The 141,774-nt window shown below is 50.3% G+C and overlaps 3 protein-coding genes across 4 annotated transcripts; 1 reads left to right on the forward strand and 2 right to left on the reverse strand.

The window, feature by feature from the left end:
* Positions 1 to 1,840: 1,840 nt before the first annotated feature.
* LOC150015679 (coiled-coil domain-containing protein 33-like) lies at positions 1,841 to 62,153 on the reverse strand. The gene is made up of 10 exons (XM_090268307.1): positions 62,100 to 62,153; positions 60,941 to 61,112; positions 59,796 to 60,037; positions 34,505 to 34,668; positions 21,664 to 21,797; positions 17,928 to 18,037; positions 12,989 to 13,080; positions 11,616 to 11,736; positions 3,402 to 3,531; positions 1,841 to 1,905 (listed from the first exon to the last, which is right to left on the reverse strand). Exons 1-10 carry the CDS (start codon positions 62,151 to 62,153, stop codon positions 1,841 to 1,843), a joined length of 1,284 nt encoding a protein of 427 aa, XP_090124433.1.
* A 12,863-nt stretch (positions 62,154 to 75,016) lies between these two features.
* On the forward strand, positions 75,017 to 95,933 carry STRA6 (signaling receptor and transporter of retinol STRA6). The gene is made up of 18 exons (XM_090271795.1): positions 75,017 to 75,274; positions 80,117 to 80,183; positions 80,492 to 80,577; positions 81,684 to 81,823; positions 82,466 to 82,489; positions 82,672 to 82,838; positions 84,169 to 84,291; positions 86,410 to 86,477; positions 86,622 to 86,698; positions 86,946 to 87,007; positions 87,927 to 88,089; positions 90,907 to 90,982; positions 92,089 to 92,222; positions 93,328 to 93,445; positions 93,528 to 93,629; positions 94,357 to 94,520; positions 94,794 to 94,940; positions 95,619 to 95,933. The coding sequence occupies exons 1-18, from the start codon at positions 75,165 to 75,167 to the stop codon at positions 95,786 to 95,788; spliced, it is 1,998 nt and encodes a 665-aa protein (XP_090127921.1). The 5' UTR covers positions 75,017 to 75,164; the 3' UTR covers positions 95,789 to 95,933.
* Positions 95,934 to 99,108: 3,175 nt separating this feature from the next.
* ISLR (immunoglobulin superfamily containing leucine rich repeat) lies at positions 99,109 to 102,107 on the reverse strand. 2 transcript variants are annotated; one of them, XM_090271796.1, is made up of 2 exons: positions 101,856 to 102,107; positions 99,109 to 101,040 (listed from the first exon to the last, which is right to left on the reverse strand). In XM_090271796.1, exon 2 carries the CDS (start codon positions 101,030 to 101,032, stop codon positions 99,743 to 99,745), a length of 1,290 nt encoding a protein of 429 aa, XP_090127922.1. In that variant the 5' UTR covers positions 101,033 to 101,040; positions 101,856 to 102,107; the 3' UTR covers positions 99,109 to 99,742. The 2 variants fall into 2 exon arrangements, with proteins under 2 accessions (XP_090127922.1, XP_090127923.1); XM_090271797.1 differs by lacking the exon at positions 101,856 to 102,107 and adding an exon at positions 101,239 to 101,340.
* Between the last annotated feature and the right edge of the window lie 39,667 nt (positions 102,108 to 141,774).

Genomic DNA, 141,774 nt, shown 5'->3' on the forward strand with positions numbered 1-141,774 from the left:
GCAGGGGGAGGTGAGGAAGGGGCTGGCTGTGGCCATGGGCAGACTCTAGACCTTGAGAGGAGGGTATGGAGCGTTGAGCTCCAGTCTGGGTAACAATCTGTGACATTTTCTTCCCAAAGACTCTCCTTCCCCTTTCTTGGGGCCTTTTGCTGCCTTTGTGTCTCCCCTCTCAGTTGCTTCTCAGTCCTGCACCTGGTTTGGTGGGGGAGGGGTGTCAGGTTGTTATCTAACAAACCATCTCACCAGGAATTAGAAGAAGCTCTAGAGGACATTGCAGGACACTGCACTGCGAGGAGTGCTAATGGGAGGTCTCCAGCACTCACCAGAGGCCCGTGGGGAGATATTTGCAGGCTGGTACATTCCCGAATATACAACTCTTATCCCACACTATGGCATTCCCCGTGTTCTTCACAGGTAGAGTCACAGGACTAAGCATTACCCCAGAGTTGGTGGCAATTTTTCCTGGCATGGGGGTCTGGCAGTAGTGGGCTGACCCAGACATCACCCCTGTCATCATTTCCCGGATTCATTATTCTAAACCTCCCACACTCCAGCTTCATGCCTGTCTCAGAACTACTACAGAGGGCACAGTGGGAAGATTCAAGCAGGTGCCTGCAAGGTGCCCTGGAGCCAAATGACCAGGGTCCAGTCTGGACTCGGAGCCCAGGTACAGCCGGCTAGAGGCAGAAATCTCATCCATCAGGCAGGGCTCAGCCCTGCTATTTTTCACTTGGACCAACCCAGCTGTACCAGGCAGCATTCCAAGAGTCCACACCCTGATCCCTGGAAACTGCGAACATGCTGAATTTATGTGAATGGCACAGTGCACCTTAAGATGGGGACACTATCAGAGAGGGCCTGACCTAGTCACAAGAGCTGTGCTGCCCTAAAAGGCAGAGCATTTTCTCTGGCTACAGTCAGAAGAGGAAATCAGAACTGTGAGATGTGAGGGGGATTTAACATGCCGCTGGCTTGAAGATGGAGGAGGCCGTTGTGAGAAAGAATGTGGGCAGCCTTCAGGAGCTGAGGGAGGCCCGGTGCTGACAGCCAGCAAGGAACACAGACCTCAGTCCCACAACAGCCAGGGCCTGGATTGATGATGACCTGAATGAGCCTGGAAACTCAGGCCTGCCATAGCATCCAGGAAGGGGCGCAGCCCTTCTAATGTCCTGACTTCAGCCATGCTTGTAGGACTGCCTGCTCCTGAAGTGTGAGCTCATACATGGGTGAGCTCATCCGTTGTTTTCAGCTGCTAAGTCTGTGATACTTTGTTATACCGCAATAGGAGCTGATATCCTAGTTCACCCTGTGGACCCTTGATCCCAAGGAGACAGGCTTGGCTGAGACCGCGTCAGAGGCTGATGAGCAGGTCTGGATGGCCCTTTACGCCAACTCTCCTCTTTCTAACCTAAGATTTCTCTCTGGTTTTCTGGAGCCTCAAATCACCTTCAGACACTTCCATCCAAAGCATCATTTCCCTCTTCCCTGAAGCCCCTAACCCCAGCCCTGAACAAAGACAGAAACTGTGAAAGAGGTTGGAACACTTGGAGGGGCTACAGGAGGTGACACATGGCTTTCAGGCCCTGACCTTCACCTGACCTTCAGTCTTACCTTTGAGGAAAGCAGCTGAAAGGAGAGATCTGTGGGGGCCTCGCCAGTTATGGCTTTCAGCTTGGTGTCCTGGAAGGAAGAATGACACAGTCAGACCAAGCCATCTGGGTCAGCTTCTGCCTCTGCTCCACCCATGTTCTGGATTTCCGGATTACTCAACAAGTGCCTGCTGAGAGATATGCCCAGAGGGTGCAGGGAGGCAGAAGCTGGGCTCTTTTCTTACTCACCCTCACCACCTCTGCACACCCTTCTCAACTCCACTGGAGACCTGAATGGCAGCTTCCGACTTGCCTCCTGGCAGAGTGGGGAAGCACCCATTTGTGGAAGTCTATTAGGATCACATGACCAGAAGTATTTTAGTGAAAAAGGTGGCGCAGAAGTAGACAATGATGATAACAATGTATTAATTCTTCCTGGGAACTTTCTGTTCTAAGTGCTTTAATGTATTTCCCAAATAAACCTTACATCAAAACTATGAAAAATTACTATTACCATGAGCCCATTTTACAGACAAGAAAACTGAGGCACTGAGACTATAAGTAATTTTCCCACAGTCCTGTAAGCTGGTAAGTGGGGGAATGGTAATTTGAACCAGACAGTCTGGCTCTTGAGTTTGGGCTCTTGATTCTTGTTAAACAGAGTGATTCTTCACAAGCATGTTTCCATTTTAGAGATGGGCATTCTGAGGTTCAGAGACGGCAAGTAACTTGCCCCAGCTTCTACAGTGAGGACTAGGGCAAGTCAGAGTTTCAACTCAGGTCTGGTTGGTTAGAGGCCTGAGCTCTTGCTTCTATCCCATGGGGAGTCCCTGTGCTTCTCCTCAAGTTGCTCTGGGGCAATTTCATCACAAGCCCACAAGTAAGACTGACTTTTGGTATTGGGAAACTCCTCACACCTGACAGTGGTCAGCTTCCATGTTGGGGGGTGAGCTGCTGGAAGCTGCTGGAAAGGCCAGATTTGCCTGTGTTCATGAGGCAAGGAGGAGCAGGGTGGATCTGCCCAGGGTGGGGGACTCACAGTGATGGGGAGCCTCTTTATTCGTAACCCATTCAGGCCTTTCCCTGTCAGCATCTTGTGGTACAAACGGCTCTTCAGTGGCAACACGGAGACACCCAGGGGCTTGCTGAGAGGGTCCATGACTCACCAGCTTTCAGTGTGGGGGTGGCAGGGGTTGCAGGATCAGCTGGGGCTCCCACCAAAGTCTCCACCCCAGGCTTCTCAGATCCCAGCTTCTGAGGCCCCACCTGGGCCCCATCCTTTGGTACCCAACACATAATTCTCACATCCTTCACCACCCTCCCCCTGCGTTGGCCTGCATGGATATCTTTCTTCTTCTCTGCTCTTCAGGGCTTCCTGAGTTTAAGGCCAGCTCTAACCACATTCATGTCTCTGGGTATTTATATGGCATTTCCTTGTCCCTGTTCTTTGAGGGCTTCAGTCTCACAACACGGACTGAAGACTATGGATCAGCTGTTTTCTGAATCTCTCTCTTCCTCACCCCCTAGGATGTTTGCCCTGAAGGCTCCACCCCCCCCCCACATTACTGATAGTGCATGGGGAGGGGTGGGGGTGCAAAATAAAAACACGTGGAGCCAGTATAGAAATAGGGCCCATGCCCCTGAGCTGCCATGTGGACAAGGAAGCCAGCCTGGCACTGCTCTGCCTTCCGTGTGCGCTGGGAGATTGCCCCGGAACACAGCCCCGCAGGAGGCAGAGGCAGGATGGACTAAAAATCCTTTCATGCCTGTTCTGATGCATGGCTACCCTGGTGTGGCACCAGGGGCACTTACTTGAAGTAGGGGAGTAGAACTCTAGCACCAGGGTGGTGTCATCTGAGAAGCTGGTGGCTCCGTCTCGGCCTTGGAAGAGGAAGGACTGATTCCACAGGGGCAGCTCTTGGTGTTCCCCAGGCTTGGACAGCTGAAAGGAGAAGGTGAGAGCAGATGGTAGGGCCTTAGCTTCTCCCAAAATAAGAGATGTCTGGATATTAGGTTGTTTGCATGTCTACGAGATCTGTCTGGAAAAAGTCCAGCCATTGTTAATATAATGAGAACAGTTTGCGTGGCATTGATGTAACCTGGCAGCCAAGGAGAGTGGACTGGAATGCGTATGTGTGAACAATGATGACTTCACTGTACTAGTCAGTAGGGGCTGTAGACACCATTGAGTGAGCATGTGTACTGTGTGGCTGTTGCATTAAAAATGAGTGAGCAAGTAGAGCAATGAATCTGCATCGAAATTTGCATTAAGCTTGAACGTTCTTCTGTGGAAACTATTTGGATGATTCAGAATGCAGCTATGGGCAGCTGGTGACGGGCAGCTTCATCATGACAATGTGCCCACTCATACATCATGTCTCATGCAGAGCTTTTTGTGAAACATCAAATTACCCAGGTGACTTAGCCCCGCTACAGCCCAGACTTGGTGCCCTATGACTTCTGGCTTTTCTCAAAACTAAAATCACTGTTGAAAGGGAAGAGATTTCAGACTGTTGATGAGATTCAGGGAAGTACAACGGGGCAGCTGATGGCAATTGGGAGAATTGTGTGAGGGCCTAAGGTGCCTTCGTTGAAAGGGACTGAGGCGTTATTGTCCTATGTATGATGTTTCCTGTATCTTGTATCTTCTTCAATAAGTGTCTCTATTTTTTATATTACATGGCTGGACACCTTCTGGACAGACCTTGTATATGTGTCACCAATGTTTGTTTCAATTATAAAACCAGCACACACTTAATGAATAAGTTTGGGAAAATACATAAAAATAGAAAGGTTACCGATGATATATTTCACAGACCTAGAACAAATACTTCAAAAATTTATAGGGGACAAAAAAAAACCCCGAATAGCCAAAGCAATCTTGAGACAGAAGAACACAGCAGGAGGAATCACAGTACCAGATACCAAACTATACTACCAAGCCACTCTGATCAAAACAGTCTGGTACTGGCATAAGAACAGACATATAGATCAATGGAACAGAATAGAGAGCCCAGAAATAAACCCAGGACTATATGGTCAACTAAGGTTTGACAAAGGGGGAGTAACATAAAATGGAGTGAGAAAAGCCTCTTCAACAAATGATGCTGGGAGAACTGAACAGGGACATTCAAAAACATGAAACTAGACCACCAACTTACACCCTACACCAGAATAAACTCAAGATGGATCAAAGACTTAAATGTAAGCTGTGGCACCATAAAGTCCTAGAGGAAAACATCAGCAGGAAAATTTCAGATATCCCACGTAGCAATATTTTCACCGATACATCTCCTAAGGCAAGGGAAATAAAGGAAAGCATAAATGGGACTACATCAAACTAAAGAGTTTCTGCTCAGCAAAAGAAAACATTAGCAAGATGAAAAGGAAACCTACCATATGGGAAAACATATTTGCCAATGATACCTCAGACAAGGGATTGATCTCCAAAATATATAAAGAATTTACACATCTCAACACCAAGAAGACAGACGGCCCAATTAAAAAATGGGCAAAAGACCTGAACAAACATTTCTCCAAGGAGGATACACAGAAGGTCCATAGACACATGAAAGAATGCTCAACATCACTAACCGTCAGAGAGATGCAAAAAAAACCCACAATGAGATACCACTTTACACCTATCAGAATGGCCATCATCAACAAATCAACAAACAAGTGCTGGTGAGGATGTGAAAAACGGGAACCCTACTGCACTGTTGGTGGGAATGCAGACTGGTGCAGCCACTATGGAAAACAGTATGGAATTACCTCAAAAAACTAAAAATGGAACTGCCTTTTGAACCAGAGATTCCACTGCTAGGACTATACCCAAAGAATCCTGAAACCCCAGTTCAAAAGATTGTATGCACCCCTATGTTCATAGCAGCACTGTTTACAATAGTGGAAACAGCCTACGTGCCCATCTGTAGATGAGTGGATAAAAAAACCGTGGTACATTTACACAATGGAATACTATGCAGCAGAAAGAAAAAAGGAACTCCTGCCATTCTCGACAACATGGGTGGAACTAGAGAGAATTATGCTTAGTGAAATAAGCCAGGCAATGAAAGAAAAATACCATATGATCTCACCTCATACAGGAGACTAAGGAACAACACGAACAAACAAACTAAATTGAACAAGGAACAGAATAACAGTTATCAGGGGGGAGGGAGGAGGGAGAGAAGGGAGATAAGGGAAGGGTTTAGTCAAAGAACATGTATAAATGACCCATGGACATGGGCAATGAGGGAGGGACTGACTGTGGGAGAAGTGGGCTGGGTGAGAGGGAGCAATGGGGGAAAAATGGGACAACTGTAATTGAAAAACAATAAAAAAAAAATAGAAAGTTTAAAAAAACCTTAAGTTCCTATACTAAAGACAACTGTCCATAAGACAGTACTAGTTTTTTCCTATGTTTATTTTGTATTTAATTGTTATTCTAACATCCTGCTTTTTTCATTTAACTTGAAAACCTAAACATATCCACAGTCAGAGTAATACTTGTTACCCAGGACTCTGGTAGCTGGATATTCTGTCATGTTCAAGTGCCCTGGTTTCTTCCTTTCTATTTTTTCCTATAATAACACTCTATTAAACGTTCTTTGACACACATCTCTGTATCCCAAATGATTTCCTTAGTGCCCCAAATGGAAATCTGAATTAAAGGAAACACATCTTTTAAGGCACTGGATTCATTGTGGGTAGACTGTTTTCCTAAAGAGTTGAACCAATATGCCCTAACTAGTGTGGCTCAATGGGTGGAGCACCGTCCTGCAAACTGAAAGGGTCTCTGGTTTGATTCCCGGTGAGGGCACATGCCTGGGTTACAGGCCAGGTTCCTGGTTGGGGGCAAGTGAGAGGCAACTGATTTGCCTGCAGATGTTTCTCACCCTTTCTTTCTCCCTCCCTTCTCCTCTCTCTAAAAGTAAATAAATAAAATCTTAAAAAAATAAAAAAGGAGTGGCACCAATGTTCACATCTGTGGCTGGTGGTGTAATAGATGCCAAATTAGACATGATCTCTACGTCACCAGCCCTTCTCTGTCCCACACAGGTTTCCCAGTCCCATGCAGAGGCCATGACAGTTCTTCATCGGACTTTCAGGGGACTCGATGACACATTAAGCCAGCAGCTGGTGCACCATGCGAGTACAGTACTGTACTATTTAAACAATGAAACAAGATAGCCTTATCAATAGCTCCCAAATAAGGGGCTATCTGAGACTTTTGGAGGCGGTCAGAAAAGCCATCCTGTGGGAAGAGGAACCAGAGGAAGTCTCTGAAGGAAGATTGGCAGGGCGACGGAGAGAGGAAGGTCTGGGTGGGAAAGCAGCCCCTACAAAAATGTGGAGGTGGCGCCAAGCATGGCGTGGTGGAGGACACCTGGAACAATGAGGAACTACAGGTGGAGGAAGTCTAACTTCTGCAAAGGTCAGAAGGTGGAAAGTGGGAAGTGAGACATTGGGGTGTCAGCCTATAACCCCAGCAGGCAGTCCTGCACATCCCACCCCAGAGAGGGGCTGGCGGTCATCTTCGCAGACTCTCCAAGTGGCTGTCTTGCCTCTGCCCGAGCCAGGGGCTGTCAGCAACAGCAGCAGCTGCTCCTACCTCCCATTCCCCTTGCGGGAATCAGTCATCACTCAAAAGGTCAGCACAAATGCACCATGGGCTCCAGGAGCTATTGATGCAGGATTGCAAAACCTCAGTGTGGGTCTACTCCCCCTGTGGTGGCAGGACCTGATGCCTGTCACACTAATGTGCCTGCTCCAGCTCTCCAAGGCCCAGCCTGAGGCTCAGCTGTGTCTGCCCCTCCCTACCCCTTGGGAGATGGGTTATATTCACTTCGGTGGCCTGAACACAGGGACAGTGACTGGGGTGATGGGAGTGTTCCTGAGAGCAGGCTGTAGCCACTTGGTCATCAAGCCAGGCCGGAGAAGCTGCTTCTGGGTTCTGTGGTACTTGGGAGTGACATTTCAGGATTGATCCCTAAACCATGCCCACCCCAAAGCCACCCCATTCTCCTGGGTGCCAGAGGGGCATCCACATAGCCTGGACCATCTGCCAAACACTGTGGCACTAAAGGACCTGTGACTCAGTCCCCCTGCTGCCCTATCTGTTGCTTCTACTCTGGGAGAGGAGTATTTAATTGATGCTGTCTGTCCTCTCTGGTCTATTCATGTGTCTAAATGAAGTCTACAAAGCAAGAAATGGTATCTGCCTGCCCAGTATAAACAGCTCATTCCCTGGATCGTTTCCCAGGATGCATCCCCAGAAAAGATCCCTTCAGACCTAGAATTGGGGAGGGGAGATCAGTCTCTTTTGTGTGTGTAGAGGGCAGAGAGTGGAGTGGGAGAGCAAGGAATCAAGGAAGGAATCAAGGTTAGAGCACCTTCGGAATCTGATGCCAGGGCCCTGGTGAAGGTGCTGGTGGGGGGGGGGGGGTGAAGGGGAAACCAGTGTTCACAAGTGCTCACAGGAAAGGGCATGGGCTGTGGAATTAAGGAATTTGATTAATCTTCAGCTGTGATCTTCATTCAGCAAAGCTATTGACCCTTAGCCACTAGGCAGACCTGCCTTCCCTGGAGACGGACAGAGTCTTCATTACATGGCCCATGGTCCCTTCTTCCATTTCCCAGGGCCCAGGACAGCCACACCCACATCCACTGCGGCCTGCTGTGCTCAGGCTTGTGGTGGCCGTCCCCAGAAGAGTAGCTGCCGATAGCTGATGGGGCCTCAGGGGTGCTCAGGCGCCTTGGCTTGGGGGCTGGGTCCGTTTCAACCCCAGCCTTGCTGTGTGAGCTTTGGTAAGCCCATTTCCCTCTCTAGATCTTAGATTTGTCACTGTCCAGTGTCTTATGCTCCCTGCCTTGCTAAGCTGTTGTAAAGGTTGAAGGAGACAATAGATATTTTGCTATGAAAGTTCAATACAATTGAACTCAGCAAATGGTGACTGGAGACTTCTCCATACTAGATGCCTCTGGGGTACTGCAGGGTATATGGGGGAGCTAGATCCAGAGCCTGCTCCCCTCTGGAGCTCATTGTCTTCCAAGGGGATAAGACACACACCCCTATGATCCATGAAGAGGTCTAAGCATGTCGTGGGTTGTGGGAGCGAAGAAGCCAGGCTCAGAGTACAGCAGAGGCAGAGTCTGGGGGCGAGAGGACAGCGCAGGTGCGGAGAACGGCCAGTCGCCCGGTGCGGCTAGAGAAGGCCTGTGAGAAGCGGAGCAGTGAGCCAGGAGGCTGCAAGTAATGAGGCCGTGTATCTGGCTGACAGTGAGGGCTTTGTCCCGTGTGTGACAGGGACAAGGAGTCCAGGGGAAGAGCCTAGCCCTGGGCAAGGGGTTATTGTGGCTGCTTCTCACAAGATGGATGGGAGGGGCTGAGCGGAGGCTTGGGCAATTGCCAGCACTAGGGCAGGATCTGTGGGGGTACAAGAAGGCCCATGAGAGCTTGGGTACAGACTGGCTGTGGGGGCTGAGGAGGAGATGACACTGGGCACAGACACCTCCTCTCGCCACCGCTTGTGTCCCACTGGCTAGGACCTCGGCCTCAGCTCTGCAGGAGGCCAGGCCAATAAGAGCAGCCCAGTGGACAATGTCCCCCCTCAAAGGTGCTGGGTCCAGCAGACTCATCAGAGCTCATATTTTGCCCTGATTGCCAGGTTCCAAGAGGGGTGAGCAGACACTGAGAGCCACCTGCCTCTCAACCATTCCCCTCCTCCCTCCTCGTCAACAGAATGCACTTTTGGCCAGGTGACCCCCTTCTTCATATCTGCCTGCGTTCACTACTGGCAAGATGGTGCCATATCCCCCTCAGTTAATGGCTGAGAGAAATGCATGTGATCCAATTCCAGCCAATGAGATGAGAGGGGTGGTCTGCCAGGGGCTGCAAAGGAGGTTTCAAGTTCCCCATAAAAGCCCTCTTCCTCTGGTCTTGGTCATGTCTAGATAGAATGCTGGGAACATTTTGCCCATGAGTTATTTGCCAGCTGAAGATGGCAATTCATGGGTGTTGGAAAGATTCTGAATCCTTGAGGACACTGCTGAGCCAACGCATCAGCCAATTCTGGGAACATCCTACGTGGGGGACCCTTGCAATGTGTGACAATAAATCTTAGAATTTAAGTCCGTATGAGGTGGGGTTCCTGTTTCTTGTAGCCACATGTGACAAGGGCAATGGCCAGGCTGGCCCCAGAGCAGGGCTTTTGGTACCAGGGGAGGGGCATCTCTGAAAGGGATGGAACCCATTTAGCTTCCACCCTAGGGTGGGCACTTTGCACAGATTAGCCCTTTAAGTCCAATAAGGTAGGCATCGGTGGGTCTGGAGAAATTGAGCAGCTTGCCAAAGGTTGCACAGTAAGTCACAGAGCTGGAGTCCAGCCTCAGACCCCTGCCCACGGTGCTTTGGCATGGTGGGCAGCCTGTGGGAAATCAGAGCACCTCAAGATGTCAGAGAGGCAGGTCCGAGAACTACCTAGCCCAACCCCACAGAGAGGACTGAGGCTCAGAGAGGGGATGGAGTGGGAGTTTGTGTGAGCTCTGAGCCCAGGGCTGCTGAGAAGTGTCTCTTCCAGGTGGGGCTCTACCCACTACCCCTGTGCCCACCTTAGCACAGAAGCTCACCTCTCACTGCTGGCACCTGAGCACCTCTGCCTGCTGCTGGTGAGCTATCAAGCCGGCCCAACGGCCATGGTACCGGGCAGCTTTCAGTGAGTGTTCTGCCGTGCTGGACCTCTGGCCTTGAGTCCTACACATGCAAGAGGCACTGAGGGCAAGTCTCTCTCTTGAGTAGTACCTCCCCTACCCAGACTAGTTAGGCAGCAAAGGCAGCCAGAGGGGGGCTGGGGGTGGGGAAGGGCTCGCTCATTAAAGCAACCAGTGCCTCCTGCCCCTTGGGACTGCCTGCTGATTGGTTTATCATTTTCTGGGCAAATGCAGGGCCATGTGTGAGATGACTCTGGGGAAATCAGGTCAAGGATTGGTTTGGGTTTGAAACCTCTGTCCCCAGGGTGCCCCTTTGTTCCACCCCTCCCCACCACCATCACTCTTGTCCGTGTCTGAGCCTTCTTCAAACGCCTTTGCCTTTAAATGAAGCTTAGGGGTCCAAAGGGGTGCTTCATCCTCCATTTGCCATATCAGGCATGAACATTGATAGGCAGACAATAGAAAGGATTTCCCAAACACCCCTGCCTTCTTTAAGGTCCTTAGGAATTCTGGAACTATCATGTAGGGCAAGCTCCCGCTACAATGCAGACCATAAGAGAGGATGACTCTGGTCATTTGCCTGGACCCAGCCGGGCGCTGCACACCTTTCCCTGGCATATTCATACACAGCGGCCCCTCCCCAGCCCCACCTTCACCCCCACCTCCACAACTGTGCTCTTGTTCTCAGTTCGCACCAAACCTCCCGACTAAAATCTCAGGTCTTATATCTGGGTGCCCAGGCTTCACATCGTTCTCACCTCTGATTAAAACAAATATTTTTTTTGTGATGAAATATACACAACATAAAATGTATCCTTTTAACTGGTTTTACATATACAATTCAGTGGCATGAAGTACATTCACAATGTTGTATAACCATCACCACTATCTATTTCCAAAACTTTTTCCCTCCCAAACAGAAACTACCATTAAACACTAACTCCCCATCCTCCCTGCTCCTCAGTCCCTGGCAACCATCCTTCGACTTTCCATCTTTCTGAATTTGCCTACTTTAGGTACCACATGTGAATGGAATCACAGTATTTGTCTTTTCCTGTCTTCTCTCCTCTGATTTTTACAGCTCTGACAATCCCTCCTTGTCTGTTGTTAAATTACACATTATCTTGTGTTGCTGTTTAACCTTCTCACCAGACCGAGAGCTCCCTTTGGGCACCTTCTCCCCAGCTCAGACAGCACAGCCCTGGGCACAGGGTGGGATCCAGTGAACAGCTGCCTGACTGAGTGACTGACTGAACACGCGGGTGAATTGCTAGAGGTCTGGGCCAGCGAGAGAATGAAGGAGGGAAGGAGCCATACCTGAGGGCACCCATTCTGGGTGACCCGAGGCACATCAAAGTTCATCACAGACGGGATAGGGAAGGAGAGTGGGGTGATGGGTAGCCCCAGGGAGGCTGGGTCCTGGTTCACCTGACTGACCCTGGGGAGGCAAGAAGACAGGAGTAAGAATACATGCACTTCAGGTGTCCAGCCCTCTTGCTGCTGTGCCCAAGCCTGGCAGCCAAGGACGCCCACGTATACTCTGGATTGATGGGAGAGAGGAAAGTGCAGGGGCCTACCTAGGACAGATAATGGACCATGTCCTTTTGATCACTGGTCAGGCCTCAGGAAAGCTCATCTTGGTTAGGAGATGGGCTGCAGCTCCCAGGTTCCCTTTCCCATGACTTCCTGTGGCCTTGGCCACATCTCAATGTCTCAGCTGCCCAGGTTTTAAAATAGGCCTTGCATCCCAGCCTCACCTTCGGAAGACCTTGCCAGAATGACCCTCCCTGTGGTGAGCATCCTAGTTTAGGCTTGGGGAGCATGGAGGAGGCAGGGTGGGATTCAAAGAGAGAGAGAGAGAGAGAAAGAGAGAGAGAGAGAGAGAGAGAGAGAGAGAGAGAGAGTTTGTGTGTGTGTGTGTGTACACGCATGATCATGCACGCACCTGGACTCTCTGAGCTCATAGAAGGGCTGGGAGTGAATGCATCAGTAAATTTTATTCCTCTGACCAGCAAGGAGGGCTCACAGGTTGTCAGAGCTCCACAGACAGTGCAGGTAAGTCACTCCTGGGCCATCGGTCAGCAGAGTGACAGAGGCAGATGGCTCCAGGGGATGGTGCTGTCCCAGAGGGCATATATATATATATATGTTCCCTGGGGAGCTCTCCATACTGTGTGGTCTCCAGTGGCTGAACTAGGCTGAATCTCCTCCTGAGGACTGTGAGTGCCCCAAACCCAAAAAGAGGTTTTGGGGAAAGGGATGAACCAGGGTTGGGGCCAGGGTGACTTTCAGGAGAGTAAGGGAGGGGACCCCTAGGCAGGGCTAAAGGTCATGAAATTCTGAGATGACCCTTAGGCTGCCTCCTTTGGGGAAAACCACCAGCTGGTAAACCACCTTGGCCCTGAACTCCAGTGGGAGGGTGGATTGTGGGTATACTGGGCATGAGATGGGGAGTTGGCTTTGGAAGGACTGAGGACCCCCTTTCTTCCTCTGTTATGCCGTTCCCACCAGCCTGCTCTCAGGAGAGGTCTGAGCTACCCCTTTCCAGGGACTGTGGGCAGCTTCCTGGGACCTCAGTCCCAGTGGGGAGGCTTGAAGGGCCTCATGGGAATGGCAGGTTTCTAGCCACCCCAATCTCCATTCTCTGTCCTTCCCTCCCTCCTTGCTCACACCACTTGGACCCTACTCACTTAAACTCCTTGTAGTTGGGAACCACCCGGGCAATGACAACCATGGGGCTGGGGTTGTTGACTAGGGGCTCGTTGATCCCCCGAAGAAAAACCTGGGGAAGAGAGGAGGCAGGTGAGCCCCAGGTGGCTTTGGGCCCTCTTGCAGACATGGTTAGCCCTCCTGCCTGCCATCTTTCCAACAGTGGGATCATTCCTGCCTCCCTAGAGTCTGCTCTCCTTCAGGCCCTGTGCCAGGCATTGGGCAGGCAAGGTGAGAAGACATGGGATCTGTCCCACATACCTCTACTGCCATCCCAGGCAGCTTCTGATCCTGCTCCAGGCCCTCACCCCTCATCCATCTATGGGCTCCCATTCCCCCTCAATCCTCACCCAACACCCCCCAAACTGAGATTCCTGTGGCTCTTTTTACTTTTCTGACCCCTCACCGGCCTCTATTCCTGTCCCCAACCCATCTGCTTTCCCAGGCAATTTGATACACAGTGGCAAAACTACCTTTTAAAAAATAATTTGGATTGTGTCATTCCCCTGCTGAGGACCCTGCGATGACCACCCCCCACCCCACCCTACCACCCAAAAAATGAATGTTATAATTCTTATCATGAGCCCAGCCTACACAAATTAGCTTGTCTTCCGCACGGCCCACATCTCCTGCTGGCATCCCATCTCCTCTTTCTGCCCTACCCTCTTTTGTTCCACTCTAACATCCCCACCTGCTTCTGCCTCAGGGTCTTTGCACGTGTTGATCCTCACCTCCACCCTACCCCGACCAACTCAGTAGCTAGCTCCTTCTCTTTCTTTAGAGATTAAATGTCACCACTCTTCTGTGACCAGTTTTACTAAGTAGCCCACCCATTCTCTCAGCCCCTGGATGGCCTCATCTGTAGCACTCATTATAGCTTGTGTTTATTCTACTCATCTTCTTGTTTATTTTCTAGACGAGAACCCAGTCTCCACAGGTGCAGGACATAGCTTCCTCATTGACTGCTGTATATCCAGCTTTTAGCAAAAGCACCTGGCCCCAAGTAGAAGCCTCCTGTGTGTTTGTGGAATAAATGAATGCCATTAACGAAGGAGGAAAAGGGAGAAAGAAGCTGACTGTGTTTATCAGGGTGAGAGAGACAGAGTGTAGGGGGCAGGAAGAAGGAGGAGACTGGCAGTGGCCTCAGGGAGGGGCTGGGTGGGGATCCTTAATACAGGTCTACTCCAGCTCATCCACTCACTATGTCTAGGTCACTATGTCACCATGGCCAGTCCCTGCTCCACTCTGGGCCTTGGGGTCCCAGGCTGTACACTGAGACATTGACCATACTCTCCCTGGTCCTTCTAGCTCTGAACCGTCAATGGGAGGAGAGGGCCTCAGAGTAGGAACCTATTCTGGATCCCTCTCCCTTTTCTCCTTTTCTCCTTCCCTCCTAAGCCCCTCCACCATGACCCATCTCAACTGGCTGCCAGCTAATTCCAAACAAGTGTGAGGTGGTAAAGGTTTAAAATAGTGCTAGGACCTTTCAGCTGTCACTGGGGCCTCTGGAGACTGAACCCCTTCACTAAATTCAAAGGATGAAACCTCTGATGATGGTATTTCAAATTTTGGATGGGGGTGGGGTCTGGGCCTGAGGGATTTCACTGGAGCGCTGTCAGGCTCTGCTGCTCACAGGGACACCAACAGGTCTAAGGGCTAAGAGGGGGTCAGTGAGGGGGAACTAATTTACCACTGTTCTGGTCTCGTGGTCAGGTGTGAATGAGGCACCTGCGCCAACACAGCTGTTCATGGCAGCCCTGTGAGTAACAGGAGCCATTTCTTCTGCTCTGCTCTCTGGTCTGCCCTCAGGACCCTACAGGGGCGGGGGGTTGGGGGGGGCATCTATGCTGGGGCAAGGGAGTGGGCGGCATACTGGAGGGTAGAGGAGCCCCGATTCTACAGGGTGAGGGTGGGGCAGATCCACAGTGGGTCCCCTGCAGGCCGTGTTCTGTGTGCAGCTACTGGTCACCCTCAGGAAAGGACATGACAGAAGAGGAGCAGGTCTGCTACATGCTGGCATCCATGGAGGTGGGGAAGCAGATGTGTGGGTCAGGAGCTCTGCCTTCCCACACCAGGCTGCTCTAGGGGCTCTGTGTCCCCAGCTGTGAAACGGGACTGAAGAACGCTTCTTGTGCTGCCAGCTCACAGTGTGATGGGGAGGATCAGATCACCCGTGTTGAGGCAGGGGAAACCCGAAGCTTGGGCCCTCCTGGCTCCACCCTGATCATAATCAGGCCATAGCTGGATTTGAATTAGTCAGTCCTGGGCAGTTTGAAGGCTGGGGGGAGAGGGAGAGGGGTTAGATCCCTGGACTATATCTTCCTGGAGCGTCAGTAGTCCTCCTGAGGCTGTGAATGGCCTAGGGGTACTTCTAATGGTGGGGATATGTGTGGAAGCAGGACCTGGCCCTGGCCTGGCTAATGGAGGAGGCTCCATAAGTAGTTGTTGAATGAATGAATGAATAAATACCTAATTCAAAGACCAACCAAAGTTCTTTAGAAACAGTACTCAAAGAAATGTAGGGTGCCGCTAAAACTTTCGCTTGGGGGATGTAGGCTCTAGGGCAGGGGTCACGACTCTAGGAGGGGCAGAATAGGAGAGAAACAGCCAGGAGATGTGAACAATGAGATCCAGACAGACATTGGGCTTTGGGAGACTTCTGCTTCCCTGCAGCACTCCCTGCATGGAGTATGAGGAGCGGAGTGAGGGAAGGCAAGGTTATACTGGGCTATATGCTGGAAAATGTCAAGCGTCATTATCCTCATCTCCAACTCTGTCAGCCCTGCCATCCTAGCGCTGCTTTTCACAAACAACTTTGGCTATTTTGAAAGGCCCGGTTGCTTTTCCCTTCTTGATTTCTTCCCCAGACATCTCTGCCCCACACTGTCGGGCCAGCCAGAGGTGGCCAAGGGTAGGTCTGGAGCCTGTCAAAGCTTGGCCCCTTCCCACCTGCCCTACCCCACCCCAAGGTCCCAGTCAGGCACCTCCAGAGCTGTGTGGTTACAGCCGATGCAACAGGGAATGAAGCTGCCCTTCAGACAACTGTTGTGTACAGTTGGGTCTTGGCAGTGGCTTCTTCAGCTTTCCCAGTCTCGGTGGGCTGGGGATTGGGTCAGGGAAGAAGACACACACAAAGGAGCATGACTAAGGAGCAGACCCTAGCCATAAATCCAGCTCTCTGCAGACGAGCGCTGGCATTGCTCCACTGGGGCGCTGAGCTGATAATTAAAGGGTCCCCGTGAGTCCTTCCAAGATCAATATGATGAATCTTCCCTTGTCTATTTGAATATTTCATCACCCTCACAAAGACCATGGCCTGCCGGTCTTTACATCTCTGTAAAGATGTGATAACTAGGCCTGGACAAGAGAGCCGGGAGGCCTGGGTGATGCTCCCAGAACTACAGCTGAAGTGCTGAGTCTCCCAGGCCAGTCACTAATCCCTCTGAGCTTTGTTTCCCTGCCTTGTCCTGAGGCCCTGAGTGTGGGGCTCTCCTTGGGGCTTAAGAAAGTTCCAGGCCCCTAAGATCATGGTTGAGGAGTCACTTGGAAAGCAGGTCAGGCCCTGACTGGTATGGCTTAGGTGGTTGGATGTCGTCGGGCAAAGCGAAAGGTGTCCAGTTTGATTCCCGGTCAGGGCACATGCCTGGGTTGCAGATTTGATCCCAGTTGGGGCACATACGAGGGGCAACCAATCAATGTTTCTCTCACTCTCTTTCTCCCTCCCTTCCTGTCTCTCTAAAAATAAATAAATAAATGAAACCTTTAAAAATTAAGAAATAAAGAAAGGAAGGAAGGAAGGAAGGAAGAAAGAAATCAGGGCTTGGGGAAGGGAGGGAGGAGGGGGACTAGCCTGAGCTGAGACCCTACTATGTGCTGAGCACCTTGCGAGGTGCTTTATGCCCATGATTGCACTTGATCCTCCAAATGGCCATGTTAGAAGGTATATTTTCTTAATTTTGTTGACAAGGAATGGAGGCCTGGGGGTTAAGCAGCTTCCTATGGATAGACAGCTAGCAAGCAGAAGACCGGAGAGAGGAACCCAAACAATCCAGCTCCACACTGTTCTTTACTCTAAACCACTGCAGGGGCCTGGGGTGCACAGTGGAGGAGAGGGAAGTGGTACTCCTGCTCATCGCTGGCCCAGTGCCTGGCACACAGTGGGTGCTTAATAAGTACTCGAGCAATGAGGGAATAAATTCTCCTTTCTACCAATCAGCCCTGGGAAGAGGGGGCAGGCAGGGGAGCTGGCCTGGGAGGTTCAGACCATAAAACAAGGGGCCTGAGGCCCGCTAGATGGGTGCATTCCAGGGAACACATTATCTCACCGCCCCCCCCCTCCCCCAACTCTCTTGGGGCTTCCTCCTGCCAAGGTAGCATATGGAAACAGCACAGAAAGAACTGGTTTGGGAGACAGTATGACCTGGGCTCATCCTTGACTCTGATCCTTACTTGATCTGTGACTCAGGATGGGAGGATTCCTCTCTCCTGGGTCCCAGTCCTATGCATGCAAAATACAACTTGTCTTGAGGATTAGAGACGGCATGTATAGTATCTAGCCCAGGACCTGGAACATAGCAGGTAGTTTGTAAATACTGTATTGCTTTGATTTTTAGATATAAGCCCACTCTTTCAACATATATGAAATCAGAATATATCTTTAGTTGATGTATTAATTTAATGTGGTAGAAGTTCTATGCCAATTGGGCTGTTTTAGGAAGATAAATTTGGAGCATTCCAAATTTTTATGGGTATCATTTCTGTCTCTCTGCCAGGAGCTGTTTCCTGAGCCCCCCATGGTCCTAGACTTATCATACTGCAGGGTGGGTGTGGATTCCCAGGGCTGCTCTGAGGGATTCACTGGGGGCTCTCTCCCTACCTACCCCAGGCCCACGTGGGCCAGGGCCCAGGGCTCTGACTCACCTTTACCAGTTCAAAGTGGTAGGGGTGGAAGACACGCAGGTACTTGATGGGGATTTGATAGGACAAGAACTCCTCTTTTTCGTTGTTGTCCACCACCTTGAGGACCACATCTGGGGAGAGAAAGAGTGAGCACAGGTCAGGATCAGGCTTAGCTGACCACCATCCCTCCCACTGAGGTGGGAGACATTGCTGAGAGTCAGGGAGCAGGGGCCACACTGAGGAGTCCACATTCATGCACACGTGTGGGACACACAGGCATGCTTCACAAGCACTCTCTGAGCCCCTGCACAGATCAAGGCTCTACGCTAAGTGCTGCTAGAAGCCACAGAAGCAATTCTCTCAGCGCCCCGCCCCCCCCCACATGCAGAACGGAGCCCAGCCCCCCATGGCAGCAGACGCACACGTGCATGCACAGTGACACACAAGCAAGCAGGAACAGCACCTCTTTCCAGGATGAAGCCTCCTTCCCTTGGCCACGAATTCTCACTCGTTCCTCAGCCAGGGATTCTCTCTCACATTCGCAGGTGGGGAAAAGAGATCTGCTCAAGAAATCTTTGGTACAAATATCAATAAAAGTCTACTCCAAGTAAATGAAAACTAAACAATAAGAATAATGTACCACTTAGAAAACTCCCTGCAAAGAAATGACATTTTGCAATAAAATGCATGAACTTTGGGATGAACTCCAAGGAGAACACCAATGACCTGTGAATAATCATGGCAGTACAACTTTGTGAATGCCTACTGTGTTCTAGGCATGGGGCTGTGTGCTCCTGAGCCATTATTCCAACGAATCCCCACCACAATCCTTTAAGTAGGAATCACCATCTCTGTTTGAAAAATGTGGACACTGGAGCTCAGAGAGGTTATATAACTTGGTCAGCATCACACAGTAGTAAGTGGCTGATGGGAGGGGCTGGATTTAGTGACTCTTGAGGCGTTTTCCCACTCTAGAGGTCTATACTTTGAAGAGGGAGAGGAGATGGGGAGGGTGGAAAGGAGAAGGATGGAGGAGGACTGGGGTAAGTGGTGGGGGAGAGGAGATAAAAGGGAGATCTAGAGAAGATTGGGAGGGAGAGAGGATTGAGGCGGACAGGTGTCCTCTTGGGTAGCCAGCCCCTGGCCTCTGCCCCTCCTCCTGTGACAATGACATTTCAGGACCAGGGACAGCTGCCCACTCTGCGGGCTAGGCATTCTGGGAGCCCAGTGCTGCTGGGTCACTCGGAGCTGGGTGCGACATTTGGGTGAAGGGGTGGGAATGGAAGCCGAGGGCTTTACTGATTACTCTTACTTTCTTCTCCCTACAGCTATCCTGGACACACAGTGAGGGAAAGACACTTGTCAGATTCCCTCAAAGCTGGCCACACGAGATCTGTGCTCAAAGGAAAGAGGGGAGCACATGGGCACCAGAAGGACATGAGGCTGCCTGGAAGAAAGTAGAGTAAGGCAAGGGCGCTGAAGTCAGCAAATCTGGGTTCTAGTACCAACACACAAACTTGCTCTGTGACATTTAGCCAGTCACTTAACGTCTCTGAGCTTAATGTTCCTGCTCTACAACATGTTAAAACTTTAGAAAAGAAAAACCCTGTCCCTCTTCTAATCTTGTTGTAGAGAGAGGAATGTGTTTTTCATGCTATAAAACTCTAAGCTAATGCTCCTCATGGTTGTCACTATTTTCCTGCTCATTAACCATCTGTACACTCCATACATTCACCCAGCCCTAAGCAGACTGAAAAGACTCAGCTGGGGGATTCCAATGTTTTCAGCCAAAGCTACAACAGTAGCTGCAGAGGCTGTAGCCCTTCATGGCCACTACACATGGGCCCTGAGTCCCCAAACCCGGTTGGAATTTTCTGAGGTCAAACAAGGGGTGAGTGCCCTGCCTTTCTCCCCCATACTCAATCTCTGTGTGGGCAGCCAGCAGGTGAGCTGCAGTTGTGGAAGTGGAATGTCATCGCTCCTGTCCCATCCCTCCCTGTTCCTGTCTCCATGCTACGAACACGCTTCTTCTCTAGGCACTGAGCCCCTCAACCTCACGCTGTCCTTTGTGTGACCAATAACCCATTTAAGCCATTTCTGCAGCCAGCCTTGGCCCTGACACAGGAGCTGCCACTCCCCTTTGCTTTTCATCAACACGTCACTGAGTTACCTCCTGCCCTTCCCCCATCTCTTGGCCTGTGCCCCATCTCCCTCACCCCCACTGCAGACGTCACCACAGCAACCGTTTCCAACAAGCATCCAGCTATTTCAGTCTGCAAAGAGGCATCTGCCAAAATTCCCTACCTGCCCAGGAGGGTCTCCATCTCCTGTCCCTCCTACAGTGAGTGCTGCACAGATAGGCCCAAGGCTACTATTCACATCCTTTCTTGTGTTGCTCCAGATGTGTAGAGCCCAGGGCAGGATCCTAGTCCAGGTTCACTCACCACAATCTGAACTTCCAATCAGCTGCACACATGCATGCATACAAACACCCCCCCACACACACTACACACGTGCATGCACACCCATACACATGCATGCCTACAAGCACAGTCACAAGCATATTTTTGCACATACGCAATGTTCACACATACACATGAACCACCATGCAGACATTCACAAAGACATGCACACATGGGCGCACATCTGCATTTGCATGAAATCCTAGGTCAATTTTTCCCTCCTCATTCACATTTTCTCATGTCATCCTATGAGCCTCACCCATCCCTTTACAGTGGAAAAAAATCCTCTGGCTTGACCCAGAGCTAGCCTCTTTCCCTTTTATAGATGTCGCTCTTCAATCTTTCCCTTTCTCCCCTTCACTGTCCCTTGCAGCTGGCTTTCTGCTCTTTGTGAGGTTCGGTGAGGTTTCAAGGAGAGAAGAAAAACCTGTCCTCTGAGAGAAGCGCTACATACAAGATGGGAGCCCGAGGTTCTTCTGACTAGATAAGACCAGAGACATGATGGGCCCCTGTGGGTCTGTGCTGAGTGTTCAATGCCAGTGCCCATGGCAGTCCTGGTGTGAGCCGGTCAGTACGCCTGGGAGCCCAGCCTGAGCTCTCACTGGCTCAGGCCCCCAATGGGGAAAACAGAAGTGTGCACACACATGTGTGTGCACTGTTACCTGGGCCTTTGTCAAGACATGGGGACTAGAAAAGCTCCCAGGGGTGGGGGAGTGAGTTATTATGTGGTTTCTCTGAGAGTAGACCCCAACTCTTGAAAGCACAGGAACACCACTCTGAGATAGTGGGCAGTGCCGGCGAGAACGAGGCTGTTCTAGGAAAGCAGCTAGAGTGCGGGATGGACATAAGAGCATGTAATGCCGAGACCAGCTTTCATTCACTGTTTGAGCTTGAACCAGTCACTTAAGTTCCCGAGCCCCAGTCTTCCCATCTAAGCAGTGGGAGCCGCATTGCTCCTCCCGGTGCTGTGACTCCTCTGAGCGATCCATGGCGACATGCCAGGAAATTGTAATGTGCCGTTTCAGTGGGATACGCAGTAATAACAATCATGAAAATAATAACAATGGTCATAAAGAAGATAAGCTTTCATTGTCTGGAAGATTCATTTATGTAGGACAACTCATTTTTCCAGCAGGCTGGGTAGATGAGGCATGACAGGATTTTGATTTTTTTTTTCTTTTAAGTGCTTTTAGCTGAGCCCAAGGAGGTGTTCAGGTGGCTTCCAGCCGAGTTCAGAGGGAGCCTGCTCCTGCCCTCTCTCACGCACACCAGGCCCACCCAGCCCTCCGCCTCACCTTCTCGCCCCACATCCTCAGCTTGGATCTCCACTTGGACTGTATCCCCCCAGGTGGGGGCTTTGGTGGGCTCCGAGGTCACAGATGTGACTGCCTTGGAGTTCTGCTTCTTTGCTTCCTCAGATGTGGTTGTCCTGGAGAGGGGAGGGGCAGGCTGAGTCAGAGGAAGGGGTTCCTGCCTACTCTTCAGCCCTCCCAACTCCACAGTCCATAAATCAGAGCAAAGAGCGAACAGAGAAGCAAGAGCTCCTTCCCAGGCAGACACTCACATCATCCCAGGCCCAGGGGACACCAGGTCTCTCTCTTCCACTTCTCTGCCTGCTTGGGTGACCACACTGTCTCGCTGGCCACTTCTGAGGCCTTCATGTGGACTCAGGCCAGAGCTCAGGGTGGGGTGGAAGTAGGGGAGACGCCTTTCGTGTCTGACTCCCTGCCCCTACCGGTGCAGAGCTCCCCAGCAGGCGCCTGTGTACACAGGCTCCCTGTCGTTGCTGTCCTGTCCATCTTCTCTAGCTTCTGTTCTGTGAGAGGAAGCCTCTGGGCAAGGCAGCTAGCTGTGTGGTGCTCCTGGCTGGCCTCGCCTTCACCCTTCGCTTCCCGAAGCTTCTGGCCCAGATTCCCAAGGCTCAGCTCAGCTTCCCCAGCTCTGAACCCTTTCAATGAAGCACACACATGCTACTGCCTTCTGCACCTGGAGCTGGGCCCGGCGGGGTGTGGTGAGGCGTTCCTGGCCCGCAAGCACTCACAGGTGGTGCAGTGCCAAGCCATCCACAGTGGGGTGGGAGCTCGGACCCTCTGCATCCCAGTGCTTTCCACAGGTTCAGAGCCATCCAAGAGCTCCGTGAGAGACTTGATCTCTGTTCTGTTGAGGAGGTAGTTAGGTCGGGCTGCAAGCAGTGCAGCAATCACAGGTAAGGGGTCATTCAGAGAGCCTGCAGCAGGGGGAGCCTCACCACATACTCAGGTGCCCAAACAACACCCCAGATAGAAAAGCAGAGGTGGAGTTCTCACCATCCCCACTCCCAGAAGTCCCCACAGGAAGTGTGGGCCATGGGAGTCAGCCCAGAAGCTTACAGCTAATCTGTCCCACGTGTTAGCAGCGCCAGCCTGTGCTCCTTCCCAGCCCAGCTTGTTCCTCTCCTCCATGAAGCCCTCTGGACCCCTGGCCCTCACTGCTCCCTCACTCCTCTGGACTTGAGTGACACAGTGGCCTGGCTCCTTGTTCCCTACTTGTCACAGCCCTACTCCTGTGGACAACCAATTTTATGGGAGACCTATCTCTGAGCTCACAGGTCAGATGAGCAACCCCCCTTAAACCATCTGGGTTCCAAATCCCAGCTCTATACCTTACTGGCTGTGTGACTTCGGGCAAGCTAAGTAACCTCACTGTGCCTGACTTCCTGCATGTGAAATGGGGATGATAAATGCAGGGCTGTTGTGAGCATGAAGTGAAATAATATGTGTAAAGTGCCTGGCATATTGTTAAATACCATGAAGTGTTTGTAATAATAATTTTTATTGTCCCAGGCCTGGTGTCTCCCCATTGTGACCCCAACTCTGGATCTATAAGTGGGGGTCTTTGGCTGCTGTGACCAAGGTGTGAAGTCCTAGAAAGAGCACAGGCTTTGAAGTCCCACGGAGCTTCAAAAACCTGGTGTTTCTCAAAGGGACCTGACTGGAGGCAGAGCACAGGCTTTGAAGTCCCACGGAGCTTCAAAAACCTGGTGTTTCTCAAAGGGACCTGACTGGAGGCCGCATTAAGGGGAGAAGGGAAGTGCTGAGGGAGGGCTGAGATGAGAGGGGTTGGTCTCCCAGAGAACTGGCGCCCAACTCAGACACAGGGCCCACCCTGCCACGGGGCTGCCAGGCTTGAGAAAAGGCATCACAGCTGGAGGGCCGAGGAGCTCAGCCTGCTCCAGCCTCAGGTCCCTTCCTCGGGCTCTATGATCTCTGCTGACTTGGAGGGTGCCATCCATGCCCCTCCTTCTGCCACTCTGTGCCCTGGTTCTCTCTCCTGACAACTGCCCTCAAACTCAGAGGCCTCAGAGCTCTCAGAGCTTCTCACCAGCTCTCGCCTGCCTAGAGGGCACCCCCACCGGGTGTTCCCCTCCACTCTTCTGTGGAAGCACTGCGGGAGGGGGTGTTCCAGGAAGGTTCGTAAGGAGAAAGTCAGTCCTGCTCCCACACCACGCAGCTTTTTGTATCCCCTGGGAGCTTCCCAGTGCACTAAGAGTGAGTGAGCAGTGTAGTGACAGAATTCAAGTTGGAACTCAGGACCATCCTTATCAGCCTGTCTTCCATCCTCCTGATATCTTTGGCCTCTTGTCCCCTCCCCTTCTCTTCGCAGGTGGAAAGACAGGAATGATCATGGGCAAAACCAAGGGATCCTACTCCCAGTGCTGACTTTACTTAGGCACAGAAAGAGTTACGCAGCATCTCTCCTTCCTTCCCTCTGACACACACCAGAGAGGTGGGTTAGGGCAAGGTGAATAGGGATGAAAGAACTCCCAAGGGTAAGCCACCGCCCCCTCCCCCCAAGGAAGGAGCTTTTAGCAGGTGGAAGGAGCCTGTCAGGGTAATGGTTTTTCTTGACACAGCTGACTCCTCCGGGCCTTGATGCTGTTCTAGAAACTGAAGAGCTAGAAGGGCATCTGATTCTACACAGAACTGGAGAAGGAGGCCAGCTCACATCCTGCTCTGAGCCCCTATTCTTTGCCCACAGCTGGGCACAAGGCAGGCTGGGTTCTAGGACCCTAAGGCCTCTGAGGGAACTCAGGTCTCTCACGCAGTCTCAGAGCCCAAGGTCCTCTCCAGGACCTGCCTCCACACAGCCATCTGCAAGACTGATATCCGCCTCTCTGTCCCTGGAGCCCTGGCCTGGCTCTAGCAGGGCCTTGGGGGAGCTGCCCTCTGCCTGCTCTCCTGGGGCTCAGACTCAATCCAGCCATAGTGGGGAGGGCAGCCACACTAGAGTGGAACTAGGGTTGGGTTCAGAGGCACAGTGCAGCAGTCCTGGGTCCCAAGCTGCTGGGAAATATCACCCTGCTACACACGCCCCAGCTTGGCTGGGTGCCAGAGGGGTATGTGTGTGTCTGACAACCTCCAGCCATGTACCCCTGTGGAGGCCAGGCCCAAGCACAGCTGTCAGTGGGAGGGAAGAGAAAGGTCTCTGCTGTCCTTCTGTAAGGTCATGACTAAGGCAAATGTGTAGTCTGGTTCCCAGGGGCTGCTGTTGTGAGCGGAGGTCAGTGGTGGATAAGCACAGGACACTGATGGAGCATGCACAAGCTCCCCGCCCCCCAAACTGTCCTCTGACCGCTCTCCAGGGCATACACCTCAGGGGTGGAACCTGTGTGCCACAGTCCCTGTCTATGCACACACACACACACACACACACACACACACACACGACACACACACCACACACACACCACACACACACCACACACACACATACACCACACACACACACACACCACACACACACCATGCACCACACACACACACCACACACACACACACCATGCACCACACATACACACACACACACACACACCACACACACACACACCACACATACACCACACACACACATACACCACACACACACACACACACACACACACCACACACCACACACACACACCACACACACGCACCACACACACACACACACACACAGCCTCAGAGAGGCCTGTGTGCCACACTGTACCTGATTTCTGATCCCACTCCCATCTACCAGCCCTCAGGCTGCCTCTGAGGTCTCTAAGGCTCTCTCCTACACCTTGCCCAGTCTGTCCTCTTGGTCGTCCACATTCCTGAAAGCCTCAGAGCACGAATAGCTGTCAAGGTCTGGCTTCCTCCAAGGCAGGGCTGTGGAAGCCCAGGATGCAGGCCACCTGGCTTGTCCTGACTGCCAATCCCAGGCAGCCTGCAGAAGATCAGGACATAGGAGAGGGCCCCAATTCAGGTCTGTTCTGGCTGCTGAGGTCCTGGAGGGGCAGACCCTGGAATCTCAAAAGACCAGAGGGGTGTCCCTAGAAGCTCCTGTGGAAGGGGGTGACTGGGCAGACGGAGGAGGATGTGTGCCAGGCAGAACTTCTAGATGGATGGCGGTAGAATGAGAGGTCTTGTGACCTTTGACCGTAGCCCTGTTGCTCACTCAATGGGGAAACTTAGAGGTGGGAAAACAGGTTCAGATGAAGATTGTTCCAGGCCAAATGCCAGGTGTGTCATGACTGGGCCTCATTCTGTTCTGAGAAGGCAGGGCAATTCCCCTCTACTTGTACCCTGCATGCTGGCCTCTGCATCAGGAAAGCCAACCCCGACCCCCAACAATCCTCTAGAAGGCCCAGAGGCAGCCAGACTCCCAAGCCACAGACCTACCTCCATCCCCAAAAAGCACAGAAAAGCCCCAATCACTGCTTCTTGACCCAGCCTTATGCAACAGGGACAGGATGGGAGAGCTGGCCTCAGCAGGAACAATCACCTGAGCAAGGTGGGCAAAGGCTGGCTTCTTGAGTTTCTGAACCTTCCTGAGCTGAACACGGGAGGGAAGGCTTCCTGGAGGAGGCAGGGCTTGGCTAAGCAGAGAGGAGATGGCATGAGCCGGCTCCTGGGTAGGTCTGGGGAGGGGCTGGCTGGCTGATCCAGGCCTGTGGTTTGGGAGCATGTGGTGAGGTAGTCAGAGAGGAGAGCAAAGCCTGTGGTCCTCTCTGACCTGTTCTCTCTCCAGCCCCCTTCTTTCCAAGCCCAAGTGCAGTGTCCTCTGGTCTTGGCTAAGCTCCCCTGGGATTGCTGGGTGAGAAAATGTGGCTAGGGGCTCCTCAAAGGCAGAGCTGAGATGGAGGCAGGGATTCGTCTGGTCTCCCACTTCCCCAGACAACAGCCCATCAACAACACCCCCACCCCATGCCTGTGCCTCCCCCTAGCCCCCAGTGCAGTTGGTCCTTGTGGGTTTTAAGCTCTTGGGAGGCTGCCACTTAAGACATGAGCAGGGCTGTTATTCTTAGCAACGTGATGGGCTCTCACCCTGGGTTTCATTTATTAATTGGACTCCAATGAACCGTCACTACTTGCTGATGGTGCTACACCACTACAGATGGGCCTCAATTAAAGATTATTGACTCTGGAGCAAGAGGCCAGCCAATTCCTCATGCACGGCGGTGTGGCTCTCCCCCAACTTTCCTGCAGGGAGTGGGGGCAGCTCTGCAAATCAGACACAGCACACCCCAAGAAACTCTGCGATGAGCACTCTGGCCAGGGAGATGTCTTTCTGAAGAATGCCTCTCCATATATCTTCACCCACACTTTATCTGAAATAGCCCCGCTGTCCTTAAGGGATCCACTCCTGGGCAACAGGCACCCCTGCCCATGGCACCTCCCAGAGGCACAGGCAGGGGTGTTCTTTCCATATGGCCCAGGGGAAACCGCAGGCCACACAGAGCTGTGAGCACTGCAAAGTGATATTCAAACCCTGTCTGTGGGTATCATCACACCCTCTTTCCTCTCCTGGGGGAGCTAGCTTCCTCATTCAGAGAAACCTTTGTTCCCTCTTGCGGCAAAAGATGGAGCAGGGTCAAAAAGGGCCCATGACTGCACCATGTGTCAGCCAGCCTTTGGCGTGTCTGGCAGTGGTCTGCCCGGTGGCCTAGCTGGGTGAGGGGCCCTGGGAACCATCTTCTTAGGCAGAGGGGGAAGGGCCAGCTCTAAGTCAATCCCATGACCCTAGGGGATGGAATGACAGTCTCCTTGGCAAGGTACAGGCCTGGGTGAGACAGTTCTGGAACATTTTGCCATGAGTTGAGATCCTTCTCAGTGAGTCACTCTGAACATCCACTCCTCTGAATACCCCCTTTCTCATGAATGCAGCCTTAGAGCAGGAGGAATGTGGGCAGGCGCAGAGGTGAACTTCCTAACCTCACAAGAATCACCCAAATCACTGATTCTAGTTCTTTGCCAAACATACGTGGTGTTCAGTTCAAGTTCTGAGGTCCGAGGCATCACAGACACACAGACTTGCTTCCTGCCTGCTTCCCCAAGACCAGCCTCCCTGAGGTGTCCTGGTACCCGAGTATGGAGACCTGGAGTCTGCTAGCTGCCTCCTGACTTGGAAGACTGGGCAAAGGATGAGTAAGTGAGATTTATCTGTTTACTTGCCACCTCTACAAAACTAGCCTGGCATAGACTGCTGGATCCTGCTCCACACAGGCGCTGCTGCTCTACTTTACTGCCCTAGAAGAGGCTCCTGGGCTGGGAGGAGGGCTCAGATCCCCCAAAAGAAAAGAAGGGGGTGCCTCTCAGACACATATAGAGGACATGCAGCTATGGGGAAGTCACTGGCCCCTGGGAGAAGAGGACAGCCAGTGAAAATGAGTGGGTTGAGGGTTCAGGAAGAGGAGGTGATTAAGAAAGGCCCAGAGATCCTGAGCAGAGGCAATTTGTCTGCATGTAAAACTGGTCGATTTTACACAGCAATCCGGATTTCTGGTTTCTCTTGAAAATTTGAGAGGGCTGCCTGCATTCCTCCAAGGCAGAAGTCAGCAGTGGTGGCTCCAGCTGCTCCTCCAAATGACCCGTGTGCTTGCCAGTTTGCCACTGTCCCCTCCACTGTCTATTGCATCCCACAGCTGGCTGACTTCAGCATTTACACAACTGGCTGGAGCCCTGAAGGCACGACTTGGCCATCCCTGGTGCCATTCCTTCTGACAGAAGCACATTGCATGTGTAGAGCCACAGATGACAGATACGGGAAGAACACAAGCAGGAGGAAATGGACTGGAACCCAAGCCCCAGCTTCCTGCCTACTCTTTGATAGATGCTGGACCATGTAGCATCTGACCCTGAAGCCCATGGGGGTACTGGCAAGGGCAGAGGGAAGCCAGACAAAGCCTGGATAGAGGATCAAGCCTCCTGGCTCCTCCTGGTGTCCTGGGAGGCAGGAGGAGCCCTGCCAGCAGCTGTGCCCGTGCTCGGAAACAAGCAGAAAGCCCGGGTGGAATGCCATGAGGACACCAGGAAGGCCCCCACTGGCCAGCCTCACTGCCTGAGATCTCCCCAAGAGTACTTACTTCTCTAGGTAAACACTGCCCTGTTGGACAGCTCCTCCAGGATCCTAGTGCCCCTCGGGGACAGCTCCTGCCTTTTGAGTCTGAATAAGTGTTTCAGGCATAAGAAGAACTGAGGGGCCTGGGCATCGCTGACAGGGGAACATCTGGAAAGAATTCTTTTGGCTTCAGTCTGGCTGGGGATCACAAGTCAACTCTCCTTTAACCACTGATGCCAGCTGGGTTTATAGCTCTGGGATATAGGGATGTTCTCACTGAACAAAAATTCTGAAGCTCTGAGCCTGGAGGGACCGACATCATGGGAGGGCCAGGCCGCACTGTAAGCTAGGGAACCTGTAGGGTGAATAAGACCTTGGATTCCCAGGGCCCAGGGCCTTCTCCTTCACCATGTGCCTTTCCCGACAGGCATCCTACTAGAAGAAGGAAAGTGCTTTGGCCTCTGCCAGACCCAGTGGCCAGTGGCTAGATGAGGATGGTCATCTTCATGTGCTCCACTCCTACTGGTCAGCCATATAACGTCAAACAAGTCCCTTTGTTGCCGGGGCCTCCTTGGTTATCACATGGAGCCAAGGCAGCCTGCCTCCAGGTTGCGGCATTCGGGTGAGTGTGGAGGACCACGCTCCGAGTTAGCGCAGCACAGGACTGCATCAGCAGTGGGGCTGCTCTCCTCCTGTGCTGCCCATGATCACTGTCACTGTCATGTTGAAAATTATTTATTTATTTTTTTCTTGAGCTCAACATGCCAGACCTCCATCCACTCCACCCAAGTCCCTGGCCTCTGAGGCCTTTTGACCAAGGCCCCTAGCCAAACAGAGGAAGGTGTGGGCAGTCCAGAAGGACCCTCAGGGGTCCAGACTGGTCACTGGATCTCCTTTGGATGTCTGGTTTAGGGCTCTGATGCCAACAGTCCCCTTTTAAGAGGCCAACTGATACGTGAAGGCAGGGATGAGGTAGAAAGAACTCTTGGTTTTGGAATCCTGGATCCAGGCTTGGGTATTTACTAGTTCTGTGACTTTGGACAAGTCACAGAAATGCTCTGAGCCTTAGTAACCTCATCTATAAAATGGGGATAATATTTCACCTAGCTCACAGGACTAAGCAATAATTAAATTATGCAAGAGAGAGACAGACACACATGCTTAGCACATCTGCCAGGTATATGGCAGGCACTAGATAAATATAACCAACTTTAACCTTCACCCTTCCTCTCTTACCAGAACCTTAGACAACTGTCCTACTTTCAATATCTTCTTCAATTAGTCACCAGGGTCAGAGCTCAGTCTGTGGTCAGGATCAGGGTTCGATATATGATGAGGGCTATGACCAGAGCCAGGACTCGGTCTTTAACCAGGGCTTGGTCTATGACCAGGGTCGGGGCTCAGTCTGTGACCAGGGTTGAGGCTCAGGGTGTGACCAAGGTCAGTCTCAGTCTGGGGCCAGGGTCAGGGCTCTCAGGCTTATCCAAGAAAACCAAAGATCCTCTGAGTATGACTGACTGGCCATGATCCGTGAGCTGCCCCTCCCACCTGGGCCTGAGCCAAGCACGCCCATGTGCACAGAGGGAGCAGCACTCCCCTCGCAGTATTGACTTTGTCCCTGCTCATTGGCTCTGGGCAGCAGGCAGTTAGAGAAGCAGCTGCCAACTGGCAGCTCAGCCATTCAGCCTTTGGCCAATGGTCAGAACCCCACGGATCATCTCTTGGCCAGCTTCTTTTCCACACCCTGCCCACCGGGGCACCCCACCTGTCAGAGCCACTGCCTTCCTGGTCCCTGCTGTGCTCTGACTGGCAGGTGTCTCTGTGCCAGGCTTGGAGGCAGGTGCTGGGGAGACTCCAGGCCTGAGCACTGTCCTAGCAGGTCTGGGTGTGGAATCTGTCTTGGGTGATATAGCTGGGACTCTTACTGCCTCTAAAGAATGAAGATTGTCTCCCAGGCCAGAGCACAAACCAGCCTGCAAGCCTGGTGCAACATGGAAGCCAAACCTCACATCCTGACCATGGGAAGATTGAGCTTAGAGACGGTCAGGGACTGGTCTGAGGCCACACAGGGAGTCAGGGGCAGTGGACCAGACTCTCGGATTTCCTGATCACGTTCTGGCTTCCCTCTACTGTGCTGAGGCTTTCTTTTGGTAGGTCTCATGTGCCTACTGTGAGTGCTATGAAGGATACCCTCACCTCTGTATCACACTTTACCTGTCAGCATCTCCCCTGTGTGGCTCCACCATCTGTATAGTTCTTTGAGGCATGTTCCCAGGTGAGGCATTCAGGCATTGAAGGGTGAAGTTTCCAAAAGTCACAGAGCAAGCTAGAAAAGGGTCTAGATTAATTCATTCATTCATCCATGTATTCATTCAGTCAATATTTATTGACAGTTTCCTATGTTCCAGATACTGTGTTTAATAGTAGGGATGAAATGGTGAGCAAAACAGACCTGGTGGTTGCTTATGGAACTAGTGGAGCACAGCAGAGGGAGGGACTGATGAAGAATAAGCCAATAATCACATAAAAGCACACAAAGCATGTGAACCTGCAAGAGCAACACTGGAGAAGTGCATGGTCTCATGGAAGCATGTAATTGGGGCGGGGGTAGATTTAGCCTGGTCTGGGAGGTTTGGGAGGGCTTCCTTAAGGAGGTGATGAATGAGCTGAGAAATAATATTCTGGGAGAGGGAGTGTACAAAGGCCTAGGATGGGAGGGACTAGGGTCTTTTCAGAGAACAGAGAGATATCTGGAGTGGCTGAAGCAAAGGGGGGCTGGGGGTTCATGTTGAGGAGGCAGAAAAGACCCACCCATACTGGACCTGAAATCATCTTTACTCTGGGAGAAATGAAAAGGCATTGGAGGGTTCAGAAAATGGGTTCTTACCACAGTATCAAATAGTAACCTGCCTTTGAAAGAGGTTTGAAGAGGGGCAAGATCGGAAGTACCGAGAACAGAAAAAAAATGCAGTAGCCTAGGGTGGTGGAGCTGGTGGAGAGAAGCAGCCAAGTTCAAGATAGGAGAGAAATTAACATGCTTGGGGACGGATTTGATGGGGGTGAGGGGATGATTACTGATGACCAAATGGGACGAGATCATGTAGATAGTATAGAGAAAGAAAAGTAACTGAGGGTCGAAATCTGGGGTAGGTCGACATCTAATGCTAGGTAGAAGAGACAGAGGGGTGCACAGAGAGGAGAATAAGAGAGGGGGCACCTTGGACCAGGAAAACAAAGAACTTCAAGTAGAACGAGTGTTCCTGAGGGGCTAATGCCACTGAGAGATCACGAAAGGGGATGTGACTATGGGACATAGGGTCAGGCATAAAGGTCACTGGTGACTTTAGAGAAAGCTGTTTTGGTGGAGAAGTGGAGTCAGATTGGAAGCAGGTCAATGGCTCAGATGGAAAGCAGAACCACAAGATGAGCCAAGTGGACCTGTTGGCTTGGGACAGTTGCTACTGGAAGTTGCATCTTATTACTAGATTGGCTCAAGTTTGGAGCCTGCATAGTGGTGAAGAGGCCACATCCCACACTAGGGAAGCCCCATCTTTGGACCTGAGCCCTCTTCAGCTCCCCACTAATGGGCTGAATGACAGACTAGCTCTGGCCCTTGTGCTTCAACCCCAGCTCCACCCCCCACCAGCATGAGCTTCCCTGCTGCGGATGCAACAAACCCCGAGAGGAGGGTGGATGGGCAGACACAGGAATCTCCGGTGTCCCCCCTCGGATCTGACATGAGACAGCGCGGGATGGCAATGGCAGAGAGCAAGAAGCTAAGCCAGAAGCCCAAGCTGAGGGCAGCAGAAAACACAGGCAACAGAAAGATGAGGAAAAATATTTTGGAAGGACATGAAATTACGTATATTTAATATATAAAAAATGTATTTTAAGCATCAAAATACTCATCGTGAGAAAAATACAAACTTAAGTGGACTGAGCAATGACCACTGTATGCCTTGTTACTGAGCATTTGGAATCAGACATACGGGGACATCATGTTCTTTCCAGGACTTAGGGTTTCTGAGGGCCTCGGCCTTCCCTCTGCGGTTCCTGCCTGGGGCTGGGGGCTCACACTGAAAGCTCTTTTCAGGTTTCACCAGCTGGGCCTTCTTCCTCAGAAGCCCTCCCTCTGCTCCATTTGCATCTCATTAGCACCGTAGGCTGGTGGCCGCTCAGCCACCAGGAGGCCTGGAACGCCACGGCCTGCCCCCTCCCCGGGTGGAGATCGGCGTGGCGATGCGCTACCCCCGCCCCCACACCCTACACCCGGGCTCCGGCCCGCTTGGCTCCCTAGGAGTGTTCCCATGGCAACCGGGTGAGGGCGCAGGTCGCGAGGCCTGCCGAGGAGCCGCGCGGACGCCAGTTCCCCGCCCGCCGCCGGGCTGGATTGGTGATAGGCAGGGCCTCCATCTCCCGAGATGATGGGCGATAATTGGTTTATGGAAATAGCTGAGCGGAGAAGGCAAGCTCCCTGCCAAGCCCGCTCCTCGCCACCTGGCCTTTCTCGCTGCAGAAATGGAGCTGGGGGAGGGGCCGGGAGAGCCCGAGCGCTGGGCGGGGGAAATGGGGCTTTTGAGACATCAAGTGTTTCACCTGTTGGTCTCCAGCACACCCTCTATCCTCCTTTCACTCTGTGTGGATGCGGTAGTTGTTGTTATAGTAACCTGATGTTCGCCTCAGTTGCTCCTTGGCCCCTAAGTCTGTGCTCGGGCCTATGTTGGGTGCATTGTTGGGGAGAGGGAGAAGAGAGAGAAAGGACCCGGGACCTGTCCTGGGGAACCCGCTTTGGGGGACAGAGGAGCAACACGTAACTTTATTTGTATGAAGTGCCTCTGCCAGTGTTGACACTGCTGTGGGGCTCTTGGGAAGGGAAAGCAACTCTGGTGGCTGCTTGGAGGAGGAGGCATCATGAACAAGGCTTTGAAGGTAGGATTTCAGCAGGTATTGGGGAGAAGGCTGGGTCAGGCACTCCCCAAAAGAAAATGTGGGGAAAAGCCAGTAGGGAGGTACTGAATGATGCTGTTATTGGTGGAGGAGGGGAGGTGTAGGGAGGTGGAGTGGGAGTCCCTGGTGGCTCCCAGTCTTGGGAAGGAGCACTGCACAGTGCTTTACAATCAAGACTGAGCAGATGTCCAGCATCCATATGGAAGGTTAGCTGGAGACTGTAGCCCTTTGATGCCCTCTGAGAGAAGTGAGGTCCGTGAGGTGGGCAGCAGACATGGAATGGCAGGCCTCGCTCGGATATCAGGCTGTGAGGAGTGTGAAACCCAACTGCAGCTAGCTGGAGGGGGGATGAGGGGATGCATTAAATGACAAGAACTAGGGAAGTCCTTACGATAGAAATGACTAGAGTGTAGTGGGGGCCAAGGAGGAGGATGGTCGTGAGTGTCTTACCCCAGGATTGGGTGTGGTGGGGTGGGGCGCCCAAGGCAGGCCCCAGGTCTTCTTCCCTTGACCACCCTCCACCCCCATGGAGCCTTAGCCCAGGCCTCTGCACCCAGGGGCCCTGCCCCCTGAGGTCAGGTTGTGGCCAACCCCTGCCCATCGAGCTGTGGGATCAAGGAGTGGCCCTTCCTACCTTCCCTAGCCCTGGTGAGCAGCTTCTGTGCAGCAGCAAGATGGCAGGCCTCACATTTGCAGAGTCCTCAACCCCTGTGTGATGCACACTTGACTCTTCCTCTGGGTATCACAGTCCCAGCCTCAAACCTTTGGGTGCTCATCTTCCAAGTATCCATACCTTGGTTTCTGCTCCACGGGACACCAGGCCCCACCCCACTCTCAGTAGCTACTTACACTGCCACGTAGGGCCAAGGCTCAGAGCCATCCTTGCAGGCAGGGAGGTTGGTGGCCCCATGGAGAGTGACTGTGATGCTCTCCTTATTGGAGGGAGACAGGGGGCTGATGACAGATTCCACAGTCTGGGTGGTGTTTGGGGTGTCCTCTGAGCCCTCGGCGACCTGTGGAGAGAGCCAGGGCTGAGCGGCTCTTCTGGTGTGGTCACCTCCGCTTACTGCCTCTCTGTAACTCTAGTCCTCTCATCACTCCTCTCCAAGCAGCTTTTTCCCTCTGTCATTCACCCACCCAGTCTGGAATTACAGGTCCCAAAAGGCAATTGTCTTTGACCCCATTTTCTTACTACCTCTGTCCCACACCCACATCTCTCCCAGTTTCCTTCTTGCCTCCTCCAGTCTTGTATCCATCACTTCCTGCAGAATGAGATAGGCCACTTCACCTTTCAAGTCCAGTCCCACCTCTAAGCCCTTACTTTTGCAGGTACCCTTGCCTGTAATTTCCAGATTGCTCCTGGTTTTGAGGTCCTAACAATTGTCCTTCTGTCTCTCCTGCAATCTCACCCCAGTTCACCTCAGGTCCCCCCAGTTGAGAGCACTTTACAGTTTACAAAACTTATCCATGGAGTCACCCAATGCATTAATGGAGATGAATGAATGTGTCTGTCCCAGATGCCTCATCCCTCTTCAACCCAGAGGAGAGAGGTGCCTGCCCACACAAGGCCTCCTGGGCTGGTTGCCCCAAGCAGATCCTATGCAGGGGCTCAACAGCTCAATAGCTGTGGATTCATGGCCCAAAGGAGCATGGTGATGCGAGTTGCTGAGAGGAGACAGAAGCTTCAGCCTGGGACAGTCAGGGAAGGTAGCTGGGAAGAGGAGGCTGCAAAGCGTCGGGAGAACATGCATGGGTGAAGCAGGGAAGACAAGCTGGAGAGCAGAGCACTGGAGCAGAGGCAGCAGAGTGGGAAGGGGAGGGAGCATCGGGAGGCCCAGGGCAGGCAGAGTGTTTCTGAAGGATTCAGGGAGTTGGAGCCTGGCAGGGTGTTTTTAGTGGATTAAACACTGGGGTGGGGAAGGTGTGGACATGGGGCTGCTGTGACTTGGGGTATCCTGGTCCTCCCTCTGCACTGAACTGCTGACTTTCTCCCAGTCCCTGGAATTGACATTGACACAGTTGAACCCTTTGTTCCTCCTGCTGATTCATTGGCACAGCTGATGTGAGGGGCTACAGAGGGGCCCTCCTGGGCTTTGGAGAGGAACGGTGGACCTCTTCAGGTTGGAGATGGGGCCTGGAGGGGGCCACTGGGAGCTGACCCTCTAATCAGGAAAGCTCGTCTTGTGAAAGCCTGCATTTCAGGGCAGGCCCTGGTAAGGGTGCAGGAGTCCTCAGGATGGGAAGGGTCTGTGGAGACCGTTGAGAATAATGACCTGTTACATAGAGGGGAGACTGAGTACTGGTCCTGGGTGGGCTTTGCACTGGTGGCAACCCCAGCAGGGAGGGTACCCTAGCTCTGTTCTGATAAGTTTCAGGAGAGCTGGGTTTAAACCCCAAACAAGTCATGTTCTGAGAGTCGTTTTTCAACCAGACAATGAGGGTTTAGACCAGCCTGCCTGGAACCCACCCTGCTTCCTATGTGATGGCCCAGGTTCCCCACATACTGTCTGTTCTCACCTTGAGCCTGGGGGTCCCAGGCACAGTGGCTTCTGGCAGCTTCCAGGCAGAGGGAAAGGGAACGGCTGTTATTTCATTGAGTTCTCATGACAGTGATATGGGGTGACTACAGATATGAGCCCCGTGCTAGTCCAATCCATCAGCATGTCCTGCCAGCCCTATTTTCAAACCATGTGTACAATCTGACCCCTCTGTCTCTTGGGTCCAAGACACCGGATTTCTTTCCTTTTTTAAAGTATATTTTATTGATTATGCTGTTACAATAGTCCCAATTATTTTTTTCCTTTACTCCCCTCTGCTCAGTACCCCTTTCCCTCCAGCAATCCCATCCCCTTTAGTTCGTGTCCATGGGTCATGCATATAAGTTTTTTGGCTTCACCCTTTCCTATATTATTCTTAACTTCCCCCTGTCTATTTTGTACCAACCAATTATGCTTCTTAATCCCTGCGCCATTTCCCCATTTCTTCCCCTGCCCCTTCCCAGCTGATAACCCTCCAAATGATCCCCATACCTATGATTCTATTCCTATTCTAGTTTGCTTAGTTGGATTTAGTTTTTATTGTTAGATTCAGTTGTTGATAGTGAGTATGTTGTCATTTTAATGTTCATAGTTTTGATCTTATTTTTCTTAAGTAAGTCCCTTTGCCATTTCATATAATAATGACTTGGTGATGATGAACTCCTTTAGCTTCACCTTGTCTGGGAAGCACTTCATCTGCCCTTCCATTCTAAATGATAGCTTTGCTGGGTAGAGTAATCTTGGTTGTAGGTCCCTGCTTTTCATTACATTGAATACTTCTTGCCAGCCCCTTCTTGCCTGCAAAGTTTCTTTTGAGAAATCAGCTGACAGTCTTATAGGAACCCCTTTGTAGGGAACTCTCTTCTTTTCTCTTGCTGCTTTTAAGATTCTCTCTTTATCTTTAATCTTTGGCATGTTAATTATGATGTGTCTTGGTGTGGTCCTACTTGGGCCTAGCTTGTTTGGGACTCTCTGTGCTTCCTGGACTTGTATGTCTATTTCCTTTGACAAATTTGGGAACTTTTCCTTCCGTATTTCTTCACATAAGCTTTCAATTTTTTGCTCTTCCTCTTCTTCTTTTGGCACCTCTATGATTCGGATGTCAGCACTTTTAAAGTTTTCCCAGAGGTTCCTAAACCTTTCCTCATATTTTTCAATTCTTGTTTCCTCATTCTGTACTGGTTGACTGCTTTTTTCTTCCCTATGTTCCAAATCATTGACCTGAACCCTGGTTTCCTTCCCTTCACCATTGGTTTTGTGTGGATTTTCATTTCATTTAGCATAGCCTTCACTTCTTCCCTTATGCGTTTGCCGTACTTAAGCATATCTGTTAAGTTTGTGAGCATCTTTATCACCAGTGTTTTGAACTCTATGTCTGTTAGGTTGGCTATCTCCTTGTCGCTTAGTTCTCCCACTGGAACCTTGATCTGTTCCCTTTTTTGGGTTGTACTTCTCTGTCTCCTCAACTTGATAGCCTCCTGTGTTTGCCTCTGTGCCTTAGGTAGAGCTGTCACTCCTGTTACATTGTAAGGAGCAGAGCCTTAGGTATTCATCAGTATGGGCGACCCATTTCACCACGTTGTGGCACTGTTGTGGGGGAGGGGTCTGAGAGGGAACAATGCCGCTTGCTCAGCACTTGCCCCTTTTCCAGGCACTTCTCCCACTTCTGTATGGGACTGTCGCCCCTCTAGCTGCGGCCCTGGCCATTGTTCCTAGAGTGTGTGGGTCTGTGGATGTTCTAGGACCATGGGGGCTCTTGGGGGCCCTTTAAACAAGTGGACTCTACTGAGACACCGGCAGTTTCTTCCTCTACCTCAACCCCCACTGGTTTGCACAGTCGGAAGCAATGAGGCTTTATGTTCCCCGTGGTGGCACCAAGAGCAGTGTGGTCTGGTCTTGCACGGGGAGTGCTCTGCAGGTGTCCCTCCCTATTTTTTAAAAGATGTGACTGTGCTTTCCACCAGCCTGCTGCTGCTGCTGCCACCACACCACGTCCTCTCCGCCCCGGCTCCACCCCTCGTACCTGTCTAGATGAGTATCTCTTCTTTATATCTTTGTTTGTTGGACTTCCATGCAGCTCGGTTTTCTGGAACTTCTGGTTGTCTTTAGTTTTGAGGTATAGTAGTCCCTCTCTATATTGCAGTTCACTTATCACGACCTCACTGTATCACGGGACTTTTAAAAATATTATATTTAATTATTTATTGCAGATTTTTCGCTATATCGTGGGATTTTACAGTACCATATGTATGTTGTTAAAGTTACATAGGTTTAAGAGTGTAGAATAAATGTAAGGTTCCTACTTTGCAGGGGGGTGTCTAGAACGTAATACCCACGATAAGTGAGGGAATACTGTAGTTGTATTCCTTCTTAGTTGTGGAGGGAAACGCAGTGTGTCTGTCTAGGCCTCCATCTTGGCTGGAAGTCCAAGACACTGGATTTCTGCACTTGGTTCTTAATTGTGTTCTTGTTACCCTCTAGCTCTCTTCTGCTCTGCCTACCTCCCAGAACAGGCATAGTAAACCTTTACTAATTTCAAGCAGACCGTATCACTCCTCTGCTTAAACCCTGTAGTAGCTCACTGTTTCACACAGAGCCTCACATGCTGTAAGGGCCTGGGGGCTATAGCCCAGGAAACTGACCTCATCTCACCCCTAGGCCCTTTGCCCACTCACTCAAGCCATACTAGCCTCCTAGTGGTTTCTCATAGCCTTTTCCCTGGCTGTCCCCTCTGCTTGGCCTGCTCTTTCCTCTGTGACCCTCTCTGTGCCTTGCTCCCTTACTTCCTACAGGTTGTTTCATCAGAAAGGCCTTCCTGGTGCAGGCTGGTGTCCTTGCCTAACAGGATGACTAATTAGGAGGTGAAAACCCATTCCCAGCCCCAGAAGTGCCAGCCCTACAAGGAGACCCCTCCCCTAGATTGCCCCCCCCCCCAACCTCAGGACCCAGCTGGCCCCTGTCACCTTCTGCAGAGGTGTTGAGTTACCTCTTCTCCTCTCCCCATTCCTCTGCCAGGCCAGGGTAGAGGAGGGGGAGTGAGGTCAGCAGAAGGAACCCCTGCCTGGTGGAGGGGGGAGGGGAGTGGGAAGGGGAGGAGGAAGGGGAGGAAACAGCCATAGAGTCACCTCCTCCCCTCATAGTCAGAGATGCACCTTTCCAAGGTTCCACTCTCACTGCTACTCTATAGCCCCCCTACTCCCCAGCAGGTTTGCCCTCTTGGTTTGCTGGTGTCGTCGGCGGCGGCGGCAGCCGTCCGTCTCGAGAGACGATGGTGTAGCTTCTTAAGAGTCTATCTGCACCGCCGAGAATGGCTGTGCAGTCCGACTCGGGAGTGACATGGTATCTGTCTCCTCCCGTGTTGAATCGACATCTTGTGATGACGCTGGTGTAGGAGCAAGAGTAGCAGCCTGGGGGTCCAGAGACTGAGGTTTAGCACAGCTCTGCCCCCAACTCTCTGCATGACCCCTCTGAGCCTTACTTTTCCCAACTGGCCAGTGGGTATATCTGGAATGGTTTGTAATGCAGTCTTCTCAGTAATTAGCCTAAGGTTCTTGAAATGAGGTCAGGAGAGGCAACTAACTTCCTTCCCACCCCTAGATTCCCAGGAGCAGCCTTCGATGGTAGCCCTAGCTGGTCATTGCTGTGAGGGCACAGGGCCTACCACAAGCACCCTATGGCCCCAGAAATGAGGGCTGAGCTGAATGGCAGGTGCCTAAGAGCCCTCGCTGACTACCTGGCAGCCCCAGAGCCCAATCAGGCATTTTGCAGACCAGACCATGAGTTGTGCCCTGTCTCCGTCCTCTACATCCTCTAATTCTTCTGTGCCTTCCCATGTGGGACAGCCTTCTGGGGACATAGAATTTGCAGGGGTGTGGGAGGAAACTGCCTGTGCTCCACTTCTAGGCATGAGACCAGCTACTGGGCTGGGGCCTCATGGTGAGGCCTGCAGGCATGTGCCCTCTGCGCAGTCTGGGCCCTGGGGTCGGGAGGCCTGGGGCCAAGTGGGAGGCAACGAGGGGATTGAGTGGGTCGGTGGGCCAACCTTCCTGCCTTCCCCTGAATCAGAACCAATGTCCTCTCCCACCCCCACCCTCCTGAGCCTGCATTGGAGAAATTATCAGGGAATAGATAATGCACATGCTGAGTTACCTGTTGGGGAGCAAGTAAACTGTGGGTGATGGTGAATTCCCCTCTCAGTCTCAGGTCCCACAGAGCCATCTGTGGGAGTGAGAGGAACCCTGGGGAGGCAGCTGACTTTCCTGAATATACTTCCTGAGGCTGGCAGCAGAGCTAGGTGCATACCACCCAACACTGCGGGGGTGCAGACATCTGGTGGGCAGAGGGTTACATTTGCAGGTAGGGGTTTGGTCAGCACACAGAGCAACCCTGTCAGCTCCTCCACCAGGGCCTGGCACACAGCAGGCTCAGAATTACTCATTCCAATGCCTTATGCTCCAGATAGTCGGCCTGTCAAAATAGGACGTGGGCTGCCTATTTTGGGATGTATGTGCTGGGGGAAGGGGACATGAGTGAGAGAAGGAAGATTGGACCTGCAGTGAAGGAGTTAATGGCCCATCCATTCAGCTTCCAGGGCTGGGGCTTACCTTGTTCCTAGTGGGGAGATGATGGAAGGAGATTCCTCCACCCCTCCAGATCTTGTCCCCTGCCACTGAATCTGTCCCAGCTATCCGGGCGGCAAGGAAGCCCAGTTCCACCTCTAGGAGGGCCCTGCATCTAAAAGCCAGGGGCCAAAGGAAGGGGTGCTGGGCTGGGAGGCATGGGATCTGGCTGCCTCTGATCAGTAATTTGGACAAGTTATTAGACTCCAGGGGCCTCAGTTTCCCCAGCTGTATCACAAGGGCTTTGAGTTAAAAATGGTCCCTCATGTTCCTTCTAGTTTCAGCCTCTAAACTTGCCTGGGAGTCCTGGTGGCCATTACGGCTCTTTCCTAGCCTCCTAACTGAGGAAATAGGTGTGCAGCTGAGCTGGAGGGCACAGTGGGAAGTGAGGCCAGGCCTGTCTGTCTCCACTCACTGCTGTCCCTGATCCATGCTCACCAGCCTTCTTCGGATGTTGTCAGAACACGGAGGCAGCTAGAATGCACACCTTTTATCACAGGATGTGTTAATGGCTTAGCCCTGCCGGCAGGATTTGCTAACTAACCTGGTGGGGGGAAGAAGCAATGAGATGCAAATAACCTACTCAATATATTAATAAGCAAACCCACCCTCACTGAAATGCGAGGCTGGCAAGTTTAAAAAGTGCATCTGCAGAAGTCTGTGTGGGACTCCTATGGGCCCACGAGGAGGACTGGGAGTCCCCATTCCCCGTTCCCTTGCTCCCCATTCCCCTTGCTCCTACAGGCCCTCAAAACGGTCTGTCCAGGAGCTGCCTCTCCCCTCCATCCACTTCCCCCTTTTACCTCAATAAACCCACTGCCTGATCCCACAGTAGTCTCTGGGTGATTTCTCAGAGCAGGGCTGCCCTGACAGATGTAACCTCTAGGCCACAGTGTACACATACATCCTTAGGCTCATGACCCGGGGAGTCAGTACTCACTGGTACTAGCAAGGAGTTGTGGTGTGTGGATCAGGAGAGGCTTTTCAAAATTGATGACAAAAATGTCGGAAATAAAGAGAAAGATTGATAGATTTGATAACTAAAAAAATCATACAAACTTCTCCAATGGTCCAAAATTCATTACAATACAAAGAAAAAACAAACAGGAGAAAACATTTGCAATTTATATAAATGTATGAATATCCCTAATACACAAAGAGCTCTGAAATCCATAAGCATCGCCATGATAAAGAGGCATGAATATGACTATGTAATACTATATACACATTATGAACATTCTATAAGATTCTGTTTCCTAAAGCTATGGATCAAATAAATCTGGCTCCTCTCAGGGCACTCTTCCTCCCACACACGTCTGTCTTGAGTGGGCAGGTGGCAATGAACTTCAGGAACCAGTTGGCAGCTTAGGGTCCCCTGGTCAGGCCAGCCTAGTGCCTGACCCCAGCGTGTGCCTTACCAGATGGATGCTTAAAGGGGGAAGGTGGAGTCAAAGAGAGGAGCTGGCTACAGGTAGAGGACACCCAAACCACAGACACCAAAGTCGAGGGTAATAGAGTATAAACCGCATTGGGACCTGGATACCCCTAGCTATTTGGTTTATTTGATCTAAGATTGTAACTACGAAAAGGGTGTTCCCAAGTACCTGTGTGTCCTTGGTCTTAGCTCTCTCCGTCATCCCTGTTGGTGACACAGTCGAGGGCATGGGGTCAACTCTGCCAGTTAGCAGAAGGTAGCGGAGCCCTGACAGGGAACTGTTTCCCTTTCACTGCACTGAGATCCCGTCTAGGCAGGGTCACAGCTACCTGTTAAGTGCCTACTATGTGCAGGCACTCTTTTGAGTATTGGGGATACAGCAGTGATGGAAACAGATAAAAATTCCTTCTTTCCAGGAACTGGGGTCCCTGTGACCTGAGGCTGGGGCTGGGTGAGGGCTGGGAGGGTGTGGGACAGTGGGGTGTGGCACTGCCAGGGCTGCAACCTGTGGAATCCCCCAGAAGATCTTGGAGGGTGATGGTGAACCATCTCCTTGGGGTCTCTGAGCCTCTGTGGTCTCAACAACAGGAAGGCAGAAACTCCTTCCCAGGTTACGCAGAGTGAGACTACTAGTTCAAGCTACTTCTCTCTCTGGGTCATGGGGAGACAGGCAGAATTCACCAGGTAAGGGTAGTAAGATTGATAACACATGTGAGCATGCCACCTTTCAGATTCCATGTGACCCAAGAGGATAGGACACCTAACCTGGAAGAGTCACAGAGATCACCCCAGTCCCCATTTCATAGTTCTGAAAGCTAAGACAGAGAAGAAAAGCTTCTGTCATGGTTTAGGAACAAACATACATGGGACTTGGAAGGAGAGGTGAGTTCATGTGGTGCATGCCCCATGCCCCCAGGCCTCATCGTTTTTTTCCCGGCCCATCCCTTTGGGGGCCGCAGTGTTTGGCCTTGTTTAACAATCTCAGGGACAGAACCCAGTGGTTGGGGCATCAGATATCAGTCCTGCCCAGACAGCTGGTCTGGGTACCTTCCAGACTTTGGGGGTAGTGAACACAGCGGAGTGTCATTGTGATCTCAGGAGTGCCATACACTGGCTCTGGGAGCTGAACCGGGAAAGGGAAGGAAGAGCGGGGCAGGGGTGGGGGCGGACAGGAGTATGGAGTGTTCTCAGCAGAGAGACATACTGTGATTGGAGATGCTGTGGGGCATCTGGGCCATGGCCAGCCAGCCCAGGGGTCAACAGCTGGGCAATGGGCTCCTGACACCCCCGGGAAGGTAAAGCAAGGGGTGGCCCTCTCTCTGCTCAGACCTGGGAAGGTAGTGAGCTTTTCCATCCAGCCGGGTCACCTGGGCAACAGTGTGTGATGTCACAGGGCAAGGCGGAAGTCACACAGACACCTGTCCTGCTCTATTCCTGAGCTGCACCCTGCCTGCTCTCCGGAATGCAGTCCTCGTCCTTCCCAGTCTGGATACCCCAAGCAGCCCATTAGTCAAGATTCACCAATACCCTGTGTGTCCAGCCCTCTGCTGGTAACACTGCAGGAGAGGAGGAGACGCTGCCCCCAAAGAAGTTGCAACTTGGTTGGTAAAACAGCTATTTCTCTTTAAAAATCTGCAGCCATCTGCTTCTTTGAGTGTCTATAGCCTTTCATTTGCTTAATAATAAAAAAAAACATAAAGTTCAAGAGAATGGTTTCTGCTTGGAGTATGGGTGGGAAGGTGGAGGAGAGAATTGGGATTGAGTAGATCAGTCATTGTAATGTTGTCTCTTAGACTGGGTGGTCAGTTAATGGGTGTTCATTATATTACTGAAAATAAATTGTAACTAACTAAAGAGGACCATGTATGGGTCAACTGTGGTTCTAGGGTGTGGAGCAAGGATTATGCCTAATCCAATTCTGAGCTCCACAAGAAATTATTACAAAGTTAACCCTTTTTATCTTTGGCACCTCCTACATGACAGGTCTGGTTCTAAGTACTCTTATGTGTGGAGAGATGCCGGAATGAGGATGACGGGCGCTTAGCCAGGAGTTGGGTCTGTTCCATGGGGGTGAGTCTGAACTGGACCTCTAAGGATGATCAGGAATTTTGGACTAGCAAAGGTGAGGTTTTGGGTACTGGGTGGGGTTGAGAGGTATCTGGAAGACCCCTGTGGCCTGCCTCATACTTCTGCCAGCTGTCCTAGACCCCATATTCAGGCTTCTTCTCATCTTCTTTGGTGTGGGTACCAAGAGCAGGCCCACCTGGCAGCAGGAGGCAGGAAGCCTCTAGCTTCTCTTTCTACCCCTCCACTAGAGAGAGAGAGGCAGGGAGGAAGTAGTTCCCCCAGTTTAGACGGAAAGACTGAGGCCTCACCTTTGTTACAACAGAAGGACCTGCCAAAGTTATCCAGACATTCGGAGATGGAGGCTGGGAGGCTTGCTCCATTTTCTTCCCCTCCAGGATTGCAAGGTGGTGTCCCTGGCTCCCAGGCCAACACTGTCACCATCCTTCATGTGCAGAGAGGGTCTTAGTGGGTCCTTCCCCAGTCTCCCTAGAGTTCCCCCACTTCCTCCCAGCTGTGATGGCTGCAGCTGCAGTTTGGAGGTGAGGGGACTCGTGCTGCCCAGTTCCTGCAGGAGCCATTCATGGCCAGTTCAGGGCCAGTGCAGCAGGGCTGGGAGAGGTCAACAGGGTGCTTAGGGAGCAAACTTGAAGAAGGTCCTGGCTTTCAGGGGTATGCCAGTGCTCCTGCCACTGAACCTCCTGAAATTCTGTGCCCTAGCCATCTTGCCTGCATCACTGTGTCTCCTGCCCTGCCCTGCCACTCCTCCCAGCACCTAAGCAGCCTCCCTTGGGCCTCCTCTGGGCTCCAGGCTCGCATTCTGCTGTCCTACCTAGCATCTGAGCTTTCTGCCATTGCAGCCCCCAGCCCATTGGCCTTCCTGCCTAGGAAGAAGATAATGCAGGGGGCTGGTTCCAGGCTGTCTGGCTCCAGAGCACTAAGCTAGCGAGCTCTGCACACTCAGCAGTCACTAGAAGGAGGGCCTTCCTTCCACCTCACTTGCTGGCTGCCCAGCTCTCTGGACCATGGACCCCTACCTCAGACACTCACTCCTATGCTGCACTAACCTTCCCCCAGAACTGCTTCCTCTTCACCAGTGAGAGGACTGGTGGCCTGGGTGCTGACTGAATGTGGCTTTCCTACTTAGCTACTTTGCCTGCCTCCCAGCTACTCCGCCTGCCTCCCAGATACTCTGCCTGCCTCCCAGATACTCTACCTGTCTCATTCTCCTTTCCCAGGAGGGGAGCTCTGCCTCCCCCAACCAAGGGAAATGAGCCTTCTCCCAAATACCCAGGGGAAACTTTTGCTCCCCTGCCCAGGGACCAGCCCCAAGCTTTGATGACTCAGGGCGATTCCAATGTTGAGGGGAAGCAGGTAATGACTGGCTCTTGGGAAGGAGGGGTCCTGCTACCTCCCTGGCTTCGGGGGAGGCAGCCTGTTGGCCTAAGTGTCCCTGCAGCAAGTTCCAGGGAAGTGTGTCTCCACAGCCCACATACCCAGCCTTCCTTCTCACTTAGGCCCACCCCACACCCCATGACAATGTCAATTCCCTGCTATCCAGCCTCTCCCCATGCTTCCTCAAACTTCCCCATCACTTTCTCTTCATTTCTTTTGGGCAGCTGAATTGGGCTTCTGGGAAAGGGAAGGGATGAATGAGGTAGGAAACAGTGTAATTTGTAGGAAATGGCAGCTCATAGCTGTGTGATCTTGGTTCAAAAGCTAATCCTCTCTGAGCTTTGTTTCCTCTATACAGTGGGGAAATCAGTTCTGCTCTGAGGACTGATTGAGAAAAGGCAGGTAAGGCATTTAGCACTAATATTCATGTAAGCGCTCCAAAATCGCTTGAGTTTTCCTGCTAAGCAACCTTGGACTTGGCAGGTTCTCCCCAGCAGAAAAGGGCCAAAAAAGCAAACAACATATGCAGGGTGATCGTACTAGTGATTTTCCATTTTTTCATCCCATGACACACATATTAAACTAATTACTAAAATTCTGCAGCACACCAAAAAATGTAATTTTTGCCGATCTGACAAAAAATAGGTATAATTTAGAGATCCAGAGCACGCTGGCCACTCACCTACCTCCTGCTGTACAGTCCAGGGGGTGGGGACCCCTGTCTTAGGGGGTCTCTGTGCTCCCAACGCCATTTCCCCTCAGTCCCAGCAGGTGCTCACTTGTTGATTGAAGGATGGCAGACTCCAAGGAAGGTCTTCAACTCTGATGACAGCAGTGAATATACAGCCTGCATGGCTGGGAACTTTGGAGCCTCTCTAACCTCGCATCAGCTATAAGGCTCCACCTGAAAATTTCTAGAGAGATCTGGGGAGCTGGCTCTGCCTTGAGCTTCAGTTATGGCTTCCATGGGGCCCCCCAGTTCACACCCTACACCTTAAGGTTGGGCTGAGTCTGAGCTAAAGTCACTGCTGCCAGAGCTCTGCCTGGGGAGTGTGGGGCCACCTGAAGCCCCTGTCTCTATGGTTCTTCCCCTCCCACCTATCCTCCTTCCTGTCCTGAGTCCCTCCCACACCAAACAGTAGCCTAGGACTGACCGTCTGCTTCCTCTGAGAGTTCAAATTGGTGAGCAGTGTCACAGCAGGGTACAGCTGTGGCATCTCCTCTCACCCACAGTGTGGAGTGTCTCCCATTTGTACTGCAGATCATTCTCCGTCTTCTCTCCTCGTCTCTGGGCCCTGGGAGGCTAACCATAGTGGACATCAGTGGGTTCTGGTTGGGTGGGGTTTACAGAAAGGCCAGCAGGTATCTAGGAGGCCACTCCTAGCTGGTTCTCAGAGCTGGCTGGCCGTTCTGCCATAGACTCCCCTGCCTGACAGGTAGCCCACTCCACGCAGCTGCCGCTGGGCTTGTGGTCACCATTCCTCCTCACACCTGTTCAGGCCTGGGGTGGTGAAGGTTCCTCTCGTTAGCTCCCAGGGTACTGCATCCTCCCTCTTGTTTTTCCTAAACCTACCCTCAGCTTTGCAGAGTCCCTCTATTAAACTCCCCTCAGATGACCAAATTTGAATGCCACCTTCTTCCTACCAGGCCCCTGACTGATGCACCTGATATATCAGCCCTCTCCTTGGGCCTGAGCTCTCACTTGGTATCCTGGTAGGCCACCATCATCACTGCCACCAGCACCTTTACATGCCACCAGCATTTAGTAAGCACTTAATATGTGTCAGGTGCTACACCCAGAGATTAACTGAAGTCTCATTTAATCTTCACATTCCTGCTCCCCAGGAGTTATTGTTTCTCCTTTAAGATGAAGAAACAGATGTTCTGAGCAATGAAAGGACTTGCCCAAGCTTTGAAACAGCAGAATTTCAGGCTCCAAAGCTTGTGGTCACAACCACCAAAGCATATTGCCTTTTTCTTTAATTCCAGGGGAAGGAATCACATCTCTCCTTCTTCACTCCTGAAACTGGGGCAGCATGGAAAAGGTCAAGTGCACAGATGAAAACCCCCGGCCTTTTGAATGAGGCTCTGTGGCAATGCAGCGCACAGACACTACCGTCAATGGAGAGGGAAGTGGAACACCCTGGAGGTGCACCTGACACGGCTGGGGCAAGTCCCCTGTAAGCCAGGGCAGAAGCCAGGGTGTCTAGAGGAGGCCATTCTGTTCTGCACAAATGGGTGGCAATTTGTGCCGTGGCTGAGGAGCTCAGTCAGTTGCAGCATTGTCTCGATGCATCAAAGTTTCAGGTTTGATCCCTGGTCAGGGCACATGTAAGAATCAGCCAGTGAAACAACAGACCAATGTCTCTTTCTCTCTTCCTTCCTCTCTCTCTCTCAAATCAATTTTTAAATAACGGGTAGCAGGTTGTTTGGTGGGGTCACAGCACCCTGGGACTATGACTGGGATCACTAATGGGAGCTTGCTTCCAGTTCCACCAAGCCCCTTGTATGCAAGCTGCCTGCAGGCTGAGTGGGCCAAGTTGAGGTCCTAGAGGTGCTGCATGGCTGCCCCTCTGACCTTTCTTTGGTCCTTTACTGCACAGAAGTGATCTGATCAGCTCCTGGGCTGCATGCATGTGTCTCTACATTTTGTCTTTTGGACTTCATAGTCCTGACTCTGTCCCTGTGACCTAGTCCTTGCGGGTCCCTGGGAATGACTGGTTTGGCACAGCACCACCATGATGGGTATCAAAAGGGTATGACCACTTGAAATCTGCCAGGTCTGGCTTTAACTCTGGCTCTGCCATGCCTCTCAGAGAGCATCTGAGCAAGTCCCTTGACCCCTTGGGCCTCAATTCTTCATCTGCAAAGCAACAAGAATAATCCTACCTGGGCGGGGTATGGGAATCAGGTGAGAAAACAGGTACCTGGTATGTGGCAGACAGCACCAAAATGAGCTCTCCACCTTTATGCCAGTTTGTGCCAGTCTGGAGCCCCTATGGCCCAGATTTGCAACAGGAGTCTTGGGGTGACTATTAATGGACATACTGTTTTCCTTGTTGGCTGACAGCATGTCCATTTATTTGCTCAGCGGGTACATTCATCGATCACCATACTGGAGGAGTCCTCTCAGCATCTGGTAACCAGAGCTCTTGTTTGCGGCCGTCCAGGTCCCAGCATCATGTCATGAATCACTTTACTAAAGATGCAACATGGCTTTTGGGTGTTTTCCTTTTGCAAAATCAATAACGTTAAGAAGGGACTGGATAAAGGGGTAAGCAATGAAAGCTACTTGCCCTTCCTTCCAAGGGGTGGTGGTGGTGGTAGAAGCAGCACCCTGCCAAGGTGAAGTAGTGGGGGCGGGGGGTCCACTCAGGGCAGAAAGCCTGGACAGACCGTAGGCTCAACCAGTTCCCTCACCACTGTGCTTCCAACCCACAAATCTGACCCAGTCACTCCTCTGCTTCAATCAACACTTCAGTAGGGCCCCACTGCTCCCTGGAGACTCCTGTAGGCCTCATGGTCTGCTCACCCAGTCCCTCCAGCCTACTTGCAGCCTACCCCTGCCTCACACCCACTCTCCGTCAACATTCCACACCTGTGGTCCCCTGGATGGCTCAGGTCTCGCTAGCCTCTGAACTCCACATATGCTGTTCCATCTGTAGGGACTGTCCTTTTCCCTCTGCCAGCTGGAATAATCCATAGTGCTTCCCCAAGACACAGATGGAGCGGCTGGCAAAATCTTCCCTGAAACCTTCCTTCCTGCCCCCACCCCACCCAGAGGCATCGGGTCCACAGCTCCTGGGCCTCTCCATGCCCTGGCTCGTGACTAATCATTGACTTTTCTGGGAGAGAAAAGTGTGTCTGTCTCCTCTAGGCAGTGCTATTGCCTGGCACAGTCGGTGCCAGGTGGGTGCTCACTGAGTGAGGTGTGGCTCTCACATCAGATGCCTTGCTCCTTGCTAGTTCCACAGATGCTCCACTTCAGCCTGGGACAGTGGTACCTGCTTCCCACATAGCCTTCCCTCCTCCCGGGTCCAAGCCATCAGGGGCCTTCTCCCCACTTCTAGGGCACCTCATGATAGAAGCTAACAATTAACAAGAACATGTTATGTGCCAGGTACTATTGTATGCATTTTTACATATGTTGACTGAGTCCTTACAATCACACATGAAGTAGGTACTACTGTAGTTACCATTTTACAGATGAGAAAAATGAGGCAGAACCAGGAGCAGAAGAGCCAAGCTTTGGACCCATGCCACCCAGCTGCAGAGCCTGCCTTTGTAATCTCAGCCCTCTCCCTTATTTGAGGTCTCATGTGGGGATTTAGGGGGTGGGGGAGACAGCCCAGAGCACCCCATCCCCCAGACAGGGCCTCAGGACTGGCTCTGGAGCTGGGAGGAGCCAGCAGGTCCTGGGGGCTCCAGTTACAGGAAACTGTTCCATCAGGCCTGGATCCCTGACCCCCTTCCTCAGGTTCCTTGCTCAGCTGGGCCCCTTGCCCACCCCACGCTGCCCACCCTCGTCTCTCCCAGAGAGCAGAGGCTCTGGCTCTAATCTCATCTGAGGCCATGAAATCACATTTGCAGCGTATTAATGCAGCACTGACATGGTCTGGGCCTGCCTGTCTCCTGGAGGAGAGGAACCTGGAAAGCAATCTTGTGGGGAAGCATCTACTGGATCACCTGCTGACAAAAAGCAATTAAGCTTTAAGAGGAAGATTAAAATGATATCTACCCCTCCCTCCACGCCCCCCCCCCCCCTCCCACCAGACCTCAGCTCTGCTGGACCCCCACTGCCTCCCAACTGTCATTCAAGGGCCAGGCTTCCTGCGGGGGTGAGGGTTGGGGCAGGTTCAGGCGTCTCTCTCCCAGGTGTGCCTCCATGGCCTGGCCCCTCACCTGGCCCCAATCTTCCCCACAAGATTGCTTTCCAGGTTCCTCTCCTCCAGGAGACAGGCAGGCCCAGACCATGTCAGTGCTGCATACCCACCACCATTTACCTCCCTCAAGTACCACTCTCTCACAAGCCTCTGTGCCTTTGCCTAAGCCATTACCTCTGCCTAGAATACAGGCTTCCAAACCTTGTCTATACGGCAAGCAGCCATCCACCTGGCAAAATAATCAGAGCTAATGTTTTGTGAGGGTTAGTATAGTCTTCAAATTTACTACACACTCAATTCAATGATTCTGTCAGGGGAGTACTGTTATCATCCCCATTTTATAGACGAAGAAAGGAGGCACAAGGAGGTTAAGTCCCATGTCCGGAAGGTGACAGAGCATGGGTCAGGCCCAACGGCTACCCCTCCTACATCCAGTGACTGCAATGGTCTCACTGTGCTGTCTTCCCGAGAGCTCTGAGAGGCCAGGCCTGGCAGAGTCTGGGCTTAACGAACACTTCTTGTATGGAAGAATCGATACACACCCTGCAGGGATGGTATGGGTACGGATGTGTGTCCCACTCATACCTCCATAGCTGAATCTGTGGTGCCTTCCAGGGTGGCTGTTTTCTAGGAGTCTTTGGAATCCCCTCTCCTCCAGGAAGGGTTCCTGGACTACAGTCAGGCTAGCATATTATTTAACCCTCACAACCACACTGCAATATAGGCATCATTATCCCCATTTTATAGAGGAGAAAACAGGGTCAGAGAAGTGAAGTGACTTGCTCAGGAGCATCTGGTATGAGGCAGAGCAGGGATCTGAATTCAAGCTAAAGTCCATATTCACTCACTGCACCTTACTGGCTGGAATTCACTTTCACTCCTCAGGGTGGGCAAAGGCTTAATTCTGGGGCTGTTTATGCAACATTTTCTCTTCAGTGTCATCAGCCAACTCCACTGGGCTGGGAGGTTTGCCTGGTGACTGACTCTGAGTCATTGACAGCTCCAGCCCCATCCCCGAACCACTCAGGACAATGAACACTCGTTGTCAGGGTCCGCTTAACACTGAGTAATTGTCTTAGCTGGACTTGGTGTGATATGGGGCCACCAGGCAGAAATCTTTCCCCCAAGACTGCTTCCCCCAATCCTGTCACATTGCCTAGAAAGCCCATTAAAATATGAGTCTCCCTGGGAAAGACTGCTGAAAGTCATTCACCTCTGTATTGATACCTTATCAGAAAAACACAAACTATATGGTAGAGACTTCCATTCCAGCCTGGCTTTGCTATTGACTCAAAGGGAAGCTGTTCACCTCCTCCAGGGGCTTATTTCCTGCTTCAGAACATGGGCATCATCAAAGCTTCCCTGACCGCCGCCCAGGACCCACTCGATGCTGCAATGGGCTCTGTAGGTTCCCCCTCCGCCAGCCTGCCTCAGAGCAGTCTGGGCAAATACAGAATGGCAGAGGGTTCAGAGCTGGGAGCTGGCACCTCCCCTCCGTCCCCTTGGCAGTCCCTGCAACTCCTCATCCCACAAACATGCTCTCTACATGTCATCCTTTCTCCCCGCTTGCTGTTCCCTCAAACACGTCCCCATTCTTGCTCCCACACCATTGTCACATGGTCCTCTCCACTTGAAAACCTCTCTTCCCAGCCTCTACTGGAACCCTACCTGTTCCTTGAGGCAGGGATCAGATGTCCCCCCTGATGACATGGGTTTTAATAAACTGAGCAACTTCCCAGCCTCTTGCCTAGCTGAGCCTCTCAACTTCCCTGTCAGGAGACACTGCCCTGCCCATTGTACAGCTGAGGAACTTGAGGCCCAGGGAGGTAAGTGATTCGTTCCAAGTCATACAGCTCTAATGCAACTGTGAAATGAGGTCCTAAACCAAGGTCTTTCAAACTGGTTTCTCTACAGCCAAAAGAGTTCTTGGTGACTACTCATGCCCATCTTGTCTCCCCAGCCCTCACTGTCATCCGGGAAAGCTGTTGTCTTCCAACTCCTCCTACTTCCTCTCCCTGCCCAGCCTGGCAGTTCCCCAAGGGCCGGGGGATACAGCTACCTGGTTGAGTGCTGAGTAAGTGGCTGGCTGGCTGGATGAATGATGACCACCCATAGGACCCCAGGGCAGGCTATCTGATCCAGATGGAGGAAGGATATACCCCACTCATCCTTCCTTTATTCTGAGAAAGGGACTGGTATTATACCTGCTGGACTCAGCTGCTCTGCCAAACGAGTCCAGGACCCAGGTTTGGGTGTCTTGGCTGACTCCTGACAGGCCAGCCCCTTATCAGGATGGGATGACTGGGTGCTGTCTGCCTCCCTTCCCTGCTGCCTACCTTTATCTGCTCTTAGAGTTTTATTAAAGATCAGTGATTGAAGATTGGTTTTGTATGGAGCTTTAATTTTACCTCATACATCATACATGCCATGTCACCGGAGCCTCTTTTCTTTCTCGTGGAGACTGCATTTGGGATGGGGGTGAATTTATACAGGGATGAAGCCAGGCCAGGAGGGTCCCAAGGATGTGGGGACCTATGTGTGGGTGGGTGTGCATCTGCTATGTGTCACTGAGTCAGTGTGAATCTATCTTTGTGAGGGGGTGGGGGGTCTCTGCCATGTCCAGGGTGTGGTAGGTATGTGTATACCCATACATGTGTGTCCCTGTGCATTGTGAGGATAGCTGTGTTCTGGTGTGTCTGTTGGGGCACATCCACTTTCCAGGGGTGTGAGGAAGAAAAGAGGGAGATGATCTAAAAGGCCATGGAAACTGGACTCTCCTGCCCCTTTCCCCTCCTTTTTTCACCAGGAAGGTAATTTCTAGAGATGAGAAGGCCACCACAGTCCCCTCCCCTGGAGCCCATTGGATGCTCATTGGTGCCGGGCCTCAGTTGAAAGGACTGCAGATACGAATACCCTCTTTCTTCCCATCTCCCTCACCACCCACATCATACAGTCACACATACAGGGCCTCCAGGAAGTGTAATTGGGGTGGGGAAGGCAGCCCAGGAGGGACAGCAGGGCCATCTGGCATACTCAGTTACAGCAATCTGATGACAGAGCCTCTTCCCAGACAAACATGCAGGCTGGGCCAGCCTTCTCCACCTGAAACTGGGCCCTGAGCCCCAAAGACAGTGGGGCTCACCAGTTCTCAAGAGCCCTCCTCTGGGAGGCCCTCTAAGCAAGAAGGAGCAGGAACTGAGACCCTGACTCATCTGCTTTGCCCAGTGTAGACAACCCAACTCATTACTAGAATGGCAAGCATTATTATGCACTTCTGCAGGGCAGGGCTATCCTACGCTGACTCATGTCATCCTTCTGGCAACAAGGACACAGAGATTGCTCTCCTCCATGGTACAGATGGGGGAGTGGAGGCTGAAGGACGTTATCTAACCTGCATAAGGGCACACAGCTACTAAATAAGTGCCAGTAAATGGTCTGAACCCAGACCCACCTGAACCAAGAGCACCTGCCTCTTGATGTAAGCAAGTCGAACCCCAAAGCTCTTCTCTGGCTGAACCCCAAAGCTCTCCTATCCCCCACTGCTGAACAACAGGCCCAGACCCTGAAAGGACTCCAAAGGCATATGCGGATGACTTGGAAATCAGGCAGAGTAGGGGTGAAAGGACAGGCTTGGACAGGGACCAGAATAGGAGATCCCGCCCCCACCCCACTGCAATTTCTGTATTTTCTTATCCATTAGATCCAGGGACCTCTGAGGTTTCCTTCAGGGGCCCTTGAAGGCAGAAAGTCTTTCAGTGCCACCTAGGAGGAAGAGGAGACAGCAGGAGGCCTGCAGGGTAATTGTGGTACTTTTAGGGATGGCCTTTCTCTTCCTGAGGGGGCTGGCCATGACCCCCACCTGCCCTCCTCAGAGCCGGCACCAGCCAGCCCTGCCTCTCTAGCCAGCCTCAGCCCTCTGCTATGCTGACAGGGTGGCGGCTCTCCCCAGGGCATGACAGCCTCTCTGGAACACCATGACAGTGCCTTTGTTCCCCTGAAATAAAAGAAAATAGAGCTTCAAAGGGAAACCTCAGGTAGCTTTTAACGGGGCTCAGCTGCCTGGGGCAGAGTGTGTTTAAGCTGGAGGCAGTTGTCAGAGGAGCAAAAGGGGGAGCCACCCGCAGTCCCCCTCCTCCTCCCCTTTGCCTCATGATTGAGTTTACTCAAGGAAGAGGCTCTTCCCAATAGCAGCAAAGGAGAAAATCAATGAAAATTGATAGAGAAATGTAAAGCAGCTGTCTACCCTCCGTGTGTGTGTGTGTGTGTGTGTGTGTGTTGTGTTAGGCACAGCAAAAACTTGCTGCCTGGACCCAGGTTGACCTGCTCTAGGCTTGAGGGAGGGAGGGGCTGGGAGTCACCCCCTGGCACGTGTTGGTGGCTGCGGGAGGGGCAGCAGCCGACATCTTCAGTCAGTTAGGACAGAGATTAATATATTCAATCCGCTCAGTAATTGAGGGAACAATTGGAGTGTTTTTCTAAAGCCCATAAAACTGCTTCATTGACAAGGAGGAGCTGACCTGCTCATATCCTTTGCATTTGATGGAACACAGGAACGGAGGAGGAGGGTTGACACTGGGTTTCCAAAGCAGAGGATCTGGGGCCTGGGAGGGGGCTAGCTGTCCTAGTCCAATCTGTTCTCACCTCTCCCACGTCTTACCACTTTGTTGGTAGCAGTCCAAGCACCACCTTCCACCACCTGTTTTACCCCACCGGTGAAATGGGCTGGGGCACTCCCCCTACCAGGAGAGGGGAGGGAGCTGCACAGGAGGAGGCAACACAAGACAGAGGTGAAGGGGCCTGAGCGAAGCATGCCCAGCTCCCCACCTCCACCCGAAGGCGAACCCGGCAGTAAAGTTAACGAAATCCACGTGGTGTGCCTTTCCCCGCTTGCACCAGTCCAGCCTCCAGGGCAACAGAAATTGTATCTGCAATAGGAAGCAATAAAAGGCATAATGAATTTAAAAGCAGAGCGAAGAGGGAGGGGAGGGAAGACCTGGAGTGGGTTGGGCCCAAGGCAGAAGGACGCCTGGGGCTGCAGCCGGACTAGGGACCAAAAGAATCGGAGGAGGGTTGGGAGAGGGAGCAGGAAAGGGAGGGAGGGAACAAAAAGAGAGAGACTCTGAGACAGAGGTTTAGGGACATGGTAGAGGTGCGCTAGGCAAGCCGCTGACTGCTCTGTTCTCCTCCACTTCTCGGTAATGAGTGCCCCCAGCCTGTTGGTGCCAAAGCCACAATCAGAATCCGTAGGCTTACAACCCAGTGCTCAGTGTTGGGTAATTGCTTTATAAGCTTTTTCTCCCCCCCTCCCCAGGGTTAAAAAAAAAAAGTATTTTAAATGGAAAGAATAAAATAGACCCTTGAAAGCATCATTTAAAAGACTCCTGGGGAACAGATTCATTCCTGTGAAACAAAAGAGGGATTGTTTGGAAGAGGTAAATGCCAGAGGGAATGGGGGAGGAGCCCACCACACCCCTCTTCCTCCTTCTCTGCTCCTATTCTGTGTGGTAGGGAGCTCCCGGCAGAGGTGAAGGAGCCTCCAGTCTGGCTCCCAGAGCTACAAGAAAGGGATTTTTAAGTTCATGCTTCCAGAAATTTTATCACTGAGAATTTCCAGCCCAAAGATTCCCTCTGAAACAGCTCTGCTTGTGGGAGGCTGTCCTTAAACCTTCAGGATATCTCAGAGAGGGGAGTGAGGTGCCAGGAAGAAGGTGGCCTTTGAAGCCCTGCTTGTTCCAGGCCCAAGGCTGCTGTGGCTTCCCCCTGCCCCCCAATTTCCCAGGCGACCTCATTTGCTCTTAAAAGAGCTGAGTGGGAGTCACCCCAGCTGGCCCAGAAGCCAGATTTTGGCCAGCACCTTGCTGCTGCCCCCAGCCTCAGGGAACCCTTCACCCAGCACTGAACACATCACCCTCATTGTGGTCAGATAAACTCCCTCGCACCCCCGGAAGGAGGATCTGGGAGCATGCTGTGGGGCGGAGGTAGGGGGTAGCCATGTAGTCTCAGACTTGCAGGATTAATCTGGTGGAGCTGTGCCCGAAGGGAAGCCGCCGAACACCCTGTGTGGCTGGCAGAGAACCTGGAACTGGTTCCCTCCCATGCACGGTAAGCTTCCCTCTGCAGCTCCTGCCTGCATGACCCAGTACCCTCATTTGTGGGTCTGGGGCTGAGGGAGTGATCGTACCCTGGAGTCTGTAAGTGTATTACTGGAAATATTCATGGGGGATATACCCTTTACCACCCTCCTCTACCCAACACACACACACACACACACAAGGAAACTTGGAGACTGGAGATGGTAAGTGTTCACTGTCCATATAATGTTAGCTCAGGAGAATTGATTGTGCCAGAGGAGTCTCCAGGATTTAGGGAAGGCTGTGACCAGCACTGGTGTAGCCGTTTAGGGCTGTGTAAACTGTGGGTCATGGCTAAGAAGCAAAGTGATTCAGATTCAGAGTCAGGCTCTGAAACTCGCACTAAACTCTGTCTTCTGCACCCTACTCATTCTGGATCACTGCATTCCTCATCCCCTGCCCTCTGCCTCTGCTCCACCCTTACCCCATCCCTCATCCCATGACCACTGGCAGTTCTGGTTTTAAAAAAATGACACAAGTTGAAGAACAACTTGAAGAACAATTTATGAGCTTAAAATAAAATTCTAAACAAAACAGATTCAATAGTTGAAATACCTGACACAGACAGGACAGGATAGTTTGGAAGGGAGAAAAATTAGTACAGAGAAAGCTTCCTGGAGGAGGTGGCCTTGAGCCTACGCATTTGCATCTGGAACCCAGAAGTCTATTCCTTGCCTTGAATTAAATATGGCTAAACTTGGCTGCGCTCTCTCCATCTTTTCTGCTCATTGCCTTTGCTTCTCAACCCACCCCACAGCCACCCCCTATCTCCTCCTCTTTAGCTGAGAACTGAAGAGGGCTGGGTTAGGTCCTACCCTCCTGGGCTTCATTTTCCCATCTACAAAGAGGGGAGGGGAGGTGGTTTCAATGGTCCTTGTGGTTCTTGGCCATGTCCACTTTCCTAGAGAGTCGGCCACGGGCCAGAAGGACAACCTGCAGCCCCAGCCCTCACTGAGAGCCCTGTCTTGGTCTTGCTGCTGTCCTTTCAGCTATGTCTTTGAGTCTCCAAGTCAAAACCTCAGAAAGGTGCCCGCGTTCTTCAGGCAGAACAGCTGGATGAGTCCACCTAAGCAAAAAACAGCAGCTCTGCTCTTCTCTTAAGGACCCTCTCCATTGTCTGTCCCCCACTGGCTGCTGACCCTGTTAGGGATGTGATTGCTGACACCCCCCCCCCCCCAGGAGGGAAGCAATTTTCCTTTCCCCTAGAGCCATTTTCTTTTCTTGCTAGAAGCAGACATCTGACACTTGAAGAGGGAGAATGCCAGAGAGATGATGGCATTAAATGACAGAAATTAGAGCTGCCTAGGATGGCTCAGCCATCTCTCAGCCCCCTTCCCCGAAGCAGTCCCACCCCTCCCTCACGTGCATTCAGAACCGCAGCCTGCAAAGTGCTCTCCACGTGGCCTCTGGCTGGGGTAGCCAGGGCATGCTGGGACCTGAAGGGCAGAGGACTGCTTCTTTCTGAGCTCTGAGCCTTTTGCGTATTTAGTCCTGTGACAAACTCTTGGACAGAGGGCTGGGGCCAGGCTCTGAGGTCAAGGAGCTTGCAATCTGAGGAAACAGAATGGCACATAGGAAAAGCATGAGACCTGGGTGAGCTGGTCCCTGAGTCCCTGACTGTCCTTCCAGTTCTCCTGGCACAAGCTGCCAGACCACCTTGTCTAAAGCACAGCTCAGATCCTGCTTTTCTCCTCCACAAACTGCTTCGGTGGTCCCCCACTGCCTCCTGAGTTGAATATTCACTTCACTCTATTGCCACTCTACCCTGATTCCTTCCACTGTCTCTCACCCATCTTTCCCAACCAGCTCAGTTCCCCACCCCCGAGCTACACTTCAGCCCCAGATGAATGTGATGCTGGGAGACAGGCACTGCAGGAGAGTCAGCCACCTTAGATTGTAAACTTGGTTTCAACATCAGTTCTTTGTCCTGCTGCCAGCCAAAACTTCTCCTTCTCAGCCAGCTTCTTCCGGTCCCTTCTCTTGGAATAGCCTCCCCAAAGCCTGGAACTGGCATCCCCAAGAGGGGTCTGACTGAGTCCAAACTTAACAAATATTTGATGGATGAATGAATGGCTAAGTGAGTGAATGAATGAATGAACAGGAGATTCATCTCAAACAACATCTCTTCTGATAAGCCTTTCCTAAGCTCCAAGATCAGACACACATCCCCCTGCTAGAGCTCAACACATGTTTTTCAGGACCACGCAATGCCTTCATGTGTCCGAGGAAGCTTTAATTTCTGTTATTTAATGTCTTCAAGCCAGATGGCACCTCAGCCTAGAGACTTACCTAGCTGTCCCCAGGATATATTGTTGGCATTAAATGGGATCAAGTATCCTTGGGGATGATCCTGTTTCTCCACCTCTGAAATGGGCTGCTACATGCTCTACTAGCTCCCACCTATATTGTCCATGAGGCCCACCAGACACACGCCTGGCTGCAGAACACAGCCAGATTAGGGAACCCTCCTACAACCTGGACGAGAACAAGACCCCCTTCCCTGGGCCTGAGGCTGCCGGAATCCTGGCTCAGAGCCGAGCCCCTCATGGTCATGGTGGGAGCTGGATAGGTTTGAGGGTGGGCACACAAAGACTTCTGTCTCCAGATCACTTGGGGCCTCCCTCAAAACCTGGTGAGAATGTATAAGTTTGAGTTGGGGCTGAAAGGTCTCAAGGGACACTCACCTACTGGGCAAGAGAAATGCCAGCTCGTGTTCCTGCTCTGTGTGGCCTTTGCACTATTTTCTGTCTTCCCCTTTGAGCTAGGACTCCCTGTCTCCATCCTCAGAAGGCATGTTCTCCAGAACTGAATGAGGCTGCCTTGGGAAGTTCTGCTGCTCTGCTCAGTGAGGGAGGGGAGAGTCAGGCTTATCAGAGATGCTGGGTCTTCTGACTGAGGAGCCAGGGGTGCCAGAACCCAAGCTGGGACCCAGGAAACTCCCACCTGCCTCCCAAGCAGCTGGGGCTCTGGGCTAGGTGACATCGTTCTGGCCGGCCGGCCCCCAGAGGGCAGCATGCCTCTGGAGCTGAGGGGCCAGTGCACATAGAAGGCCACATTGTATAGGCCAGGCCCCCACAATGGCAGGCCCAGCCACGGTGGGGTCCTCACTAGCCCAGAGGACAGCCAGGCTGCTGCAGTAGCGGTACATTTCCTCGTGCTCCCGTGGAGGGGTTTGAAGGGGGATGGTCTGAGATCTGGATTCTGGTAGATGGAGAAGATGGCCTCCCTCACTCTCACCCATGGGGCCTGAGGTCCCGCCCAGCCCCAGCACCTCCACCGGCAGCTGCGCATAATGCTGCCAGTGGTTTTTACAGAAACCTGGGTGGGGAACATAAAGCTCAGAGAGTCTCTGGGGTCTTCCTGCCTCTTCCACGGGATGAGGAGGACTAGTAGGGGCCTCAGGAAACCTGGGGTCCCAGGCATTGAGTTGAAGCCAGGCTTAGCTAAGATTTCCGAACGGGTGACCCTCTCTCAGGCCCCACCCAAAGCTCCCCTCTTTACTGATGGCCAGTCCAAGCCCAGTGGTGGGCTAGGAAGGTGAGGGCTTCTAACTTGTGAGATGGTCCTGGGTCCTACCACCACCCTGAGGAAAGAGTTCAACCTGCCTCTGATTTCTGGCCAAGTAAAGGCCTTGGGACCTGGTTTTTCTCCTTCTCTCATATCCCCTGCCCCTCCAGGAAGCCTGCCTGGATGGACTCACAGTCTAGGCATGGATTTTTGCTCCTTCCAAATTACTAAACTATTCTTTGTTTGAAATTTCTGCCTTTCCACAGGACCTGGAAACTTCCTGAAGTCAGGGCCTGGTCTCTACCTCTCTGTCCATCCTCCATACCTACAGTCCAGTGCTGCTCAAGGATGTGCATTCACAGTGCTGGCTCTAATGTCACTCTGTGTGCTGTCCACTGCCAGGACTGGCCCCAAACCTGCTGTGCACCCATTTAATGCTTTTGTAAATTTGCAAAGCCGTTGCTCACCAATCCTTTCATATCTTTTTCACTTGACCCTGGGTGACCATCATGAGCATCCCCATGTCACACAGAAGGAGTCAGGGGGTCATGGAGGCCCGCATTGCCCCAGGTCGCACAGGCAGAGCTTCAGGATTCCCATGAGAGCTCTGACCTGTCCTTCCCAGTTCCCCTGAGGTTCCCTGGGGCCCTTGACAGGGGCTGGGGCTGGAGTTACAGGGTCCTTCACCCCCTAACCCCAACCCTTACATTGTACCTTTGAGCAAAGTAAAGACAAACTTATTCCTGGTGAGTGTGATGCTCTGGCCAAGATACTGCTGCTCAATGACATTGGTGACAGCAGAACAAGCACGGAAGGTGTCCCCATCATTCACCTGCACCTGAACCTCAGCCCAAGAGGTGGCCTGCAGGGTGTTCTCAGCTGATAGCTGTAGGGCATATCTGCACTCCTCATTAAACCCCACACTCAAGACCTCAAACTCCGGTCTGGGGTCTTCTCTGCCTTCAGCCTCAGGCTCAGCAGGGATGTAGGAGCTGGGGGCTCAGAGCCCCTGAAGGCCATAGCCACATCAGGGACTGAACCCTAGACTGTGACCTCCTGCCCACAGTACCAGCCAGAGCCCAGTCTAAAAGCCTACATCCTGGCCACACCTGCCACTCTCTGTTTTTGTTCAAGGAGAAACCAGGTAACAAGCTAGGAAGTTGGGCCTGACTTGGAGAACAAGGACAGTCATTGATCCCTTCCTTTCAGCATCTGTTTGTTCAACAAATATTTATTGAGGATCTACTGTGTGTCAGGCACTATTTTAGGCATTTGGAATAATGCAATGAACAAAACAGAGATTCTTGTCCTCCTAAAGCTTATCTTCTAGTAGAGACAGACAAAAATAAACATAGAAAATAAGTAAATAATAATGTTTACGAAAGATGGTAAGTTCTATGGAAAAAAATAGAGCAGGGTCAGGGACCAGGAATACTGGTGCGGGGAGCACTTACCTATGGGGTAATCAGGACTTCCTATTTCTGAGAGAGCCTGACTCCATGTGCTTATTTATTCCCAAGAGTTCTTGACTCAGAGGGAGAGGAGATATGTCTCAAGGGAAGAGAGGGACACTGTCTGTCCTGGGAGCATTGCCTTAGCACCTGCTTCTGGAACCAGTTTGCTTTCTTAATCAAAACTCATAATGTGAAGCATAGCTTCATTTTACAGAATGCCCAGTGCTTCTCACAGGAAAGAATTGTCAAGTTGGAACCAATCCTCCTTGATCCTGATATACGCACTGGGAGAGGGGAAGATCCTGGATGTCCCCCAGCAAGAACCATCTCTACCATCACTATCTTACCATTACTACCACCACCACCACCATTATCACTATCATCACCATCGTCATCACCATCATCATCACCGTCCCCACCACCATCACCACCAGCATCACTTCCATCACCATCACTGTCATCACCTCCGTCATTGTCATTCTCATCATTAACCAGTACATCATCATCATCATCTATAATACTCTTTATTGAGCACCTATTGGGTACCAGGCACTCTGCCTGACTCTGTGAGGTAGATATAATTTTCCCCATTTTATAAATGAAGAATTTGAGGTTGAGGGAATCTCAGAAGCAGAGCTGAGATCTAAACTTAGAGATTCTACCTACATTTACCCCTACTAAACATGTCCTGTGTCTGGCTCAAAGATTTACATTTTTTTTTTTCTATTAGAGACTTCGGTACCCTAAAATTGTAGAAGTACAGTTCTAAAGAGCACGCTAATGGACTGTACAGATTTCATTCAAAAGATTTATTTGAAGTCACCTTGACTGAAATGCATCATTTTCATAAAGTAAAAGATAACCAGTTTAAGGATGGTATTGACCAGCCCAGCTAAGGGCCCTAGTGTATGTGGTAGGCTTCTTCTGCAATGATTAAAATTCAGTTTAAGGTCCCCCAAGAAGGCAAGGCAAAGAGGGTTTAGAAGACCAGAGTTCTAGTCGCCTGAGTTGCAGGCAAACTTGGGCAGATCCCCTTCCCTCTTTGGCTGTCAGTGGCCCCATCTGTATGATGGGTGGAAGTCAGATAGATGTCTTCCCACAGCTCTGATCGTCTGAAACTCCGTAATTCATATTGGGAAAGGCCACAGTCTAGCCATTGGGGGAGAGGGTGGGTAGCAGAGGCTACCTGGAACCCTTTACCTCAGCAGCTGGCCCTGGCCAACCAGCCTGGAGCTGACAGCCACAGCTTCTGCTAGGTCTAAGGTCTTAGAGATTCAGAGATTCTGTAGAATCAGCTTTCTTCCCTCGCATGCCTGAAGTAGCCCTCAGAGACGTTATAAGGTCTAGCATCTGTGTACCGCGCCCAGCTTCTGCCCCTGCAAGCAGGCCCCATGCACACACCATTCTTACCTCAGCACTTCCCTCTTCTCCTGCCCTTTTTCTTTCCTTCCCCCCAAACTTCTACAAAGGAGTGGGTGATTAGGTTGGCCTTAGCTTGGTTTGAAGGCCCACCACTTCTGAACCCCATCCCTCTTATTCCTGGCCCCGTTCCCCCACAGCCTCTGAGCAGGCTCTTTTTTGGGGGGTGGGGTGGGTGTGTATGTTTTTTTTTTAATTGTGGTAAAATATATATAACATAAAGTTGACCACCTTAGCCATTTTTGAGTGTGCCGTTCAGTAGTGCTAAGTACATCTATGTTGTTGTGCAGCTGAACTCCAGGAGTCTTCATCCTGTACACTGAAACTCTATACCCGTTACACAACAATCTCCACCCCCACCCCAGCCCCTGGCAGCCAGTATCCTGTTGTCCCTGTCTATGAATGTGACAACTCTGGACATCTCATATAAGCGGAATCCCACAGTACTTGTTTCTTTGTGACTGGCTTATTCACTCAGCATCATGTCCTAGGGATGGCTCACTTTTGCTCCAAGCCAGGTTTGCCTTGTCTCCCCACTCTGCCTCCCGCCTTCGTGAGTGCTGAGTCCTCTGCCCAAACTGCAGCAACTCTGATGTCACCCTACTCACCCTCCAAATAGCTAAAAGCCTGCTTCTCTGGAACGTAGTTAGTGACTCTCTCCTCTGCCACACTCTGCACTTTCTCCTCCTGTTTCAAATGACCACTAGCCCACATTTGACTGAACATCCCTCAGGGGTCATGTTTGTGTGCCCAGGACAGGACAGGGCATGGAGCAGGTGCTGGGGGACCATTAAAGCATTATACAGTAACTGAATGAACCAAGGGACAAATGAATGGGAGGATAAATGGACACACTTGACCCATCTTCTGCTTGTGCAGAAAAGAATAAGAAATGGTTCTTTCAGCTGTTTCATTTGGACTCCATTTGTGAGAAATGAAGATCATTTTGGACTTTCGTCCCATATTTGGACTCAGAGATGCATCCTGGTGTCCAGGAGGGAGGGCAGCGGCATGGGAGAGTAAGCAGCAGGCCAGAGTCAGTAGGTCCTAATGCTCACGCTTCTCCTGGCCTGGCCTCAGTCCCACATAGAAAGTCTGGAAACGTCAATAACTTTTATCAGGTCAGGGATGGGCAGCATTCCCACGTTACAGATGGTAAAACTGAGGTCAAGACAGCAGAGCAGAACCAGTTCCCTTCTCCCTTCCCAGGATTCCTTCCATACCCAGCTGCTTCCCTGATTCAGCCTCCTGTGGTTTTCAGAAGGTTTGAACTCCAGGTAGAGGTTTGGCTTCCACAGAAGGAGTCAAGATGGGGTGGGGGTGGGGTGAGCAGAGGAGGCAACAGTACTGAGTTTAGGCGGCCTTCCTTCAGCAACCCCAGTGTGAAAGGCCTGAAGGAGCCCTTCATCAGTCTTTCTTCCCCAGAAGAATGGCTACTCAGAGGCTCCTGGCTTTCTCTAAAAGAGCCTGGGCCTGTAATTAGCACGGAGGGCCCTCTTTCTACTTCTTACGATGGCTCCTTTCAGCCTCCCTGGCACTGACATGCCGCCTCCTGCCATGGCTCCTGTAGGCCCTCGGACCCCCATCCCAAGGACCCACCTTCAACCAACTGCCCCCACCCCACCCCACTCTTAGACTCTGCTCAGTGCTGAATCTTTCTGGCAGGGAATCTATGAGTTCACCAGACCCTCCCAAGGGCTGGTGGTGGTGGTGGTGAGGGCGGGGAGTGGGGTGGTGGTGGTGGTGCTGGGATTATTATCTCTTCGACAGAAGAAGAAACAGAGGCACAGAGAGATCAGGTGGGTGAGTGAAGGGATGGGTTTGCACCTTAGGCCCCCGGATTCCAGGCCAGTGTGATCATCACTGCTCCGCACAGGGACTTCAGTACCCAACCCTCTCCTGCAGCCTCCCCTCCCTCTGAGCATAATCATCTCAGGCTCACATCTCACTCCATCCAAGTCCACAGTGCCAGAGGATCATGGAGTGACAGAATCACAGACTCAGACTGGCAAAGTGGAGCAGAGCAGCCAGCTTCTCTCCATGGCACAGAAGGGAAAACTGAGACCCAGAGCTAGTAGATGGTAAAGGCAAAATTAAAACCTTAGTCTCTACCACTGACTGTGGTAGTTAGGCCAGGGCCTGGCTGTCTTGAAACTCTCCCCTCTGAGGGGTAGTTCTGATCCAGTCCCCCGCTTCTAGCACCACCAGTTGCATACCTTCCCCTCCTTGACTTCTGTTCCAGGCTCCAGCACAGAGCACTTTCCAGAGAGTCTTGGATCGTCGCTGAAGCTCTCTGGCTTCAGCCTAGCAGGAGCTGGGCTGCACCAATGAACCCTGGGCTGGCCCCGGCTGCCTTCCATGTGCCTGGTCACCACACTGCTGCACTGGCTCCAAGGACCAAAACCCCTGTTTGGGGCCCTGCAGAATTGGGGTCCAGAGACCAGAAGAGAAGAGAAGAGAAGAGAAGAGAAGAGAAGAGAAGAGAGGAGAAGAGATACACAGAGATCTATAGAGAGAAAGGCAGATACAGAGTTAGGAGAGACAGAAAGACAGGAGAGCCCTGGCCAGGTGGCTTGGTTGATTGGAGTGTCATCCTGTGCACCAAAGGTTGCAGGTTCAATTCTTGGTCAGGATACATACCTAGGTTTTGGGTATGATCCCCAATTGGGGCACCTACTGGAGGCAACTGGTTGATGTTTCTAACTGTAAGTTTCTCTCTTAAGTGGATGTTTCTCTCCCTCCCTTTCCTTCTCTCAAAAGTCAATGAACATAGCCTCAGGTGAGGATTAAAAAAAAAAAAGAGAGAGAGAGAGAGAGGGAACAGGCAGACTGGGTCAGAGAGAGGGTGGAAGAGAGAGACAATAATAGGGATGGAAAGAGAAACCGGTGGACTGGGACAGATAGGCAAATAGGACAGAGAGAGAGAGAGAAAGAAGCCAAATAGGAGATACTGACAGACAAGCCCAGGAGTTGGCGCCTGTGGGCACCAGTGAGCAGAAGCTCTGCTGTCTTCTCAGCAAACAGAATGCTGGGAGGTATATCTCAGGCCTGCCACCAACCAACTCTGGGGGCCTTTGCCCAGCCCCACAGAATGGGCTCGCAGCCACAGAATGGAGCAGCATTCAAGCTCTGGGAAGGGAGGCTATGGTGGTGGTGGAGATCTCTGGCAAAGAATCTCCTAACTCAGTTACTGTTCCTGGGATATCATGTGGTCTCTCTGGGCCTTGGTTTCCTCTGGATGTGATGAGTATCGTTAGAGCAGGGGCCTCTGAGGTCTCCTCTAGCCCTAAGGTCTGGTCTTAGCTCAGGCTCTGTCTTTGTAGCTAATTTACTGCTCTATCCTATTTAACTCACCACCTCCACCCTCATTGCCCAAGGTGGCTGCTTGAGACGCAGGCTTCATGACTGCATTTCAACTAGCTGGAAGGGGGAAAAGGGAAAACACCTCTCTTCGGAAGTTATTCTAAACACTTCTGTCTCCATCTCACTTGCCCTTACTTAGTCTCGAGGCTGCATCTGGCTTTGGGGGAGGCAAGGGGATGTACAATCCTAGGCTGTGGGCGGTAGCCATTTCACATAGCCCAGTGGTGCCTTCACAGCAGGCCTCAACACAGTCTCATGATTTTTCCTTTGCTTACTACATAGACAGATAATATTATATTTTATTTTATTTTTACAGGTTTTATTTATTTTTGAAGGGAGGAAGAAAGAGAGGGAGAGAAACAGAATTGTTCAAGAGAAACATCTATCGGTTATCTCACATGCCCAAACCCGGGGACCTGGCTGGAAACCTAGGCATGTGCCCTGAGGGAATCTAACTGGACATCCTTTGGTTCTCAAGCCCGTGCTCAATTGAGCCACACCAGCCAGGGCCATAGATAAATCTTAAACATACATTTCAAACAAGTGAAATCCTTCATTTCCCCAAACATTCCTTCCCCAAGGGTGACCACTATGAATTGTTTGTTGTGTGTCTGCCACATTCATTTACTATATGTTTACCCCTCCACCACACGCACACACTCCCATAGATAGCTTACAGGAACATAAAGTGGGGATGCAATTTACATATTGTTCAGCAACTTGCATTCTTGGTCATTGTTTTTTTATTTTTATTTTTTTATTTTTGGTTTTTCAATTACACTTGTCCCCTTTTCCCCCAATTTCTCTCCCCCACCCAACCCACCCCCTCTCCCGCCATCATATCTTGGTCATTGTTACTTGGCACTATGTCTTAGAGGTTCTCCCACCCCATCCCACAAGGAAGTGGTACCTCCTTCTTTGAGGCAGCTGATAGTACCTTAAGATATTGACAAATCAAAGCTTACTGACAGATATTGAGCTTGTTAACAAATGGACTTGGGCATCTTCTCTGCATATATATGCAACTATTCCTAGAGGATAGATTCCTAAAAATGGATCAAATTTTAATTCTCTCTTTGAGTTGTGGGTTTAACCCTATCTGTGTGAAAACCCTTCTCCCTGGGAAAGACAGTCAGTCAGGTCAGAGCCGGCAGACCCCTTTCAGCTTGGCGTGGGCTGGTCGCTCTCCCCCATCTACTGCACAGGCACGGCCTTGGCACTGTCCTTGCTGCTGCGTCTGCTGTTCTGGAGTCTGCACCATCACTGAAGCCAATCTCACACTCTAAAGCTTGGGCTCCTTAGGCTGACCCACTCTTTCTCCTTTGAGGAGGAAGAAGATGCCTTCTCAGGTGTCCTTCTCCTGGAACTTTAGGGCCCGGTCTTTATCCCTTCCCATCGCTCCCGGCCTGCCCTAGCACCACGTTTCAGTACCTTACGAGCCCCTTTTCCTTCTCAGTCTTGTTTGCACCCTTGTAGGAAGGGGAGGGGAGAGCATGGTGGCTTAAGCCCACCCAAGCTCAGTGTTGGGGATCAGGGGACTCTCCCTGCAGCCTTGGGGGAGTGTAGTTGGGAACACTGCTGCCACAGAATCTCAGCCTTCTTCTGGGGAAACACTGGGTTATGAGGAGTTGAGAAAGCTCTTTGAGTGGGCCTTTTGGCTATCCCTCTGGAGTGGATCATACTTAAAATCTGAGCCCCAAAGCCCCATGAAAGTGTGACAAATTGCCCCCTCCCCCTGATCAAGGCTCTCTCAGCCCAGCCGGGCAGCACCAGGGTTGGGGTGGGGGGCATTGGGTTAAAAGCTTAGCTGGTGGTGCCCCTCTGGCTTGGTGCAATTCCCCAGGCCGTGCCCCTCCCCCATCCCCCCCCCCCCCAGTGATGGATGGTGACACATGAGGGTAAGTAGGGGGTTCCTGAGCCCATCCAGGGCCACAGCTGGGGAACTCAGCCATCAAAGCCCTGTGCTGGCTTCTCCGCAGAGGTGACTGACAGCCAGAGAGATCAAGTTTCAGGCAAATGGTTTGGGGGACAGAGAGGCTCCTCCAGAGACAAGCTGTCCTGTGTGTTATGCGGGGCCCCAGCCCTGCTGTGAGCCTGAGCTGGAGAGGTGGGGGTGGGGTGGGCTTTTCTGATTCTGGAATTACAGGTGGGAGGAGGAGGGGCACTGGCAGAGCTGGTGGGAAGGAGGGAGCTGCCTTTCTGGGAGAAAGAGATAAAACACTTTTGAAAGCAGGTGCTGGGGACACTGCCCAGGGCCAAGTGCTGAGGCTGCAAGGCCAGCCAACCCCCCTGGGACCCCAACCAGAGTGGGTGCTGGCACTCAGAGGAGGAGGCTCCAGTTCTCGGGGAGTACACTGTCTGCCTGGAGGGACAGGACTGCCCAGAGTGATCAATAAGGAGAGGAAGAGGTACAGAAGGGAGAGGTCCAGAGAGCGCCTGGTGGAGGTGGGCCAGGTAGGACTGGAACAGGTGCGGGAGCAGGGAGGGGGCAGGAATGTCAAGACTGAGCAATTCTGAAGGATAAGGCTGGAGACCTGGTGACAGCTGCACTTGGGGGACACTGGGAAACTAGTGTGAGCTCCAAAAGGCTGGGAGATGTCAGAAGAATCATGTTGGATAGGGTCTGCTGAGGGGCAAGAGATTGGAAAGCCCTGTCCTAAGGGAACAAGGAGAGAGCACTCAGGCGATGTACCCAGCAGCCAGTGTTTTCAGTGAGGAAGGAGGGCAGCACAAAGCTGACATGACAAAACCAGGATATGGGGGTGCCACCAGAGGGAGAGCAGCTGGGAAGTGGGGCTCCAGGGCTGTTATAGCTGGAGAATTGTCATGGCCTTTGGGCTAGTGCTGCTCTGAAGGCAGGAAACCTTCTGTAGCATCCTGATGGTACCAGTCTCTTCCTAATTGCATCCCCCCCACCCCACTGGTGGGGCTCAGTACCCTGTGAAAGTAGGAAAGCTACTTTTGTCCTGAGCTCCCCACTTTCCTTCCTCTGAGTCAGTTCTAGCCTAACCCTCTGGAAGGCGAGGAACTCGCTGCTCCCCCCACCCTCCTCCTCACCAGTGTCCACACTCATACCAGAGCAGTCTGGCCTAAGTCTCTTACGCCCTGATGACGCAGGAGGGTTCCAGGAAGGTCATGTCACATGATGCGTCTGAGGCTCCCTCTAGACCAGGAAGGTAGGAAGTAGAGAGCCCGCTGGCTACAGTCTCCTCCCAGGAATTTAGCAGCCAACAAACAACACTGCCTTCCAGGCACTGAATGGGATCAGGCTGGGTCTGTGGCCAGGGTTAGGCACCCATGTGTGCCTGGGGAAGTTCCAAACACGTGTGACTGCACTGGGTAGATGAGGGCAAACCTGAGCTCTCTGGCCTGCATGGCGTGGAACCCACCTTGGCCCCTTATCTGTGGACTCACAGGGGGGCAAAGCTGCACACACAGGCACATGGGCTATCCTCCCATTCCTGGACCAAAGCCCCTTGGGGATTCTCTGCTGTGTGGCATGGGACTGAGGCTTTGCTAAGGTTGGGTGGTGTAGAACTTCTGAGAAGTACAGCTGGACTCAAGCCAAGGGCTGGGATGGGAGGGTCTCGGGGTTCCCGTGCCTGCTCTTCATGGTTTTGACCATCTTGTCCCAGCCCATGCTTGGTTTGCCAGACTTTGAGGGTCCTTGGAATGTGGCTGAGGTTCTGAGGTGTTTTAAATGTTCTGGTGTGTTTGCGAACTTCCAGGGGTCCATGGGGAGTGATACTGAGGTTCTGGGGTTCCTGTGATGTAAAATTCTGGAGAAATTGCTGAGATTCTGGAGCCACTCTGGAGGACTTGGAGGTTCTTGGGGGTGTTTCTAAGTTCTGGGGCTGCTGCTGTCCTTCCGCATTCATCCTGGCCCATTCCCTTTAAGCTTAGAACTTTGCTCTTTGAGAATTCTAACCACAGGCCAAGGAAGGCACATGTGGGCCTCTGTTTCTGGATGTAAAAATTCCTCAGATGTAATCAATGTGAACAAAAGCATGAAGAGGAAGGAAGCCCCGTCCCAAGGCCTGCAGAGCCTGGCAGCTCTGGACTAGGCCCCGATGGCAGAGGGCCTTTGTCTGCTTAGAGGCTGGAAGATTTTTGGGGTGCCCTCTCACAGTGAGCAGGGTTCAGCTACCCCAACCTGTGCCCAGCTGGGAGCTCTGCTTGGCCTGGGCTGATCCTTGCATATAGTGTCAACTTCATCTGAATGGGCCACAGTGGGCAGCCCTGACTGTTGCCCTGCTCTCTCCCGTTCTCAGCTCTGCACCTCGTTCCAGCTACCATTGCTGACCTTATCTTCTCTTAGAGCCTTGCTCTGGTTCTGTCCTCCAGGAAACCTTCAAGACTGCCCAGGCCATCTCTTCAGTCCTCGTACCCCTTTCTCTTATCTTAGCTTCTGCAGTCTGTCTCCGAGGTATCTCCTCTCTCTGGCCACTCGTCTCCTGATGGCAGGTACTGGTCTCCTGCTCTTTCAGGTTTGAGTTGCCCTGTAAAGTCATCTCCGGAGGACAGGCCCTGGATTCTGCTGCCAGGCCTTTAGAGAAATTCTTTAGGATTACTTCATTACTGTCTTTCTCTTCTCATTCCTTTTCCTTTGCAGTTTGCAGTCCTAACACCTCCGAGCTAATTCTCCCATTTTGCAGATGCAAATTCCAAGTTATTCTAGCTTCAAGCTGAGAAAGTATCTTGGGTTCAAGAAGTGGGGACACCCTCCCAGCTTGAGCCATGTGCCCACCCAGTATCCATGGATCTTTGACATAACCTGCCTCTCTGCTCCCAGCAGATTGGATGGGGAAGCTGCAGGCCAGGAGGAGGAATGCCTGGGCAGTCACAGCTGCTCTCTTTGACCTCTCACTACAACCAGTGACTAGGGTGCTGGCTTCACATTCTTGGGTTATAAAGTCATTGCGGGTAGGGAGCAGGTGCCTTGAGGGAGAGGAGAGCCCACAATCAAAGAGTCTCTAGACTAGATGACCCACCCCTCCTGGGACAGAGGCAGGCTGAAGCCCAGAATGGTGAAGGGAACTCACTCAGGGTCCCAAGGCCAGCCCAGAGCTGAAACCCAGGTAGGGCATTTCTCACAAATAGAAACCCTGCTCTCATCTCCCGGATGTACTCCTTCCTGTTCCCAGCCCAGACCTGAGGTGAGGAAATTGGAGAATGGATGAAGCTCACCATTTCCTCACCTCAGGGCCTCCCTGAAGGTGGCCTCTACTTGACCCCGCTGAAGAGGGAGAGGATATCCTGGGCACTGGGCTATCCCTGGGGCTAATGGAGGAGGGGCAGTACCACTGGAAGTCCCTTTAGGATCAGAGCAGGGTTTGGTTTAGGGAGCAGTGCTGTGGGGAAGTCTATGCCTGGGCTTGGCTGGAGCCGCTGAGGCTGTTGGGTAACCTTCAGGCAGACTGAATGCCCTTATTGCATACCTTCTTCCCTTCCTTCAGGTCTCTGCTCAAATATCTCCTTAGCAAGGCCTTTCCTGACTGTCCTGCCTAAAACAGCCAATTCCTGTCTGTCTGTCTGTCTCTTTCCTCTTACTCCACTTTATTTTCCTTCAGCACTGATACATTTTGTCTCCCTACACCCCCACTGCAGGTCAGGTCCCCTGAGGTACAGGACCTGATCTGTCTTGCTTGCTGCTGTGCTCTCAGCATGTAGAACCTCGCATGGCACACAGTCAGCATACAATCGACATTTATTGAATGAAAGAGAGAACAAAAGGAAGAAAAGAAGAAAAGAGAAAGGAAGGAAGGAAGGAAGGAAGGAAGGAAGGAGGAAGGAAGGAAGGAAAGAAAGAAAGAAAGAAAGGAAGGAAGGAAGGAAGGAAGGAAGGAAGGAAGGAAAGAAGAAAGAAAGAAAGAAAGAAAGAAAGAAAGAAAGAAAGAAAGAAAGAAAGAAAGAAAGAAAGAAAGGGAGGAAGAAAGAGAGAGAGAGAGAGAAACTAGGCTGTGAGGCAGATTCAGGCTCCCTCCAGGGAAGGAAGCCATTTATGACTGGTAGAGATGTCCCACCATGAACTTCTCTGCCTGGCTGGGGAAACGAGCTCCCCATCACAGACTGGACTTTCACTATGGGAGGTATCATGAGGAGAATTTAAAATCAAATGGGAGTGGGGGTAGTAAAGGGTAAAGGGGGCCAAATATATGGTGATGGAAGAAAATTTGACTTTGGGTGATGGGCACACAATGCAGTATACAGATCATGTATGATAGAAAGGTACACTTGAAACTTGTATGGTCTTATTAACAAATATTACTCCAATACATTTAATAAAAATAAATAAATGAAATGAAATAAGGGAAATATTCATAATAGGGATGAATATAATACCACATATGAATGGAATTATCTCAGGTATTTAAAGGTACTCCATATCTCAAAGCAGAAATAAAATAAGATACTGCCAAAATCAGGGGGAAAAAATCAAATAGAAGTTGGTTGCTCCCTCGGCTGTGGGTCCAAGCCCATGAGCAGTGAAGGGGATGTCAGGCTCTGGAAAGCCCAGCTGGAGAAACCAGGGCGCAGGAGAAACCAGGGCGCAGCAGTAACCTTGAATGGGACAGGCCTGTGGAGGAGTGATAGTTGCCAGAAAGAGCGTGCTCTGCCAAACCCAGTTATAAAGTTCTTGTGACCCGGTTCTGTGCAGAGCTGTGCTCTCAGGAGCTCAGAGCAGGACGGGGAGACAGGATTCGCCGCAAATATTTGGGATCAGATGGGCACTGTGGGCTCCTGCAACACTCAGCTGAAGTTCAGGTTTGGCTCTGAGTCAGCGAGCGGATGCTGACATCCCTGTGGGCTGGGGAGGGTGGTCAGAGCCCTCTTCCTGGAAAACAGGCCATTTAAGAAGGAGGGGGAGGAACCAAGGCCAACAGAGCACTCAGGCCCTCAAGCAGGAAGGCCTCGTGGGTCTGTCTACTGAATTTGGATGGGGAGCCTCTAAGATTTTAAGCCCTATTGCCTCTGAGCCTTCACTCATGCTGTTCCTTCTAATGGGAACACACTTCCCTGCAACCCAGTCCTACCTTTAACCCTCCACCTTCTGCTCAGCTTACTTCCCTGTCCTCAGATCTTCACTCAAAGTTTACTTTCTTCAGAAACCTCACCCCCTTTTCTTGAACCAAATTCAGTTTCCCATGGAACGTGTCAGGATAGTCTGCTTTCCCTTTGTGACCCTCAAATACTTGAGGTCATTTACCTACTCATCTGTGTCCCCTTAACTGTAAATGCTCACATCCCAGGGCCCAGAACAATGTTGGCACTTAGTAGGTATGCAATGAATTTACCTTAAAAGACTAAATGGATGAATGTCCTTTTTTAAAAAGCTTGTTGAACAAATGCCTAAGCTGGGTAGGGCCGGGACCCAGGCTGCTGTAGGGTACTGGAAAGCTTCAGGGGTCCTGACCCCCACCAAGTGTAGGGGCCTGAGAACTGCTCTCTGCCTTCCTCTGCATCTTGCCTCCCACCCCAACCCCTGCTTGAACTAGGAAGGGGAAGGGAGCAGGCTGGGGTGGGGGACTGCTTCTCAGGGGAGGCAGGATGGAGAGGTGCCCCCAGCCCCTGCCCAGGCCCGGCCTTCCTCACCCTCACCTCACACCCTGGAAGGAGTAGGAAGTAGGTGGGTTCTGTCCTACTCCTGGGTCTGGTTTGTGTTTAAAGGACTAACTTTTGCCTTGTGGGGATGAGTTATCTCCTTGTGAAATCAAGTTGGAAAAACAAAAAAGCTTTACCGGTGAAACACATGTTGCCTCTCTCCTTCATGGCAACCAGGGAGAAGGAATGGACAGGCTGCCTCCCTGCCTCTGTCCTGCCAGCCCCTTGGGTTGCCAAGATGCCAGATTGCCAGACAGGATTTGTGTGAGCATGGGGCGCTGCAGATGTGGTGAGAAAAGTTGTGGGAACTTCGGGGCAGGCACTGAGGACACGTACTGGCGCTCCTGTGTTGGAAGTCAGGTGCAGGTCCGTCCTAGCCCCACCCCTCCGGGGCTGGGAGCCAGAGGAGATGGGGCCTCCTCCCCTGGGAGGAGTCTTTGTCAGAGCCCTGGTGGGTTCCTACCACTGAGGCCCAAAGTGGTGGTCTCCAGAGAGCCTGAACAAAAAGGAGGGTTGGGCTGGACCCCCAGGAGCAGGAGGGGCCAGGAGTCCAGTTGGGAGGGTCCAGGAGACGTGCTGAGCCCGCCCCACAGCCCGCCCACCTTTTCATCTTTGCAGCTCCTTCCTCCCTGGCCCTTCCTTGAGCGTGTGTCTCTGGGTCCTCTGGGTGGGTTTAGGGAGGTGGGAGGAAGGGGGGAGTCTCTGTGGGCAGCTCAGACTGGACAAACCTACTTTGAAAATGGTCTTTTGAGCAAAGGTCTGCTGGTGGTCAGCCACACAGATAGACAGGAGCCCAAGGACCCCAACGGAGCACTACTCTCAAGGGGTTAGCTGCCTCCTGCAGCATCGGGCAGGACTGGGCGGGAGGCGACAAGAAGGGACAGGAGGAGCCTTTCCCCTCCTCCTATGCCAGCCACCCAGGCCCTCACTCCCAGACAGGCTTTTACCAGAGCTAAAAGCAAGAAAGTAACCTTTAGGATTAAGGAGAAGCGTTTCTTTGTTTGAGTTTCTTTCTTTCTTTTTTTCTTCTTCTAAACCTCTTTTCACGTCTGTAGTGGCTTTTTCCCTCTTGTCTGGAGGTCAGAAGAGAGGAATAGAGAATGTCTGGAGCAGCAGGGAACCAGTCCTCCTCTGGGACCACAGAGGACTATTCCTACGGCAGCTGGTATATCGATGAGCCCGAGGGTGGCCAGGACCTTCAGCCTGAGTGGTAAGTGGAGGCCCCGGCTCTGTGGCCAGCAGACTGGGGCGTGGCAGAGATTACTGATGGGATGGGGAAGACCCAGGCAAGAGTTGCTAAGATGGGCTCTGCTACTTATTTGCTGTGTGACCCTCAGCAAGCCACAAGACTCTCTGGGCTTCAGTCTCCTCATCAGTTACATGAGAGCAACAGACCTTGCCCAGGTGTTAAGATACTTGAGGTGGGGACCTGGGCCAGACTAGTCACCTAAAAAGCACCTGTGTGGGATGTCTAAAATAGAAACCTGGGCCCCATCCTTAAAATGGGTGAGTCTGGCCTGTAGCCAGGCTGGAGAGTGCTGGGCGAGTGGTTGAGGGAAGTTGCACCTGCCTTCAAAGAGTTAACTGTGTCCTGTGGTGACCATCTGGGGTGTGGTGTTAGCTAGTGTTAGGTTCTCTAGGCAGGCTGGGGGCACAGAACCAAGGAAGAAAGCCTGTGGGGAGTCCTTGAGGAAAGAGGCCGCTCTGTTTTCTTTGGCTGGCCTCAGAATCTCTGTGATGATGAGGAGGTCCCGTTCCTCTCAGCAGAAGCGCTGGGGCCCGCCAGGGGAGGGAGGCTGCCAGAGCACAGCATGCTGTGCCTCAGGAGTCAGGCCAGAGCTGCCTTTGCCCAGGCCATCTCTGTCTTTATTTAGTCTGGGCACTCCTGTTGGGAGCTGGGCTTCCCTGTGTCCCCACATGCTACCAAGGACACCTCACCAGTGAGAGCCCCAGAGCCCAGTTATTCCCTTGTTGTTCTGGTCTTGGCCCCCCTCCTCCCTGCTCTTTCTGAGGGTTGGGGGAAGTGGAAAGGTGAGGCTGGGGGTTGCTGAGCCAGCTGTCTGCACATCTGTTCTCCATCAACGAGAAACTGGAGAAGGAGAAATGCTCATATACCTCCCCAGGGGCTGCGGCTGGGGCTGGGGCTGTGGCCTGGCCAGACTGGGGTCAGAGGCCCCACCATGGCCTGGGGGAAGGAGCTGGTTGCAGGACTCTGGGCTCTGACCGTAGGGAAAGCAGCTTCGCTACCAGCAAGGGTGTGCCGCCCTCCTTCTCTGGCTGGCGCTGCTGCATATGTTTGGAGTGAGAGGAGTAGCACAGTGCAGAGGGGCCCAGGAGCCCCAAGAGCACACAGACCCTGACCTGGGTTAAGGCCCTAATCTGCAGCTGTGGCCTTTAGGTGCCTCAGGGTCTGGTCATTGGCCAGGGCCAGGCGCCTTCAGCCAGCTCTGCAGCTGAGGTATTCAGATATGGCCCTAGAAGAAAGCTGGGTGTGTGGCAACAACTGGGTGGTGGGGAGTACTCCTTCTAATGTGGGTGGCATCTAGAATTTACAGCTCCCTTTTTCCACTGCAGGGAAGAGTGAAGAGGTTTGTTTGAATCTCCCTACTTAGCCAAACCAAGTCTGCCTCCTCCCCACCACCACCTCAAAGGTGGGAGCAGGAAGCCGGCAGCCCAGGGGAATCCCACAGAGGTGAACTTGGGCTCACCTCACCCTTTGTGAGTCAGACACCCCAAGGAGATGGGGCACCAAAGCTTTGAGGAGCTCTGACAGTGGTCGTCCTCTGTGCCTCGGTGTGCCCCAGCAGGCCTGGGAATTAGGTTGGTAGGCACTGGTGACAGTGTCTGGGATGGGCTCAGTCTCCTAGCCATACTTAACTGTGTACCCCTTTGGTGCCAGGACCTGGTTGAAGAGGTTGTGGGATGAGTCTGATGGGGATTGGATGTGTCATCTGGGGTCTTCCTCGGGCAAGGGATTGACCTGTGTAAGCCGAGCTGGCCCTTTCCACCCCTGGGGTCCCATTGGCCAGCTTGACATGTGCCTGGGTGCTATCCACCCACTGTCACCTGGAGATGTAGATATACCTATGGCAGCTGTCCAGGATGTCACTCTCCTCCGCATGGCTTCAAAGGGCTGCCTGGAAGATGGAATCAGAGGCTCCCCTCATGGACTCCCCTCAGGAGGCACACGCCAGGGTCGCCTGCTGGCCTTCCTGCTGTGGGTGGGGGAAGTCAGGAAGCTGGGCTCCAGGTCTCCTGGGACCTTGCCCCCAAGAACTTCACCCCAGACAGTCGGGCTTTCCCTCTCACTCACGGAGATGGGTCCTGCCTTCCTCTCTGGACAGGGTGCTGCGCCAGCTTCCGCTCAGAGCCGAATTCTAGCCACAGTTGCCCGGCTCCTTCTGTTTCAGTGTCCGCAGCCCACTGCAGTGGCCTCGGCGTCCGAGACCGAGCTTCAGCTCCTAGGGCTACGTTGAACTCTGGTGCTCACTCCTCGTCTTGAAATAAGGCCCCAAACCCTGCAGTCATCCTGGAAGTTCGTTTTCCCTCTACTGCTCCACATCAAAGCGTGTGAATTCTTCCTCCTAAATACTCATATTCTGAAATGCAGGCTGCCATTTCCACTCCTCAGGGACTATATATCCTGAGCCATTGGAAAATGCTGATACTGGACTGTTTTTGATATACAGAAATGGCAATTTCATAGGGTTCAACTTAACTTTTCACCTCCCAGTCAGGTGCAAGAGCTGGAGCCAGACTATCTTAGTTCAAATCCAGACTCTGCCACCTTACTAGCTGTGAGATTTGGGCAAGATACTTAGCTTCTCTGAGACTTGGCCTTGTTCACTCAAGGGGGAGACTAATAGCACATACCTCTTAGGAGGTAACTGGGTTAATCTATGGACCAAACAGTGCCCGGCACTTAGTCAATGCTTAGTTAAGTACTGGTTACAGCCGTTACTTATATGCAAGTCCAGCAAAAGAAATCTCCTAAACTCCTGAACAACGCCCTGCTCAAGCACTGTTAGTGGTTCCCTAGTGCCTCCCTTGCCTGTGAAATCTGCTCTCAGCCTCCCTTCTGGGCTGCTGTTGAGCTGAAAGCCTTGCCCAGCCCTAGCCACACTACCTACTGCCTGTTGCTCTGCTTCCCTGTGCTCTTCCCTTTCCACAGAGCTCCCTTTCCCCTTCTTTGCCTAAAGAAATGCTAACAACTTTTCAAACTAAAAGCAAATATGATTGCCTCTGATGCCTTGCCACAAGGTTCTCTCCCTCCTCTGCATTCTTTAGCACCTGCTTGTGCCTCTTCCAGGACCAAGCCCCCCCCACCCCTCCCTGAGGCGGTGTTCTTTGTGTCTGTGACATTCCATCTGTCCCACAGCACAAAACATGGGCCCATCAGCCGTTAGGCAAATTTGGCTAAGGGTCCAAGTTTCCCCCAGATAGGGCCTGGAGAGGATCCTTGGCGGTGGTGGTGGTGGTGGTGGGGTGGACTCCTGGTTTGGGGTGGATAGGAACATGGCCAGGCTGCTCCAGGGACATTTTGTGAGCCCCTGACTTGGCTGGCCTGGGGGACAGATCTGAGCAGGACCTAGTCAGGTGAGGAGAGGTGCACTGAGAGGGCCTAGACAAGTGGCTCTGAGCTTTGGGGTTGAGAGGGGCCCTGCCTCACCCAAGCCCCCACCTTGCATGCTGGAGTGAGGGGCCTCAGAGTTGGATGTGGAGCGTGTAAGGCCTGAGCTCAGACAGTGGGAACCTGATCCCCGACATGGCTCCTGCCTTATCCATGAGTACAATTCTGCTTTGGGAAGAGACCAGCTCTGCTCTGGCCAAGAACTTGCACAAAACAGGCTTATTCTGTCCGTCTACCCTAAGGACAAGCACAGTGACCAGGCTCTTTCCTGCTTTTCACTCCCTGGGATTTTCTGAGAGAAAGCAAGGGGAGACTGGGCTGTTCCAGAGGAGTCATAGGGCTCTGAGCTCACCCTGCAGATGAGGTCTTGGAAATCCTCTTTGTCACATAGCGCAAGTGTGTCCAGGTAGGTAGGTGAGCCTCCTGGGCAGGGAGGGCCCAGCCCAGGAGGTCCCAGCTGCAGTACCTTGCTGGCCTTGCCTGCACGGGTGTCCTCCAAGGCTCCAGCTGGGCAAGCTCAGAAGTCTGCTCTTCCCTGTGGACCCAGTCCTGTCTGCTCTGCCAAGTCCAGGTCCAGTTCTGAGCTCAGGGCTCCTACCCCTTTCTCTTCCGTGACCCAGCTGTGGAAGTGGAAGCCTTTATTGTGGCCACTGATCTCTTTGTTTCCACCATGGGCCTGCCTCTGTGCTCAGCTATGGCGAGAGTCAGTCTTCTTCCAGGCCACAGGGACCCTTCATGGTAATTAGAAAAGGGGGCCCCCATTTAGATGCATGCAGCTCAGTAGGCACAGGGCTTGAGGAACAGTGTGGCCTGGACTTCACTCCCTCGCTGAGCATCCTGGTGCAGTGTGCAACCCACCCAGCTGTGCATAGAAGCCCTTAATGAAAGGGAAGGGGGAAGAGACATAAGTCCTGAAAGACCAAGGAACATCATTTCAGTCAGACACAGACTGAACTCAGATACCAGTGGAGGGAGGGCAAATTGTAGGACCAAACACTTGATTGCTTGACTGGGGTCGTATGCACAGCTACAGTTCTGAGAAGAGGTCTGCGTGAGGCCTGGAGCAATCAGGGAGGCTTCCTGAAGGAGGGAGGGATGAAGTGGGCCTTGAAGGATAGGAAGGATCTGGGTGAGAAAGAAGAGAGATTTAGCCCAGCTGGCCCACTGTTTCTCCCTTATCTTCCCTGGGAACCTCCTGTCCTTTAGCCCTGGAACCTCGGGCCTTGGCATGGGGCTGGCACACCATGAAAGCACGAGAGCCCCCAAATGACCCCAAGAAGATGGAACTGGGCAGGCTTGTGTAAGAGAGATCAAAGGACTGAGGGAGGTGGAGCCCCAGTGTGGACAGCCTGGAACCTCAGACCTGATAGCATACCTGTGGGTACCTACCCAGGCGTGACCCAACCTTCACTCCATCTTCAGGGTAGTGCCCTCCTGCCACCCCAGTGTGCCTCCCAGTCTCCTCCATGCCTGCTTAGCTGTGCTGTCGGTGAGTCTAACCTAAGTCCAAACTGGCTTGCAACCTGCTGCCAGCCTGGGCAGGGTGACGGGTGTTCCCTGCTGGGGCTGACAAAGGACACACCTGGGAGCCCAAAATCGGGGAGGGAGTTCTCTTACGGTGGGAACCTAAACCAGGATGCAGGCCAAGTCCAACCTCTCAGACCTTTGTCACCTCTTGGTCAGTCCCCAAGATGCCATGTGAGTGTGCACTGGGGAATGGGGGATTCCTGGGGACTGAGGCCAAGCCGTCAGGGAAGTCCTGGGCACCCCAAGTCCTCCGCTGTGCTCTCCTTTCAGGTTGTTGTGTTGCTGCTGCTGGCCATGCTGGTGAGGCGCTGCCAGCTCCGGCCCCACTGTGGGCACGGCAGGCCCGGGCTGCCCAGGTTGGTACTGTGACCTGGCCACCTCAACTCAGGGCCCAGCTGGGGGTGGTAGTGGTTTGTTAGGTACCTAGAAGCTAGCTCTGGCCTCAGGACATCCCCTCTGTTTTCAGCCTGGGGCTCTTCCCACCCCCACCCGAATCTCTAGGTTTAGTCAGGACCCCCAGAGGGAGGGGGAGGAAACCACTCCAGTTCGCCTGTTCTTGTTCCAAACCCCAAAGAGCCAGGAGCCCACCGGGGCCTGGCTCCAGGATATACTTAGTCAGACAGCCCCTGAGGGTTTCACCAGGGCCCTGATGCTAAAAGCAGGTTTATGGGGGACCCTCTCCCTGACTCTTCAGCCCTGCAACCCCAGATCCTGGGACAGGGATTACCCTGAGGAGATGGGACTGGTCAGGCTTGTTGGGAAGGTGGCAGGTGGAGCTGCAGTTCAGGTGGCCTTACACTGCTGGCCCAGGCTGCGCACTAAGGTGAGTCCTGCGTGATGGCTTTATGGGGAACTGGGGTGTTTGCCGTGCCTGAGGGAGGGCTTCAGGGAGAGTGAAGCAGGACAGAGCTGTGAAGGCATGAGGGCAAGCTGGGCCATAGAAGCAGGGGTCTTCGTGGCCTGGCCTGAGCCCAGAGAGGCAATGCTTGGGACAGCTGTGCCCTCTCTCTGCCCTTTGCCTGAGGGCCACGCTCAGGCCAGGGTGTTGGCCATTATGCAAGGATGTTGTGACTCTCTGAGCTCTCTGAAGATCTGCCAGCTTAGACAGACCAATTAGTGTGGAGGCAGCTGTTTCCTGAAGCATCCAGGATGGGTGGAGGGAGCTGTATTCAGGCTTGTTCATGTGTGTGTGTGTGTGTGTGTGTGTGTGTGTGTTGTGTGTGTGTGTGTTGTGTTGGTGGGAGCAGGGAGGATGTTTCCAAGCCACTTTGCCACAGGGCCTAGAGCTTGGTACATAGAAAGGACTCAACAAATACCTGTGGAATGAATGGATAAAGAGCCTCCGTTTCCTATCTGGAAAGTGAGACTGACTCTACTTTTCCAGTTTAGGGAACATGGCATAAGGTAATGGTGTGCAGGGCCTGAGCAATGCCCCCCTGTCTTGTCCCTGCCCCTGCACCAGCCCAATGGATTTCTTGACTGCGGATGGGCCCTGGACCGTGCCTGCTGCTATCTTCATGGTTCTCTTCAGCTCCCTGTGTCTGTTGCCCCTGGCTGAGGCCCCACTGCCCTTCCTGACCCTGACCTCATCATCCAGCCAAGGTACCCAGTGCAGCTGAGGCCTGGGCCTGGACTGACAGGATGGGGCTGGAGTGGGAGTCTGGACCATCGGGGAAGGGCTCTTCTGTAGTGAACCAGGATGATTCTCATTCCAGTCATGAGCCAGTGCCAAAAAGATGCTGTCCCCTTACCCTTCCCATTGCCCCTCCACAATGCCTGAATCCACCCTTTGCTGGTCCCAGCCATTGGGTCAATACTGCCCTCTTTGCTTCCTCTGTTCTTGTGCAAACCCTACCCCAGGAGGGAGGGAACTCTTGTTCATGGGCATAGGCTGAGCCCCCAGCTACCCCCCTGTGAAAATGAAGGAGGCTGCAAAGGGACACAAAGGGGTCCAGGAAAACTGAGCTGGGCTCAAGGAAGTGATGATAATGACAGCTACCACTGAGAGGGACCACTGTCCTGTGACATGACCTCCTGGGATCATCGGATCCTCGCGTTGACTCCATAAAGTATGTCTATTAAGTCCCACTTTATAGTGAAGGATGCTGAGGGTCATACGAAAAGTGACAATGATAAAGTAGGAGCTTGTATCTTTAGTACAAACTTAGACAACATGCTGAGCACTGTACATAGACCTTCTCATTTTGCCTTTGCTAATTTAGTACTATTATTTCCATTTTACAGATGGGAAAACAGAGGCTCCAAGAGGTAACTGGCCCAAGATCACAGAGTTGATACTAGTCAAAGCCTGGATTTGAGCACAGGGCTCTTGCTCACTGAACTAGCTGAGGGGCTTAGAAGATGGAACATGAGAAAGGCCTCGGTGGGCTGGACTCAGCAGCCTACACCTCCCCCTCCATTCTTTTCTCTCTGCCTATCTTGCTTTCCAGGGCCCTGGAAGATGCTGGCCCTGCTCTATTACCCTGCCTTCTACTACCCCTTGGCTGCCTGCGCCACAGCCAGGCATGAAGCCTCATACCTGCTCGGCAGCGTGCTGTCCTGGGCTCACTTTGGGGTCCAGGTCTGGCAGAGGGCAGAGTGTCCCCAGGTACCCAAGGTAAGCACTGATTCATGATGGCCTGGAACGGAGGGCATGGAGGAGCTGCTTACGTCAGTGTGGCTCCTGCATGCTGGGCTTTCCTGCTGCCTTCTGCTAGATGCAGGATTCTACTCCTTTAAGAGGCCAAGCAGGGGATCCCAGTCTAGAGGGGACAAGGAGGAGGCACGGGCAGAGGAAAAGGAAAAGGAAGCCTAAAATCCTTACCATGGTTTATCCCCTAGCCTTCTGTTGGCTGGGTTCGAGAGGGAGTGAAGACAGATGGAAGATGGCGAGCGCTGAGGAGGGAGATGGTCTCAGAGGACTAAAAAGAGACTCCCAAACCTTACCTGGTTCACTGTTTGCTGTCTGGGGGTGTGAAGCTGCTCAGCCTAGAGCCCAAAGGGTGGAGCTGTAGGCTTTGAATTCAGACAACCCAACTCTAAATCCGGCTTCATTCATTCACTCACACTCATCCATTCATTTATTCAACAAACATATTTGAAGCACATGGTCTGTACCAGGGGCATTTCCAGGCCCTGGAATGCAGCTGTGACCCACGTAGATGAGGTCCCTGGTGTCACAAAAGTTGCCATTTCAGAAGAGGAGACATAATAAACAAACAAACAAATGCACAAAATTGATGCCATGTGGTGCTAACTGCTGTGAGGAAACCATGTTACCTTCCTAAAACTCAGTTTCCCTGCTGTAAATGGAGTTGATATCACTAATTCCTCAGGATAGAAGTGAAGATTAGCTGGTTTCTCTGAGATTAGGGACTTGATGGGTCTTGTTTTACTACCCAGGACCTGGTACATATTAAGCACTAAATAAAAAATGTATTGAATAACAAATAAATGAATGAGTATATGAGGGACCCAGTCCCAGGACTACAGGAACAAAGACCTTAATGCTAGGGCAGGGCATGTACTTCCCGATGACTAAGTTGCAAACAGTGCATACACAAAATTAGGCCTTTGTCTAATTTTCAGGGGCCTGTGTCCAAAGTCAGGAACATAGGAACACAGAAAGTGCTTGTCCCTGTTTTGGGCCTCATTGCAGCCCCCTGGATGGGGAGGAGGGAGTTATTACAACCTCCTCCTTTTGGCTCCTCTAAGGGCCATGAGATTCCAGAGCAGGCATCTTTGCAGGGCCTGAGAAGGGAAAGTGGGAATAATTATCCGGAGTGGCTCTAATTTGGGGTGAGTGGGTGGTGATAGAACCAGAAGCCTTCCTATGGCACCCCAGAGCACCCTTAGTGTCCTGGGTGAGCTGGGAAGGGAAATGGGTCCTGGCCTTTGACTGGGGGAGAAAGGCAGAAGGTAGGTGTGACTGGTGTCTGTCCATCCAGATATACAAGTACTACTCCCTGCTGGCCTCTGTACCTCTCCTTCTGGGCCTTGGATTCCTGAGCCTTTGGTACCCGGTGCGGCTTGTGAGAAGCTTCCGCCATAGGACAGGAGTGGGCTCTGAGGTAAATAAAGGGGCTGGGCTGGGCTCACCCTGTCTGTTGCTCCCCTTATATGCGGTGATGCTTTAGTGGAGGACCCAGCATGTAGCGTTTCAGAAAAGGTTTGCTGAGTTACCAAGTAACTGGTTAGTCCTCCCTCCCAGGCAAAGGCTAGGCCAGGCTCTGGGATGGCACCCGGGATACCTGGGGCACTGAGCTATGTGCGCGGCAGGGACTCAGCAAAGGAGACTGGGCCAGAGACAGTAAGTCATAGCTCTGGCTCTGAACCACTGGGATCCAACTGGAGACACGAGACAGGTCAGCAGCCTGGTCCCTGCTAGGAGTTCTGCAGAGACTGACATGATCCAGGAAGCACTTAGGGCAGAATTGCATTATGAATCAACTCTTGATTGGATAATATCCGATGAAGGGGAGGGCTTCCTAATGGAGGTAGACTTGAGCAGTGGCCTGTAGGATCTGGAATGGGGAGAGAATAAGGAGAAGGCATTGTAGGCACAGGAAAGAGGATGAGTAAAGGGGCAGAGATAGGTGGCGTCCGTTCTATTCATGCCTGATTTGCCACATCTGGCAGTTCTTAAGACATAATAAACACTTAGCAAATTTTTCTGTCAAAAGAGAAGTCTTACAGGATATGGTAGTCTTATTAAGGAGCTCTGAGCATCCATCAGGTGCCAGGCCTGGGCTAGGTGCTGTGGACTCAGAGCTGACTGACTGTCTAACCTGCAGGAGCTCCGGTGTGCTGGGGGAGATGGATCTAGCAGCATGTATTACAGCAAAGTGAAAAGTGCACTAGGGGTTCATCCAAGTGCAGGGGGGTGCGGGTGGAAGTGGGGCAAGTACTTTTCCTGGTGAGAGGAGGAAGAGGAAATCACTCCACAGAGGCCCTTGATAAAGGCTGAGGACACAAAGGAAAAAGGCTTGTGACTGTTCAGCGGGGGAAGGTGAAGGAAAGGCTTGAAGGGTGGCAGCCAGGGCAGAGAGCAGGTAGCGGGTGGTGCCAGTTGCTGACACGGGGAACGCTGGATGAGAGCAGCAGTGCAGGGGGCCGTGGACAGTCGTGGGTATGTGGGCAGCTGGACCCCATGGGCCCGGGGCTCAAGAGAGGGGCTGGGACTGAACCCCGAGGAAGGATGGAGGGTGAGGGAAGAAGAGACCAGAGTGGGCTCAGGTTATCCAAGGGCCATCCTGTGTCCCCATGGGCTCACCCAATTGGGTTTGGCTCTCATATAGCAGCAGCAGAGTTCTAAGTATTTGTCACCACCGCCTCCTGATCCTCTAGGGAAGCCTGTTGTCCCCTCATTCTGACAGCTGGCTCAGAAGAAGGGAGCAGCTTCCCAGGATACACCCTGCACCAGGCACAGCTCTGCCTTGTTGAATCCCCCCCCCCCCCACCTCCTCCAGGCACCTTCCCTGCCTCGCCTCTCCCCTGTTGCATGCCTTTCCTCTTGAGAAGTCTTGGGAGAAGTAAAATCCTCTTTAGCCCTTAGTCAAAGAGGTTTAAGCTTCAAAGGACATAGTTAAGCTTTGAGCTGACTCACATCTGCCCTGGACCCCGGGGTTGCCTTGGTAACAGGTGAGAACGGCCTATTTTCCCTTAATTGTAGAGCAGGGACTCAACCCCCTGTTCCCGTGGGTCTCTGCCCATTGGCAGTCAGCTTAAGGCCTGGAATGTGGCTTGACAAATCTTGTCACCCTTATGATCTCCCTTGAGTAGAAGGAAAAGCCTGGGCATCTGACCTGGGATGGCCCATCCTGTATCCTGATGAGGGATATGCCCATGGGACATAGGCTCCCTTTGCCTTGGTCTCAGTCAGCAGAGGTCAAGAACCAAGAGGGAAATAATGCTGAGATGTGACTGAGTAGAGCCAGAGAGGGTTGGAGCTAGACCTTAGGAAGAACTTCCCAACATTGGGTGTTTTTAGATAAGAGAGCAATTAGTCTTGTATTTGTGGAGGAGGAAAGGGCAGCCTTGGGAGATTTGAGCCTCATCCCACAGGTTGGCCCTTCTTTGTAATTCCCCACAACCAAGAGGTTTTTATGGAGCACCTACTGGGTGCCCACTGTGGTACCCAGAGCCAGGGTTCCAGGGATGGCTCGAGGCAGGTTTCATCTGTCTGTCAGAGGCTGCAGAGTAGCTACCCTGAGGAATATCTGAGGACCCTCCTTTGCCTGAAGGAGCTGAGAAGCAGGTAAGGCTCTGGCTTTCCCTCTTGGCCGGTGGGCCTGGCCGGTACTGGGTAGGCTGGTGGGGGAGAGATGAGGAATGAACCAAATTCTGGGGTTCAGGACAGGGGCTCCCCTGAGTCCCCTCCACCCTCTGGGTCTTTCTGCAGCTCCCACACCTCCAAGCATGGCTTCCTGTCTCAGGCCTGGATCTGCATCCGACACTATGTCTACACTCCACAGCGAGGTATGGAGTGGGGAGCTGAGGTCAAGAGGGACAGCTTACCTCTGCCCTCTCATGTACAAAACACCCCCAGAACCCTGTCATCAGGAAGAACAGCCTCCAGCTTGGGACAAGGGAAAGCCCCTGTCTGGCCTTGGTGGTTCAGAGCCCTGTGAGCCTTGACCCTTTTCCCGGGCCCCTGGGGAGGGTTAGGTTCTCCTGGGCCTTGGTGGTGCTAGGCTCATCACGGCCCTCTTTTTGGGCATTGCAGGGTTCCGACTCCCCCTGAAGCTTGTACTCTCAGCCACCCTGACAGGGACGGCCATCTACCAGGTATGTCCTGTCTCTGCAGTGCCATTTGCCTCCAATCTCCCAAGCCAGGACGGTTCAGGCCCAATGCACCTCTCCAAAAGTGTGACCCACAGTCCTGTCCAGCTGCTTCTGATGTCTTGGGAACACTGGCCTACCCAGAAGGAGGAGTTGTTAATCCTTGTTGGGCTCACATAGAGTCAGGACATGAGTTTTGGAGTCACATAAACAAAGGTTAAAATCCTAGCTTTATTATTTACTTCTCGTGTGACCCTGCACAAGTTACTCAACATCCTTAAATCCATTGGCTCAGCTAAAAATGGAGGAAATTACCTTCCTCTTTGGGAAGCTGGGAAGATTTAGTGAACTATGTATTTGATAAATCCCCACCATCCCTACCACCATCACTGCCACGCCTAACAAACAAACAAACAAACCCAAATCTCAGAAAGTGGGTATGATTTTTCTCCATTTTACTTATGGGAGAAATTGAGGCTCATAGAGGGGAATTTGACTTGGCCAAGCTCCTACAGCTAATATCTCAGGGCAGCCAATGTCTGAATCTGGGTCTGTCTAGCTTCAATGCCTCTACTCACTTATAGGACCCTTTGTTTTCTCCAACTTCGAAAAATTGAAAATTTTATATTCTGAATTTTAGATAGATGATTGACAGGTCAACAGACAGGTATAGATACACAGCTGTGCTGCCCGGAAGCACACCTGTGGCCTCGTAAGCTAAAATTGGACCTGTCTGTTGCACGCTGACCAGAGGCATGGGGCACCGCTCCTGGGGGCAGGACAGCGCTGCGGCGGTGACGGCAGGCCTGCAGCCAGTGTGCTGCCCTGAAGTCTCCCCTCGGACTCAGAGGACATTTCTCCTGGGGCAGGAGTGCCTGGTTCGGCACAGCCAGGCCCTGGTGCTTTCATGCTGGAGTTCTTCCAGGTGGCCCTCCTGTTGCTGGTGGCTGTGGTACCCACCATCCAGAAGGTGAGGGCAGGGATCACCACGGAGGTCTCCTACCTGCTGGCTGGCTTTGGGGTCGTGCTCTCAGCGGACAGGCAGGAGGTGGTGGAGCTGGTGAAGCACCACCTGTGGGCTCTGGAAGGTGAGGCTCCAGGGGTCCCCAAAGGCCCGCACTGGGGGGGGGGGTACAAGCTGGGTGGGATACCTGAGTTGCATGCCCTTGGGCACATTCCTTCCCTTCTCTGGGTCTCGATAGCCTCATCTCTAAATTGAGGGGGGAAGGGGTTGGAGCTTCCAGTCCCAAGTCTCTGAGACCTGAAGGTATCATCTCAGCAGCCTCTTGTCAGCTTGTGTGGTGGCTTCCAGGCTCACCCCCAGTGTCCTTTCCCAGTTCTGCAGGCTGAGGATGAGTAAGGCCATGGTGTGTGTAAGCTGAGGGGACAGCCCCAGGGGCCTTTGCTGAGGATTGGGGAGGAAGAGAGGAGGTGGAAATGTGGGCCCGAGCACCAAAATTTTTAGTTCATCCTCTTGGTGGTGGGTGACAAGTTCTGGGTGGGCTGAAATGACATCTCCAGGGAGGTTTTCCAAGTTGGCTATGATCTGGGCCATGGGCAGGAAGGTGCAGACCTCACAGCAGCCCTGTTAGGAATCCATCACTCAGAGCAGGAAATCAAGGGTGGAGGCAGGAAGGGACATGTCCAGGACAATGGATTCTGCTTATACTCATGACACCTGGCATTTGTAACCTCATGCTGTAGTCTCTGAGCCCAAAGGTTCCCACTGTGGATCTTCTCAGATCAGGGCCTAACTGCAGTGTTTACTCTCCTAATTCACAGGCGGGACAACTGAGGCCTGGGGCCATTATAGACATGTCCAAAGCAGTCAGCACGTCATAGTGGAACTGAGATTATATCTGAGCTTAGGACCCTTTGGTCTGTTCTTAGCCTAAGGAGCCAATGCCTGAGCTGTGAGAGCCTGCTTGTGGGCTGCCCCTCCCTCCTCCCTGGCACCTGGTTAGTAAGCCTGGCATTGTTCACAGAAAATTCACACTCTGAGTCAGGCAGGTTAGATTCGAATTTCTGCTCCATCGTTTACTAGCTGTGTCCTTGGGCAAGACAATTCTCTTCTCTGGATCTCAAAATTCCTACCTGCAAAGTGGTGCTGTCCTTGAGGCCTTGAATCTGATTGGGGAAGTCGGGTGGATCCACCAAGCAGGTCCCAGAAGGGAGCAGGTGCCGTGTCCCAGAGGAGGCAAAACACAGGAAGATCTTGTGAGCACTAGGGTTAGGATGGACCCAAGTTTGGAACTTAATGAAAAGCAAGAGGAGCAGGAGGTAGATGGAGACCAAAGGCCAGGCCTGGGGCCCTGGGCGGGCACAGTAGGCAGGCTGCTCACCTGGCAGAAACGGTCCGAATGCACCTTTTCCGGTGCTGAGCGGACTCCCGAAGGGCAGATGGGCCAGGGCAAAGCCGTGCATGCTCAGAGCTCCCTCCCAGCTTTACTTTTCAGAAGAGTGCCACCTCCTGCTGCTGGAGGGGTGGGCCCAGGACAGGCAGGGAGGCTCTGGTTTCTGGAGCAGCTGTTCGCCTAAGAATCACCTGCTGCCTTAAAAAATCCCAAGGCTCAAGCCCCAGGCCTGACTTCACAGACCCTGAGGATGGGGCCCTGGTGATTCGGGTGGAGCCTCCCTTTGTTTGAGAACCACTGTAGCGGGCACTCTAGACTTGTCCATTGGTTGGTTGGTTTCAATCAGTTGCTGATTGAAATAAACTGTTAAGGCTCTGTGCAGTGGTTCTCAATGCTGGCTGCATGTCAGAATCCCTGGGGTTGCTTTTATAAAAGCTGAGGCCTGGGTCCCACACCCAGAACTTCTGATTTAATTGGCTGGGGGTGCAGTGTGGGCCATGGGGGTTTTAACATCTCCAGGTGATTCTAATATGCTGCCAGTGCCAAGCCCACATCTCCAGCCCCTGTGACTATGTGGAGCTAGTGCTTGCCTATTTCACATGCATTTGCCCCCCACCCACGCCTGCTCTGGCGGGGACACGGAAACCAGGAACACTTTCCCGGGCTGGCTGATGAGATCAGGGTGCAGCCACCCTGGGCTCTTTCTGGGACTGCTTGGAAATGGTTGCACATCTGGCTCTATCACTTCCAAGTGTGAAGCTGGTGGGCCAGGCTGCCTCTCGGAGTCTCAGCTTCTTTCTTGCTCCCATGTCTTCCCGTGCCTCTCCTGTGGGGCCGCTTTGAGGGTGCAGGGCAAGGCTGGATGGATGTGGAGGTAAGGTGGAAGGGGTGCAGCCTTCATCCCTGCTATGCTTAAATACCAGGCTTGCCCCCACACACCGTGCATCCTCCCCCAGCTGCTGGTGAGACAGGAAACTCGACCTTTGCTCATAGCGGGAGTGGTCGGAGAGCCAGAAGAGATGGGTAGCAGTGGCCACTCACTCCCCCTCATTCTGATGGACTCAGGCCACACTGAAGTGCATGCACTCTGTGCCCGGGACGAAGGCCATTGATGTAGACCTGAATGGGGCTGTATGTCTCCCATCATGCTGGGACACGGGTGGTATAGCAGGGTGCCTGGCATGAGCGAGCCGAGGCTAGGAGATGACATGAGCCCTGAAGGCCACGCGATCAGAGAGCACTGGAGCTGGAGGCAGATGCCAGGTTGGGTCTCACAGCAATAGAGACGGCAAGACCTGGGTGAGAGCCAAGTCTGCAGCCTCAGAGGTGGCTTCTCCCCATCTCGGCTACCCTATGTCACCTGGCAGTATAGGGCCAGCTGTGACATCAACTTACACTGGGTCTGAGAATGGGGAATGTGGCAAGAGGCTTCTGCTCGGAGTGGGGTGTGGGTCAGGGGTAGCTCTCACTCTGGCGCACCCTGATGGCAGTTTGGAGGCTCTCAGGAGGCCCACAGCCCGTCTCCCACTTTGCTCCCTCTTTGCCCTCTAGTTTGCTACATCTCGGCCTTGGTCCTGTCTTGCTCGCTCACCTTCCTTGTGCTGATCCGCTCACTGGTGACACACAGGTTAGTGGCAGGCTCTGACCCTCCGTGCAGAGTCTACGGGCCTGCAGGACCCCTGACCCAGAGGGCCTGGAGGGAAAGCCCTGGTGCTGGAGGAAGGGAGGGTCTCTGCAGGCCCAGGTTGTCACTGAGCCCGGCTACCCTGTTGTAGGCAGAGAAGGTGGGTGTTTTCAGTCTGGGAAGTGATGTAGGGCATCACTGAGTAGTGCATGGAGTATGGGGTTTGCCCTCTGTGAGGGGCCACCAGGGTGGGCTAGATTTGATAGGGAAGGCCCCTGGGAAAGCTGGCATTCTCCCTGGGAGTGGGAGAAGAGGGAGGAGCTGAGGGAGGACAGGTGCTACAGGCAGGAGTACGTGGTAAGCAAGGGCGCAATGGCATGGTGAGCCCGACCTCTGAGTGTGGGGAAGGGGGTGGTCTGGCTGGCGTTGGGGCACAGAAGAGATTGTTATTATGGCGAATGATAAGGAGCACTGAGGAATTGTGGGCAGGGAGCGAGAGAAGATTCTAGTGGGGAGAAGGGTGGGTGGGAGGGATGGTCCAGGCACTTAGCAGTGTCCGAGAACTGGTCCCTATGTGCTGTGCATTTATCGGGCCTCACACTTCCTGTCCAGGGACCTTCCCCCACAGAGTTAGCTCTACTTAGGCTGGCGTTCAAGGCCCTTAGACTTTTGCCTTGAGGCATATTCCTGCTTATGTGAGATTGGCTATGCCATGATGGGCTGTCTCATGAGGTAATGAGATCCATGTCACAGGGGGTATGCAAGCTGGGTCCGTGGCCATGGATGGGGAACCTTGCCTCCCACCCTGGTAGCCAAGCTGCGAGTCACTTTCCATCTCTTATGTTGCTTCTCACTTTTCTGACTTGGCTCACATTGCACCTTCCGCCTGAGTTTGTCTCCCATGATCCCCACCCCACCAGTTTACTCTCATTCATCCTTTAAGACACTTCTCAGAGCTCACCTCCTCTAGGAAGCTCTCCCTGACCTGCCAGGCTGGATTGGTTGCCTGCACTGGGCTCCTACGGAGCTGGGCTTCCCTGCCTTGGGTTGCAATCAGACTGGGATTGTTAGTGCTCCCTGATTCCCTGTCTTCCTCACCCCAACCCCAGGGTCAATCTGCGAGCTCTCCACCGAGGGGCCGCCCCGGATCTGGGCCCCCTACCTCAGGGCCCCCACCCCTCTCGCCGGGCCGTATTCTGCTGGATGAGCTTCAGCGCCTACCAGACTGCTTTTACCTGCCTTGGTGAGCCCCCCAGCCCACCCCGCAGGGCCTTAGCTGGCCCCAGACCCTGACCCCAGTGAGGGCAGGGCGACAGCCCTGAGGGTCTGCCTGTGCTGGGGCAGGTTCTTTCACCGGAGTGAGAAGAGGGACCCACTTGGTCTTCCCTGTGCTCAGAAAACTCAGTCAGATGGGGGGTGGAGGACACAGGATGCCCCTCACATGAGGATGGCCCCTGGGTGCCACCAGTTCACACAGGGGTGAACCCAGGGCTGGAAGGTGGGAAGTTCAAGCAGGCACATTCCTGCTTGTGTGAGGGGGGCCGTCATAGGCTGTCTTAGGAGGTACTGAGATCCATGTCACTGGGGTATGCAGGCAGGGTTCCATGGCCAAAGATGGGGACTGCAGAGGGGGTCCTGCCTTGAGGGAGTTGGCCTAGATTAATTTCCAGGGCCCTCCCAGCTCCTCACTTCCTGATTGTCCCGTTGGGCACTGCAGTGAATAAAGCCCTCTGAAATGTGAGGGGCTGGGGCCAGTGCTGCAAAAGCAAGGGCCTGCTTTCTCTCCCCGCTGGTTCTTTCAGCTTTTACCCTGCTCCCAGGGGGAGGGAGGCGTAGACAAATTGCTAGCACTGGAAGTCATACTTCCTCATCTTGGTAAAGAGTTTGTATTTCCCAGTTCCTCTTGTGTACACATGATGCCACATAAAGAATTAGCCAGTTGTTTCAGTAGACAACTGTCGGGCACCTACCATGTTCCAGACTCTGGCCAGCAGTAATGCAAACATGACTTTAAAATTCATTCTGATCCCCAAAGACTCAGGAACAGTGGGGGAAAATAGCATTTACAAAGCTTCTTGTGGTTTTCAAAGAGCTGCCACAGATACGATCTCATTGGGTCCTCACAACAGCCCTGTGTGGTAGGGGCACTCTCCCTGTTTTACGGAGGAAGAAACCAAGCCTCAGAGAGGTAAAGTAACTTGCTCAAGGTGGCACAGCTAAGCAGCAACAGAGCAGGCATCTGGAAACCAGGTCTGCCTGAATCCAAAGCCTTTGGGTTCCTGGGAATGTCAAGGTGGTCTGGGTCCCATAGAGCTGAGGTTTGTCCCCCACACCCCCCATCCCGGCAGGGCTCCTGATACAGCAGGTCATCTTCTTCCTGGCGACCTTGACCCTAGCCTTCCTGGTGTGTATGCCCGTGTTCCACGGCAGGAACCTGCTGCTCCTCCGATCACTGGCATCCTTGTGGTGAGAGAGACAAGGGGCTGAGGGCTCTGGGACCCCTTCCCAGAAGACCACTAACAGTGACACCCTTTTACCCCACCTGCAGGCCCTTCTGGCTGACCTTGGCCCTGGCTGTGACACTGCAGAACATGGCAGCCCACTGGGTCTTTCTGAAGACTCACCACGGATGGCCAGAACTGACCAACCAGTGAGGCAGCCCCTAGGCTGTGGCTCTCCCAGGCCCTCGGCCTCTTCTCCTTCGGTGTCTCTAGTTGCGCCCTTCTTCCTCTACTGCTATCCCTCCCCTTTGTTCTCAGGGAGCCCAGCAGGTAGTAAAGAGAGCTTGCCCTACCCAGAGAAAGGGGGCAGTGCCCAGCCCACTGCACATATCTCTCTGTCTACCTGTCACGGGGCCAGAGTCTCCCCTTGAGCCTTTCCTGCTTTGGGGCTCAGCAGTGCTCTCCCCTGGATCCTCTGTGCCCTCAGCACCGTGCACCTCTCTTTCTTTGCAAGAAGGAGGTTAACAGGAACATTATTTCCCTCTTAAATGGCAAGGCAGTGGGAGGACTCAAGAGTCAGTGGACAAGGGACCCAGGGGAGGGAGGTGGGAGACACCGGCTCATAGAAAGATGCAGGTGAAACTGGACTAGAACCCTAGCTTTGCCACTGACTAGTTAGACAGCTTTAGCTAAGTCATCCAGTTCCTCTGAGCCTCTGTTTTCCGTCTATAGGAAGGAGTAACGCGGCCTGTCTCCCAGGGTGGTGGGGAGGGCCAGCTGGGTGGAGAGTTGGCCTAGGGTGGGGTGCATACAAGGTGTACTCAGTAAACAGTAGGTACTCAATAAATACACAGCAGCTGTGGTCATCTAGCTTCTGACCCCGAGAAAGGGGCTGTGTGTGGGGACCTGCCTCAGCCTTTCTTCTCCCCACCCTAGCTGCGCGCTCTATGCAGCCACCTTCCTGCTATTCCCCATCAACATGCTGGTGGGCGCCATGGTGGGCATCTGGCGAGTGGTCTTCTCTGCCCTCTACAATGCGGTCCACCTTGGCCAGATGGACTTCAGCCTGCTGCCACCTAGAGCTGCCACTCTTGACCCTGGTAAGGTCACAGGGCAGGGACCATGGTGGTGGTTGCTCAGGCTGCCCAAGTAGTAAGGGAGGGTGTGCCCTGACCTGGTCTATGTTTGCATCTGTTCACGGAGGGTGTCTGGGACTACCACGTCGGTGTGTGCAGTGGGCTACGTGCAGTGCATGTGCCACGTGCTCAGGTGCCTACGTGTTTACATGCAGAGTGCGCAGGGCACCCCTGTTTATGTGTTAGGTACTGTCTGGGCCCTCCTCCCTGAGCGCCGCCATCCCCCATCCACCCTAGGTTACCACATGTACTGCAACTTCTTGAAGATCGAGGTCAACCAGTCGCATCCAGCCATGATAGCCTTCTGTGCCCTGCTCCTGAGAACGCAGAAGCCCCAGCCACGTGCAGACCCCCAGGATGGCCTCAGTCTAGGGGCAGAAGAAGGTGTGCCTTCCCACTGGGGATGGGAGAATTGAGCCCACCCAGCTTCTCCCAGAAAGGAGGGATGCATTCCCCCCCTCACCCCCCCAACACACATCACTGAGTGAGTGCCAGGAAAATGCTCACTTCCTCTGTCCCGGGGCTGCCTGTGAGAGAGAGGAAGTAAGAATTTTCCTGGTCCACTTGGGTAATTTTTTCCATCACATATTCATGCGTGTGCATGCACATGGAGACGCACACATTTTCTCACTCCACATGCATGCATACACATACCCTGTCACACAAAGAGTGAGATGACCATCTTGCTAAGGGGCCACCCTCCACCTCTCCCTCTCAGGCAGTATGTCCTCTCCCTCCCCTACCCGCTCTCTTTCCCTGCTGTCTGGGAAGTATGTAGTAAGAAGGGGGACACTAAGCTGGCTCCAGACCCATGTCCCAGCTCTGCTTCCAGTCCTCTTCACAGAGCTCCGCCTCCCTGTCTCAGTCGGCCACCCGCAGGATGGCACCCTGAGCCTTTACAAACACTCCTCCGGGCCCCATGCTTCTGACACCCGGAACTCCAGTCTCACCGTCCTCCTCCACATGCACAGGGGATTTTCAGACTGTGGTTGGGTCTGTGTCCTGGGGCAGGGCTTGGCTGCATTTGCTGACTTGATTCACAGAAGGTCTCCCCCTTCTCAGGGATGCAGTTGCTGCAGACCAAGGACTCAATGGTCAAGGGGACAGGGCGCAGAGCCCGCCAAGGCAGGGCCCGCTGGGGTCTGGCCTACACGCTGCTGCACAACCCAGCCCTACAGGCCTTCCGGAAGAGGGCCCTGTTGGGTGCCCAGGCCTCTGGCACCCAGCCCTGAGGGTGCGGAACACCAAGGCATGTGTTCTCAGCTGTGCAGGTGTTGCCCCTTTCCTGGCCCACTCCTTTGCTGATTCTCCCAGCGTCGCCCCAGCCATTGTAGCCTCTCTGCTTAGCATCAGTTCCCCCAGCAGGTACTGGAGTCAGGATCCCAGTGACCAGCTCCTGAGGCTGGAGGTCAGTATGCTTCAGTCGAGATCTGTCCACACTACAAGCTTTAGGAGGGCTCGAGTTGGCCACCTTGGCCTGGGAAGCCAACAAGAGCTCCGAAGAAGGCAGTTGGTGGTTTAGGCCCTTGGTCCGGGAGCCAACGGAACCAGAAAAGCTACGTCCAGGTCCCTCCCCATGCTGACCCTGTTGCCAGCCTCCAGGGCCTTCCTGAAGCCCTCTGCTGACCTGGGTTGGTGATTCAAGTTGGGACCACCTCATGTTCTCTTAGAACTCAGCCTTGACCTCACCACCTTTCTCCTGCAGCTTCGCCCTCTCCTCTTCGGGATCTGGTGGCCTGCAGGGAGCCCAGGAGGAAGCCAGTGGGCTCCTGTTGGCAACTAAGTCATAGTTCACACCAGGCCCCACACGGAGCTGCCCACACCTGAGAGCCTGATATTTTTGTAGTTGGTATGCCCTTAGATATTATGAAAGAGGCTAGTGTGTTCCCTGTAATAAACTTGTCCTTGAGAAATAGTCTTCTTTAGGGGAGGGTTATGTGCGGAAAACTACCCACATGGGGTTTTTAGGACTTGGGTCAGGGTAGGGTATTCTGCTCACATGCTGGGCTGGGACCCTCCTGGGTGTGGGCAGAGAAGACACCCCTAGTCTCATCCTTTTGGGTGGTAGGGAGACTGGGGATCCTATGATGCTACCCTTGAGCTGTGTGGGCATTGGGTTTAGAAACAGGACTTATTCTGGGTCCCCCAAAATGGGCTGGCCTTGGGGAACAGGAGAGATTTCAGGAAGATAGGGGAAGAATGTGAATAAGAATGGGGGGGCACACAGTGGGGGAGCTGTCCTGATGGGAGCAGTGGAGGATGCAGGGGGGAAGGACAGCAGGAAGGTGGAAGTGGGGGGCTGCATCAGTGAGGGTATGGGGTTCACTGTGGGGCTGGGGGCTATAGAGGGTGAGGAAAATGTGGCCACCCCACAGATCAAGGTCAGTGGGCCTCAAAAAATGTCTGCTCAATTAGTGGAGACCAACCCCCCTCCACGTTCCCGCACCACAACTACAGCCAAAAACACATGAAACTGGGACAGGACCAGGGAGCTGAAACCCAACTTTGAGGCTGCCTGTAAGGAGGGCAAGTTCTGATCCCACTGCAGCCTGTGAAAAATGCCTTCCAGGCCCTGTGTGGGTGACTTTCAGGATCATAGGGATGAGAAGGCAGACTGGGTCTCAGCCCTTAACAAGGAAGCAGTCAATAGAGTGTGATCAGGCTGGGACACTGGACACCCAGGGCTGTGTGAGCCAGATGAGGGGGCATAGTCCACATTCGGAAACAGGGTCAGGGCATCCAGGAAGGCTTTCTGGAGGAGGTGGTACCTGAGCCAAGTCTTGAAGGCTGAGTAGCCAAGTAATGAATGGGGGAATTGTGTCCAGACCAAGGGAACAGCATGAGTAAAGGTGCAGAGTACATTACAGAGTGTATAGAGAATAATTAATTAGTAGTTCCAAGAGAGGCCAGGAGGGGTGAGTGACTTGAGAGAGCCAGTCAGACTGGCTATGAATGGCTGGCTGGGGAATTCAGAGCTTCACCCCAGGGCAGTGGGGACTATGGATGCCTTTAAAGCAGTGGAGTAGGACCCTGGTCGGGTACTTCAGTGTTTTAGAGTGTCATCCCAATACACTAAGATTGCAGGTTTGATCCCTGGTCAGGGCACATACAAGAATCAACCAATGAATGCATTAAGTAAGTGAAACAACAAATTGTTATTTCTCTTTCTCTCTCTAAAATCAATTTAAAAACAAATTTAAGCGGTGGGGTAGCTAGGTCATGCTGAACACAGCTATTTCCCAGTGTCCTCTGACCCGGGCCCAAATCCTACTCCAAGAAGCCAGGGCTGCTCAACTGTGAATGGAGCCAGAGACATCCGGGGTTCAAGTCAGGTTAGGATTATTAATCCTTAGCTAATCAGAGTCAACTGGATCTTTAAGCATTACCATGCCCTGCCCCATCTTTTGTTTTCTAAGGAAACTGAAGTCCAGAGATGGGCATTGGCTGACTTAAGGTGGCACAACGCAGGGGCCCAGCTTCCTCCTGCTGCTTTCTACTGAATGTGCAGTCTTCGCTGACACATTCTGCGGCTAGCATCTGCTCAGCGGGAGCGACAGGCTGATGAGGGGCTGGAAAAGTGCTGAATGGGGGCACCAGGAGGAGTGCGTGGGGGTAGTGGCCAGCCTCCAAGGCTCACAGGTGCGACTCTAGGCTCCTTGGTCTCACGGGCTCCACTTTGCTGGGCGTACCAGTCCTGGGGGCCCTGGGGAAAGGTGACAGACCCGCTCCCATGGCATGTTGTCCTGTGTGTAGCACCCTTCGATTTGGAAAGGGACAGGAATGGAGGCAGAGGGGAGACATATCTGACCCAGCACATATATAGGGTTCTATAGTCCCCAGATCCGGACCCCATCTACCTGCTCCCAGGCTACTGCCAGGCCCTCATCCCGCCCCGCCCCCCAAGTCAGTTACTGGTCCATTTGCTCTGAGGGGGAAAGACTCCTACAGGAAGACTTTTCTCCAGGAATGCCAATTCCTCTTCCTGAAAAGGTGGGAGGCAGTACATCCATTTCCTTTGGCTTCTCTCTCAAATCTGTTCCCTTATTCTCAGTCTCCCTGCGCCCTTTTTGTTCCCTCCCCCTCCCTCCCTTCACCCCTTCATCTTGCCTTGCCTGTCCCCCTTCTGTCTATATTCCTGCACATCTCTTCCATGGACAGGACCAGGAAGAGGAACCACAACCCAGGCCCTTTCTTTCCCCGCCTCTCTACTATGCCTCCTCAGACCCCTACTGGCATAAGCACCACCACTCAGGGTGCCAGGGAATTCTCTGTAATGGTTGTCAGTCTAGTACCCCCATTTGTCTCATGGCTAATTTGGTGAGGGACATCTGCAGCTCAGCTCAGCTGGAAGCTCAGCCTCTAGCCCACTGCGGGGCCACCTGCGCTACCTGCCTGCTGCCCAGTCTGTGTGTGCCTCACAGGGGCACAGGCCTGTCCACAGGCCCCATCCCAGGTGGACAGGCAGGCAGACTGGCTGTCCTCACTCTCCAGCCCTTGGTTCTACCCCCACAGGGGCTTCTAGATCAGACAAAACTCCAGGCAGACACAGGGGGGCATCAGAAATGCTATTTATTTTCTCTGCTGCCCCCAGGTTGGCTGGATGGCCTCTTCTGTGGGGCAGGCTACAGATGCGTACTTGGAGGGAAAGGCAGGGCAGGTGTCCAGGAGGGAGGTACACAGGCTGAGTGGGGAAGGGTGAGGAGAGAAAGGCCATCCTGTATCCTCCGTCCTGTCTGAGATGAGAGCAGACACTCTGGAGCCCCCAAGTCATCAGAGAATGCCAGCAGGCAACAGGAGCTCAAGCAGGGCACTGAGAGCCTCAGAGCCACACCAACCACTGCCCCTCCATCCCATTCCCTTCTCCTGTGCCCTGTCTGTGTCAGTCCCGGTCCCTGGAATTCCATCAGTGAGGCTTTGCCCAGTTTCTTAGGGCAGTAAGTACCCTGTTATCATGCTGCCTCCATAGGGGAGCAGGGCCATGTGAGTTATGGAATCAGATTTTGTCCTAGACACTATCTTTGAGGAACTCTAGAAGTTGAGGGGGCAAGTGTTCCAGAAAACATGAGAAGGGGAGGTAGGAAGATGAGATGTCCCCCATGGAGGCCTTGGGAGTTGCCAACTCCAGATCACAGCGGAGATATCCACAAGGTCAGGGGAGGAGTCTGGGAGGCCTGGGTGGGGCAGGGCTAGAAGGAAGTGAAGAAGAGGAGGAGGAGGAGGCTCTGGCCCAGCAGGAGCAGGCCTGGGGGCTGCTGCCCAGAGACCCCTTCTCCTGCTGCTGCAGCCTGTGGGCCCCCAGTTCGGCTGAGATAGATAATGACCACGTTGTCCTCGGGACCTGATGGCTGCACCTCATTATCAACTGTATAGCAGCCCTTACCCTCGGCTGCTTTGCCATGGAACCTGCGCCCCAGCATATCCTCACCCCCTTCGCCTGGTGTAGCCAGTGCCACATTCACAGAGCTCTCCGCACTGCCCAGCTCATTGGTGGCCAGACAGCTGTAGGTGCCTTCCTCCAGCTTGCCGAAGTCAGGGATGAGCAGACTGCCATTGGCAAAGGCCTGGAAGCGCGGCTGGCTGCTGGCTGCCAGGGCACCAGGCAGGGCACGGCCATCGGCACCCACGTTGGGGCTGGCGATCTCCACCGTGCCACCAGGTGTCTGGATGTGCCAGTGAAGCTGGGGGGCCGGCTGCCCCTCCACATCACAGTGGAGCGCCAACACGAAGCCAGGCCGCAGCTCGGCACCGTCCTGGCTGGGCTGGTAGGTGAGCTGCACCAAGGGCGCCGAGCAAGGCAGCGGCACCAGGCGGTTCAGCGGTGTGCCCTTCAGCACACGGGGCGAAGTGCAGGTGATGTTGTCCTGCTCTGGGATGGATACGGCTGTGGTCAGGGCCCACGTTTTGAACCACATGATGCCGCAGGTGCAGTCGAAAGGGTTGTCATTGATCTGTAGGTGGGAAAGTGCGGTGAGTGGTGCAAAGGTGCCCTCGGCCAGTGTTTGCAAGCGGTTGTGGTTGAGCTGCAGCGAGCGCAGGGCACGAAGACTGCGGAAGGCGTCTCGGGGAACGAAGGTCAGCTCATTGCTGTCCATCTTGAGCAACTGGAGGGCACTGAGGTTGTGCAGGTCGCTCCAGGCAAAGTCAGATATGAGGTTGTGGCTGAGGTCCAGGCTCTTGAGACGGCCCAGAGAGGCCAGAGCACCAGCGGCCACCGTGCGGATCTCATTGTGTGCCAGCCACAGTGACTGCAGCAGGGGCACCTCCCTGAAGGCACCATCTGGCAAACTAGATAGCCGGTTGGCCGACAGGCTCAACGTGGTCACGTTGGCTGGGAAGCCGGGAGGCACAGCCTCCAGGTCACGGTAGGCACAGTCAGCTATCTGGAAGCCGTACTTCTCCCCACAGTCGCAGGGCTCTGGACAGGCCTGCCCCAGACCCAGGAGGACCGCCCAGCACAGCAGACACAGCTCCTGCATCCTACCTCCTGCAGAGAAGGACATGCCACTGAGGTGACTCCAAGGATCCATGGGAGGCAGTCATCCCACTCAGGACCCCAACCCAGAGCTCTTGCCCATCAGAAGGCCCTGTCCCACATAAGCCAGCTAAGACCCAACACCACTTAGCCCGCCGTCCCTATTGTACAGAACAGGAAACTAAGGCCCAAGGAAGGGCCAGGACTTGCCCGAGGTCACGTAGCCAGGAGAGATGAAGACAGGATGGAAGAGAACCCCAGCTCCTCCTCTGAGCGGAACGCTCTCCCTGCCTCAGCCAGCTCCTAGCTGACTTTATGACTTGAAATCTGTTTTCCAGGCACCCCCTCCCCCCGCACTCTGTGGAACCTCCCTCCTGCCGTCCCACATCCTGGCCGCAGTCCCTCCCACTGGAGCCCCCATAGGTATGCTTTGCCCTGGCCCAGACAAGGCCCCTTGTGCAGTGCACACCACCCCCATCCGCCCCACACCCCCCTCCTGCTCCTACCAGCGCTGACCACAGCAGACACCAGACCCTTTCTACAGAATCACCCCGTGGCCTGTTCTGTTCAAACGGCACCAGGCAGCTGCCTAAATAAACCCCACCAGGACCTCTCAGCTGGCTTGGGCGAGGCCAGAGACTCAACCCAAATGCTGCTGGGATTTCCAGGGCTGTGGTTGTTGGAGGGGCAGATGCCCCCTGGACAGGTCAAACACGGGATTGTCCCAAGCACCCCGAAACAACAGGAAAGTGCCCAGGGGGCCCCTGGGCCTAGCAGGCTTCCCTCTTCTCCTGCTGGCTCTTGAAGCCCTCCTCTTGCTGGCTTACCTTCAAAGTACTCTTTCTTAGTCAGGCAGAGCCTCTCCTAAGATGGAACCAGAAAGCAACAAAGGCTGAAGTTAGCCCAGGACAGTCTGCGGAGCCAAGGGCTCCCAAGAGAAGAGTAAGTTGCTGGAGGAAGGGACAGCCTGGTCCCCGCACCCTGAGCCCGCCCTTCCCTGACAGGGAGCCCGGGCCCAGCTGCTGCGAGGCTGCAGCCTATGCGCCTTCTTCCAGCAAAACAACTGCTTTTCTCCAGCAATGAGGACCTGTGTTTCATAAGTGACACCAGAAACTTGAGGGGGAAGATGCCAAATTTTTTTTGGCTATTTTTTCTCTCTCGCTCTCACTCACTTTTAGCAGCTCCAACTTCCTTAAAGGCACAGCACTAGCTGGACAGGACCCAAGAAAAGACGCGGCAGAACGGTTTTTATGGTGGGAAGGCTAAGAAATTGAATCTCAAGGAGGTGAGAGACTTCTAACCTCACTTCAAACACGAAAGAAAGGGGGGCCATTTTCTACGCTGGGGCTGCATGGGTGATGATGTGTGTGCTAATGTGTGCTTGTACATGTGGGCGAGACATCTTTGTGTGGGGATGAGTGTGTGTGTATGGGTGTGGGTGTGGGGCTGTGTGTGAATTTGTGTGTGTTTGGGAATGTTTGAGTGTGTGTTTGAATAGGTGTGAGACTGTCTTTGTATGTTTGTGTCTGTGTGTAAGTTTGTGTGTGTGAGTTTGTGTATGTGGGCACATGTGTGTTTATGTGTAGGAGTGAGTATGAATCACTTTGCTCATGTGTCTGTTTGGTTGAAGGGTGTGTCTCAATGAAGAGCTGAGAAGGCCAAAGTGTATGAAACACCCACCAGGTCCAAGGCTTCAGTGAGAAGCCGAAATGTGAGGCTTGTTTTTGTAAGAAAACACATCCTTCACCCCTGGGTCTGTCCTGCTTGCTAGCTCCGTGGCTGGGCTGCCCTAAACACATGCTGTTATCCAGGGAGGTCCTGAGGCTCTGGCCCCTTCTCCTCACTGCTCTGGATGGGTGGGTGGGGTCAGGGAGGCCGACAGGGGTGGACTTGGCTGCTACCCAGTAGCCGGAAGCTTGGGACAAGAACCAGCTGGGCTTCAGTTTGCCTTGCTGGGATTCTGAGACACCCAGGTTCACAGAGATGGGTGACCTGGCAGACAGAGGTGAGGTTGAGGAACTTCACTCCTTCTGGAATATTCTCTCTGTGGCCTTCCACAGCATCTGGAACTCCATCAGTGGTGCTACATGTCTGCGGAGGCAGCATTGTTCCCTGAGCTTCCCTGTCCCAACATTACCTGTGTGGAAGGGGCATATATCTTTAGGGTGAGGATATCTGACTCTTTTCCCCCCAACCAGGATGTCCCAGGGGAGGGGGAATGTGGAGGAGACAGAGGCCCCAAACCAGAGAGCTGGAAAAGAAGCTGAAAGATGAGGGGTCCCGGAAAGCTTTCTAGACAAGAAAGATTTGCACTCCACAGCACAAGTCTGCTTGCATCCCTCAGTCCTCCTCCCCGAAGCTTTTGTCTACATACCTGGCTGAATTCTGCTCATGACTCAACTTACCCTCTTGGAAGGTCCAAGGACAAACAGGCATCGTCTTTGACTGAAAGTATCTCCAGGAAACCCCCATCCCAGCTCATCACATTCTCATTCTCTTGCCACAAAGCAAGTCCTAGGAAGCAGTGTGCTGCCTGTAACACACTCTGGTCTGATGCTGAAGATATTTTTAGAGTCTAACCGAACTCCTTCCCACTGTGGAGGAAGCTCTGTCTAGCATCATCATTATTGTGCTAGAGGATTTGGGAAAAGTTCTAAATTTGGTGGGCCAACCAGAAGCTGCAAGCACACACATTCAGAGTTCAATAAGTCAACTTCAGTGCCAGTCAGGGAGGGCTTCCTGGTGGAGGGGTGTCACTATGCTTCTGCACGGCCCATGTGCCACCTCACCCACACAAGGCCATGTCACCTCCCAAGTGCTCTGAGGAGCTCACAATCTCCAGCCAACCCTCCTCTGAAGGAGAGCACGGCTGTAGAATGCAAAGATCCTTCTCTGAGCCCAGCCCTTCTGTGGTGGCTGGTTTCCTCTGGCATTTCAGGCTTCCAATACACATCCCCTCCTCAGCGTATTCCTTCTGATACCACCAAGGTTAGGGTAGGTTCCCCCATTAATTACTCTCACAGACCTCCCTGTTTTTTTCTGAAAGCTCTTACTATTATCTTTTCTGACAGCTCTTGTTTTCTCCAGACTTACTAGTTGTCTTTTTCTTGGTCTTTGTGGTGTTGCTGGTTTTTAAAAAGATTTTATTTATTTATTTTTAGAGAGAGGAGAAGGTAGGGAGAAAGAGAGGAAGAGAAACATGGATATGAGAGAGAAGCATCAATTGTTTGTTTCTTGCACGCACCCTGACTAGGAACCGAACCTGCAACCCAGGCATGCGCCCCAACTGGGAATAGAACTGGAGACCTTTTGTTTGTTTGTGGAACGATGCCCAACCAACCGAGCCACACTGGTCAGGACTCTGTGTGTGTGTATGTTTAATACCTATCAGTAATTCAATTTCAAATTCTCCCCTGGTTGGGTGAATCTCCTCTGGACCTAGGTAAACACACAAAGTGCTCTATCAGTGCTATCTTCTGGAAGAAATTTCTCCCTGAGCCTTCTGACCTGCTCAGTTTGGTCTTCTTCTTCTCCTCCTCCTTCTCCTTCTCCTTCACCTTCTTCTCCTTTTCCTTCTTCTCCTTCGTCTTTCTTCTTCTTCTCTCTTCTTCTTCTTCTTCTTCTTAAAAATTCTCATGGCATGCCTGTTTGTTTGTTTAAAGATTTTATTTATTTACTTTCAGAGAGAGGGGAAAGAAGGGAGAAAGAGAGCGAGAGAAACATCAATGTGCATTGATTGGTTGCCTCTTTCATGCTCCCAACTGGGGACCTGGCCCACAACCCACGCTGGTGCCCTGACTGGAACTGAACTGACAAACTTTCGGTCCACAGGCCAGTGCTCAATCCACTAAGCCACACCAGCCAGGGCTCAGTTTGGTTTCTTTCGAGGCCTGCTGTGCCACAGACTCACAGAGATGGCCCGCCTCCATTACACACGCTCTCTGTCACTTCTTGGGCTGGATCCCATGTCATCCCCTCCATAGTTTATTCATTTTCACAGAACACACCTGTTTGACAGTGAAACAAAGGTGCACTGGCCACTGTAATGAGAAGGCGTCTTCAGACAGAAAGATGAAGCTGGCAACTCCATAGAATATAACAGGATTTTCTTAGGGTGATTTACTTATGGGACGACTGGGTCTGAGTGGAAGAGGCGACCCAGCAATTCTGTGCAGATTATTCTCCTCTGCAGACCCCTGTTACTGTACTTTCTGTATGGTATAACTTGGGTACTAATGACAGACAAGACAAGGGGACAGTAGCACCGGGGCCATCCCTCCTGGTGGTCTTGTGATAGAAGATGGTTTTTAATTGCCACTCTTACCAGTTTGACATTTATCTTGGTTGTCATGCCATTCTGGCTGTTACTAATAAAAACATTTATGGCTACATTTAAAGGAACACAGATCACCAACTGGAAGGCTTTGATATACTTGCTAAGGACAAAAGTCCAGCATTAAATTTAAAAATGAAGCGAAATCCTGGACACAGAGATGGAGTTGCTTTTGTTCATATCTGTATACAACATCCTCTAATAATTTCCAGAAAAGGTGCATGAGAGATACATGTTTTAAGATCTTGGATGTCGAAAACTCTTCATTCGGTACAGAATCTTGATTGATAGTCTGACTAAGTATAGAATTGTAGATGGAGATCTTTTTTCCCCCATAAATTAAAAGGGGGCCTTTCTTTTAATGTCATTGCTTTAATGTTGCTCATAGTTCTGGTGTTAAGGGGCCCCTGACTCCCTGACATTGATTCTGTGCATGGTACCTCAGGTTTTTCTTTCTGTCCCTTACCCTAGGAGGCATCCTCCTTATTCCACCCTTCTAATAGGCCTTTTGATTTCTGCTTTATAAATTTTAAAACTCAAAGATTCCTTCCTATTTGCTGAATATTTTCTTTAAAATATATTGCATGGTAAATAGAGTTAACTTAAAATAAAATAGCCCTGGCTGGTGTGGTTCAGCGGATTAAGCGCCAGCCTGTGAACCAAAGGGTTGCTGGTTCAATTCCCAGTCAGGGCACATGCCTGGGTTGCAGGCCACGTCTCCAGTTGAGGGCATGCGGGAGGCAACCATGCATTGATGTTTCTCTCCCTTTCTCTCTCCCTTCCCCTTGCTCTAAAAATAAATGGAATCTTTAAAAAATAATAAAAATAAAATAAAATATATTTCACCCCATTCTTGTTTCATTAATATTTTATTTTTCTGAGGATAATAATAGCTCTTTTATTACTACTTTTTAAGTTTCTATCTGCTTGTCTGTTTCCCTCAACTTGCATTTTTTTCCCTGTTTACTTGCTTGTTTTGGACTCTGTCTTTCCTCAGTTAACTCACTCAGCAGAGACCTGAATATTTAATGTGAGATCCCTCTATGAGAGGAAGCCTATAGAAGGCAGACATCTGGTCCTCACAGTTGCTGTTAATCTTGGCACAGAGAAGATGCTCAATAAATGTCTCTTGACTCAATGGATGAGCGAGTTGGACGGGCATCAGATGCCAGAAGTGAAAGCACTTTAGAGGCCACCTTCTCCACATCCTCATTTTACAGATAGGGACTCTAGGCCTAAGCTGGAAAGGGACATGCCCAAGGTTACATGGTTCCCTAGTTCAGGGCATTTTAAGAATATTTCACACAACGTGGAAGATTTACACTCTATTGGGTGGATGAGTGTGTTTCTAGCCTTCCTGGGGAAGGGGGGCCTTGTGCCCTTATTCCCCATTCTCAGAGATGGTGATAGCTGCTCTAAGAATCCCCACTGCTGAACACCATGGGGGCCTGAAAGCAGGAGAATGGAGAGGGCCCTGCCCAGCCAGGCAGAGCTGAGTCTGCACACATGGGTCATTGACAGACCTCACTGCTACCTGAGGCTGCAGGACTGCCTCACCTCCCACAGGAAGAACAATAGAACAAGGGCCATCAGGGCCCAGTGGGCCTCAGCTAACTGTCAGAGGTGGCTCCTCACGGCTGGAGGTACACACAGGGACCCCCCATGCTGAGGCCGAAGAATGGTTCTGCACATGGAGTTGGAGGGAGGCTCATTATCTCCTAGGCAGCCCCTCTACTCTCACCTGCTGGAAGTTCTCCTTGAGGAGCCCATTCCATAGGAGATCATGGAAACAGGGGTGGAGACAAGTCAGAGGTCAGCTCCCCTTCCTCATCCCAGCCCAGAAGCTCCCTGTGGGCTGCCATCCCCTCATTCCACAGTGGGGCTTCGACCTGGAGATGAGGGCCTTCTTGAGTATGTGGATTCCTTGATTGTCCTCAGATCACAGATGGAGGCCCTCCACTATCCCTGGATCCTCAGCAGCATCACAACAGTGGGAGGGAGAACTAGGGGAGGGGGAAGGGACGAGGTCTGGGAGCTCCTCCTGCAAGCCCTGCCTTGGTGCCTGTGGGCCTCAGGGTAGAGTGACCCACTGTCCAGGTTTGACTAGGACTGAGGGGTCTTCTGGGGATGTGGGACTCTCAGCCGTGAAATCCAGCAGTCCCAGTGACACTGGGACACTTGGTCGCACTAGCAGGGGAGGTGGTATCACTTTCCCTCAGAGCTTTTCTGTTCTGCTTCCTCTTCCCCAGCCCTCCCAGCCCAGCAGAGGCCAACCCAGCCATTCTCCTCCCATTCCTCCTGCCTCCCCTCCCACCAAGGTGGCCAATCGCTCACCAGCTGCTACTGCTCAGCCTGACTCTCCTATCCCAAAGAGGCCACACTCCCACTGACCAGGGGGTTGCTGGAGGCCATGTCAGTTTTCTGGAAGGTAAAGAAAGATTCTGGAGAGAGAGCAAGAGAGAGAAAATGGAGTAAGAGAGCAGAGAGAGAAATGGATAGAAACCGAGACATAGAAAATGGGAGAGATAGGCGGGAGAAAGAGAGAATAGAATTATTGACAGCCAGGGTTAGACCTGAACGTGGGGCAAGGAAGCAAGACACAGAAAAGGAGCTGGAGAAATAGGGTCTGATGGACCCTGAAATGGGCTCCAAGAGGAGAGACAGTGGCATTCAGGTGTGTGGTTGTGTGGTTGTGCGGCTGCTGCCATCACACCTAGGGGCAGGCTGGTCTTGATCCCAGCCCCACATTCCCTCCTCACAGCTTATTGGGAGAACTGGGAGGAAGCTCAGCAGCTCATGCAAGGACTTGGTGAAGCCTGTGGGTCTCCTGGGAGGGAGCGGCTGACCGGCACCCTTGAGAACATGACATTATAGGAGGAACTCGGCCAAGGAATGTCACTGCGTATGTACGTGTGTGTGCACGTTGGGGCAGGGGGAATATTGAGATCTTCCCAGGCTTGAGAAAGTCCTTCCCTTTCCTGGGCCTCAGTTTTCTGTTTTGTGTGGAAGTTGAATGAGATGGTCTCATGTCCTTCAGCTCCAATGTTCTGCCATTTTAGAATTTCTGATGAATGTCTGCACTTAACAAGAGGAGTCTGCATGCACACGTGTGTTTGTGCACAATCATTTTTATTCACACGCACGTGAGCCTGTGCTGGTCTTCCATTTGTGTTTGTTGGTATGTGAACACATGGCGGTATATGGGGTGGAGTGAGCATAAGCTCATTGTGTGGGCACCTGAGGCTGTGGGTGGGGGTGGCAGGGCACACCCTACCTTTTCTCCAACTTCAGTCTCAGCCCAGAGGCCCCAGCCCAGAGGCTCCAGCCCAGGCAGAGCTGACCTGGCCCCAGGCTGACCTCACCTTACTCCCTGTTCCCTTTGCCACCCTCCACCTTCCTCTTCACACACCCCTCCACATCACCCAGATCTCCTGATCTCAGTTCCTCAGATCTTGGAAACCAGGAGACGCCTTGGTGGTCTGACCCTGTCTACTTACCTGGCCTCTTGTCCTCCTGCCCACCATCATCCGCCCTCACTTGGGGCCACTGCTCTTGCTCTTTTCTCAAAAGAAGTCTGTCCCTTGTATTTGCAGGGCTCACTTCCTCTCGTCTATGGAGACTTTTCAATGCCATCTTCCCAGAAAGGCCTTCCCTGACCACCTTATATAAACAGCCTTTGTCACTCTTTGTCCTCTCTTGCTGATTTATTTGTCCCTCTTCCTAATACTTACCCATGATGTGTCTGTGAGAGTATTTCTTGTCTATCTCCCCAGTCTGAATGCGAGCTCCACGTGGGTAGGCACTCGGTTCTGTTCACTGCTACCCTCAGCCTGACAAAGAGCCGCTACTAAGTGGCTGCTCAATAAATAGCTGTTGAATGAGTGAATAAAGAATGACCCCTGAGCATCCAGCAGGAAGCCTCTTCCCGACCATCCCAAGCCCAAGGCCTCACCAGCCTCTCCCTTCCACGTCGTACTGACCTCCCCTCACTGGCTCCTCTCCAGGCACACTTCTGGTGCCCTCCTAGCATTATCCTCACTGCCTTCTCCTGACCTCTTCCGGGTTGCCATGGACTACGTTCAGCAGCTGCACTGACTGGGGCACATTTCGTAAGAATTATTTTTGTTCTTTCCCAGGCCAATCCCACAATTTCCAAGAACCCAGACCTTGGCCAAACACCCAGGGCACATAGCAGATCCTGAGTTACAGGCTAAGGGGTGGGAGTGGGATATATTATGAAATGAGAGTGAGTTTGAATTAAAGTTCTAGAATGGAGCCAGAGTTACAGGGTCAGGTCCCAGTCCCCTTGTTAGCTGTGGGGCACTAGGAAGGGGCCAATAGCCATTTGTTAGGGGTCAGCTTGAAAGGTGAGGATAAGATGTGGGTGTAAGTTTAGTGGGCAGGTTGGGATACTTTAATCCCGTGTATGTAGCTGGGTCTGGAATGGCCCTTTGCCTGTAAAGAGCAGAATTGAGTTGGCGGGCAGAAGACTGGAGAGTAGTGCAAAGAGAGAGACAAAGGTGGACACAGGGAGACAGCGCAGAGACCGAGACACGAAGAGAGCAGGGACGGGAAAGGCACGGCCGGCCAGGTGGAGGCCGACTCTCGCTGACAGAAGGAAGCCATTGGCACAGCAGACCCCTGCCTCCCATGAACAGGTCAGACTGCAACACAGTTTTCATGCCAGGCCTCCAGGCTGCTCCCAAACCTGAGTGGATTATAAAGGGATGTAAGTGGGAACACCAATGGAGAGAGAGGGGAGAAAGGAGCTCCAGCAGACACTGCCGACTATGGGCAGGGCCAGGACTCAGGCCATGCTGATGTCAGCCCAAGGCAACCTCTCAGGGGAGACAGGCAGCCAGTGCTTGGGGCTGGGCGAGCAGCCCAGCAGACAGGGTGCTGCACAGCCTGAGGGTTGTAGACGTTGGGAGAGGGGAGGTGAGAGCTAGGGATCAAGAAGACTTGAGGGAGGAGTTGGGAACTCAGTAATTTTCATAACTAAGCAAAGAATGCAAATGATAAAACAATCAAATTGACAGAGAGGCTTATAACAAAGTGCTACAGTTCTCTGTCCCCCATCTTTTCTTTCCCCCGTCCATTCCCCACAGGCAACAACTTGAAATGGTTTTTGTTTTTAGTTTTGCTGTGTTTACATATGTCAGGCCTGCCCATAACACATTCAGGACCTGGAGCAAGGGTACACTCAGAGGCATACATACCACATGGCTAAGTATTTAAAAGTTATAAATCCTACAAACTATATAATATGTTCTATTCTCCTACCTTGGCAAATGTACTTTACTAACCACTTAAAGGCTAGGTTCAAATTGAGAATTCTTGGACTCCTTGGAGTCCCTCACCAGAACTAGACCTGCAGGTAGAGTCAGTCCCCCGGGCTACAGCTGCCCTGTTTCTATTCCCACCCCTCGTGCATGCACAGGTAGACACCCTCCAGCCCTCACACCCACCTCCCTCAGAATGACTTGGCTTTAGGGTTGCACACAACTTAGTATAGTCCTCCTTGGGGAAGAGTGGTCAGGGTGAAAAGACTTACAGAGGCCCTGGAAGCAGGCTCAGTCCACTTCATTTGAGCAGGGAATTCCAGGGCCTCAGGTCCTGGAAGCGTGGTCCAGAAGCGGGGTTGCAGGCTTTAGGTGCAAAGGTCCCTTTGGAAAGGCATGGCCAGTGTAGGATTAACAGATATAATACAGGACACACAGTTAAATCTGAATTTCAGATAAACAACAGTTTTTTAGTTTAAGTATGTCCCAAATATTACCATAGACACATTTATGCTAAAATAAATAAATAACCCCTCTATTCATTGTTTATCTGAAATTTCCAAATCTGGCAACTCTGGACCAGAGGAGGGTCAGGGAGGAGCCCTCTAAACCACAAGAGTCAAGGCAGGGGCCCCTCACCTGGATTAAAGTGACATTGTCTGCATACATCCAAATTATATGCATAGACTACCAAGTCTTAATATAGAAACTTTAGGTAATATCTGATGACTTTTTTTATGGGTTGAATTGTATTCCCTCCAAAAAGATATGTTCATGTTCCATCCCCCAGTACATCAGAATGAGACCTTATTTGGAAATATTGTCTTTAAAGAGATAATCAGCCATGGCCAGGTAGTTCAGCTGGTTAGAGCATCATCCCAACACGCCAAGGTTGCGGGTTTGATCCCTGGTCAGGGCACATACAAGAATCAAACAATGAATGCATAAATAAATGGAACAACAAATTGATGTTTCTCTCTCCATCCCTCTTTTCCTTCCTCTCTTTATCTAAAGTCAATAAATTTAAAAAAATTAAAATTTAAAGAGGTAGTCAAGTTAAAATGAAGTCATTAGGGTGGGCCCTAACTTACTATAATTGGTGACCTAATAAAAAAGGAACACGGAGGAACACAACATTAAGACACAGAGGGGCATGCCTTGTAAAGATGACAGATATCAGAGTGTTGCATATGCAAGCCAAGAAATACCACCAAACACTGCCAGCAACTGCCAGAACTAGGAGAGGGGGATGGAGCAGCCCCTGCCTCACAGTCCTCAGAAGAAACCATCCCTGCAACATCTTGATCTCATGCTTCCAGCATTCAGAACTAAGTGACAATAACTCTTGTTGAAGTAATCAGTTTTTGGTATTTCATTATGGCAACCCTAGGAAATTAACACACTCTCTATGAAAAATAAGGTTTTACTCACTTATATGTTTCATTCCTCCATCCCCTACTCCTCCTGGGTTTTGCTAGTTAAAAATATTCTTGGTTCTCTTATTGGTTACATTTGTACTCTAAACAACACACCTGATTTCTTACTCCATAGAGTGGAGATACATTCCAATGGCTTCCCACTGCAGAAAATGAGGAATTTGCCACTCCCATCTCCTCTTCCTCTCCCTACTCTTCTACTTCTCAACCCGTCTCTAATAGTCCTACTTTTACATTTTACAAGGTGATAATATTTCAAAACTGTTTTGAAGTCATAATGAGGACAGTTGCATTTTGTCCATAGATTGACTTTTAAATATTTTTTAAAAAAATTAATAAACCAATATTACTCTCATGCCTGTGTGAGTATAGTTTGCTGCTGAGCCAAGGAGTGTGTATCCAAGGATTACATTTCCTCTCCCTCTGATCCAATGTCATGATGCCCAGGCCACTCAAAGGGTGGCTAAGAACAACACATCAAGATCCCATGCATTCAATTTTCTTAGGCTCCATCAATTAATTGCTCAAAGGCATGAAATGCATTTCATTTGCTTTATGTTTGGGAATGGGTTCTTGTACAGCTTTTTATTTTCCTGAAGTTTCTAATTGCTTTCTTTATTCTTCTTGTCAAAAGAATACTGTGCCTTCTCCAAATATATAGTAAGTCCTCATTTAACATCATTGATAGGTTCTTGGAAGCTGATTTTAAGCAAAATGACATATAAGGAAACCAGTTTTATCACAGGCTGATATAAACAAGAAGTAAGTTCTTAAAGGCATATTTCTGGTCACAAAACATCAGCAAACTTCTAAATAAAGACCCAAAACACTTTTATTATTAAACATTGACATAAATGTGAACTATATATACACTTAAGAAAGATGAATAAAAACAAGTAAGAATGATTTTCCAACTAATTTATTTCAGTTCAGGGTCAAGGAGGTGCTGGAGCCTCTCCCAGAAGCTCAGGGTACAAAGTGGGCCCGACCCCGGACAGGAGCCCCTTCCACACTCGCTCAGACTGGGACAAAGGAGACATGCCAGTTCCCCTCACACGCATGCACAGCTTTGGGATGTGGGAGGAAACCCATGCAGACTCGGGTAGAATGTGCCAACTTCACACAAACAGTGGCATCAGCCAGGAATCAATGTTTTTTCTCATCATCACTGTAATGAAGCGACATTATTTGAGGACCTGCTGCACTAAAACTTATCCAGCTTTATACGCATCTCTTTGCACTGACATTGTCTGGTATCAAAAGCCCCTACTTTCCTTAATTATTTGCTTTATTGACATATGAGCATCTTTTGTTTATTTTGCTTTTCTAGCAGCTTGAAAGGGCTTTGAAGCCCCAAGGCCTTCTCAGCTGTAGGACCCAGAATGAGGGGTGGAGGGCCAAAGAGGACTTCAAATTAAAGAGCCCATGCATAGCTTCCTCTCCACTGTTCCTTCTACTTCCCATCAATCTAGGGAACTTTCTATTCTGAGGAGTCTATGGCTTTGGAAAAGTTTTGAGGGCTCCCTGATTGGAAAAATACCCACCATCATTAGTCTTTTCTTTATGTCTCCCACCCCGTACTCCTTCCTCCTGTGCCAAGTCAGGCCTCAGGAATTGCCCACAGGGAGCTACAGGTGAGGGACAATATTTTTCTCCATGATTCTCCCATGAGTTGACCCCAGTTGCCCACGCTGGAGAATGCAAGTCCTCCTTCACTGGCTGTGCTTTTCTATTCATTGTGCACCTGGTCTTTGAACCCATGAGGCCTCTCTTCAAAGGAGGAAGGATGTCCAGAGGGGAGGAGGGAGTTGAGCACACTTGTGGAGAGCATCTTGACTGGCCAGCTTCTCTTTAGGTGTGTGAGCCATTAGGTTGGGGTTACCCCAAATACCAGGGTGAGGAGAATGAGAAGCAGCAGCAACACCCATACCTGAAACCCCCATCTCTCCCAGACAGTTTCTGTGATGTTTTTAGGGAAGAATCCTCCAGTTTGGGGCGTGGAGGAGATGAGAAAAAATTATTTAACTATACCCCCGTTTTTAACCTTTTCTTCTTTCTTACTCAAGGCAGGAATTACCAAAAATCATATCTATCATTCATTAAATACCTATTATGTGCCAGATCCTTTATTCATACCATCTCTTTACAACTCGACAAAAGTTAGGTATTTTTATTGTCCATTTTAGAGAAGAGAACATTGAGGTTCAGGTTCAGAAATTTGTCGATGTCCCCTTGATTAGGAAATAAGGGGATTGGAGTTCAAACCCTGTCACTCTGATTCTCAAGGGGCCTAACCTGGCTGGATAAGATGTGGCTTCAAAAGGAAAGGGCAGTATAAAACACATGAAGATGGACTCTAATCAAAACCCCAAGCCCCACAGAGGGCCAGCAGGTGCTGGGATGTAGGAAGGGAGCTGGGGACAGACTGCTCGTTGGCTGTTCTCTCATGGGCACCGAGGAGCTAGTGCAGGTGCTTGAGTGTGAGCGATGCAGGTAAGAACTGGGATTATGAGTTCAGCATCCACTGCAGACAAGGTAGAGTAGGAAGCAAGAGTAGTTATGAGCCTGTGTCGGTAGCCAGAGGAGAAGCAGCGGGAAGGGAGGAGCAGCGGGGTGGACCATTGTGAGAGGTAGTGAGGAAACATGAACACAGATGGGCCACAGATTGGACCTGGGGTGATCAAAGAGGACCTGCCCAAGGCTGGCGGAGTGCGGTCACTGCTTCTGAGTGACATTCACAAAGGGGTGTGGAGAGGGAGCCACTTAGACTAGATACTCATTCATTCATTCCACAGTAACTCCTGGGCCCCTGTTATGAGCCAGGCAGTGAGCCTGGTTCTGGGACAGGGCAGGGGACAAGATCGTTGGAAGACTACTCTCTCAGAGCTCTTCTGGCTGCCACCCTCTAAGAGAGACTTTTCCGAGCAAGCGTTCTTGTCTCCCCTCCCTTACTCCTATCTGCTGGAGAAATTTTAGGGCTGTGGTGGGAGCTTCCAGGTCAGGGGAGGGTCTGGTAGACACCCCCTCCTACTACTCATCTTCTGCCAAAAGCTGATTCTTTACCCAGAATATGCTCAAAGTCACACACATTTCCCAGGAGCTTTTCCACTCCTGTCCTACCCTTTTGTTTCCTTTTCTTCTCAGTTCCATTGGAGGCGATTGTGAATGACCATTAGAATGACTGCCATGGAATTTCAAAATAATGAAATACCACTATCAATCTCTCAGAATGGCCTAAAAAGGAAAAAATGTTAAAACTGAAATTATCAAGTGCTAGCTAGGATCCAGAGGAACTCATGCATTCCTGGGGGAATGCGAAATGGTACAGCCACCTTGGAAAACAATTTGGGAGTTTCTCACAAAGTAAAACATACATTTGAGGCAGGAGATAAAATAGGAAGTCCTGAGGCACAGCAGCTGTTATCAGTTAGCATCCTGATGTCCAAGAATCACCTTGTGACACCTGACAATAATTATCATTGGGGTTTTCTTCCCAGGTGAGTAATCAAGGAGAATTGTGGGAAATTGCATGGGTAGAAGCTTAAGTAAAAACCCTATAAAGCCTGTGACGGTTCAATAGAAGACAGCCATTCCTGGGCCACAGATGGCCCACTCCCTTGTCTTGGGAAGTGTACCTTCTTTACTAAGTTTCCCACTTGTTTTGCTAAATTTAAAATATCTGTATGATCAATCCAATTCTTTGTTTGCATCCACCAAGAGCCTGGACCCCACCTCCATCTGCAACACATTTACCATAAAAGCTGTCAATCCCATCTCGTGGGAAGAAAATAAAAACATATATGCATACAAAACCTGTATCTACATGTTTATAATAGCATTATTCATAATCACCAAAAACTAGAAACAACCAGAAGGTCATTCCAGTTAGTCAATGGATTAAAAAAACCTAGTGATACATCCATACGATGGAATACTACTTAACGATAAAAAGAATTGAACTGCTGACACACAATATGGATGAATCTCAGAACATTATGCTGAGTGACAAACGAGATGACCTACTTTTTAGAAAGACAACCGAAGAACAGCCATGTCATACCAGACCCCCCAACCCACAGTAATATAAGTAATTCTACACATATATGCTATTATTTTTAAAATATTATTTCACAAACATAAAAAATATGTGCTTATATGAAATTATGTATTATTCTGCATTGTTTACTTTGTTACATAAATTCCATTATTTAAACCAAACAACATTTAACAGTGGCAATTAGTATTAATTAAGAGTAGTACTAATTAAAAATATAATGTGGCCCTGGCAGGTGTGGCTCAGAGAATTGAGAACTGGCCTGTGAACCAAGAGGTTGCCAGTTCAATTCCCAGTCAGAGCACATGCCTGGGTTGCGAGCCAGCTCCCCAGTTGGGGGTGAGCAAGAGGCAACCAAGATATGTGTATCTCTCACACATTGATGTTTCTCTCCCTCTCTTTCTCCCTCCCTACCCCTCTCCCTAAAAGTAAATAAATGAAATATTTAAAATATATATATAATGTGTAAGAAAACTATAACACTATTTTTATACTCTTTCTATCCTCCAATATGCAACGTATTTTAACTTTTTAAACTATTGGATATTTAAATCATATAGATTAATTATTATAGAACCTTAAGATACATAAATGTAAGACTTTGAAAAAGAAAAACGTAAATACAATAGTATTAATTAAACAGATACAACCTATATTTAACAAAAAAGATGACATGTTTGGGGGAAAAGGGGACAACTGTAATTGAAAAACCAAAATAAAAAAATTAAAAAAAAAAAAAAAAAAAAAGACATGTTTCCGTCTGTCCCCTACTGCAGTAGGATATTTTCTCTCTTCCACCTTCCTTTCTCAATAATACTTCTCTGAATTGCCTACAGCCTGTAGAACACCTTTCTTTTCTTTAGTGGTAAAACTGAGTAGAGACCAACATAAAATTCAGTTCGACTTCTAGCTCTGCTCTTCTCAAGCCCACATTACACTGGTTTCCAGAGTCAGTTCAATGTGATGACACCAGGCTAAATATCCTCTTGGCAAAGCGTCTGAGCATGGAATACTGTGGATTTTACTTACTAGCATCAGCAGAACTTTAGACTTGCAGGAATTAATTTCCACCTCTTCAAAAATGTTCATCCTCTTTGTATTTAAAGGCTTGTTGTGGTAGTCCAGCTATTTGTCAGTCAGGTTCTTTCACCCATTAATTCATCATAGAAGCTCTCCCTGTCTAAAACGTCCATCATTTTAAAACATTTCAAAGCACATCAAGTGTCATCACACATTAAACCTTTTTTCTCAGGAAAAAAGAAAAAGATTTTAAAGCAGAGAGGTCATTTGAACTTGATAAATTAAAGTTGGGGTTCAAATATGTTTCAGTTTTAGTAACAAAATCAGAAAGCCCTGTTTAACTTCACTGTCCTTAATTGGTGATATATATATATTTTTATTCTAAAGCAGCATTATTTCCAAGAAATTAGCCATTTTCCCACTGGATAAGTTTTTGTTACAACTTATACATATACCTAAGTGGAAACCAGCCAGGTGCACTCACTTGACCTTTTCCTATGGTCTCTTCCAAGACCATCAAAAAGTTTTGGAGAAACAGTATAAAAATTTCCATTTTTCTGTAACCCCTTTCTCCATTCTTATCCTCAATATATTTCCAAATTAAAGAGGTTCTCACACTTTGAAAATATTATTTTACAGCAGGCCAATGCTTTCACGTCTTCTCTACATCTCATAGGCATATGTCTAATGAGGCTCTCTCCTTCCACTCCTAGAAATACAACAGTCTCAGTTAAGTGCTTCTGCATGCTCTGAGAAAACTGAAAAGTGACCCAAAATTTCATTATGAAAGTCTTAGTATCATAGGTAAATCACACCACTTTATTTTTTAAAAGATTATTTATTTATTTGTTTATTTATTTATTTAGAAGAGAAAGTGTTACAGAAACAGGGGAGTCCAAAAAAAAACCCCAGAATTTGCAGCTGGGAGATAGGGAAAAGGAAGCAGCTTTCAGGATGCCTTTGTGTGCCTGGGGCTGGTGGCTAGTGTCTTTGTTATGCAAAATGGCTTTGATACTTCCAAGGCCCAAGAAGATGGGAGGAGTGTTGGACTGTGGGATGGTATGGAAGGAGCCTACAGAGCCTGCGTAGAGTTCTGTGAATGGTCAGAACTGGTTGCAACACCCACTACGTCAGAGGACGCAGTCACGGATATATAAGCAGCTGCAGACATTTTAGTTGGTGTGCTCTCTCCAGGTGGCTTGGAGGAGGGGGCTCTCCAGGCTGCTTTAAAGGGGGTCTCCAGACTGCTTTAAGGGAGGCCTCTGGGCTGCTTAAAGAAGGGCTCTCGCCATGCGGTTTTGAGAAGGAGAGGAGATTCATGCGGTTTGCAAGAAGAAGGCAGTTTACAAGGAGGCTGAGAATCCACGTGGTTCTGCATTGAGAGCTAGAGGGCACCACAGCACAGAAATGACCTTCCCAATCAGAATTGAGTGATTGGCAGCTACTTGTAAAGCTGAACTGTGCCTAGGAAGTAGGAAGATTGTGTTTCTGACTTTCTTAAGACTGGCCTGGTTTGGGAGGGGGAGGCAGAACTATGTGCAAATAAACAATTCTTTTTCTTTTCACTAAACTCTGGTATTGGGAATTATAATTCCGGCAGCAGGCAACCAGGGCCCTAACTAAGCAGCCCGTGGGTTCTGTTTCAATCGGAGCAGTCCAGGGGTTCTGTTACAAAAGTGGGGAGAAAGAGAGGGAGAGAAACATTAATGCTCTTGAGAAACATCGATTGGTTGCCTTTCACACGTGCCCCAACCCACAACCCAGGCATGTGTCCTGACAGGGAATCAAACCAGTGACCTTTTGCCTTATTCCTGGATGATGCCCAATCAACTGAGCCACACTCTGGCCAGGGCAATCATGCTTCTTTTTAACAGTGTTATGTAAAAGATGTGCGGGATAGTTAGCAGGTAATGTTTAAACTTTTCCTTTGGTAAGAAGTTCACAGACTGAATGGAATTTTCCAAAATTTACATTAGCTACATTTGCACCATTTGCCAAATATGCAGCTGGACAAGCAAATTCTAGTTTGGACAAGACATCAGCAATCTTTTGTTTCATATAATCTTCAATACCATGGAGATCTTCATGGAAATGAGGACAAGAATTTAAAACTCCATCTTTCAAATCAAAATATCTAGGAACTGGGGAGAACAGGTTTTCACTGCCATGTTCAATACTGCTTGATACACTGTAGAACGTACATGTGCCTGCTGGAATAACCTGCAAATTTAGCTCTGCCCTCTAAAGAGTCCACTCATCTGTTAGCAAAAGTTCTCCCATTTTTTCCTCAATAGGTCATTTTAGTTGCAACCTCTGAACCAGGAAACATAACTTTACTTAGTTTCATAAAGCAATCAAGGGACCAGTACAATAAACGAGCATGTTTATGTGATACGCCCCAAGCTAATTCAGTGGCTGCTATGTTCAACTCAGTATTTGTGTATTTTGGGGGCATAAAACAACTGATTGATTTAGAAATATGTGTCTCATTCCGGTGTGAGATTTAGCCTCCATATGTGGCGAAGAGATCCCTCCCTCCCGAGCCAGGCTGCTTGCTCACAGCGCAGCAGGCTCTCCCCCACTGCCCCACCACTATGAGAATAGCTGAAGCACATCCCTTGGAACCAAATTAAGAGTGTTTCACCTCTCCAAGCCGGAGCTGGTTTTCAGGGTGACTTTTCTAGATTGATGCACAATTTATCAACTGTGTAGATGGAAAGACAGGAGGTACTCATCATTGCTGCATCTAGGCCTTACACCTGACTGAGAGAAGTGGGGGCGTGTCTGGCAATGAGAGTGATCAGAGGATTTCACTAACGTATTATCCTCAATTCTCTTTGTAATATCTTCAGTTCTTTGCATCGAGCGGGCCAGGCATTGTGAGCAGATTCAGCTCCTGAGGTGCAGCCTGCATTCAAGGACTGGGAAGCAAGTTGGGTGCACAGATGGGATATGCCTTTGTCATGTCCGTGGGCAGGACTCTGCTCCATTCAGCCTCCTGGGAACAGAAGGTGCTCTGTCAGATTGGGGTGGGCTAGCGGGAGGTCAGCTGGTTGGAAAGATTCCTAGGAAACACAGAGGGCTAGGCCACCTGACCACAGATCAGCTACAAACTAGGGCAATGAGGGGAGAAAAGTAAGCTTCGTCTGCAGCCTGAGCTCCAGTGGCGGGGAAAGTCTCTTGCTGTTGGGTGATTACATTGTTTCCAGCTTGTGGCCATTCCAGACAGCTCAGAGAAAGAATAATCAGCTAAGAACAATTATTTTTAAGTAAAAGGAAGAAAGAAAAATCCATCAACATTAAAATTAAGCCATAAAAATGCTTAAAGCTGGGTAGTGTTCATGAAACTCTCTATGGAAAAACCAGTGATTGGGATTGGGATGCTCAGTGACTGGGGACATTCATGTGTGCTCAAATTGCTTTTGACGAGTCAATTTTTTGCCACAGTGGGATGCTAGTTCTGTTGGACAATGCCATTTTTCCATGCCTCTGAGAGTCATAGACTCCAGGAAGCTGGCAGAAATGTGGGATTTGTAAGAGGACCAATATGGGATCCAGAAATAGTCCAGAGCTGGTCAAGAGTGATGAAAAGATACAGGAGGCCCAGCCAAGATGCCAGGTGTGGGGACTCACCTCAGCAGCAGCTTGGAGGAAGGTGAACAGATTTTATATTACCCGCTTTATCAAGCGCAACTGACTAACAAATCCACTTCCTGCCTCAGTCCCAGGTGGGCCCGGCCGCTGTTGAGACACTGTACACATCCAGTGGCAAGAAACTGGAAAGGTAAATATGGAGACAGCAAGCAATGGCTGGCAGTAATTTTTGCATCTTCAACCAGCTGTTTTAGCTTCACGTGAGAATGTCACTTTAACCATGTCAAGTCTATTACTGTCACCCAGTCACTGACTCCACCAGTAGCAAGGACTTTCAGAGATTTGTGACTACACATATTTCCAAGGCAGAAGGATGTGTTCTCAGAATTCCTGGTAGCTACAGCTGTGAGTGGGGAAAACCTCACTTCTAGGGCAGGCTTCCTTCTTTGTCTCCCGAGTTAAGCAACTGATCATTCATCCATTCTTCCATCTATCTATCCATCCAGAAAACACAGGTTCAGTACCCACTGTGCTTCAAGCACAGTGTGAGGACAATGGAATCTAGCCAGCCTTCCTCACCCCAGATGCCCAGGAGTGGGGTCCTAGAGATAGATTTAGATAGGCTTGCGCAGTGCACTCGCAATTATATAAGCACTGAGGTCATATTTTGGCTAGTGGCCGGATTTGTTTATACAATACATAAAAGAGGTGGCACCCCCACGGGAGTGTGTGTACATGTTCGGACAGTGGGCAGGGAGCAAAAGGAGGAGTGGCACTGAGCAACGGCAGGCGCCTAGCGCCGAGCAAGAGAACAGCGGAATGCAAGCAAGAATGCTGTAATAATATCTGCACTAAAGGAACTGTCAGAGATTCCAACCTTGCTTCACATATTTCATCCAATTGCCAGACAAAAGGGTATCTGTATTCGTTGGCACGACACACAGTCTAAGCTCTAGGAAAGGACAGTGAGCCAGGCACTCCTCCTCCTGCAGCAGTACACTTCCAGGTTTCTGACGTTATCCAAGTCTTCATTTCCAGTAAATGATGTCTATAATGCATCAGACAAACACAAATCTAGACTCAGGGAGAGATTTTAATTAGGAAGAAAGAATATTACAATAGGCAGAACACGTCCACCGCAGAGATCTGTCTACATGTTAACGTCAAGCAGAAAAGGCTCTTTAGTACCAGTGAGGTCTGAAAGGAAGGCATCCACTGTGGTCAGCAAGTTCCTGGGAGAGGCTGATAAGGGGGACACATCCCACTTTCTGTGGTTGCTCAGGCTTGGGGAAAGCTGAGTTCAGGGCACTGTAGGAGAGTGATAAGCCTGCCTAAGTGTGGTCAAGGCAAAGCAGAGGGTTAGCCATGGGCAGCTGTGGACACGGTCCATCTCCAGGAACCGATGCTTGTAAGTGTCAGGTGAGGGACAAATACAAGACCGCTGTGATGAATTTAATTCACACTCATCTTCCAATAACTGTCCACTCACATACCCACATACAGACAGACCCATGGAGCTTCTGTCCTGTGCTGATTTTGATTGCTTTACTATATATTTTAAATATATTTTTTACATTTATTTATTTATTTATTTGAGAGAGAGAAAAAGAGAGCGAGAGATTTAGGCATTCATTGGTTGCTTGCTTTATATTTTATATTTTTCTGGCCCATGAACAGTATCTTTCATTCTGGTGAGTAAAATTCGAACTATAGGAGCACATCCTATAGCCAAAGAAAATGGAGGAAATGATTCAGACATATTCTTTTTTTTACTGAATAGGAAAGCCAGAAGGTGGACATAGATTTTGTAACTTTCAGACCTTGAGAGGAAAAATACAATAAATAAAACTTTCATTTACAGGATATTACGAACTACATTTTTTTGAATCTTTTTAATATGCTTTATTGTTTATGCTATTACAGTTGTCCCACTTTCTTTTCCCTTTGTTCCCCTCCGCCCAGTGACCCCCACCTCCAGTTGTTGGCCCCCTTAGTCCATGCCCATTGGTTGTGCATATAGTTCTTCTCAACATCTTCCTATCTACTTCACTCCCCCCTATTATGCTTCTTAATTCCTGGACCATCTCCCTCCCTTTCCCCCTTTCCCCTTTCCCACTGACCTCCCCCCATAATAATATTCCCCATACCTATAATTCTTTTCCCACTCTCGTTGCCTACTTAGTCTGCCTTTGTTTCAATTCCCTAGCTTGTGTTGTTGGTTGTTGTGATACAGTTTTCATTTTAATGTTCCTAGTTTTGATCTTCCTTTTCCTAAACAAGTCCCTTCAACATTTCATATAACAGTGGTTTGGATCTGATGAACTCCTTCAGTTTTACTTTGTCCTGGAAGCACTTTCTCTGCCCTTCTATTCTGAATGACAGCTTCACTGGATAGAGTAATCATGCTTGTAGGTTTTTGCTTTTCATTACTTTGAATATTTCTTGCCAGTCCCTTCTTGCCTGCAGTTTCCTTTGAGAAATCAGCTGATAGTCTTATTGGGACTCCTTTGTATGTAATTCTCTTCTTCTCTCTTGCTGCTTTGAAGATTCTCTCTCTATCCTTAATTTGTGACATTTCGATTATAATGTGTCTTGGTGTGGTTCTCCCTGGGTCCAGTTTTTTTTGAACTCTCTGTGCTTCCAGGACCTGTAAGTCTATTTCTTTCCCCAAGTTAGGGAAGTTCTGCTCCATCATTCTTTCATATAATTTTTCAATTCCTAGTTCTTCTTCACCTTCTGGCAGCCCTATGATTCAGATGTTGACCCGCTTATAGCTGTCTGATAGGTTTCTGAGCCTCTCCTCATTTTCCTCACTTCTCATTTCCTCTTTTTGCACTGGTTGACTGTTTGTTCCTTCCATATGTTCCAATTTGTTGATTTGATCCCTGGTTTTCTTGCCCTCACCATTAGTTTCATATGTGTTTTTGTTCATTTCAGCAGGACTAGCCTTCATTCCTTCCCGTCTTGTTTAAGATCTGCTGTTAGGTCTGTAAGCATTTTTATAACCAAAGCTCTGAACTGAGCTTCTAAAGATTTCCTACCTGCTGAGCCATTAGATTAGATATTTGCTGTCTGGTCAGTTGCATCAGTGGGATCACTATTGTGATCTGTGCCATCTTGACAGTTTTGTGTTTACCTTTGCTTCCTGGGCAGGGCTGTCCCACCTCCTACGCTATAGGAGGCAGAGCTCCGTGCACTCATCACTACCAGGCGACCCTTCTCACCACATTGTGGCGTTTTGTGTGGAGGCGGGGGTCCAAGATGGATTCCTGCCATTCACTCTCAACTGAGATTGTGAGCCTCCTCCTCCATCCCCATACCCTTCAAGCCTCACAGTCCGAGGCAATGTGGTTCTGCCTTCCCTGGTGTTGGAATCGCGAGCTGACGGGTTTGGTCTGCAGAAATGCTCCCCAGGCATTTCTCGCCTCCCCTTAAATATGGGTGTCTGTGCTTACCGCCATTCTGCCACTGCCCTTGCTGCAGCTGCTGCCGCCAGTACAGCTTGACCTCTCCACCCTATCTTCGCCCCTCCTACCCATCTGGATGAGCACCACTTCTTTATAACTTCATGCATTGGACTTCCATATAGGTTTATTTACTGGAACTTCTGATTATTTCTGGTTTTGTGGTAGATGTATTTCTTCTTAGTTGTAGAGGGAGATGGAGGGTGTCCTTCTCGGCCTCTATTTTGGCCCTAAGTCCTCCTTTCATTTATCTCTCTTTGATGTTCTGATGGGGTGTTTTCCACTACCTTATCTCCCAAATTGCTGTTTTTGCCTCTGTTTCGTCTAATCTACCATTGTTTCCTTCCAATGTAGTCTTCTTTTAGGTTATTGTATTGTTCATTCCTGAGCGGTTCTTTTTTATGTGTTCTATGTCCTTTTTTATGTTTTCTCTCTAGAAAAGTTCTAAGTTGATCTATTCTCCCCTGTTTGTTGAGCATCCTTATAACCCGTGTTTTAAACTCTGTATCTGATAGATTGCTTACCTCCAATTCATTTAGTTCTTTTCTGGAGTTTTCTCTTGTTCTTTCATTTGGGACATGTTTGTTGCTATGTATTAGGTATATTTGCTACATCTCACAGTCTTGGCAAGGTAGCCATACTGTAGTTGTCCCATGGGGCCCAGTGGTGCAGTCTTGCTGGTCACCTGAACCAGGGGCTCCAGAAGTGTCCTTTGTGTGAGTTGTGTCTTCCCTCCTGTTGTAGTTGAGCATTGATTGCTCTTTGCATGCCAGTAAGTGGGGTAGACCCTCAAGCTGATTGGATGTTAAGATAGGCTATGACCACAGTAGAGGCTGACCTCATGGAGCAGAACTGCCTGCCTTGGCAGGATTCTGGTACCTGCCAAGATTACCCTTTGGGTGTTTTATTTGCAGAGCTAGTCAGGTGGTGCTTCATTGTGGTCTAAAGCTGGCCATCAGGTGTGTTGGCTCTGTGTATGGTGAGGTCAACCTCTGTCTGTGCCCAGCCTGGGGTCACCTCATAGGAGCTACAAAGCAATCTGCAGTTGGTAGCTGCCTGTGCTCGGTCTGGAGTTGCACAGGAAAAACCAGGCTGTGACTAAAGACTAGCTGCCACTCGTGTCAGCCTGGGGCTGCTTAGCAAGAGGTACAGGATATGCCAAGGCCAGCCACTGCATGCCTGGGGCCTGCAAACCTTGAATTTTTAAGAAAGTTCGAGGCATAGGCCGAGGTTGGCTGCCTGTAAGCGCAGCCACTGACATAGCCAAGGGCAGTGCATAAGTTGGTGCCAGTGTCTCAGAGAGTCACCAGGGTGAAGTGAGTGGTACTCACCAAGTTAATGCAGATTCAGATTTGGCTTTTACCTGCTGGCTGTGTGGGTGGAGGGCTGAACATGTGGTGGTCTTCATACTTAAGCAACACAAGAGTTTCTCCCTATATGTCTCTTGTGCCTTTTGAGCTGCTAGCCTTTTGCTGGAGCTTAGGGTGCATGTTTGTGAGTCTGGTTGTGCCCTTTAGGAGGATGTCTGACTTCCGAGCTTCCCTCTGTCTCACCTAGATACAATCCCTGCAATTTCACAGCTACCTGTCATGGGGACTTCTCTTCCCGGCTCTGGAGTCCTGGGCTGGGGAGCCCAATGTGGGGCTGAGATCCCTTGCTCCCCAGGTAGGACCTCTGCAGCTGAGACCCTTCCTCAATGTGTGGGGAAAACTTTTTGTATCACCACTTCTCTTACCAGTCTCAACATGGCTTCTTCTTTATATCTTTATTTATAGGAGTTCTGTTTAGCTCGTTTTCAGCTGGTTCTCCAGGTTGATTGTAGTTTAGTTGTAATTTTGATGTGGTCATGGGAGGAGGTGAGCACATCATTTACCTACTTTGCCAGCTGCACTGGAACCCATATCACAATAAGTGAAACTTGACCTATCTAACAAAAGGCAAGAAATAAGAGGAAACAAAAAAGCATGGTAGGTAGGAAACTCAATAAGGTGTTAGGAGGAGATCAGAACATGTCATTAAGTACAATACATTATGAATAAGTTGTTACCAATGGAAAGGAAGTCATTAAGACTGGGTTTTTGAAAATCGAGTTATTTGTGATTTACAAGTGTTGTTATCTATTGCTCCATGACAAACTACTCCAAAACTTAGTGGTTAAAGACAAAAATAATTTATCATTTCTCACAGTCTTGTGGTTGGTGATCTAGGCTGTTTTGTTGATCTTACCTGGGATCACTCATGTGGCTGCTGTCAGCTGATGACTCAACTGGGGCTGGAGAATCCAACATGTCTTCAAAACTGCATGGCAGTCGGTAATGGCTGTTGGCTGGGGCCCCTATGTTCTCTGTGTGGCCTCTCATCTCGCAGGGGGTTAGACAGGCTTCTTCAAAGCATGGTGGTCAGAGGGTTCCAAGAGAATAAAAGAGGGCGCTGCAAAGCCTCTTAAAGCCCACTATCAGAAGCCTCATACCCCTTATGCCACATTCTATAAGGCAGTCACAATTCTTGCTCATGTCAGCTGGTGTGAGAAACTGCAGGCATATTCAGGATCAGATAAGATAGTCAATAATATTCTAATGACTGTGCATGGTGTCAGATGCGTATGAGATTTATTGGGATGATTACATATTAAGTTATATGAGTATAATGTCTAATCACTGGGGTGTGCACCTGAAACTATATAATATTATGTGTCAACTGTAATTGAAAAATAAAAGACGATTTTTAAAAAACTGAACTCAGACTGCCTAAGATTCAGTTTTCTTCTCTGTGAAAAAATAAATAAGTAAAAGGATAATGAGAGAATAATAATAGTACTCTTAATTTATCAAATTACTTAGAGAGCTATTGTGATGAATAAATTTGATAATTCACACATGCATATGAAGATTATATTGAGCTGGTGATACATTTGGTTTGGGTTCAGTGACAAATGTTTATGTAGTTTTCAGTCACTTCTTTATATAGTCAAATGACTGTAAAAATGATGTTTGGGAATACTCCCATCTCCCCCTGGGTTGACCTACCAGTCACTGTGACTTGAAAGGGCAAGACCAAACATTGTATTATACAATGAATTTACTCTATGGCATTTGGCAGTTATGTATATGACTAGCAAAGAAAAAACAAGGTTTGAGATGTCTAGAGCCAAAAGCTCATGTGTGGAACATTCTTTCCATCCTCAGACGTACAAAACTGTAAGGAGAGTATTTAGTTGTCACTGGAGCTTGGTCAACACCGATATCCTCTCCTGTGAGGAACATTAGATATTATAAAATAGACCGATACCTTCCAAATATTAATGGAAAATGGTCTCAAACCTAGAATTCTGTACCCAGACAAATTTTTGATTAAACTTGAGCACACCTTTTTTTTCTTGAGTGGGAATCACATAAAATAGAATTTAACAGGATCTCTGCATCTGTGGGACACAAAACTATAATAGTATCAAATGTCAAGTCCACTTGTGTGAAGTCCCATGTTTTAAGAATCTCACCTGGAAATAACAGGAAACAAATTTTGATCAAACGTGCTAAAGGAAACACTGAATTACCTTTATATTTTCTCAATAAAAAATATAAAATGTTACAAAATCATTAACATTAAAAAGCAGCACTGGTGGCTTTCTAATGTGTCAACTTGGCTACTAGACTGAATTATGTTTCCCAGAATTCCCTTTCTTATATGTTTCCATTTTAGGGTGACCACAAGAGATGTTTTGGAGGGAGCTCTGGAGGGCAGGAGAGAAGCAGCAGCCATTTTGTAGCTCACACGTGGTGCTGCTCTCCTGCTGGCTCCTGTCTTTGGCGTGGGGCAGCAGCAGGGCCTGCACTACTCCATGTCCCCCAGAATGCTCCTTCAGCTTCTCCAACTACTGAGCCAGGTGTGTGTGCTTAGCTGTGTGAGGTAGAGCACCTGCTTTTGCAGGACACCCATATCATTGGGGTGGAGACAGTTCCAGTCTGTCTTCGTGAGTCTCAGCTCATGCTTTTGGGTTCCAGCTGGTCCTTGCTCCCCTGCTCCTATTTTATATCCATCTTCCTTTCCACCCTGCCTTCCCTGTTGACTTCAAGCTCCAACTGCAGATGCAAAGGCAACAGCCTTATAAAGCATGTTTAATCAGCTTCCACCATGTGTAAGGGCAAAGCCCTGTAACAGATCCATAGAAAAGTAGATAGATGGATAGGTAGATAGATAGAAAAATAAAAGATACAAAGGTGGATGGATAGATAAAAAATTTTTCCTTCTAGTAGGATGTTCCTACTAGTGGGATGTGCTTTTGATGGAATCTCAACTAATACAGAAGCCATCAGAAACACAACTAAATTTTTAGGGGAAAATTATTGTAGAGGTGTGTCACACAGTTTAATGTTAAACTAATTTCCTGGATTTGTGATGTTTGTGGTATTTGTAACATTTACAAAAATTGCCAATTTGTTGTGATTTTTTTTCCTCTAAATAAGTATGTTCTGTCACATATCATTTTGTATAATTATATACATTTTAGGCCCTACAAAACCAAGATCCTCTCCTGCTTCTTTAGAAAATATGCTCCACCAAAAAGGTCATCAATCAAGAAGAGGAAGACAGAGAATCCAGGAAACAAGAGGTTCAGCATGGGACAGGGCAAAGGTAATCTGGGGGATGACAGTGCATGGAAGTCCCAGGATGGCAGCAGTACATCAGGGCTAGTGAGCAGCCAGCCAGATGGAAGCAGGAGGATGGAGAACTTCAAGGAAGTGTCTCTAAGAAACTGATCAAATATCTCATTTAAAAACTATGTTGAGAGGACATACATATATATTTCTGCAATAAGTTTTGGGATATAGTAATAGAAACAAATAAAATAAGGAAATTAAAAAAAAAAAAGGAATTGTAAACCTGAAGAGAACAAAAGGCTGTACAAAAAAAAAAAAAAAAAAAGAAATACAAGCATAATTCAGTACATGAATCAGCTGTAAATAGTGTTTGTGTAATTATCATAGTGTTAAAGATTGAACACTGATTTAAGCAGAAATAATCACGATGAAAGGATAGAGGGGGGAAGGTTGGGAGGGAAAGAGAGAGAGTGATCGAGGGTGTGCTTGTGAGAGAGCTGATTTTTCAACTTCCACAGAAAGTAATACACAAAATTGAAAAAAATAACAGAAAAGCATGTTTTCAAAAAAAAATATGGTGGGAAACATTGGAAGAAATAGTTGAAAAAGTTGAAAGTGTCTGCCCTGAGGAACTGAAATCAGGGGTGAAAACAGACTTTTTTAAAATTATAAACTTTAGAGAATTATATGATTAAAAATAAATTTTAATAATAGAAAAATATGTTAGGCATATAGTTTTTAAAAGTAGGAATTGCAATATTAATATGTGAAAAATAAAATGAAAGGTAAAATGCATTAAAAAGAAAAAGGATGTTATTTCATATTGATAGATTATATAGTTCACCAAGAAGACATAATAGGCATAAACATTTATGCATCTACTAATATCACTTTGACAGAAGTATAAGAAGAAAACAAATCTATAATAAGAGTGGGATATTTTTAACACATCTTTCAGAAGATCAGATCAGATAAAAAATAAGGATGTGGGTGGTTTGATAATAATTAGGTAGATTGATGTAAAACATGAACCAAAATATTTACCCAATAAATGGGAAGAACATACTTTTTCAAGCACATATGAAATCACCTCCCCCCCCCCCGCAATTAAACATTTTTAGGCCACAAAAGAAATCACTAAAACTAAAAAACAGAAATTGTACCATAACACCTTCACAGATCACATACAATAAAACTAGGATTAAAAAAAAAAAGAAGAGCCAAATGAAACAACAGCACCAACCACCACAAAACAGTCCATTTGAGAAATTTAAAATGCACTATGAAAACTCTTGAGTTAAAGAGGAAATTTAAACTGGAATTACAAACGTTTTTTATTGTGGTGAAATATACCTAACATAAAATTTTAACCATTTGTGGTTATAGAGTTCAGTGGCATTAAGTACATACTGTTGTGCAACCATGACTATCTCCACAAATTTTTCATCATTTCATATTAAAACACAAACTTATTTATTTTTTAAATTATATTTTATTGATTATGCTGTTACAGTTGTCTCAATTTTTCCCCCTTTGCACCCCTCTGTCCAGTACACCCCCATTACTATCAGCCCCCTTAGCTCATGTCCATGGATCGTGCATATAAGTTCTTTGGCTTCACCCTTTCCTATACTATCCTTACCCTCCCTCTGCCTATTTTGTACCTGCCAATTATGCTTTTTAGTCCCTGCACAATTTCCCCATTTCTCCCCCTCCCTGTTCCCAGCTGACAACCCTCCAAATGATCCCCATACCTATGATTCTCTTCCTATTCTGGCTGTTTGCTTAGTTTGTTTTTGTTTTTATTTTTTAGATTCTGTTGTAGATAGTTCTGAATTTGTTGTCATTTTAATGCTCATAGCCTTGATCTTCTTTTTCTTAAATAAGGCCCTTTAACACTTCATATAATAATGGTTTGCTGATAATGAACTCATTGATCTTTACCTTGTCTGGGAAGCACTTTATCTGCCTTTCCACTAGAAATGATAGCTTTGCTGGATAGAGTAAACTTGGTTGTAGGTCCTTACTTTTCATCACATTTAATACTGCTTGCCAGTCCCTTCTTGCCTACAAAGTTTCTTATGAGAAATCAGCTGGTAGTCTTATGGGAATACTGCTTTGTAGGTAACTCTCTTCCTTTCTCTTGCTGCTTTTAAGATTCTCTCTTTATCTTTAACCTTTGTCATTTTAATTATGATATGTCTTGGTGTGGCCCTCTTTGGGTCTAGCTCCTTTGGGACTCTCTGTGCTTCCTGGACTTGTATGTCTATTTTCTTCACCAAATTAGAAGAGTTTTCCTTCAATATTTTTTCACATAAGTTTTCAATTTCTTGTCCTTCCTCTTCTCCTTCTGGGACCTCTATGATTTGGATGTCGGTATGTTTAAAGTTGTCCCAGAAGTTCCGAAGCCTCTCCTTATTTTTTTCAATTCTTGTTTCTTCATTCTGTACTGGTTGACTGTTTATTTCTTCCTTATGTTCCAAATCATTGATTTGAACCCTGGCTTCCTTCCCTTCACCATTGGTTTCATGTGGATTTTCCTTCATTTCACTTAGCTTATCCTTCATTTCTTCCCTTATGTGTTTGCCATACTCAAGCATGTCTGTCAAATTTGTGAGCATTCTTATCAAAGTGTTTTGAATTCTGCATCTGTTAGGTTGGCTATCTCCTTGTCACTTAGTTCTCTAACTTGAACCATGATCCATTCCCTCTTTCGGGTCATACTTCTCTGTCTCCTCAACTTGACAGCCTTCTGTGTCTGCCTCTGTGTCTTAGGTAAAGCTGTTGCACCTGTTACATTGCAAGAGGCAGAGCCTTAGGTACTGGCCAGTGCAGGGTGACCCATTTCACCATATTACGGTGCTGTATGTTGGGGAGGGTGAGGAGGGTAGACTGTGACACGGACCATGCCCTCGTGGTAAGCAAGGTGCGCATAACGTCGAAGAGGTTGCACCACTCCAAGATGAAGGGTCGCCCACGCATCAACACCAGTTGTGCCAGCAACCCAGTTAAGACCCAGCAATTCATCAACAGGATGGAAGATGCACTCGGCGAGGGAATGGCGGCAGATGACATTATCGAATCCAATTGGCCACGTCTCCGCGACGCCATATACAACTCCGCCATTATTGCTTACGGGAAGAAAGAGCGGAAGAACGCTGACTGGTACAAGGCTCACTGGGAAGAAATGGAACCCGTGATCGAGGCTAAGAGGAAGGCCCTACTGGCTTACAAGTCCACGCCCACTCCCAGTACACTTCAAGCTCTACGGGCTGCCAGGAACAAAGTCCAGAAGACCGCCCGCCACTGTGCCAACACCTATTGGCTAAACCTGTGCAGAAGCATCCAGGAAGCTGCCGATATAGGCAACACACGAGGAATGTATGAGGGTATCAAGAAGGCAACAGGCCCAATCCCCTCCAAGATCGCCCCCCTTAAGTCCAAGACAGGTGAGGTCATCACTGACCAGGAACAGCAAATGCGGCGGTGGACCGAGCACTACCTCGAGCTGTACGCGACGAGGAACACCGTAACAGACACTGCTCTTAACGCCATCCCAGACCTACCAGTCATGGAGGAGCTAGACACCCCACCTACTGCGGCAGAGCTCGGCAAAGCCATCGACCGCCTCGCTTGCGGGAAAGCACCAGGAAGCGACGGAATCCCTCCAGAAATCCTAAAGAGGGGGAAACCAGTCCTGCTACAGCCGCTCCACCATCTACTCTGTCTCTGCTGGAAGGAGGGTTACATCCCCCAGGATATGAGAGACGCCAACATTATCACCATGTACAAGAACAAAGGAGACCGCAGCGACTGCAACAACTACCGGGGCATCTCTCTCCTCAGCGTCGTCGGCAAAGTATTCGCCCGGGTCGCTCTTGCCCGCCTGCAGACCCTTGCTTCCCACGTCTACCCAGAGTCCCAGTGTGGCTTCAGAGCTGGCCGATCAACAGTGGACATGATCTTCTCCCTACGCCAGCTGCAGGAGAAGTGTCACGAGCAGCATAAACCACTCTACCTCGCCTTTATCGACCTCACGAAGGCGTTTGATCTGGTCAGTCGAAGCGGACTCTTCAGCTTGCTATGGAAGATTGGCTGTCCACCACATCTGCTTGCTGTGGTCATGTCCTTTCACGACAACATGCACAGCACGGTGTCCTACAATGGCACAACCTCTGAGGCCTTCCCAGTCAGCAGCGGAGTAAAGCAGGGCTGCGTCCTCGCGCCTACGCTGTTCGGAATCTTCTTCTCCATGCTCCTCCAATACGCCTTTAAGGACTGCAGCGAGGGTGTCTTCATTCACACCAGATCCGATGGCAAGCTCTACAACCTGGCCCGTCTACGAGCCAAGACCAAAGTCAAAGAGGTGCTCATCCGTGAGATGCTCTTCGCCGACGACGCAGCCTTGACATCACACTCCGGAGAGGGACTCCAGCAGCTAGTCACTTGCCTTTCCCACGCATGCAAGGAGTTCGGACTAGCCATCAGCCTGACGAAGACGAATGTTATGGCTCAAGGCACGGGGACTCCCCCATGCATCACCATCGACAGATACACCCTGGAGGTTGTCAACGATTTCACTTACCTCGGGTCCACCATCTCGAGCTCTCTGTCAGTCGACTTGGAGGTCAACCGGAGAATCGCCAGGGCAGCCACAGTTATGGCCAAACTGAACCGGCGAGCGTGGAACAATTCCAGCCTCACTGAGAAAACCAGACTGCGCATCTACCAAGCCTGCGTACTCAGCACTCTCCTCTATGGCAGCGAGACGTGGACCACCTACGCAAGGCACAAAAGGAAACTCAACAGCTTCCACATGAGGTGCCTGCGACGCGTCCTGCATGTCGCCTGGCAGGATAAGGTCCCCAACACCGAGGTGCTGAAGCGAGCCAACATGAGCAGTTTGCATGCAGTTCTTAGTGAGAGACGCCTCAGGTGGCTCGGCCATGTCAAAAGAATGGATGCAGGCCGTATCCCCAAAGACCTCCTCTACGGCGAGCTAGCAGAAGGCCAGAGGATGACAGGGCGCCCAAAACTGCGGTTCAAAGACATCTGCAAAAAGGACATGACACAATGCTCCATCAATCTCAACACATGGGAAGTTCAAGCAGACGACCGCCTAGCCTGGAGGCTCGCGGTCAGGCAAGGTACGTCACGCGCAGAGGCTGCGCGCAACGAGGAGGCGGTCCAGAAAAGATCGAGGCGGAAGCAGCGTCAACAGCAGCAACAACAGCCATCTGCCTTCACCTGTAACAAGTGCGGCAGGGATTGTCACTCCCGAGTCGGACTGCACAGCCATTCTCGGCGGTGCAGATAGACTCTCAAGAAGCTACGCCATCGTCTCTCGAGACGGACGGCTGCCGACGACGACGACGATGTTGGGGAGGCATCTGAAAGGGAACAATGCCACTTGCTCAGCACTTGCCCCTTTTCCAGGCACTTCTCCCATTTCCTGTATGGGACTGGCACCCCTCTAGCTGTTGCCCCGGTTGTGGTTCCCAGAGTGGGTGAGTTTGCAGATGGACCATGGGGGCCCTCTAAACAAAGAGACTTTGCTGACAGACCAGCAGTTTCTTCTGCTGCCCAAACCCCCACTTGTTTTCACAGTCAGAAGCAATGAGGCTTTATTTTCCTGGAGTTGGAACTGTGAGCTCTGTGGTCTGGTCTGGGGCTGGGGTTGCTCCACAGGTGTCCCTCCAAACTTTTATAATGTGTGATTGTGCTTTCTACTGGCTTGCCACACCCACTGCCTTGCTGCTGCCACCACCACTGCAGTCACCACCATCATCACACTGCATCCTCTCCACCCTTTCTCCACCCCTCCTACCTATTTGGATGAGTATTGCTTCTTTATATCTTTGTTTACTTGACTTCCATGTGGTTCAATTTTCTGGTAGTTCTGGTTGTTTTTAGTTTTGAGGTAGTTGTATTTCTTCTTATTGTTGTGGTGGGTGGTACAACATGTCTACCTACACTTCCATGTTGGCTGAAAGTAGCTGAAACACAAACTTTTTAAAAGAACAAAAACATTACATAGTAAAACTTGTAATGTTTATCTAAAACAATATGCAGAGGATCTATAACCTTAAATGAATTCCCTCAAAAGCAATAAAGGTTAAAAAATTAATTAAGCCCTCAACGCAAGAAAGTAGAAGAAAGAAAAAATAAATAAGCACAAAGAGAGTAGAAATAAAAAATTAGTAAAAATACAAATCAGAAACTAATAAACTGGGCCAAAAATATAAAATGCAAAGTAATCAAAATTACAAGAAAAAAATTGAGACATCCACAATGATAGATTTTTTAAAGTATATTTTATTGATTATATTCTTACAATAGTTCCAATTTTTCCCCTTTGCTCCCCTCCGCCCAGCACCCCCCTTCCCCGACAATCCCCTCCCCAAGTCCATGCCCATGCACAATGATAGATTTTTTAAAATATATTTTATTAACTATGCTATTACAGTTGTCCCAATTTCCCCCCTTCTCCACCAACCAGTATCCTCCATTTCCTCCAGCAACCCCCCCCCCCCACTTAGTTCATGTCCATGGGTCATGCATATAACTTCTTTGGCTATTCCACTTCCTACATTGTTCTTAATATCCCTCTGTCTATTTTGTACCTACCAATTTGTACTTCTTAATCCCTATACCTTTTCCTCCATTGTCCCCTTGCCCCCTCCCAACTGAAAACCCTCCAAATGATCTTTATTATCTATGATTCTGTTTCTGTTCTTCTTGTTTGCTTAGTTTGTTTTTTAGATTCAGTTGTTGATAGTGGTGAATTATTACCATTTTAGTGATCATAGTTTTGATATTTTTCTTAAATAAGTCTTCTTAACATTCATATAATAGTGGCTTGGTGATGATGTACTCCTTTAGCTTTACCTTGTCTGGGAAGCACTTCATCTGCCCTTGCATTCTAAATGATAGCTTTGCTGGATACAGTAGTCTTGGCTGTAGGTCCTTGCTTCTCATCACATTGAATACTTCTTGCCAGTCCCTGCTTGCCTGCAAAGTTTCTTTTGAGAAAACACCTGGCAGTCTTATGGAAACTCCTTTGTTGGTAACTCTCTTCTTTTCTCTTGCTACTTTTAAAATTCTCTCTTTTTCTTTAACCTTTGGTGTTTTAATTATGATGTGTCTTGGTGTGGTCCTCTTTGGATCCATCTTGTTTGGAACAATCTGTGCTTCCTGGACTTATATGTATTTCCTTGGCCAAATTAAGGAAGTTTTCTTTCATTATTTTTTCAAATAAATTTTCTCCTTTTGGCACCCCTATGATCTGGATGTTGGTACATTTGAAGATGTGCCAGAGGCTCCTTAGCCTATCCTCATTTTTTTGGCTTCTTTTTTTCTTCTTGCTATTCTAACTTCTTCCTTATGTTCCACATCATTGACTTGATTCTCGACTTCATCCCCTCCATTGTTGGTTCCCTGTAATTTTTTTAAAGTATATTTTATTGATTATGTTGTTACAGTAGTCCCAATCTTTCCCCCTTTGCTCCCCCCTGCCCAGTACCCCCCTTCCCTCCAGTAATCCCACCCACCTTAGTTCATATCTATGGGTGGTGCATATAAGTTCTTTGGCTTTACCCTTTCCTATATTATTCTTAACTTCCCCCTGTCTGTTTTGTACCAATCGATTATGCTTCTTAATCCATGAATCATATCCCCATTTCTCCCTCTCCCCACTTCCAGCTGATAACCCTCCAAATGATCCCCATACCTATGATTCTGTTCCTGTTCTGATTTGCTTAGTTGGATTTTGTTTTTATTTTTAAGATTCAGTTGTTGATACTTGTGAGTTTGTTGTCATTTTAGTGTTCATAGTTTTGATCTTCTTTTTCTTAAGTTAAGTCCCTTTGACGTTTCATATAATAATGGCTTGGTGATGATGAACTCTTTTAGCTTTACCTTGTGTGGGAAGCACTTTATCTGCCCTTACATTCTAAATGATAGCTTTGTTGGGTAGAGTATTGCTGGTTGCAGGTTGCCTTTCATCACACTGAATAATGCTTGCCAGTCCCTTCCTGCCTGCAAAGTGTCCTATGAGAAATCAGCTGATAGTCCTGTAGGCACCCCCTTGTAGGCAACTCTCTGTCTCTCTCTTGCTGCCCCCAGGACTCTCTCTTTATCTGTCTCCTTTGGTATCTCAATCATGATGCATCCTGGTGTGGTCCCCTCTGGGTGCAGCTTGCCTGGGACCCTCCGTGCTTCCTGGACCTATATGTCCATCTCCTTTGCAAAATTTGGAAAGTTTTCCTCATTTTTTTCAATTCTTGCTTCCTCATTTTGCACTGGTTGATTTTTTTTCTTTCTTCCTTATGTTCCAAATCATTAATTTGAACCCCAGTTTCCTTCCCTTCACCATTGGTTTTGTGTGCATTTTCTTTCGTTTCACTTAGCATAGCTTTCACTTCTTTTCTTATGCATTTGCCATACTCAAGCATATCTGTCAAGCCTGTGAGCATCTTTATCACCAGGGTTTTGAATTCTGCATCTGTTAGGTTGTCTACCTCCTCATCTGTTAGGTTGGCTATCTCCTCATCACTTAGTCCTCCCACTGGAACCTTGATCTGTTCCCCCTTTTGGGCCATACTTCTCTGTCTCCTCATTCTGACAGGCTCCTGTGTTTATTTGCCTCTGCATCCCAGGTAGAGCTGTCCTTTCTGTTACATTGTAAGGGGTGGAGCCTTAGGGGTTCATCAGTACAGGGCGACCTGTTTCACAACATTGTGGTGCTGTATGTGGGGGAGGGGTTAGAGAGGGAACAATGTTGCCTGCCCAGCACTTGCCCCTTTTCCAGGCACCTCTCCCACTTCCCCTGCCCTGGCCGTCGTTCCCAGAGTGGGTGGGTCTGCAGATGTTCTAGGACTGTGAGGGCCCTTTAAACAAGTGGACTCTGCTGAGAGACCGGCAGTTTCTGCCTCCACCCCAAACCCCACTGGTCTGCATAGTCAGAAGCAATGAGGCTTGATTTTCCCCAGTGCTGGGACCATGAGCTGCGAGGTCCAGTGAGTAGCTGGGAATGCTCCCCAGGTGTCCCTCCTGACTTTTAAAATGTGTGACTGCACTTTCTGCCAGCCTGCCGCTGCTGCCGCTACTGCCACCACCACACTGCGTCCTCTTTCCCTGACTCCGCCCCTTCTACCTGTCTGGATGAATATTTCTTCTTTATATCTTTGTTTTCTGGACTTCCATGCAGTTTTATTTTCTGGAACTTCTGGTTGTTTCTAGTTTTGAGGTAGTTGTATTCCTTCTTAGTTGTGGAGGGAGATGCAGTGTGTCTATCTATGCCTCCATCTTGGCAGGAATTCTCTGCCTGGGTATTTTTTATGCTGTTGAAGTACCCCATGAGTTCCTTGAGCATCTTAATAACCAGTTTTTTGATCTCTGCATCTGAGAGATTGCTTATCTCCAGTTCATTTAGTTCTTTTTCTGGAGTTTTGTCTGTTCTTTCATTTGGGTCATATTTCTTTGTCTCCTCATTTTGACAGCCTCTATGTGTTTGTTTCTGTGTATAGATAGAGCTGCTTTGACTTCCTATCTTAGTGGCATTGTCTATTGTAGAAAAGTGCACTGGTAAGTTGAATGGGGTGAAGCCTTAGGTAATCGCCTGGGCAAGGCAACCCATGTTGCCATTCTGTGGCTCTGTTGGTGAAGGGCTCAGAGAGGGGACAATACCACTGCCTGGCCTCTGGAGTTCTGTCTGGCAGAAAGCTGTCTACTTGCACTCAATCCAATGCCAGTCTCCTCAATTTCTCCCTGTATGCCACTGGTGCCCTTCCAGCTGTTGCCCTGGTGCTGAAGCCCAGAGGAAGTGAGTCTGCATAAGTCCTAAGTCCATCATGGACCCTTTAAGAGGAGACCCCTGAGTTCCCAGAATTTCTTCTGCTGCCCCAACCCCACTGGTTTTTACAGCTGGAAGTTATGATGACTTATCTTCCCGGTGCTGGAACCCTGGACTGGGTGTCTGGTGTGGGGCTGGGATCCCTCTCTTGTGAGGTATCCCTCCCAATTTTTATCCACCACATTTGAATGTGGGACTGCCCATTCCGCATCTCTGCACCTCTCTGTGCCTCTCTGCAGGTCTCCACTTCTCCACCCCTCCTACCCATCTGAATGAATGTGGCTTTAATTTCTTGGTTGTTAGACTTTAATACAGCTCCATTTTCTGATGATTCTGGGTGATATTTCTTTTTTAGTCTAGTTGTAATTTTTGCTATGGTTGTGTGAGGAGGTGCACTATGTTTACTTATGCCTCCATCTTGACTGGAAATCCCTCACAATGATAGATTTTAAGACAGTTTTCTCAGAAAGTAGGAGAGCAAGCAGACCAAAAAATTTTGATGAGAAATAGAAGATATAAACGATAAAATTAACAAACTTGATCTAACAAATGTATAATTATGAACCAACAATCAATAATAAACATTATTTTCACAAATATATTAACATATACAAAAATTAACTATATGTTATACTTAAGAGCAAATTTTAATAATCACCAAATAATCAACATCATACAGTCCATATTCTCTGATGATGAAATTAGTATCAAAAGTAAATCAAAAGTGATAGGGAAAAAAGCACATACATTTGGAAACCTAAAAGCCCATGTTCAGTACTTCATGAGCCAAAGAAGAAATCTCATGGAAATAAAATATTTAAAACTAAATGATAATGCAAATATTATGTACCAAAACTTGGGGGATGCTATAAAGTGGTGCTTAGGGGGACATTAATAGCTATAATACATATTTTAAAATAAAGAAAGCATAACAATTAATGAATTAAGAACTGAACTCAAAAGGTAAACTTGAAAAGTGTATTGGTCTGAGTCAGAGGGAACCTGTACCATACATTCTGTAGTGCTACTCAGAGAGAAAATTATTATGTTGATACCAACAGGATTCTGGGCAGTCTCGCAAAGGGTTCCCTGATCCAATGTGGCATCAAAGCAGCAAAAAGGCCTTTGTGAGAGGCACAGTGGGAGCTGAGTCATGCCAGCAGACCTTCCAAACTTCACCCAAGTAAGTACCCTTATCAGGCTGGCCCTGGGCCAAATGCCAGCTGTCCATGCAGTCACTATGGAGTAAAGATTCCACTTGACTTACAGTGGACACCTTGTTCTTGGAAAACGCAATAGGAGTAGCACTTGTCAGCTCTGTACTGACACTGTGCTTGCTCCTCCCTTTCTGACTTGCCCTATTTGACATTTTGTTCTTACAATATCCCAGGACCACAGTAGCTTGAGATGAGAAGGAGTAGAGTACTAGACCCCCTAGAGGGATATGGATGGTAGAATAACATCCTCCACATGCCCTTGGGGAGACGGAATTGAACCAGATGGAAGGTCCCTTGAGCTGGGGTGGTGTTAATGACATCGCTTTATATTTCCATACAGATGCATGCCCATTTATAAGTGCATGAAAAAAATGATCTGAAAAGATACATGCTTCCCTGGTCACCATGGGGGAGAGCTCTGAGATTGCAGGTGGTGATCAGGGGGAGTTTCAGTTTATAAATATTTAATTACTTTAGGACATGAATGTGTTCATATGTTACTCACGATTTAATAAAAAATCATTTAGAAAGAGACTGGGAGGAATATAAAATGTTAGTTATGCTTTTTATTGGATGGGTGTTATAAATAATAGGTTGTTTTTCTATACACTTCTGTATTTTTCAATGTTCTATGACAGCACTACCAATAGAATTTTCTGTGATGATGGAAATGCTCTATATCTCTGCTGTCTAGTATACAGTAACCATGAACAAAGTATGGCTATTGAACACTTGAAATGTGGCTGGTGTGATTGAGAAACTAAATTTTAAATTTTATTTAATTTTTATTAATTAAAATTTAAATGTAAATATCCACATGTGGCTAGAGACTACTCTATAAGGAAGCACAGTTCTGTAATAAGTACATATTCATTTTTTGCCTTATTTCTAAGGGTTATTTTTGCAGTTTTATTTATTTTTTATTCTTCCTATGTCTTTTTTCTTTTTTTAAATTATTTTATCGATTATGCTATTACAGTTGCCCCAATTTTTCCCCCTTTTCCCCCCTCTGCCCAGTAACCCCCTTCTCTCCAGCAATTCCCCTACCCCCTTAACTCAAGTCCATGGGTTGAACATATAATTTCTTTGTCTTCTCCATTTCCTTTACTGTTCTTAACATCCTCATGTCTATTTTGTACCTACAAATTTGTACTTCTTAATCCCTATACCTTTGCCCCATTCTCACTCTACCCCCTTCCCATTGATAACCCTCCATATGATCTTCAAATCTATGATTCTGTTCCTGTTCTAGTTGTTCCCTTGGTTTGTTTTGTTTTTAGATTCAGTTGTTGACAGTTGTGAGTTTATTGTCATTTTACTGTTCATAGTTTTTATCTTTTTCTTAAATAAGTCCCTTTAACTTTTCATATAATGAGGGCTTAGTGATGATGAACTCCTTTAGCTTTACCTTGTCTGGGAAGCACTTTTATCTGTCCTTCCATTTGAAATGATAGCTTTGCTGGATACAGTATTCTTGGTTGCAGGTACTTGAATACTTCTTGCCAGTTCATTCTTGCCTGTAAAGTTTCTTATGAAAAATCAGTTGATAGTTTTATGGGATCTCCTTTGTTAGTAACTCTCTGCTTTTTTCTTGCTGCTTTTAAAATTCTTTATCTTTAGCCTTTGTCATTTTAATTATGATGTGTCTTGGTGTGGTCCTCTTTGGGTTTGGGATTCTCTGTGCTTCCTGGATTTGTATGTCTGTTTCCTTCACCATACTAGGAAATTTTTTCTTCATTATTTTTTCAAATAAGTTTTCAATTTCTTGCTCTTTTTTTTTTCTCCTCCTGGCATCCCTATGATTTGGATGTTGGCAGTTCTGGAGATGTCGCAGGGTCTTCTTAAACTCTCCTCATTTTTTTGAATTATTTTTTCTTCATTTTATTCTGGTTGAA

Source organism: Furipterus horrens, unplaced genomic scaffold, assembly GCF_987537825.1.
Source record: "Furipterus horrens unplaced genomic scaffold, mFurHor1.1.pri manual_scaffold_3, whole genome shotgun sequence".
NCBI classification, from domain to species: Eukaryota; Metazoa; Chordata; class Mammalia; order Chiroptera; family Furipteridae; genus Furipterus; species Furipterus horrens.

Coding starts and splice junctions, on each gene's coding strand:
- STRA6 (XM_090271795.1), top strand. CDS start 75,165: ATGTCTGGAGCAGCAGGGAACCAGTCCTCCTCTGGGACCACAGAGGAC. Junction 86,699..86,945: donor TGTCTACACTCCACAGCGAG/GTATGGAGTGGG, acceptor TGGGCATTGCAG/GGTTCCGACTCCCCCTGAAG. Junction 90,983..92,088: donor CGCTCACTGGTGACACACAG/GTTAGTGGCAGG, acceptor CCCCAACCCCAG/GGTCAATCTGCGAGCTCTCC.
- ISLR (XM_090271796.1), bottom strand. CDS start 101,032: ATGCAGGAGCTGTGTCTGCTGTGCTGGGCGGTCCTCCTGGGTCTGGGG.
- LOC150015679 (XM_090268307.1), bottom strand. CDS start 62,153: ATGACGGAGGTGATGACAGTGATGGTGATGGAAGTGATGCTGGTGGTG. Junction 60,038..60,940: donor TGTCTTTACTTTGCTCAAAG/GTACAATGTAAG, acceptor TTCCCCACCCAG/GTTTCTGTAAAAACCACTGG. Junction 18,038..21,663: donor TGAGGATGTGGGGCGAGAAG/GTGAGGCGGAGG, acceptor TTCTCTCCCCAG/ATGTGGTCCTCAAGGTGGTG.